Below are 144,179 nucleotides of genomic sequence, written 5' to 3' on the forward strand. Positions count from 1 at the left end.
TAGCAAAATTAAACTGCGATTTCAGTACTTCCTTTTAAGAGGAGCAAGAAAAATAAACTGCGATTACAGTACTTCTCCCTAAAAGGCAAAGATTTTGAATCGAACTACAATTCATTGATGAAAATCGGTTCACTCATTGAAAATTTTAACGATTGCAATACTTCCTCTTAGTAGGTGTAAGAGCATGATGGCACTTCACAGCCACGTAGAGGAGCTTTAACCACTTCTTCTTACTAAATTTTATCAAAATCGGACTAACCGTTATAGAAATATTGGTAATAATAGTTTTAGAAAGGGCCTTACTTGGGTGGGGCAAACTCCCCTCCTTATGAGGCACAGCGTCGAGACTTTTAAAGTGCAAATCTGTACAAAATTTCGATTCGAATGACACTTTATTCATGAAAATCGGTTTACGTTTCGATAATTTGAAACGATTGCTATACTTCCCCTTAACAAGTGTAAGAGCAGATCGTCGCTTTAATGTTAGGTAGGGGAGCCCAAACCCTGTCATCCTACCAAATTTTATCAAAATCGGGCTAAGATTTACAGAGTAATTAATGATAATAATTTTGGAGGGGGCCTTACATAAAAGGGGCTAACTCCTCTCCCATTCCATGTACAGCGTCGCGACCCCCAAAAGGCACATCTACATAAAATTCCGAATCGAATGACATCTCATTCATGAAAATCGGTTCACGCGTTTAGGCGCTACGTTGTTTACAAAAAAGGTAACAACAACAAGAAGAACAAGAACAAGAACATTTTTTGAAAATGCCGTTTTTGCTCATTTTGAGCATCTTTTTTCTCAATATCTATCAAATCTAGCTTGTTGGAAAAAAATTACAGTCATAAAGGAGGATTTGCCCTATATTTTAAAGAAAATTTGGGAATTTTATCTTTTATAGAAAAAGAGAAAAAAATTGTCAAAGTTGGGTGTTTTTAAACCTAACGCTTTTTCGTGCAGTTTTTGATGATCAACCCTTATACAACTGTCCTACCGGACAGTTTTAATAAATAAATAAATCAACCCTTATACAACTGTCCTACTACAGTTTTAATAATGCAAACGCGGGCGAGCACCGCATGTAGCGCGACAATCGAGAACGTTCAAAAGGAGTCTTGATTCCTTTTTTTTTTTTTTTTTTTTTGCTGCCTTGTATTCCAGAACAAATGATTGCCAAGGGCAAAGCAGGTTTGAAATTAATACATTTGGGTAACGCTTTCACAAACTTTGGTATTTATAGAAGTCCTCTGCGCAACTTAAATCACATAATTATGATTAGTTGACACAAATCAAATACTGATTTTCCAATGGTAATTTTAAAATTAAAAAAAAAACATTCCTGATTTTTATTTTTTATAATTTTCAAAAATGTTTCGATCCAATTATACCGAATATGTTAAGATATCAATCCTCTGGAGGGAAATTTATTTTAAAAAATATATAAGAAGCTAATTTTCTCAGATTTCATCCTGGACCACTGGTTTTCCCACTTCTGAGTTTTCTTAATCTTAGTGGCTTCTCTAAACCACTTAATTAATAGTTCATGATAAAAGGTGTTTTTGTAAGTGCAAATTAATTTTCATTTTTAAAATACTCGATCAAATATTTTTTGTCTGGATTTGGGAAACTGTTAGTTCAATATTTATTTCATTCAAAATGTTTTAAAAATTAAAATAATGAATCTCTCTTAAAATCTTACTTTTTCTACATAATATTTCTTTTTATTTCTTGTATTAATAAAATTTAGCAGTCAGTACAAAACGTCAATTCTTTTAATTTATTATATTAATTAGATTACTTAAAAGTAGGAGATTTGGTCGAAATGAAGTGCCTTTTTTCTGCCGTGTTTGGTAAATCCATTCAAGGCTAAAAAAATAAAAAATGCACAATTAAGTTTTATAACTATTATGTTTAGACGCTAATGACCATAGACGTCAATGCGCCGGGGAAAAAACTATTGTTTTATAATTGCTTTTTTATATTAAGTAGATTAGTATCATCTACATTCTAAAGGTATTTTTTACCCATCCGCTGCCATAAACTAACAATATATAAAATGAAAATTTATTAGACTGAAATATTCGTTTTAAAGTGGATTCATTGTTTGCATGATTTGGTATTTTTATTTACATACAAACCATCCATATTAAAAATATTAGCTTTCTACATGGTGGGAGTTGCGAGTTAATTTAAATGATAGCAGCTTAGATGTAAAATAAAGTAGCGTGGGAAATATCTTTTCCTGTATAAAAAATACTCAATAATAATTATTGTTCGGTAATGTTATTCCACACTTTATATATATATATATATATATTTTTAATAATTATAGTGCCAAAGAAGTATATTCATATGTATAAATATAATATTTATTCAATATAAATACGAAAAATATGTATATTATTTTTAATATTTTTATTTTTTGATCCAAAAATTTAAATTGTACATATAATGACTGCTCAATTTCATTGTTTAAACTAACAATAAAAAATAAATTTTTATAAAAATTGTACTTTTGTTTCATGTTTTTAATACCTTGATAGATTTGAGGATATATTTGTGTATATTGTACGTAGATAGAGTTATGCTAAAAATAGGGAGATTTTTAATAAAAAGGCCTGTTAGAAGGTAAAGAACAATTATGAAGGAAACTGATAGCTCACTTGTGATTTGTTTCTTTAGTATTTCAAATACTCTTCAGCACCTATGAAAACCTGCGAAAATTAAAAGTGAAAATAATGCTTTATATGCACGGTGACACTCTCATCAAAAATGTAGTTTTTCACTATTTTTTATGAGTTTTTTTCAATAAATTTTAAATAAACATTTATATTACTTTTTGCCATAAAATCATTATTTCTTTACTTCTTGCTCATTTTAGACCTCATTTCAGATTCAGCATTAAAATTACTGTCAGACTAGACTATTCTTATAAGATGCAGTTATTACAAAGCAAAAATAAATTTGTTGGAAAATGGGAATTTTAACATTATTATTGTACATTTTTTTGCATTCAGTTAAAAGAAATATAAATAAAATTTATTTTTCGGTTTGACGTTTACTGATTGTTGTAGTCTTTTACTTAAAATACAAAAGCAAAATACTATATTTAAAATAAAATTCTAAATGGTTCTCTTTTACGTTTAAATTTCATCATATTTTGTCAAAATTACCTTTTTAATTTTAAGTAAGAAATTATGTTAGATTTATATTTTGAACTCTTGTACTGTCTGAAGTGGGTAATGTCTTCTTTCATCTTTTTTCCCAAACCATTCGTCATGGGTGAGTGTACTAATCAAAGAACATTATCTCTTCTATCCCTTATAAAAGTAGAAAAAAGAAAACAGAACAAGAAAGGAATATATACAAATTCTTACATTTATATTACTTTCCTTATCTTTTTGCACTGGAGCGCTTTTCATAATTTTAAGTAAATTACGTAAATGCGTAATTTAAAATAATTTGTACAAATTTACTATCACGCCTTAATTAAAGTTCTTTTAGAGATTAGTGGCACCAGATTTCATGTTTATAATCACTATAAAAAATTTAAATAAAACCGTAGAAGTCGATTTTTGAGGAAATCATAAACTGAACAACCTATACAATGAAGTGATACTGCCGGTTGACCGATGTTGACCAAACCCGTTTTGTAAATTCCCTTAATACATATATAAATAAATACAAAATACTTATAAAATTGATGGATCAGAGTTTATATGGTGATTGAACTTACATTGATGATTTTGGATTGCAACTAAAAAATTCTTTACTTCTGAATTTGGAGTTCCATTACAACACATCTCTTCAAAAAGTGATATTAATTTAAGTCAGATAACTTGCTTCCGAAATTGGAAGTGTTAAGGTTTCGTATAAATTATTTCATACTTACACATCATACAGCTGAGAGGATAGACGTGTAGCATTAGAAATTAACTAGTTCACACGAGCAGTTGAGTGTGGGGAGGTAATCTATACTAGTTTTGAGCATATTCTTATATAATCTGTAGATGAATTTTTTGTTAATTATTTTAAAAATTTGTAGACTTCTCTCCAATTCAAGAGCTAAATGTCCTTATTTTAACCTTTTAATCTAAATACCTCAGATGCTTTATTTCTGAGTTAATCCATTATACAAACTTTACTTGCTAGTTTTGAAACTCTTCTCTTTACTTTAAAACCTGCAACTCATTATAGGCAAGTTTTTTGAAGATGTGACTTTCGGCGGTTAATTTTATATATACAAATTAAAGAGTGAGTGATCTTGTACATACGTACATAATTGTGGACTTTCATTGTTATAGTGATAATTTTTTTGGCACTTAATTGATAAGGTGTATGCCTCCCAGATTATAATATTATGAAATACATATGTTATATTTTGCGCTAATTTCCAAAAAGAGTAAGTAGAAGTGTCTTTAAATTAATTTCTCTTCTGTGTGGCTCTGAAGCACGTATTGGATGCAAAGTAATAAATTTTGTAAATAAAAATACGTAAGGAATCCAAGTATCCATATTAATAAGTAATAATTAATGAGATTTGACAGTCTATCTTCAAGATTATCAGTACTTATATGTAAGCATTACATAATTTATACATTATAGAATGTATTATTACTATACTTTTATCAATAACGTTCACAATTAGCATCAATTTATGCTGAAGATTGTTTGTAATGTTTCACATCAATTAACTTTTTCCCACACATTGCACAGATTCCTTTTTTATAAGCACAAGCTTGACAATAATTGGAGCCAACCTGATGTACTTTTTGGCGGCATATTCTACATGTTTCAAATTTTGCTGTGTAAGGACTAAATCTATTTTTTGAAGCAGTAACTGCCTTGTTTTCTCCAACCTTGCGTCCTCCACTTTCAACAGTATTTCTAGCACCAAGTTTCCACGGATCTGGAGTAATTACCCGACCCAATTTCTTTTCACATTTCGCACAAACCATCTTCCTGAAATATATAAAGCAGAATAAGTTCATTTCTATCCTGTTAATAAAACGTTGAAATATATAATATAAAAAAATAAAATATTTTTACTGTTTAGGCATGTTAACCTTCGCATGACACATGACTATACAAATAATACACTGGGGTACTTTTCCTAGCAATTATGAACAGCATGTGCAATCCAAATTAGGGAAGAATCAAAACAATTTCTGTAATTTACTTTAACAAATGTACATAAAACATACATAGGTCATGATGTGTAGGTTATATTAAAATATATCTATGTAAAAATGAGCAAAATACCTAAATGACATTAAAATTTAGAACTTTTACAATAAAAAATAAATTAACTGTTGAAAATACAAAAATAAATCAAAATATAGTAAGCTTATCCTATGCTTGCCCTACCATAATCGAGCAGAAAACTTCCTTTTTCTGGTTTAAAAAAAAACAAACAAATCTTAATCACTTACCAATATATTAATGAAGAGGAAGCGACTGAATAAAAGCCAAATCCATCGGTGCCTGTCTTTTGGCTCCCTGAATGAACACATATGTCTGTAAAGTTAGCAATGCATAATTGTCAGTAAAAACAAATATTTGCTGCAGTCTACCAGTTGGTTCTAAATAAAAAATTCTCCACAACCAACTATAATTGCCACATATTTTGAATTAGACTGGGAAAACCGCAGAGATTCCTAGATTCTCGAATAAGTGGCTATCTACTTCCTCCTACTTAGTATTCTTTAACTTCTAGAAACAAAAATACCTGTACAAAATGCGTAAATTCGAGAGGCAAATGAAATTGAACACACTCACTCCTCAAGAATTAAACGTTATTAATCTGTTAATAACCGTATGAGTTCCAACTGAATTTATAGAAAAAAAATCTAGTTATTGAAACTGTGTGGGATACCAAAAGTTAGATAAAAATTAATTGCAAATTGCTATAAATCTTAGTTAAAAACTTATTTAAGCAAGATTCTATTACTCACAAACATAGTAGTAAGATTAGATTGATGCACTCTTAAACTATTAATTTAAACATAGTTCTCATCATTAACCTGCGAAAGGTAATCTCCTTTTTTAAATCACAGTTTTAAATAATTTATAATTAAAATAATTTTTTTTTTTGTTGAGCTTTCAACTGAACTTAAATACATCTGAATATATGTAATTTGCAACCGTCTAGATAAAAAAAAAAAGTCCTACCAAAGCGAACGAACAGTTACGTTAACCTTTGCGAAGCACTAGCTAATGCAGCAATATAGCTATAAGCTACACAATATTTGCACAGAATGCGCTGCTCTCCATTCAACATGGCTGCTAGACCTACGTTTCTGTATTTATAGTATTTTTCATAACTCAGTTCGTTAAGTTAGCAAAATAAATATACGCTCAATTCAATCAAACAGAAATATTACAGGCTCAAACCTACTAGAATTAAGAAACATTTATTTGTCAATATTCTTTTATTTAAAAAAACAACCGATAATTAATTTTTGAACCAGCTGCTATTTTAGCATAATTTTCGCTCTAATGTAGACTTTTATAATTCATGGAAGTCTATATAGAACGTGTTCACTTGGACCAAGTTGAGATGCCAGAGAGATTTTCAGAAATAAATTTCTAAATATTGCTGCACGAATTTTACATTCAGTACCACCAAGGACTGATTAAAGTTTGAAAAAGTGAAAGGAAAAATTTTGGGCACGTCTAGTTGGGATGCCTACTTTGTTTCCTTAATTTCTTAATATTGCGGCTCACCGTTGATTTTTCACTGTTATTGTTGGTTTGTGCCAAAAATCAGATCAAACATCAGTTGGAGGGATTGGAGCGCTCTTACTCTGAGATTCTCTTTCTCTTTTTTATAAGCTGTTGATCAATGAACTCAAATTAATTCGAGAGCCAGTGTGATATTCATTTTATTACAGAATGTTTACTTCTATCAGACATTCTTAGTTCTAATCTTAGTCATTCTTCCATTTCAAAACATCAACTCATACTTAAATTCCGATAAATTCTTCGAGTAAGATAACCGTTAATTATCCTCGACTTGGGTGGAGATATCGCCAATGGTTTAACTCCTCAATAAAAACACACAGTTCACAAAGTTATGTACAAAGGTTAATTAATCGTCAAAAAGAAAACAAATCAGCAATTACCGAAGATTTCATTCATACTTCAGTTCGTAATTTCATCCAATTAGAAACTTTCAAAAAAGTTTAGTAAATATCTTATTTGTTTCTAATTTCCCCCCCATTTTTCTAAAGAGATTGCCCTTATTACTAATGGCGCTTACTGACCCCTAGCTGCTACCCAAATTAAAGCAGTTGTAACTTTAGTTTGGCAGTGTTCCGTGTAGGTTGCAGCACTAGCTTGCTCACCTAATTAGTTTATCTACAGCCGTTCAGCCTTCATGTAGACAACAGTGTTTTAGTCTGTTGCTTCTAACTGTCCTGGAAATAGTGGATCGCACTTCTCTATTTTGTTGTCACACTTTTGATTAATCGGTGAGTATTGCTTCAAACTCATTGCAATATTTTTTTCTTACAAAGTTTCACCTTTAAGTAATAACACCATTATATTTGGATTCAAAACTTCCTATTGCATTATTTACATATGACCTTCCTCACTTTAAAAGTATGCCACGCTGCAATGAGTGAATAGATATGTTCGTGCTTCATACTTTGAAATAACTTTACCAAATTCAAGTAATTTTAGGTTTGTATTCAGGATGTTTAAAAGTTAAGTAATCGTCAATTTTTTTGGACTTAGCTTATAACGTTCAACTACCCAATTAAGTATTGAGAATAGGGGCGAAAACAATATATTTTTTTTTAACAAAGTTGATACTAGCAGGATTCAGACTGGGTATTTCCTTCTTGTAAGTTCACATTCATAACTACAGAACCATTGGTACCCTCCCCTCAAATAGGATACAATTACAGAAAAGAAAGGTGAAGAAAACAGCGTATCTTTTATTTCAGTATTAGTCTAAAGTGATGGGTTCATATTTACATTTATAACATTACGCTAAAGTACATTGAAAGTTGTTATTATTGTTATTGATGTTTTACATCGTATGTAATTTTGAAAGTTACTATTGTTCTTTAAATATGGAAATTATACCATGTAATAAAACTGTTCAAATGAGGAACTAAGGTATCCAAATTTGCAAGAAGTTTCAATTATTAGTCAGCGAATAAACCGCGTCAAAGGTTAACTAACAAGTTAGTAAAAATAAGAAAAACCAAAGACGAAAGAGAAGTCGCATTGTTAGTCAAGTGATGATTTTCTTTTGACTAATAATGTCTTCAACATTAATTTTCCAGACACAGAGCAATTAAGCTTTTTATAAAATGGAAGATTCATAAAGTAAAAATTCGTTTGGGTTAAAGAATTTCCTGTTATCGATGGAGAAAGTGGAGCATGGGCTTAGTACCAAAGGTCTCCAGCGTGATGTGTCCTACAGCACCAACATCACATTGTTTTCACTTTCTGTACTTGTTAAATGAAATATTTCAAAAGTAATTCGGAGGAGAAATTGTGAACTTTTCATTCAAAATTTAATTAGCTCAAGCTTTTCTAAGTGGAAGATTCTTACTTTCGAGCTTTCGCCGGAAATACAAGTTTACAGTAAGTGAAAGTGTTTTTAACAAATTATGATCTGTGTCTATGGAATGTGTGAATTCAAGTAAGTGTGAAATCACAGAAACCCTATTTGTCACTGGGCAACCCGATAAGCCATTTAGACACAATCTGCCACATTTTTCATTTTGTTGCCCGCTGTAAATACTCGAGTGAATTTTTGTAAGCACAGTACGCTAATTGTTGTTATGTAAATCTATAACTTTTATTAGACACACCTTTACAAGGAAATAAGATGAGGGAGGCAAACTCCTTTGACGTTAATTTCATTGTAATGCCGTAGCACTTTTATAATGATATTAGAATAAGGTAGGTAGAAGAAAACGGACGAACAGTGGTGCAACTTGATTGAATAGTTTTTTCCTACTTTCATTAATAATTTTTTATACACAACATGTCTATTACTTTTACTTGAAATACTTTCAAATGAAACTTTATTTTTAAATGGGATTCTTAAGGAAGGATGAAATTAAATTCTCGTCTCAAGTGCCGTTTTAGTACATTATGAAGTTCTTAAACCTCCAGAAGTGACTTTACCTTTCTCCAACAGTGTCATTTCATTTAAGTGAACGTTAAAGTTTAAAGAAATCTTTTAATTGCGGTAAGAGCAAATCATGCGAGTCTCGCAGATGTTTTTACCACCATCCTGCCACTACGCTGAATATTCGCCGCAACTTGAAATTCTGGGGACCTGAACACGCAATGTTATTAGCACTTGATGCATTTAGAAAAGATATCAATTTTTTTAGTCTTACGATATTAAAAATTAAATACAAGATTACAGATTGCTCAAATTTGGTTGCTTAAGTAGCTTCTTTTATTAAGGTTACAAAATAAGTTTAAGTACTCGCACCCTCACCCCACTAAACTAAAATTTTCCAGGCAAGCATTTATTATTAGGCTTAGGTTTTATTACGTAAAAAAAAGGTAGAAAGTAAAGTTTACAAAGTTCTGAGAATGTTCGATTAAAGACTTTCTGCAGCAGAGTAAATTTCGGTTTTATTTTGTAAGCGACATTCAGTTTAATTTTTTGTGTTGTAATTTTTTATTGGAAAGAGGGCTTTAACCGCAGCTAGAAATTAGCGCTCCTTCCGGAGGAAAGAAGAAGAGAAGTGGGGCAAAAAAGAGATAGGTCCGAAGTTGAGAGCTGGTTACATAGTGGATTTTGTTGGATTTTGCCTTCTCTGAAGGTCCTTCAAGTAAGAAACGGAAGGAATTCCCGGGACGGATTTGGCAGGAAGTTAAGTGTCAGCTCTAACTCAGACAAATCACTGAGTAATAAGTTGTGTGAGTGCCTAAGGTACAACACGAACCATTTTGCTGGTGTTTGATTAGTTTTGACTATTTAGAACTATAAACTTTTCCCTACGTTTATAGAATATTTGTTTATTTTTTTCGTTCAAAGGGCGAATAATTGAATTTTAAGGTTATTTTTATTTCACATTGATTAAGCTAATAGATGCTGTTTAAAATTAGTTCCATTTTTGTTCCTTCCCTGGCCATAATTTGTTTGTAAATTCAAATTTCACTCATACAGTTTTATCATAAGTTATAAATCTTAATTTGTGAGGAGTTAAGTGTAAAGGAGTCAATATTAAACTACAGATAACATCATCCCATAATTAATTGTTAATGTAGTAGAGATGTGGACTCACATTTGAAAAATCAACGTTCGATCCCAGATGTGTAATTTTTTGGATTTTTAAAGTTTATTATTAATGTATACAATTTCCTAAATTTTATTATCTCTTTCTCCTATTTTTATTCGTACTCTACTTTTTTTCCCTTTTGGTCAGTTTTTTGTTTCATCTTACTTCCAATATTCAAAACTAAAGTTTCATTTTAGTAAGATGAAACAAAAAACTGACCGAAAGGGAAAAAAAGTAGAGTACGAATAAAAATAGGAGAAAGAGATAATAAAATTTAGGAAATTGTATACATTAATAATAAACTTTAAAAATCCAAAAAATTACACATCTGGGATCGAACGTTGATTTTTCAAATGTGAGTCCACATCTCTACTACATTAACAATTAATTATGGAAAGCTCGGATTCGAGCGCAGCTAGCTCGAACCAGTCCTTTTTATTGTAACCTCCATTCCAAACACTTGACAGAAATAAGAGAACATTTTGTGTACGCTATTATGGTTTTAACAAAACTGATCGAAAAGATTCCCGATATTGTTGAGAAGATATTTTTATTCAATTCTACCCATCGACCATGAAAATTTCTCGAAGGTTAGTCCTTGAGAATTTTTCCATTAATTAGATTTAATTTAATACATGAATTCCAATTTTGGTTGCTGATTTTTCAGTGTATTAGCACTTTTCTGAGTTGGTCATATTAATTATCTTTCAAGCGATTGTTATTTCTTTATTTATATAACGCCTCTTAATTGTTCATTTTTTTTTTGCAAATCAAACTAGCATTATTTTCATTTCATTGTGTTCAAGGATTTGGGCGCAAAGATTAATTATGTATTATATAGCAGAATGAACACATATATTATATCTTTAACAAAAACTTAAGTAAAAAAAAAACAGCAACATTCCATTCACACTTCAGCTCGTAATTTCAGTCATTTAGAAACGGTCGCAAAAATTGCACGTGTTTTTTTTCAAATTTGTGACTAATTTTGTCCAACATTTCTAAGCTAATTTCCCTTACAATTGGGACTTTTTAAGTACTTAGTTACTTATTGTTTTTGAGCAATGTTTTCATGAAGCCTTACAGAAGATATTAAAAAAGTATAAAAATCCTTGTACTTTTGGAAATTTTATAAAAATTACTTAAGTAATTTTAATTCGTAAATTTTCATTAGTATTTTTTAGAACTTATTAGATGTCACAAACCCTTATGCTGGGCATTTGCATTATACGACATTTTTAATTAGTACTCTATTTTTATTTAAAGAGTACCTAGTACTCCATTCAACTTAGATTGCCTGTATAGTATCAGATGTTTTATAAAACGTATAAACCAAACAAAATTACGGTAAAATTAAAAGCAGACAAAATTAAAAATTAAAAAACATTCTTTAAAATGCAACACCAACATGCATGAACGAAATTATTTTTTGTTTATTTGAAATCAGAATTAAGTGCAAGTTGGGCACAGTAGTACAAAGCTAAAAAGGATCATAGTGTACTGTGAAACTACCGTCGCTTTACGTTTAACTTTTGATAATTGCCTATTATGTTAATTCATTATCAATTAGTTAAGCGTTAAAAATAATAATTAATGACTAATATTGTTTTTTTGTAACAAATACTTCCACTTAGTATGTATAATTGCAGGATGTCACTTAAATGTCACTCATTCTAAATTCTTCTTGCCTAATCTGATCAAAAACGGGAGATCAAAAAATTGTCAAAGTTGGGTGTTTTTCAACGTTACGCTTTTTCGTGCACATTTTGACGATCAACCCTTATGCAACTGTCCTACCGGACAGTTTTAATACAGTCCATGATATGGTTTTCGGTGATCGTCGAATCAAATTGTATGAAATAGTAGAGGCCACAGGCATATCGCGAGGCACAGTGATTATAATTTTATACGAAAAATTAGGCGTGAAAAAATCTCGGCAAAATAGGTGCGCCACTTTTTTTCTCCTTTTCTATAAGAGATAAAATTTCCAAATTTTCTTTAAAATATAGGGCAAATCCTCCTTTATAACAGTATTTTTTTTTTGTGCAACAACCCAAATTTAATAGATTTCGAAAAAAAAGTTCCAAAAATGGGCAAAAACGACATTTTCAGAAAATGTTCTTCTTCTTCTTCTTGATAATAATTAATAATAACTCTATATTAATTATTAATTAATTAATTAATAACTCTGTAAAAGGGAAGGGATTAGCAATGCGGTTAGCGTACTGGACTCCCACGCGGAGGTCCTGGGTTTGAATCCAGCTGCTGACCCTTAGATTTTCTCTTCCTAGGAGCTTCTTTCAGCCCACTGTCTGGTGATGGACAGTGTTGTCTGTAAGGAGAGAACACTGCCCGGAGGCCGGCAGTGCACTGAAAAAAGCTCTGGGCCAATAACCTTAGATGTTGACCCGCCTTAAATCATTTAAAAAAATAAATAAATAAATAAAAATAACTCTGTAATCTTCGCCCGTTTTATACATACTAAGGGCAAACATGAATCACAATTTGAAAGGGTGGCGAATAAACTCTATCGTGTGTTCGATTCTAAGGCTGTTTTGGCGCTTTTCATTCGCAGTCCTGGTGAGTTTTTACGTCGGTAAATAACCGTAGACGAAACATAGATACACTCCAGTGACTAAAGAACAGTTAAAAAAGCGAATAGGGTCCGAAGGCGAAGATGGAGAAATCGGCCGGCAGAATTATGGCTACGGTTTTTTATATGCACGCGGAATTATTACACCGATTACTTGGAGTAAGGTCAAATAATAATAATTGCACCGTTTAAGCGTAGAAATAAAGAAAAAAAGTCCTCATTAAAAAAAAAAATCCTCTTGCCTCAGGACAATGTATGGGTGCACACCTGCGCAGTTTCGATGGCCAAACTTATGTCATTAAAATTCGAATTATTACAACATCCACCGAATGACAGCGACTTTTTTTATTTCCAAACTTGAAAAAATAGTCGGCCTACAACGGTTTACGTCAAACGAGAGGTCATCGCCCAAACTGATGCCTATTTTGAGGACCTCCGAAATCCTCATTCTTGGAAGGCTTAAAAAAGTTGAAGAAACGCTTGGAAAAGTGTACACAGAGCTAAAAGAAGATTATGTTGAAAAATAAAAAAAATTACCCATAATAATTTGTTTTTATCAATTTTTCGAAGGACTTATTGAACACCCTCGTATATCTTATTCTAATTATTTAATCATATACTACTTATACATAATAATGGTATAGATTTTTTAGGTAATTTCTCTCTAGATCTTCTCTCTACAATATTATATGCATAAGTGCACATGAGAAAGAAAGAGATATGTAGATTTTTAGGGTAGGCAGTTGATATTTAAGTACTTTACTGTTTGTTCTCCCACCTTTATTGAGATCTTTACTGCTGCACTGAAATTAATAAAATCAAGTAAAAGAGATGGCTGGTAATAAATAATACATAAGTAAACCGTCTGATCAGCTGAAGACTGTCACACCAGGCTTGAACGAAGGCGATCAATTATTTAATTACAAATTTTCATGTTATAAATACTTAAAAAAATTAATGAAAATGTAATTTTGTAAAATTATTTATATGATATCGTTATAAAATTTTCAAAAATAGAATGGATTTTTAACTGTATTATTTTATTTATCATCTCGTGTAAATCAAGAGTGATCGAATAACTTCATGTTCTACAGGTGAATTTGAAATTGTTCAAAAATAGGTAATATTGAAATAGAAATATTGATAGGATATTAAAAGCAAATATTACTTCTAACTTGTTTGCTTGTAAGCTTGCGAGAGAGAAGTGGGTGCAAAGATGGCGAGGACAAGCAGTTGGCGTGGGATTGCAGCAAACACACCTACCTGTTGCTCTGCCCACACTCAAAACATTTCTTACTTCCATCACTCAGCCACTAAAACTCCTTCAACTGCAACTAGTACCAACCATTTCTACATTGATTTCTCTCTTTTTTAAGATTTCCTTGAAAATGACCTCTCTGATGTTCAGGTGCTCACTGCATTCAAATCTTTCTTCTTCTTCTTAGAACCCCTGAGTCAGCGTTAATGGTCGTCTAGCTATCTTAGTCTTCTGTCATTTTTCTGCAGTATCCTATTAGTTCAAGAAATTGCTTGTTTGGTTAAGGGGTCTTTGGAATTGATAATTAGGCAATAGCCTGCAGTTCTCATGGGCTCAGACGGATTCAAGGACCCGAAATAAGGTGTCCGAGAAATATGAAATTCCAAATCGAATGACACCACATTCATAAAAATCGGTTCGCACGTTTAGGCGCTATGTTGTTTACAAAAAAGGTAACAAGAAGAAAAAAAAGAACATTTTCTGAAAATGCTGTTTTTGCCCATTTTCAGTAACTTTTTTCTCGAAATCTATTAGATCTGGGCTATTGCAAAAAAAAAAAATACAGTTATGAAGGAGAATTTTCCCTATATTATAAAGAAAATAAGGGGATTCTATCTTTTAAAGAAAAAGAGAAAAAAATAGTCAAGTTAGGTGTTTTTCAATGTTACACTTTCTTCGTGCAGTTCAACCCTCATACAACTGTCATACCGGACAGTTTTAGTAAGTCAAGTATTTTATTTTTGTTTCATAATTTGTAAATGCGATTATCATAAGTCTACGTTGCAGACTGAAGAAGTCCGTGCAATTTGTGTTTAGTATGTAAAATGTAAACATCATTTATTGTACGTTGGATGTAATAAACACATTTATTATTACTGGATGACTTCAAGGCAGTCGGGCGGTTAGAGGTGAGCCCGTAAAGCTAACGTGTAATGTGGTACTGGGTTCATTTCCTGGCCTAGGCCTTGGCTTTATTAATTGCTTTTTTGGGAAATTGATAGTGAAGTACGTTTTCTAGTCACCTCTGTCGTCGGCACCCAATTTGGTAGTAGGGCGTAAAGCTCGACTGATAATATAAGCGTTACTTAACTTTTTTCCCCTTGGAGAACTACATTGCGCAAATCAGGTAATGGAGCTTATATAAGTCTATGACAGATTTTAGCTTCCGTTTACAACCTTTTGTAACAATACTACATTTCTTGCATAAAAATGCTTTTAAAGTAATGCGCTATACTTGTAACTAGGTTGATAGATAACAAAAAGAAGTGTACTTGGCCTTTAATTGTATACAATAGTTACAATAGTAATTGTAATTCGTGTGCGCTGGTCGGTTGGTTCTCTCCAACAACAAATATTCTGAATAAGAGAATATTTTAGTAATAATCATTTCCGGGAAATCAATCTTTTTAATTGATAATTTTATTAAAGTGTATACAGAATGTAACATACTCAGGTTTACTAGCGTGCACATCACTAAACCAGCACTTTTTAAAGAAGATAGCAACATCACAGCTTTACATTGATACATCACAATGAGAGAGTATTTGAGAGAAAAGCCCCAAAATTGTCCTTATTTAGGGATAGAAGGAAAACTCCATGTGTGCAATTAGTATACTAAGTTAGAAATGTGGCATTGCTGGATAACATAGTTGACACATATTTATCTAGCCCTGCTTGCAGAGGTTACATTAATCAGTATGTAGAGAATATGACTTCACTTAAATTTCCATCTCTTACTGAATAATATACCTCTGACGATGGATGAATCTCTGACCTCTGATCAAGGATACTATAAACATGCGTGAATAAAATCAGCGATGGAATTCTAAGCTTTAAGAAAATCTTTGAAGATGTCCAGAATAACCAAAAATACTATAAAATAAAGTTAGAAATAAAGTTCGGTTGGTTGATTTTATCTAAAACATGAATTTAATAGGAATCTAATGATCCTTAAGTTGATGCGCCCAGAGAAAAAGTATTTACAAGCAATGTAATATCGATAACTTGTCATAATCTCGAATTCTCTATCTTACGATGGATCTGTGAAAGAAAAAATTAGCAAATTGAGTGTAGCGCATTATGACTATATTTAAAACTTGTGAGTTATAAAACTTATTGATCTTATTTTTTATCTCATTTTATAATAAACACTTTCTGACTCTCAGGACCTCCGTTTAAATATTATTTGCCAAAATCGCCTGCCTGCAATCGGCTAAAATGTATTTGAATTAGCATGAAGAGAGAGTGCTAGCAGCAAAAACAAAAAACTAGATGAGCAAGTTATTGGATTTGTTGGTATTTGCTTATGGTAAACACTAGCGGATATAGATAGGAAACAAGTCGCAGATTATAAAAGAAGAAACAAAGACAAGGAGATGTACCTTCAGTCACAGTATTCAACACATTCTTGAAAGAGGCAATCGATGGATTATGATAGCATGAATATGGAATCACAGTCGACGATGAACCGATGATGTGAATAAATGAAAATTTGCAGATAATATACTTGTTCTAATAGGGAAACCATAAGAAGAAATCCTTAAAAAGTTAGACTTAATAAATGAAGATAAGCACTGAAGAGTTGTGAACACAGTTGAGAAGTAGAAAAATTTATTTTTTTTGTTCAATTAATAACCAAAGAAGAGGTTATTAGAAAAGATGATTTTTTTTTAGGCTGGAGGATAAACAAATAAATAGAATAGAAGTGGAGGTAAAATGAATATGGAAGTAGAAATGGAGGTAAAAAAGAATTTGTGAAAATGTGGTACGTTGAGTCCTGACAGATGGTGGCGAAACAAGGAGTCAAGCCTAAATAAAACTTTAGGAGCATGGAAAGAAGCATAATGAAAGTTAGCAGAAGAGAAAGAAATTTAAATAAATGCATGAAGCGAAAAGGAATGAGGGATGTAGGATTAGTTTCCTTTTTCTTATTTGTTTCAGATATTCATTGTTTTTATTTTTAGAAGCGCCAAAGTGCTAAAATGTATTATATATATCTAGCATTGAATATAATCCCATTTTTTAGTTTATTAGTTACAAATAAACAACCCCTCATGAGTATGTCTTGTTGAATTTTATGTGAATAAAAAACTGTTTGTAACATAAAATTAAATGTATAAAATTGCGAAGCAGGAGAGTCAATGTGATCAGCCAGACCACGCAATGTGTTTCGCTTCGGCTAAAAGAGTTATAGGTATCCACTTAAAGGGAGAATAACCCGCAGAATTTAGAGCATGGCCGCTGGGAAGCATTGGGCAACCCTGCTAGAAGACAGGATACCTGCCGGCCTCCCAAGAAAAGATTCTGTCGTGCTCTTCCGAGGAACTACAGAGCACGATCATCTCCAAGCACACCTCCACAAAATAGGTATTTGGGACTCGCCGATTTGCTCATTGTGCAATAACGGCGTAATGACTTTTCTACATTTGAACGCGTGCCCAGCATTATAGGGCATGAGCACTGTATATGAGTAATATTGGTCTGCCAGACAAAAAATGGCATAACGCCTTTGTCGCAGGATAAGGGAAATAATTAAATTAAACAGATTGTTATTATTATTGTTATATTTGAACAATTAACCATTTTTCATTTTTAGGCTACAGTGATTACATAAATCCTTAAAAAATTTTGAATTCCATTTTTCATACTCAAGGGACAGAAATTTTCTGCAAAAATTCAAAATAAACATTTTTTCTTTTAGATTTCTAGGAAAATACTTACAGATTTTTGTGAGAAAAAGAACGAGAACGATTTCTGAAAACACCACAATGGCTCAATTGTTGGTTGCGATTGTGAAGTTTTATTAAATAACTTTTAAGACTTTTTATTTTAGTTTAATTAACTTTTATTAACTGTATTAATTATAATAACTTGAACCACGAGTTGTTTTGATAGGCGCCAACCATGATCTGACTAGTTCTCACAGCTGTTACTAACTACTCCTATTTTCATGTGACTGGTTTCAAATTGTGACTATTTCTATCGTAGACAAGTTTTTGTTCGCTTTGCCTTCTTATCAGTTCTTGCCTCACTTTTTCATACTTTTCACACTCATCCTTTTTTACATTAATTGGAAGGATTCCACGCGTTTTGTAACCAAATAACAATTCATTCGGCGACTTAATATTGTTTGAGATCGGTGTGTTTCTATATTCTAACAATGCAAGTGTTGGATCTCTACCACTGTGTTCTATCTTTTTAAACATGCTTTTAACTGTACCTATACTCCTTTCTACCATACCATTTGATTTTGGATAATTTGGACTTGAAGTTACATGTTCAAAATTCCAGGATTTTGCAAAATTTCGCATGTCTTGATTTGCAAAATGAGTACTATTATCAGAAATTACTTTTTTCGGAATACCAAACCTTGCAAAAATTGACTTTAACTTTGATACCACAGTGATTCCAGACATGTTTTCCAATTTTGCAACTTCCACATACTTGCTAAAATAATCAATAACTAATAGAAAGTGACTGTTTTGAAATTCAAAAAAATCCATTCCTAGTGTCTCCCATGGACCAATAGGAACTTCATGTGGTAACAAAGTTTCTTTTACATTTGCTCTTTTAAAACGCATACATGATTCGCAGCTGTTTACAATGTTTTCAATATGCTGATTCATACCCGGCCAGTATACAATTTCACGTGCTCTATTTTTACATTTTTCTATACCAAGATGACAATAATGAATTTTAGTTAACATCTCTTTTCGCAGACTTTTTGGCACAACAATTCTGTTACCTTTAAAGACTAAACCCTCAATTACACACAATTCATCCGCATAAGTATGATAAGGTTTTATTATATCCGGTATCTTTTTACTATTATTTGGCCAACCTTCTTGAATGAATTTTATCAGCATTTGCATTTCTTGGTCATTATGAGTTTCTTTTTGAAATTCAGCTTTTTTCTCTATTGAAATCGGAAATGACTCTAATAATAAACAAACTTGTGCTTCAATTTCTTTTTCACTTTCACGAGACGGCTCTACAAGATAATGACGAGATAATGCATCAGCCAATAACAATTCTTTTCCTGGCTTGTATTTAATTTCTATATCATATTTTTGCAATCTCAGTCTCATTCTCAATAATCTTGCTGGACATTCATTTAGTGACTTTTTAAATATGTACTCTAACGGTTTATGATCACTTTCTACAATTACCATAAATGTACTGACTGAATCTTTCACAAGCAAAACAAATAGCTAAAGTTTCTTTTTCTATCTGAGCGTACCTTTGTTCAGTTTCTGACAACGATTTGCTAACATAAGCAACTGGTAAGTTGTTTTGTAAGAGTACACTACCTAAACCATCTTTTGAAGCATCTACTGATAATACAACTGGTTTGTCTACGTCGAAAAATTGTAAAACAGGATTTTTTATCAAAATTTCTTTAACTTTTTTATAGCTTTTTTCTGCAGTTTCTGTCCACAACCATGGGACGTCCTTTTTTATCAAGTTTCTCAAATGTGAACTTTCGTGTGACACATTTGGGATATATTTACTGACATACGCAAGCATTCCCAAAAACGTTTCCATGTCTTTTTTGTTTTTTGGACGTTCCATGTTTGTTATTGCACGAATTTTTTCGTTGTCCATACTAATTCCTTTTTCTGAAAAAATATGACCTACGTATTTCACTTTGTCAGCTCCAAAAATACATTTTTTTAAATTGAAAGTTACATTCCATTCTTCTGCCCTTTTCAAAACTGGTTCAACTCTTTCATCATGTTCTTTTTTATCTTTTCCCCAAATCATGAGATCATCTATATAAATCAATGCACCTTCAATGTCCCCAAAAATCTCTTGAAAACACATTTGAAAAATTTCTGACGCTGACGTAATTCCATAAGGCATGCGCAAAAATTTGTATCTACCGTACGGTGTATTAAATGTGACTAGATCTGAGATTTTTTCTGTTAATTTTATCTGTGCCAGAATGCCTTGTCTGCATCCAGTGTTGTGAATACCTTTGCACCAGGCATTCTGGAGCACAAATCTTCAAAACTTGGAATTTTAAAATGCTCTCTTTTAATATTTTCATTTAAATAAGTTGGATCAAGACAAATTCTCAAATTACCATCTGGCTTTTTTACAATAACAAATTGATTTACTCCTATTTTCATGAATCTAGATGGCGACACTATCGTGACAGCGATAAAGTATCCTCATAAATAAGGAAAATCCCTAATTTCGAGAGGGAGTTTGATAATTTTTTCTTTTGTAGAAATAAGGAAAACAAATTCAAAGTTGATCATTTATCAACAATATATGTACTTTTTGGTGACCCACGGCCTTATCAAACAGTTTTGATTCATTTTAGGGCAGTTCTGAGAGAGGATGAGGCGAGGCTTTTTTCGTTAGTAATATTTCGATGCAGTTTAGAGCTTATAGAACATGGTTAATGATATTAATCAATCTTTTTATTGCTTTTAAGATAATTTCTTACATCAGGGGTTGAGTCGATTTACAAAGTATCAACAGTAATTACAAGAAAGACAAAATAGTAATAATAATAAATTATAAAAATAAACTAACTCTTTTTGTTATGTTATAGAAAAATAACAAATAAATGGTGGTAAGAATAATTAGACATTATCATTTTACCTAAAAATAATAGGAAAAAGGGATATAAAATAAATCAACTAAAACTATTGCTAACTTAGAAAAAGTTTTAGTTTATAATCGATTGTATGTACTTGGTTAACCTGTCTCTAACATCTCGCCATGTCTATATTGTACCATGTGCTTCTATGCATATGCGATAGTTGTTTTTACTCTTTGTATTTTTCTTGTGTTTTGTTTATGCAATATAAGTGTTTTGTTTGTGTACAATATTTATTACGTACCTTTAACTGGTTATGGGCCCAGGAAATCTCTGACTTATTGAATTATTTAGTTATTAAAACTGTCCGGTAGGACAGTTGTATAAGGGTTGATCATCAAAAACTGCACGAAAAAGCGTAACGTTGAAAAACACCCAACTTTGACAATTTTTTTCTCTTTTTCTACTAAAGATAAAATTCCCAAATTTTCTTTAAAATATAGGGCAAACCCTCCTTTATAACTGTAATTTTTTTGCAACAATCCAGATCTAATAGGTTTCGAGAAAAAAGTTGCCGAAAATGAGCAAAAACGGCTTTTTCAAAAAATGTTCTTGTTCTTGTTCTTGTTCTTCTTCTTGTTGTTGTTGTTACCTTTTTTGTAAACAACGTAGCGCCTAAACGCGTGAACCGATTTTCATGAATGAGGTGTCATTCGATTCGGAATTTTATGTAGATGTGCCTTTTGGGGGTCTCAACGCTGTACATCGAATGGGAGAGGAGTTAGCCCCCTTTATGTAAAGACCCCTCCAAAATTATTATTACTAATTACTCTGTAAATCTTGGCACGATTTTGATAAAATTTGGTAGGATGATAGGGTTAGGGCTCCCCTACGTAACATTAAAGCGGCGATCTGCTCTTACACTTATTAAGGGAAAGTATAGCAATCGTTTCAAATTATCGACACGTAAACCAGTTTTCATGAACGAAGTGTCATTCGAATCGAAATTTTGTACAGATTTGCACTTTAAAAGTCTCGACGCTGTGCCTCGTAAGGAGGGGAGTTCGCCCCACCCAAGTAAGGCCCTTTCTAAAACTATTATTACCAATATTTCCATAACGCTTAGTCCGATTTTGATAAAATTCAGCTCGAATAAGTGGTTAAAGCTCCTCTACATGGCTGTGAAGTGATATCATGCTCTTGCACCTACCAAGAGGAAGTACTGCAATCGTTAAAATTATCAATGAGTGAACCTACTTAAATCAATGAATTGTCGTTCGATTAAAAAATCTTTGCCTCTTTGCCTTTTAGGGAGAAGTACTTCAATCGCAGTTTATTTTTCTTACTCCTCTTAAAAGGAAGTACTGAAATCGCAGTTTAATTTTTCTATTTACGTACAAATACCTTCCAATGTTATTCAAAACGCTTTTTCAAAAAATTGTTATTGAGGATGGTTTGGGAGACCGCAACTATAATCATTCTTTAAAAAGATCTCTCCAGTGGTAGTTACGGTTCCGACTTAACACCTTATCAAGTTATAATGATAGAATTGCTTATTCCAAATTTGAAAAAAATCAAATCTGTAAAGCAGATATGTAACTTTGCAAAATAGACAAAAAGGAAAATCTATCCAAAAGGTACAAAAATCTCCTTAACAAAAACTTACAGTTTAAAAAGTTAAGTATAAGGGTTGATTAAACGCCAAAAGGTACACAAATCAGCAAGTACCCAACATTTCATTAATACTTCATTAATATTTAATTAATTTTACTGCATTAATTTTCATTAATATTTTTTAGAATTTATTAGATGTCACAGACCCTTATGCTGGCCACTTCATTCATAATATTTTTTTATGAGTTATGAATTATTCTGAGTAGTCACTTACACATGCATGTTAAAGTAGAAAAAAACAAAGTTAGAGTCGGCCACTTTTTAAATTTGAATCACGGAGGATTTAAAACAATATTTCAGACTTGAATTCGTCTTACCGAAATATTTGTGAGCACAAATAACACAGTTAATAACAAGTAGATTATTCAACAATAATTATTCATTTCTCAATTGTAATTTCATTTAGTCTCCCTAATTTTACTTATAGTAAAATGCTGGTATAATTAGCTGTCCTAAAAATATGCTTATCTTATTTATTTTATATTGTATATATACAACATTGTGGGAAGAATACTAGATTGAGAATGTAATTGAAGAAAACTATATTATTTACGATAAAGCCAGATTGACTACTACATAAAGTAACAATTGCTTTAATCGAAGAATGAACTTAAACCGACGATTTTTATTTAAAAATAAATAAATAAAATAAAATAATTAATGTATGTTGGTGTGAACATTTTTTTTTTGTAAAGTTTTTGAATTTTTTAGCCTCATATTTTTTTTCTTTTTAACCAGTAATTAATAGTTTGATTATTATAAATAACTAGATATTACAGTCAATCTACAGTGCTACTTGAACATATATTTTGTAGATGAAACTGGCCAGCATAAGGGTCTGTGACATCTAATAAATTCTAAAAAATATTAATGAAAATTAATGCAGTAAAATTAATTAAATATTAATGAAGTATTAATGAAATGTTGGGTACTTGCTGATTTGTGTACCTTTTGGCGTTTAATCAACCCTTATACTTAACTTTTTAAACTGTAAGTTTTTGTTAAGGAGATAGTGTATTATAGTGTTCATTGTAATGGATGTAAAAGTATCTATTGAAAAGTTGGATGGACTCAACTGGCCGAGATGGAAGAGGCAAATAGAATTACTTTTAAAACATCACGAAGTTCATGAAATCACTATTGGTGAAACAAAATGTCCTACAGAAGGTGAGACTAATATTAAGAACTAGAAAAAATTAGATTCTTTAGCACAAGTGATATTGGTGACAAATATGAACGATAACAATGTTGATATTACTGCTACATGATTTTTGGAATGAGGTCTTTAAAAAACATCCATAGTACCATGAGGTCTTACTTTCCTCATTTTAGATTTACCTGAGGTTGATGCCTGCGATGAAATGTCAGAAACAGGGTATCCTTATTCGACATCGTCTTCAATCAGCAATAAACTACTCTCACCTTTTACATCTTTCATAGCAGCTTTAAATAGTGTATCACAATCTTCCAGGCTTTTAATTAACTTAATTTTACCTTCATCAATGATACGAACTTTGACGTTGTTGTTGAACCAAACGTGTTCAGTCTTCTCCTGGCTTTGATATAATTTCGCCTCTTTAAGTAATCTAATATAGATCGGAGACATAAGTTCATTAATTTAAATCGGTTGCTACCAGATTCGCTGTATAACAAATCTAATTTTAAGTTATTTTTCTTAAGTTTAAGAATATCTTCTAGAAATTTGAAGTAAGTTTTACTATTATATTAGGGGGAAAGGCTGTTTTCACATTTTTCTTAGGAAGAATGCGATAACAACCAAAGATTCTTTAAGGTAAGATCAACTGGAGTAAAAATATTATTGATAAGATCCATTATATTCTTCTCAAGAAAGTAAGGAACATTATAAATGATAATACTATTATATCTGGTATGTTGAATATTTTCATGGAGTGTGTGTGATTGTTGCAGGCTATCATTTTTTAGTTGAGAAATTACACGTTTCATGTTACTATTGGCCAACATACTCGTACATGAATCAAGTTTTAAATTAAAATTAGCTATAAAGGTTTTAATTGAATGTAATTCTGTATGTATAGATTCAATTTTATTCATCAGTAAACTAACCAGATCAATTCCCCTACCACTGTTTAACTCTGTCCCTCTCATTATTTTAACTATATCAGAATCCATCTTACTGTTTAAATGTAACTGCTTTTATTTTTTTTTTTTTTTTTTTTTTTTTTTTTTTTTTTTTTTTTTTTTTTTTTTTTTTTTTTTTTTTTTTGGCGCATCAACAGCTGAGGTCATTAGCGCCCGGAGCTTTTTCCAGTGCACTGCCGGCCTCCGGACAGTGTTCTCTCGTTACAGACAACACTGTCCATCACCGGACAGTGAGCTGTAAGAAGCTCCTAGGAAGAGAAAATCTAAGGGTCAGCTGCTGGATTCGAACCCGGGACCTCCGCGTGGGAGTTTTTATTATTATTATTATTATTATTATTATTATTATTATTTCCTTCCGCTATTAGATGTTAACAAAATACACCATCACCATGAACTTACCCTAATGTTAAGGTTTATATTCACACCAAGTTCGCCTCAAAAACTCACTTTGACCCAGGTAAAAATATAAAAATTAGCAGAGCAAACAAAGCACATGTGTAACCAAGTCTTGGACTCAACTTCAAAACATGATTAATGATAATAAGAATTAAATATGTTGAAAATCCGAGTTTAAAGTAAACATATAAGTTAGAAAATGAAGAATTGAAGTGAGAGCAAGTTATGTAAGTGTTCAGACAGATTTTTTTTTTCTCTCTTTCAAGAATTTTGTTTTAAATTCTTTAGAAACTGATTAAACACAAGTAACTATAACTTTATCCTCGTATTATAAGTTTTTCGAAACACAAAATAATGCATATTTCTTTTAGTTTTTCAGCACCGCCATGCTCTGGTTATGGATACTGGAGTTTTTGGTGTACTGTATCTGTCTTGGCAGTCAGCTTTTTGTCCACGGCTCAGGGTAAGTTATCTGGTTTTCTTCATTATAAAGTAGCGCACCTGGTTCTGTTTCTCTTGCAGCAATGCGCTTTATCAAAAACTTGAAAAACTTTTTCAATAAGAGGTTTATTCAAACATCTATTTAGTCAAAAATACATGTTTTGAGGCCCAAAGTGTTTTTAGCGAATATAGTACTTGATCATTAAAAATGCTCACCTGTAAATGTGCAGCCATGCTTTTGCCACAAGTACAGTCTTGCCTGCCTGAAGAGCTGTTCTGAAGAGAAAAATTAGTTGATTTTCTCAATTTCTCTAAGTAGAAGTTCAGTCGAAAGAATGGACTTAATTAGTCCTATACTTCTTTTTTTTTTGCAAATAATTGTAATTTTTTGTTTCATTTTAAGCTTCAATGAGGCAATCCTGTAGGGAGCAGTAAGGTGCTTTTACGTATCTCAATGGTGATCTCTATAACAAAAACTTATAGTTTAAAAATTAAGTATAAGGATTGATTAAATGCTAAAAGGTCCTAATGCTGGCTATTTTCACGTACAAAAGATTTGTTCAAGTAGCACACCATTTAACTTTATATTAATCTATAATATAATAATCAAACGGGGCAAAAAAAAAGTTATAAAAAATAAAAGAAATTATGAGGCTAAACTTTTTAAAAGAAATGCCTAAATGCAATGATTTTGCTTATTTATTTATATATTTTTTAAATTAAATTCATCAGTTTAAGTTCATTCTTAGATTAAAGTGATTGTTACTTTATGTAGTCAAGCGTTATAATAATAGGTAATAATTGATCTCAGGGGCAGTGTATGAGATGACGGTTGAGGGAAGAAGAAGAAGGGGAAGACCTAGGACCAGGTGGAAAGACTCCGTATTAGAATCCCTGGTGGGATACGGTTTGGTGGAGACCGAGAAATGGAAGGAACGGTTCGGATAGTAGGTTGAGAGGGATCTTCTAAGTTGCTGAACAAATCGTAAAATTTAACGTTGACGCCGTGGCTCCACAGGAAATCAGATGGAGTGGTGGTGGAAGAGTGGAAAAGAAGGACTACACCGTGTTGTATAGTGGAGCGAAGAAAACTGGAATGAGAGGCACAGGATTCTTGCTAACGAAGAATATACGTCGTTGCTTGTTGCTTTTTGAGCCGATCAATGACAGATTATGCAAAATCCGTTTAAAGCGAAGATTTAGAAATGTGACCCTTATTTCCACCTACGTACCAACAGAGAATAGCCATGATGATGAGAAACTAGCCTTTTACGACCAACTGTACAAACCCTTCAAGCAGCTCCTAGATACGACGCGAAAATTATATTGGGTGATATGAATGCTCAGATCGGCAGGGAAAGTTTCACCCGCACGGTAGCTGGAGTGTGCACGCTACAAGAGGTAACGAATGATAATGGTATGAACTTGTGTCAATTTGCTGAGGCAAATAGTTTATTAATAAAGAGTACCTGCTTTCCACATAAAAAGATCCACACTGGGACATGGAAGGCACCAAATGGTGTATTGACACAAATAGATCATGTACTCATATCCAATCGTCATACTTCTTCGATTATTGATGTTAGAGCTGCTCGAGGTCCTGACTGCGACTCTGATCATTTTCTGGTTAAAGTTAAGTTTAGAGAACGTTTGGCACGTGTTGAGCAGGGGAAACGTTATAAGAGGAAGAGATGGAATTTAGAGGCACTTAAAAATCCTCGGAAACTGAATGAGTTTAAGGAAGTTAGTGATAAGAAAATGCAGGAAAAACTAAGGATTGAGACTATTGGAGGTGAGAATGTAGGAATTGAGGAATCTTGGAAGAAAATCAGGAAAGTAATCGAGGAAACGGCAGATGAGGTCGTTGGTGAGAAGGTGAACAGAAGAGGAGAAGAATGGTTTGATGTCGACTGTTTGGAAGCACTGAGAATAAGGAATGAGCGCAGGTTGATTATGTTACAACGTACGACAAGGCAAAGTACAAGTGAGTACCGTGACAGTCGTCGAAGAGCCAAAACGATCATAAGATCTAAAAAGAGAGCATTTCTTAAGAAACAAATGGAACTAATTGAAGAACTAAGAACCAATAATGAAACCAGTAAGTTCTACGGTGCAGTTAAACACATTAACCGAGGTTTTAATCCTGCCTTTGATACGTGTAAGGATAAAAGTGGGAAAATAATTGAGGAAAAAGCACTGGTTGCAGACCGATGGGCGGAGCACTTCGGCGAAATGTTGACTTCTGATACCTCTGATGGTAATATTCGGGAGAGAATATTAAGCTCAAGTGTAAGTGAAGGAAATGAAAATGATATCGAGCCCCCCGATATTGAAGATGTTACGGAAGCAATAGAAAAATTAAAAAGCAATAAGGCACCTGGGGAAGACTTACTGGTGGCTGAATTCTTTAAGAATACCGGTGAACTTACCTTAAATCAAATGTATGCTCTTATCCTTGAAATTTGGGAAAAGGAACAAATACCGAAAGACTGGGGCACCAGTTTATTAGGTCCAATGCACAAAAAAGGCGACAAACTTCTATGTGATAATTATCGTGGTATATCCCTACTAAGTGTGGCTTACAAAATCTTTTCCAATGTAGTGTTAAAAAAGCTCAATTCGTTTGTTGAAGATATCCTTAAAGACTATCAGTGTGGTTTTCGTCGAGGAAAAGGTACAGCGGACCAGATCTTTGTGATGCAGCAGCTGTTTGAAAAGTGCTGGGAATATAAAATTGATTTACATATTCTCTTTATCGCCTATCGCCAAGCATTTGATAGTGTAGATAGATCGAAATTATTTGAAGCGCTGTTGGAATTTCGGATCCCGCATAAATTGGTTAGATTAATCAGCATGACCATGGACAATAATGACGGAAGAGTGCTAGTTGGCGGTAAGCTGAGCAGGATGTTTCCTATCTCGGCGGGAGTGAGACAGGGCGATGCTCTTTCAGCTGTTCTCTTCAATCTGGCTCTTCATAGGGTGGTACGGGGGCTGAACATTTCCGGGAACATCCTTCAATCATGCAGTCAGATGTGTGCGTATGCAGACGACATTTGTCTGATAGCTCGCAGTGCCCCAGCACTTAAGGAAATATTTAGGAAGCTAAATGACGAGAATAAAAAGATGGGGCTAAGTATTAACGAATGCAAAACAAAATACATGAGCACTAGCCCAGAGTGCAGCTGCGAAGAATTGAAAGTAGAAGGATTTACGTTCGAACGTGTTAAAAGCTTCACGTACCTGGGGTCTGAACTAAAGGAAAATAGAATGATAACCGAAGTGAATGGGAGAATAATGTCTGCAAACCGAGCTTACTTCGCTAACATGAAATTGTTTAAGACCTCCTATCTGTCCAGAACCTCGAAGATAAGGCTTTATAGAACCTTAATCAGGCCGGTTCTTACATACGGTGCTGAAACATGGACGTTCACATCTGCCATGATAGATAGTCTCAATGTTTTTGAACGTAAGATCTTAAGGAGGATTTATGGTCCAGTTTGCGACACGACTTCTCGCACATGGAGACCCAGAAAAAACTGTGAGCTTTATGCTCTATATGGGGCTGAAAATGTGGTCCGTTTCATCAAGGCTCGACGATTGGAATGGTTAGGCCATATTGCAAGAATACCAGAAGACAGGATGTCGAGCAGACTGCTGCGTGGTACCGTAATAGGCACGAAGAAGAGAGTTGGCCGACCGCGAAGACGTTGGCTTGATGATGTTGAGGAGGACTTGAGAGTCCTTAGAGTGTCAGGATGGAGGACAAAAACAGCCAATAGAGATGTCTGGAGTCGCATTATTAAGGAAGCCAAGGCCCACCCCGGGCTGTAGAGCTACGTAGTAGTAGTAGTAGTATATCTCATTACCTATTATAACTAGAACATTGCAATTTATACCAGCTATAGAGCAAACTTTACTTTAAAATTCGGTAACGAATTCATTAAAATTACAACACAACTAAAGGAGATATAACTTTAAAATTTTAACAAATTTTAAAATACCCAAAATTTAACCTTCCATATCTTATTACCTATCATTACTAGAATATTGCTGTTTGTACCATTTATAGAGCTAACTTTTCACTACAATTCGGTAAAGAAATCATTGAACACTACGAAAAGAGTTATAAACGATTGAAATTTGAACGAATTTCAAAACACCCAAAATATAACCTTCTATAACCCTCTTAACTATTATCACTAGCATATTGCAATTTATGCTCTATAACTTGTTATTGAGCTAACTTTTCTCTACAATTTTATAGTATAAACGCTCACTAAACCCTAGTTCAATCCGCCATTAGGATTTTTAATGCTAATTAATTCTATCTCTTTAACAAAAACTTACAGTTTAAAAAGTTAAGTATAAGGGTTGATTAAACGCCAAAAGGTACACAAATCAGCAAGTACCCAACATTTCATTAATACTTCATTGATATTATTTTAAGTAATTTTACTACATTAATTTTCATTAATATTTTTTTGAATTTATTAGATGTTCACAGACCCTTATGCTGGCCATTTTCATCTACAAAATATTTGTTCAAGTAGAACACCATTTAACTTAGATTGACTGTAATATCTAATCAACAAACTATTAATCACAGGTTAAAAAAAAAACAAACTTTATAAACAAAATTATGAGGCTAAAAAATTCAAAAACTTTTTTAAAAAAATGCTTACACCAACATTCATCAATGATTTCATGTATTTATTTTTATTTTTAAATAAAAATCGTCGGTTTAAGTTCATTCTTCGATTAAAGTAATTGTTATTTTATGAAGTAGTCAAACGTTTATAATAATAGGTAATAATTATCTGGCTTTATCGCAAATAATACAGTTTTCTTCAATTACATTCTCAATCTAGGTATTCTTCCCACAGTGTTATATATTTGGAATATAAGATAAATAAGATATGCATATTTTTATGACAGCTAACATAATTATTCCAGTATTTTACTATAAGTAGAATTAGAGGGACTACATTAAATTACAATTGAGAAATGAATAATTATTGTTGAATAATTTACTTGATATTACCTACGTGTTATTTGTGCTCACAAATACTTCGGAAAGACGAATTCTAGACTGAAATATTGTTTTAAATCCGTGATTCAAATTTAAATATTAGCCGACTCTGCCTTTGTCTTTTTCTACTTTAACGTGCATGTACATACATATATGTGACTACTCAGAATAAAGAGCATAATAAAGATAAATCAGAAGAATAATTTGGAATAAAGCTAAAATAAAGTACCTATTTAATTATGAAGATATGTATAATTCACATTTTATCATAATTATAACAAAAAAATAAAATATAAATGAACAAAGAGAAGGGATTAGCTATGCGGTTAGCGTATTGGATTCCCACGTGGAGGTTCCGGGTTTGAATCCAGCTACAGACCCTTAGATTTTCTCTTTCTAAGAGCTTCTTACAGCTCACTATCCGGGTGATGGACAGAGTTGTCTGTAATGAGAGAACACTGTCCGGAGGCCGGAAGTGCACTAAAAAAGCTCCGGGCGCCAATAACCTTAAATGTTCACGCGCTTAAATCATAAAAAAAAGAAAAAGAATGAACTGGCCAACATAAGGGTCTGTGAACATCTAATAAATTCAAAAAAATATTAATGAAAATTAATGTAGTAAAATTACTTAAAATAATATCAATGAAGTATTAATGAAATGTTGGGTACTTGCTGATTTGTGTACCTTTTGGCGTTTAATCAACCCTTATACTTAACTTTTTAAACTGTAAGTTTTTGTTAAAGAGATTTTTGTACCTTTTGGATAGATTTTCCTTTTTGTATGTTTTGCAAAGTTACATATCTGCTTTACAGATTTTATTAAAATTGGGAATAATAAATTTTAATTTTATCATTATAACCTGAAAAGGTGTTAAGTCGGAGTTACTAACACTGGAGAGATCTTTTTAAAGAATGATTATAGTTGCGGTCCCCAAATCATCCTCAATAACAATTATTTTGAGAAAGCGTTTTGAATAAAATAGGAAGGTAATTTGTACGTAAATAGCAATATTAAATTGCGATTACAGTACTTCCCTTTAAGAGGAGTAAGAAAAATAAACTGCGATTACAGTACATCTCCCTAAAAGGCAAAGAGGCAAAGATTTTGAATCGAACGATTCATTGATTTAAATCGGTTCTCTCATTGATAATTTTAACGATTGCAGTACTTCCTCTTAGTAGGTGTAAGAGCTTTATGGCACTTCACAGCCACGTAGAGGAGCTTTAATCACTTCTTCGTGCTAAATATCAAAATCGGACTAAGCGTTATAGAAATATTGGTAATAATAGTTTTAGAAAGGGCCTTACTTGGGTGGGGCAAACTCCCCCCCTCCTAATGAGGCACAGCGTCGAGACTTTTAAAGTGCAAATCTGTACAAAATTTCGATTCGAATGACACTTCATTCATGAAAATCGGTTCACGTTTCGATAATTTGAAACGATTGCTATACTTCCCCTTAACAAGTGTAAGAGCAGATCGTCGCTTTAATGTTACGTAGGGGAGCCCTAACCCTGTCATCCTACCAAATTTTATCAAAATCGGGCCAAGATTTACAGAGTAATTTTGAAGGGGGCCTTACATAAAGGGGGCTAACTCCTCTCCCATTCAGCATCGAGACCCCCAAAAGGCACATCTACATAAAATTCCGAATCGAATGATACCTCATTCATGAAAATCGGTTCACGCGTTTAGGCGCTACGTTGTTTACAAAAAAGGTAACAACAATAAGAAGAAGAAGAAGAACAAGAACAATTTTTGAAAATGCCGGTTTTGCTCATTTTCAGCATCTTTTTTCTCAAAATCCATCAAATCTAGGTTGTTGCAAAAAAATTACAGTCATGAAGGAGGATTTGCCCTATATTATAAAGAAAATTTGGGAATTTTATCTTTTATAGAAAAAGAGAAAAAAATTGTCAAAGTTGGGTGTTTTTCAACGTTACGCTTTTTCGTGCAGTTTTTGATGATCAACCCTTATACAACTGTCCTACCGGACAGTTTTAATTAAAGCAATAGTTTAGAATTTTTTTCACTATTTTTTCCTCCGCAGGTATTTCATAAAGAATCACTACGCAATAAAAATTTTCACTAAAAAAAACTAATGTAAATTAAAACTTAACTGTTTTATTTCGGCAAAATTTTTCATTAAAATCAAAATTAAGCACATCATAATTCAAATATAACATATTCTGCAATCATTCATAAACCGTAGTTGATGGGGAACCGTAATATAAATCTTCAAAATAATTTATTCAACTTTTTGCATAATTTCATTCTTTATTAATTACATATGGAGCAGCTGGACTTTAGAGTCACGCAGGAAAGCTTTAACCGCTTCTTCGTGCTAAATTTTAGCAAAATCGGAATAAGCGTTGTAGAAATATTTGTAATAATAGTTTTAAAGAGGGCCATATTTGCGTGAGGCAAACTCCTCTTCTAAAGATGCACAGCGTCAAAACTTATAAAATGCAGAACTATATAAACTTTTGAACCAAATGACACTTCATTCAAAAAAGTAGATTCATGGGACGATAATTTTAAATGATTGCAAAACTTCCCCTTAGTTGGTGTAAGAGCAGAACGTCGCTTTAATGTTACGTAGGGGAGCCCTAACCCTTTTACCCTGCCAAAGTTCAACGAAATCGGGCAAAGATTTGCAGAGTTATTAGTAATAATAATTTTGGAGGGGGCCTTACATAAATGGGGCTAACTCCTCTCCCATTCGATGTACAGTGAGTGACCCCCAAAAGGCACATCTACATAAAATTCCGAATCGAATGACACCTCATTCATGAAAATCGGTTCACGCGTTTAGGCGCTTCGTTGTTTACAAAAAAGGTAACAAGAAGAAGAACAAGAACATTTTCTGAAAATGCTTTTTTTGCTCTTCAGTAACTTTTTTTCGAAATCTATAAGATCTGGGCTGTTGCAAAAAAAATACAGATATTAAGGAGGATTTGGCCTATATTATAAAGAAAATTTGGGAATTTTATCTTTTATAGAAAAAGAGAAAAAAATTGTCAAAGTTAGGTGTTTACGCTGTTTCGTGCACTTTTTGACGATTAGTCCTTATACAAATGTCCTACCAGACAGTTTTAATAAACAGTCCTCTTATCGAGAGAGCCTTGATAGAAACTAGAAACCTATATTTCTGGAAAAACTTGCTGTGAACTGATACATTAGGTAGAAGCTCACTCTCACGTGCGTTGTGTATCAAAAATACTTTATTCTTGCAGAAAGTAGGTAGGCTGTATATTCTGTCTTTATGGCATTTTTGGTATTCTTTCCTTTCTGTGATGCAACTCTTGCTTGAGCACATTTTTGAACGTTTTGTGATGATGAATTAAGAGACATCTTTTTTAAATTATCCCCTTATGTACAAATTAATGGGGTGAGAGTTAGTCCATTCACTTTCACCAAAATTTCATGCAGGGAGTGTTACACAATTTTACTATAATTTTATATTTGATTAAACAAAAGCAGATCCATAATCCTATATACAAAGTTTTAAACAGCGAGGTGAATCATTTTTTAACAGATAAGGAAACTGAATGTTAGGCCGTTATTACGTGTATTTTTTAACAATGTTTAACTACAATAGCTTTGCAACATGGGAGCATAAAAAATCTAAAGGTAGCGATGCAGAATACTAATCTCTCAACTCTCTCATAAGTTAAATGAGGGGGTAAGTTATATGAATCCCTCAGAATATTACATAAATTAGGCAATGTTTTTTGTACGTTAATGAGGTATAAACTCTAAATCTTTGGTTTTGTAGATTTTACTGCATAGTTGCCCCGAAAATGTTGAGGGCGAACAGTGAGTACACTGCTGCAGTCAGCCTGGCAGATGTAAGTCAACCAACCACTGTGGTGGTCCAGTTGATCGGAAGAAAAGATAGTGGGGGAGACTACTCAAATAGTGAATATGTTGTAGTCGAGCCATATCTCACCAAAACCGTTAGGCTTAAGGTGACTTGATCATGTACCTGGAATATATTGTTGAAAAAAATCTCAAGTATTAAGTATTTAAAATCTAAATTTTTGTTATAAATTTTCACGTCAAAAATTAATTTCAGGTCGGGGATTTAGGACCAGGTTACTACAATTTTTCTGTTAAAGGTGAAGGTGGATTGTCTTTTAGTAACACTACAAAACTGATATATTCGGAAAAGAGCTATTCGGTATTTATACAGACTGATAAAGCAGTTTATAAACCTGGACACATGGTTTTGTTCCGTGTATTAGTACTCAGTGCTCATTTGAAACCAGTGGAGACACGCACAATTGATGTACACATCACGGTAAGGATTGATTTCATTTAATAATATATGATATGCCCACAAGGAACAAATATATATTACTTTAATTTAAGCGATAAGGTATAGTTAATCTAACTTTTCACATTATGTAAAAAGTGCTTAAACTTTCTACTGGCCTTCTATGTTCTTGGGCTTACATCTATATTTAAAAAAAAAAAATAGCTTTTTACTTACTAGGTGTGATAAATTTATAAGTTAGAAAATATTTAATGTATACTAATTTAACATTTTTTAATAAAACACAATTTAAACAAATAATGTATTTGAAATGAATATGATGAGGAATATTTAGATGTATTTATCAATATTTTCTTATGTTTCACAAAAGTAATTCTGATTTATTTTTATTATTTTTTTTTTCTAAGGATGGAAAAAATAATCGGATCAAGCAGTGGATTAATGCAGAACCGAACAGAGGAGTATTTTCTGGAGAGTTAGAATTATCCAAAAATCCTATATTAGGTGATTGGAAAATCGTAGCTACTGTTGGAGGTCAGATTTATGCAAAAGTATTTAGTGTTGCTGAATATGTTTTGCCTAAGTTTGAAGTAACTGTCAACATTCCCAAACATATAACATTTAAGGATTCTAAATTTGGAGCAACTGTTAGAGCAAAGTGAGTTATTGCTTTCAGTATTGTAAAGGCAAAGAAAATTTAATCTTTAATTTTATGTACAATTAATAGCTTGATGTTGTATAATTCCACTTTAATGTTGAATTGAAAGTAGTGTGTTAGTATATAGTCCACTCTTCAGTACTAAAGAACACTTTTGTATGAGAACAAGCATTTCTTTTTGTTCGTCGTTCAGCTTAAAAATTTAGCCTAATCAGTTAGTCTTGGACGAAGTGTACTTATGCGTAGTTTAATGTACAATAACGAATTAGCAGTAGCTTGGCGGGTTATTTGTGCAACCGGTTTTTAAGGGGCTCTTCTAAATCTTCCTTTCTTTAACTCGGCCGGCCACATCCAAATAGATTCCAGGCACTCCTCAGACATAACAGACGTACGAAGCTTTACTGGACCTGACGTGATTCAGACCACTTTATTGTAACATTTTTCTGCCGCCAAATATTGCCAAGAAAATTTTGGGAAAAAGGAGGAAAAACGGTCAAAAATGAGAGAGAACTATTTAAGATATAGGAATATAGAGATCGATTTAAAGAAAAAAGGAAGCAAAGCTCGTTTTGAAAACATTAATCAGGGAGCGCTAAGTGTTCAGGAGAAAATCAAAGAGACACCGTTGAGGAAGTAATTGGTGTGAGAGGAAGAATGTGGAAAGGCTTTGAAAGAAAGGAATGAGGCGAGAATGAAGATGTTAAATAGAAATGCGAGGCAAAGTATGATGGATGAATAAAAAAGGTTTTCAACCAAGAATAACTTGTGAATGAAGTTGAAGAACTTATGAATGTTCTTATGGTTTAGGATTTTTTTTTTTTTTTTTGTTAAGTTAGAATTGACTCAAAAGAATAAAAACTACAGGACTGCTCTTAAACCGAACCGGCATTTTAAAGGGAAGATTATGTTTCTGGAAACATTTCTTTAAAAAAAATCTAATACTAAGAGTGCAATGTGTTTGAAGAAAATAGTAGGAGTCGTTTCGAGAAAATCTCAAAAAATACAAAAAAATTCTTGGTAAATATGATATTCCAATCGGCAAATTTTAACAAACACCTCTAGTTCTCTAGTGGCATCTAGTATTAGAATTTCCTAGAATTTTTCGTTTTTGAATAATGGTGAATTCACCCACAAAGGAACATTTTATAAACCACTTTTTGGTTTTAGAAGACTTCAATAAAATATATCGTGTGCAAACTCCAAATACTTCTTGGGAGTGAATAAAGTTCAGAAACTGTCAGAACACTCAAAGATATACTCTATTTCTAAGATGCTCAAAAATATTTACTTAGTTAATTTTTTTTTTTTTAATTACATTACATTAAATTTTCTGCAAGAAAGTTTCAAGTCGACGATGAGTTTATTTAACTTAACAGACTGCGATATTTCCAAGTTCAAATAATTTTTTTTTTTAATTATTAAAAATTAGAAAAAATAATTTCTCTTGAAAAATACAATATTGTACTAAAAAAAAAAACTGCTTTACCGTACAGTTACATTCTTACGAACAAAATTTATCAACATAACAAAAATATGGTGTAGGAGATGAAATGGAATAATGTAGAATACTCTACGGAGAGCTTAATTCACCGCTTTATTTCCAACATTCCCAGGCCCAACATTCAATGTAAGCTATCACAGAAAACAACCACTTGTTACACGAATAAATATTATAACTAGCAGCAATTTAGGGGATTTTACCGCCAAGAACTTAGTCACTAATCCTTTGATCGTACAACAACTTTATTAGATTCAATAAACCTTGATTAATTCGTTTAGAGAGCTAGCGCGATTGTTCCTGTTGTCAGCTAGAGTTCGTGTGAGATCTTGAAACTGGATGACCTTCAAGTTTTTTATAATTTTAATGTTTCACTAGAAATTTATTTTAAATTAGTTTTTTAAGGGAACGCTTAAATCTATATGTGAAGGTACACTTATGGACGGCCAGTGAAGGGAGAAGCTACGATCTCCGTGGCTCCTTCATATGTTTCTGACATTCTCCAACCAATATTTATGCAGCCAGTTATAAAAACTATACCAATTGATGGGAAAGCTGTAGTAGAATTTGATATAGTTAAAGAAATCAAGTAAGTAACAGCACGAAAAAAGCTTTTAATACTCTTTACTAAATTAGCAGATTCTATCTTATTTAATTCTCTTACAGACTTAATCAAGATTTTGAGAGGCTCATTGTTTTTGATGTCACTGTTAAAGAAGAACTTACAGGAAGAAAACAGAATACTACAGCGGAGATGTGGGTTCATAAACATAAATATAAAATGGACCTGATTAAAACGTCACAATATTTTAAACCTGGCCTTAAGTTTACAGCTTATGTTAGTATAAAAAATTTATCCTAGTATGCATTAATTTGATTAAAGTAAGTAAGGAAGTTAGTTATACACTTCTATAAAAGGTTTTAAGTTTTTATTTTACTTGACATTTCTTCTCTCTCTCTCCCTTAAAAAATACATTTTTATTTTAAATTGTGTTTTATATTATTTAATTTCACATGTTTTATAATTTTGTCAGTTCACAGAATTGACAGATACTCCGAAACAAGGGTTTTTTTTGTTTGTTTTTTTTTGCGCATCGACTGCCTTGGCCATTAGCGCCCCGAACAAGTGTTATTTGCCTAAAGACACAATAATTAGAAAAATGAAATCTTGAAAAGCACAAACAGACAAAGACAAACAGACGCGTGGTTAAACATGAATGAGGTCAATCTAAAATTGTGATCAATGCGCCTGACAATGACAAAACTGTCAGGAGCTCCGCTTTATTTTAGAACTCAAAAAGTCAAAATCTGAGTTCCATGCAAAGTTGTAGTGAATGCGAGAAAATAATTGAATTTTGTAATGCAAACCGAGGCGATGTTTAGCTGATGAAACCACCAGCAACTATCCACCTAATTTTATCTGTTTTCTTGTCTATATGTCAACATTTCTACCTGTCTAACCTCTTTTGTTTATGTTTTTTTCATAGCTTTAGTTTGTTTAATTTAACAGTGTAAAAATGAATGCTTAAAACTAATTTACAGATCAAGCTCGCCCATTATGATGGCACCCCCGTTAGTGATCAAACAAATCCGTTAAAAGTAAAAAGTGGATATAGCTATGAAAGCAGTGAATATATAGAAAGTCATTACAAAATACCCCCTACAGGTGTGGTTGAACTAACATTTTATCCTCCAAAAAATATTTCAGTATTAGGTATTGAGGTCGGTAATATATTTTCCGTTAAATATTATTAACTTGAAATTTATTTATTGCATTGATGAACTTTAAGTTATGATGTAGGCAGAATATCTGGACATTAAAGAGTGGTTTTCTACGGTAAATGCTGCAGTTTCTCCTAGTGACACATTCATTCAAGCCATCATAAAAACTAAAAAACCAAAGGTAAGAAGTTACGAAAAGAGCCATCATTAACATAACTCTTAATGTTTAAAATTTCGATGCTATACCAACGAGTGTTCCGATCGTATTTAGTTTTGGAACTCAAGTTTTAGAATTGCTTTGAGATTTCCTTCTGAATTTATAAATTGCGTTTCTAGATGTAAGTGTGATTGTTGCTTTTATTTGTTATGCTTTTCCGCATTAAAAAGAATCACTCTTGCAGGCTTTACCATGAAGACGAATGTACCTAAATAGTTTTTGATTTTAGGCAACTTTTTTTTATTGCTAAAATGGATATTACGACGTCCCCCCCCCCCCCAAAAAAAAGTGCACTTTCTTTAAATTTATTCACGATTTCGATAAGTTTTGTTCCGCTTTTACTGTGAATATTTCAACATTTTTAATTATATCAATTTCAATGGTCTAATAGGGAGTTGGAGTTGAGAGGGTTTGGATAAATTGATTTATTGGTAAGGTTGGAATGAAATTTCAGTTAACGGAGTTTGAAAGGAAGGAAGTTTTTAAGTTTGAATGGATGGTGAGGTTTATAATGTAAAAGGTACGTTTTTAATGTAAAAGGTACTGACTAAAGTACATAGGAATTCGGATTGTAAGGATTGAATGCGATTGAGGTTTGTTATCTTGTTCTTGTTTGTTTGGCAATCCCGTGTAGTTCAAATCCATAAGTTCATATTGGAGCTAACATGGTGTTGTATAGTTCTCGTTTGTTGTACTGAGTTCGTAGCGTTTATCTAATAGTTCACTTTAACATTGGATATCTGTAATGCAGTACAGTTCGGTTGAGGAAAGTATGAGGTTACCATGTATCAAATTGGAGTCCTAGATAAAGGGCTTAAGTACTGCTGGGAGGGAAGTGTGATTGAAATATATAGCATGAAGAATTTTACTGTTTAAGGTGAATCAGTGCTTTGATTACTAAGAGAAAGGAAAGCCGTAACGTCGGCGTAGGAGAAATTGATGGTGTTGGGATGAAGTGAGAGATCTGAAGTGAATATATTGTTTATACAAGCGGTGTAAATGATTTCTTGAAGGATACCTGCAAAGGTAGAAAATACAGCAGAAAAGGAAGTGCTTTGGACAACTAGGAAGTAGTGATCAGTAAGATATCATTTGAGGATTGGGTAGTAAGCTGAAAGCGGTAGTAAGCTGATGGGACAATAGGATGAAGGAGAATGAACTGTTTTATGGGTTTGTGGATCATACAGATTGAGGAAAATATCTTGAGGATAGGGAAGTACATTGTACTGAGGATGGGATTGTATAGTGACTTAAGGAAGATGGTTGCCTTTGCTGAGGGGTGGGTTGCATGCGGGTGGTAATTAAATTATATCCGGGGCTTTTCCTTCTAGGTAAAGTAAAGAAAAGAAATGCCTATTTTTATCTCCTTAACAAAAACTTACAGTTTAAAATGTTAAGTATAAGGGTTGATTAAATGCCAAAAGGTACACAAATCAGCGAGTACCCAACATTTCATTAATACTTCATTAATATTTAAGTAATTCTACTGCATTAATTTTCATTAATAAGTTATTTTTTAGAATTTATTAGATGTCACAGACCCTTATGCTGGCCACTTCATTCATAATATTTTTTTGTTATAATTATGATAAATCACATATACGTACATGCATGTTAAAGTAGAAAAAGACAAAGTTAGAGTAGGCTACTGTCTTGAATTCGTCTTACCGAAATATTCGTGAGTACAAATAACACAGTTATAACAAGTAGATTATTCAACAGTACTTACTCATTTCTCAATTGTAATTTAATTTAGTCCCCCTAATTTTACTGAATACTGGAATAATTAGCTGTCCTAAAAATATGCATATCTTATATTTTATATTACATATATACAACATTGTGGGATGAATACCTAGATTGAGAATGTAATTGAAGAAAACTATATTATTTGCGATAAAGCCAGATAATTATAAACGTTTGACTACTTCATAAAATAACAATTACTTTAATCGAAGAATGAACTGAAACCGACGATTTTTATTTAAAAATAAAAATAAATAAATAAAAAAAACAAAATCATTGATATATGTTGGTGTAAGTTTTTTTTTAAAAAAAGGTTTTGAATTTTTTAGCCTCATAATTTTTTTATATTTTTTATAACGTTTTTCTTTTTAACCTGTAATTAATAGTTTGATTATTATAAATAACTAGATATTACAGTCAATCTACAGTGCTACTTGAACATATATTTTGTAGACGAAAATGGCCAGCAAAGGGTCTGTGACATCTAATAAATTCTAAAAAATAACTTATTAATGAAAATTAATGCAGTAGAATTACTTGACTATTAATTAAGTATTAATGAAATGTTGGGTACTCGCTGATTTGTGTACCTTTTGGCATTTAATCAACCCTTATACTTAACATTTTAAACTGTAAGTTTTTGTTAAGGAGATTTTTGTACCTTTTGGATAGATTTTCCTTTTTGTCTATTTGGAATGTTACATATCTGCTTTACAGATTTTTTTAAAATTTGGAATAAGCAATTCAATCATTATAACCTGATAAGGTGTTAAGTCGGAACCATAACTACCAATGGAGAGATCTTTTTAAAGATTGATTATAGTTGCGGTCCCCCAAACCATCCTCAATAACAATTTTTTTGAAAAAGCGTTTGGAATAATATAGGAAGGTATTTGTACGTAAATAGCAAAATTAAACTGCGATTTCAGTACTTCCTTTTAAGAGGAGTAAGAAAAATAAATAGCGATTGCAGTACTTCTCCCTAAAAGGCAAAGAGGCAAAGATTTTTTAATCGACAATTCATTGATTTAAATCGGTTCACTCATTGACAATTTAAACGATTGCAGTACTTCCTCTTAGTAGGTGCAAGAGCATGATAGCACTTCACAGCAACGTAGAGGAGCTTTAACCACTTATTCGAGCTGAATTTTATCAAAATCGGACTAAACGTTATAGAAATATTGGTAATAATAGTTTTAGAAAGGGCCTTACTTGGGTGGGGCAAACTCCCCTCCTTATGAGGCACAGCGTCGAGGCTTTTAAAGTGCAAATCTGTACAAAATTTCGATTCGAATGACACTTCATTCATGAAAATCGGTTCACGTGTCGATAATTTCAAACGATTGTTATACTTCCTCTTAACAAGTGTAAGAGCTGATCGCCGCTTTAATGTTACGTAGGGGAGCCCTAACCCTATCATCCTACCAAATTTTATCAAAATCGGGCCAAGATTTACAGAGTAATTAGTAATAATAATTTTGAAGGGGGCCTTACATAAAGGGGGCTAACTCCTCTCCCATTCAGCATCGAGACCCCCAAAAGGCACATCTACATAAAATTCCGAATCGAATGATACCTCATTCATAAAAATCGGGTCGCGCGTTTAGGCGCTACGTTGTTTACAAAAAAGGTAACAACAACAACAACAATTTTTGAAAATTCCGTTTTTGCTCATTTTCAGCAACTTTTTTCTCGAAATCTATTAGATCTGTGTTGTTGCAAAAATTACAGTTATAAAGGAGGGTTTGGAATAAGATTTAAAGAAAATTTGGGAATTTTATCTTTTATAGAAAAAGAGAAAAAAATTGTCAAAGTTGGGTGTTTTTCAACGTTACGCTTTTTCGTGCAGTTTTTGATGGTCAACCCTTATACAACTGTCCTACCGGACAGTTTTAATAATATTGCAATAATGTGTTTACAAGTGACCCTGAAAAATCAATAACTAATTTAGTTTTGTTTTTATTTTATTTTTAAATAACAGTTTTGTTTTGTTCACGAACAATGCGAGAACACTTGCGCTCTGTCTCACCCATCTATTGCTGCGTCAGTGAGGTAGGCTCCCCACTGCAAAAATTAAAAATTTTAATTTTCAAATCAAAGCGTTTCACTTCATATTTCGGAGTGACCCCTCGATGTGGTAAGCGATTTAACAACATTCATTTTCACGACAAAAGATTTTAGGGAAGTCTAAATTAGTAAAATTACTTTTTCGAGTTTAGAGGATCTTAAAATGTATATTTCAAAAGAAAAATACAAAAAATCTTAAAATAATAAAAATCAAAATTCTGTAAATCGCAATAATTTCTTTAGAAATTGTCAAATATAATTGTTGAAAGAGTCGCACTTACATTTATTTTTTCGTAATGGTTTGTCAAAAATTGCATGTTTTACCGAAATATACTACTTTTACAATATTGCCTTTTGTCGGAGGGTACACATCACATTATTACAATTTCCCTTGATAAGAGTTCATTTTAATTTTAAGGAGAACTTTTATTAATTTGTTATCAAGGTAAACAATGATGTGGTACTGGTAGTGAATTCAACTGAGCCTTTACGTTATGTTACCTACTTAGTATTAGGACGAGGAGATGTGGTCACTGCAAATTCGGTACGAGTCCCCGAAGGAGCCAAGACTGTAGAATGGAGATTTCTTGCCACTTACAATATGGCGCCAATAGCACATATTATAATACAGTATGTAAAAGCAGATGGCGAGGTGATTGCAGATTCATTAGATATTCAGCTAGAAGGAACTTTACAGAATTACGTATGTATCTTACTTCCTGAGTGTATTTCATTTCTTCCTTTCAAATAACGAGAGAATAGTAATAAAAAAATTGTAGTTTTTTAAGATTCGTAGCATCCATGTTATTGGCATCCGGAGCTTTTATAGGAACACTACCGGCTTCCATAAGTGATCTCTCGTTACAGACAACAATGTCTATCACCGGACAGTTAGCTGTAAAAGCTCCTAGGAACAGAAATCTAAGGGCATTAGCTGGATTCGATCTCGGGATTTTGGCGTGGGAATCTAATCTAATTACTAATTACTATTAACCAGTTCTAATAACCATTCTCTGAGCTAATCTCTTCCGCAGGAAGATTATTTTTGTTTTTAAAATTTAGTTTAATAAAAAAAATAGCAATGCTATTTTTTAAAAAAAGCCGATCTGGGAATGCATTAGCATTGGAATACCACACGGAGTTTCCGGATTCGACTATGCCTGCCTGCCTGCCTTTTTTTTTTTAGGAGCATCAGATGATAATAATAGTAATGATAATAATAATAAAAGGGGAAGGGATTTGCTATGTGGTTAGCGTAATGGATTCCTTTGCAAAGATCCCGGGTTCGAATCCAACTGCTGACCCTCAGATTTTCTCTAACGAAAAGCTGTCGATTAAGAGTTTTGTACGTTCAGTGCATGTGCAATGTTTTAGAATTTTGAAATTGGAGTTGTATTTTATACGGAAGGCGCGCGAATTAAGGCAGAAAACTCAGAATTCTAGTTACTTCATTTGCGCTGGAAAATAATTATTTTTAAATAAAATATTAATGAATATGTGATTCTTATCATTTGAGTAATGTGTACATGTGTAAAAACTTAAGACTAAATCTTCCATACCAGTAAGTAACGTGTAAAATGCTTTTTTTCATGTACCTCATGAGATTAAAAATAAATTCGAAAAACTGTATTAAAATTCAATAATATTTTAAGATTAATTACCTATTATTCTTTACCCTTAACTACTAGTGTAGTGCCAATTAATTTAATACAAGAATGAGAATTTAAACCGACGACGTTCACTTCCTACTGCTGTACGAAACTTGCTATTAAATTTGATGTTAAAAAAAAAATTGTTGATTTTTAAGTTAGATTGATAATAAAAGTAATTCAATCATCTATTATTTTCATTTGATAGTATTAAAAACAATTGATTGAATTTATGATTCTGGGAAATCTATGACATTGATGTCTAATGTATATGATGTCTAATACATATCGGTTATCCATTCGCTTCCCTATGTTGGCTGCCCGCATTACTGCTGTTAAATAATATTTCAAGAACATGTATGCATTTATTTACGATTGATGTATCTATTTATATTTGTATTTTTATTTATCTATGTATTATAATTGTATTTTAAAGGTTAGATTGGATTCAACTTTAGAGGAATCTGAACCTGGCGGAAATATACAATTGAACATTGAAACTAAACCTAATTCTTATGTGGGTGTCCTTGGCATTGATCAGAGCGTGCAGCTTTTAAAGACTGGCAACGACATAGATGAGGTAGTTTTTTTATTATTATTTAAGGAATTTTTTTTTTTGTATGTGTGTTTATGGCGAACTTTCTTTAATGACCACTGTAGGAAGAAGTAGTGAGAGAGTTGTCTTCGTACGAGACATCAGATTTTGGAATTTTCCGACCTTTCAAGAAAGTGCTTGACGATTTAGGCCAAAGAAGAAGTGTTTACTGGTCCCCAGGTTCATTTACAGCCGATGAAGTTTTTTCTGTAAATATCAACTTTTTTTTTATGGCGTTTTTTAGATTAAAATATATATTAGCTAGATACGACTTTTTCTGATATAAGTTTATTAACGCAATCATTGACTTAGTTAATAATCTTTCTTCTATTAACGTATGACTTGCGTGTTATTATCGGTCTTCTGATGACTAAGATATGAATTAAAATAATTTTTGTAATTCCTACGGACTTATTATGTTCTTAGGTTTTTTAAAATTCTATGCGCCACTTCTGAAGTCTCTCTCTCTCTTTCTCTCTCTCTCTTTCTCTCTCTTTCTCTCTCTCTCTCTCTCTCTCTCTCTCTCTCCCTATATATATATATATATATATCTTAGCTTCTTTTTATTATTTAGATTGGGTTCAACTCCTCAATTTTTTTCATAAAGACTGTCATGTTCTGTATATTTGTGTCTTATAAATACTAAAATGTGAGTACTGTAGGGTTAAAACCGAAGCTGCTCAGAATGATACTGAGCAGTCTCAAAAAAAAAAAAAAAAAAAAGAAGCTTACAGTTGAGTTATAGCAATCTGGCGGCACTCATGAGATATCATGTGTTAGACTCTGCTTGATAAAGCAAGAAAAATATTTAGAAACAAAAAAAATAAAAAGAAATAGGAAAAAGATTTCCTTTTGTTATATTAGATAGTTAGAAGATTCAGAACCTTTTTTTTTCTTTGCCGTGGCTGACCATTTGGTCATGTTCCGTCTTGCTGCCCTTTACCGCTCATAGAGTTTTTTCTTAAAAAGTAACCAACTTAACGTAAATTTATTTCACACTATTTGAATAGTTTACACTATGAATTTCTTATTTAGGGATCTGGAGCTGTAATTCTCACCAATGGTTACGTCCATAAACACACTCCTTGGCGTAAGTAATCTTTTGATTAATATCAAAAGGAAATTAATTAAAGGAATTAATGATAATTCATTAATTTTAATTTAATAATTTGTTTTTTATAATAATTAAGGTGACTCTCTATTTCGTACCCAGTCCGTATAAATTCCAATTCAAAATTAGCACACTAATAAAAATTATGTTACAATGAAACATTCATATTCTCACTTTCATTATTATAATAGAGGTGAGAAAGTAAAAGATATTGGGGGAGTGACAAAAGAGAAAATGTGTGTTTATCCTAAAAACACGATATAATGAAAATTAAAAAAAAAAAAAATTGTTGAAACAGAATCTCTAAGGGGGTAGAATTATATCAGTAACTTGTCTGGCCTCCTAAGGCCCTGATTACACTTGCAGCCGTCGAGTAATGTACTTTTTTATAATTTATAACTGTACTTAATTATATATACATATATCGAAATTAATATTTATCCAAATGTACAAACGTAACATCAATTTTCAGATGTCTGAAATATTCAACAATAATAACAATACACTGATAACTGATTACAAATACATTCGCAACCTTGGCATCTTCCCAGACTCAAGTTTAACATTACTCACTTAACAAAAAGTGGACATTCCTTGTAAACAAGATACTTTCTTATTAAAAGTTTACTCGTCTCCCTGACTAAACTAGATCTGAAAAATAAACAACTTAAAAAGCCATAGTAAGATCGATTTGAATGGATTTTAAGAGAGATTGTCTCCACCCCAGCACTAATTGGATACAAGCCAGCCTTACAGGACAAGATTTTACATACCTACCTTCAATGCTCCAACTGTGCTACAAACGGCTTTACATACTGTCGTAAAAATTCCATTCGCAAAAAAACCCATACAAGGACTACAAAAAGTTGCACTAACTGCAATGTCTTCTCTAACCATCCTAAGACATTTGAAACGTCGTAGGCCATCAAACCTCCTCCAGGAACACCTCCAATCAGAGGAAGAGGTGTAATTTGCCCAGGAAAGTGGCTCTGAACATTTTTTGTTAAGCAAGTTCAAGTCAAGATTCTGAGAAAATATAGGTACTTATTTTACAGAAAACAGATTGCAAATAACATTTAAAAAATGTTAAATTAAGTTATTAAAAAAATTGAACTAAGTGCAAGTAGCCAATTATCGCACGTACAGAATAGCCCCATACTTATTTTTATGTTGTTTTAATAATTTTTTAATAAAAAGCAATGTCTCAGTTATTTTCTACATCTTACATTGAGCATAAGAAGTGTGTGGCCGAACGGTAGTTGCTATAGAAGGAGAACATGAGTTACCAATTAATTGAGCTTCTTCAGAAATTATTCGACTCGTTTAAGTACCCAGTGCTGTTTATACATATCAGTCAGATTCTGGAGTTCAAGTAAAATTCGAACCAATTAGAATGAACGACGGCTTTGACAGGTACAATCATTAAATAAATGTTAATTCTTGTTTCAATCACGCGTTGTTGCTCCACTGAAGTGTGGATACATGATCATATTTTTCAACTGCAGAAAAAGGGAAAGGTTAACTATAAAAGCTGCAGATTTAATAAATCATCATTTACAGATGGGAACGTAGCATTTAAATGATTGAACTACTTTTAATAAATACCTACTATATTAAATTGAACAAAAACATTTTTCCAAAATTTCTTAACTTTTGTGCTCTTTAAAAAAAAAAAAAAATTAGTACTAAGAAAAGTTTGTTCCTATTTATTCTATGGCAGAATCTGTAATTATTTTTTTAAGGTTTCAAAAATAATGAATATTATTTAAAAAATAATATCCTTCTTAACAGTTATAACATTTCTTATTAAAGCTAAATAAATTAAACTAAATAACTAAACTAAATTTGTATTGTGCTGACTAACCAAACATGACATGTTTGCTAATGCTTAGTAATTTTATGTATAAATTAGAAAAATAGATAACAAAATAGGAATTATCAGATCTGAACTTCTAGTTGGTAAATCTCAATGAAAAGAAAATTTATAATATGAAAAATTCTGAGGGGTGAATACGAAGTGTACTACCTCCCTTACACAGGCAGCCAGTGTACTGTGTGTCAAAAACTTTACAAAACAACATTCAACATCTCCAAATACACCTGATAGGCTATCCAGAAGATGGACAAAAATCTGAAACCGATCGTAATAAAGAAAACATGAATGATAAAATCAGAAGTAGCGTTGTGATCATCAGCAGAAAGCCATTTTTTTCTCACCATCCTAGCTCCAAAAATTAATAAATTTTCTAGATTAGAAGGTTAGCAAGAAAACATTCCCAAACCGGACCTGAGAGTCCATTGAACATTAGTCCAGTAGTTAGAGTACCTCTGCTTGTCCTATCTCTTTAATAGTAGTCTGGAGAGAGCTATTGGACCAAGTAAAGAGGCATAAATTTTAATTTTCTGAAGAGCTAAACTCTAGAATCACACCTGCCTTTCCTTCTGGCAAAACTTACACTGACTATCCACTGCCAGCACATGAGGTAAATGTCATTTCTTAGGGTATAGGAAGAGGACAGCCATCATCCAACGAATGGCTTTAGGAGCTTAACCAGTAATAAACACTCATGCCTGCAGACCTGGGGTTCGCACTCGCCACTCAAGCACTTATCTTGCGCCCCTTCATTGATGGCTTCACTATTGGAGGCATTTTTCTGTTTACAAAAAGTGGCCCCAAAAAAACCTCCGCAGACCCTCATGGATCAAGCGGCCTGCCGCCTCATTTTATGAGAAGTATACAGGTGTCCGTAACTCGCACGTCCAACCGCCCTTTTGAGAAAGGACCTCATTTTTACTATCAATTCTCGTCAGAATTTCTGAGCAGCCTCATTAGTCATGAGCAGACTTCATAGTTAATTTTGCCTGTAAGGATGCCTGACTAACCGGAAAGGTGATTGACTATGGAATTAAATATTTCCGGCGTTATTTCTCAGTAACACACAGATGTATTGTGACTAACTTCGCCTAAAAGACTTCCGTTAAGTATTCTCTTATGCTTATCAAAACATCATGGATTAGCGTTTTACATCCAGGCCCCCACTTCTTCCGTTACCTTGAAGCAGTGAATGTACCATACAGCATCACTTGACCCTGACGGTTTGTCATCCGGAAAAACATTTTGTAGGGCTTGCAAAAGCTGCATTTAGGAATTAAACGGATAGAAAGCCCTGGACCGGGTCCGACTCCAGTTTCTCGCATATCCTTCAATATGCCTCACTATGTTTGGAGCAGATGGGAGCTTGCCTGTTCAGCAGCCATATTATGCATCTCCAAGATCACAGTAGGTGCTTTCCTTAAAAACATATCTTAAACATCAGTCAGACCGCTCTTGAACTCCGTTTAGTGCATGACCGCACCCTCCGGCAAGATATTTATTCTTCTATTCACTTTCTCATAATACACTATTATTTTAATCATAAAGGCATAGTTACAAAATCACTCTAGGGCTTAATTTCTAAGTTTTTCCTGCAAGCTATCTTCATCTACCAGGACGACTCTGGATAGGAGCTGTCGGCTAGAATTATCTACAGTAATGCTAATAAGACGCCTTCCAGAGAACAGGCTCTACTTTCCTCTTACCGCTTTCTGTTTGAGAAGTGTCGTATGTCGTAGGGGATGATAAAAATGGAGATTTGATCAAATCCCTAAGGTAGATGGTGAATTCACGGAATTTGTTAAAATAAATATCCTTCTTGTTTTTAAAAATATCAGCTAAAGTACTTATTTCTTTTGTTAATTAGTTTCGAATAAATAATTTGTGTTTTAATGACTATGGTTGTACATTACCTTCTCTACATTTAATAATGCTGGTTTACTAAATAAATACTTCTAATATCTAAACAATATTATTTCATCTTTTCAATAAAACGGTTAATGGGTTTTATCAAATCAATTACTTTCTTTAGGGAGATCTCCCCATAGATTTGTTATTTTAACATCTCCCGCCAATTGATTATCTACCTTAGGGATTTGATCAAATCTCCATTTTTATCATCTCCTAGCGATATCTATATTAATCTTTCCTCGTGGGCTGCACTTTATCTACTGGCAAATGATTGGCAATGTACTCGTATCTCATATTGCCATGTTTCCAACCGCGAAGGCATTGTAGAATTTCTCTTCTAAGTCCAGCAAGATAGCCTCAATAATTACTTTGCTCTCAAGGGATTTTGCAGACATATTCATATCTATATGTAGGATCACCTTGCTGTTAGTCATACTGGTACTATCCAGAGAGGTAAGCGCAAAACTTCTCTATTTATGCCAACCTCCGCACCCTCTTCTTCAAAAAGGAAGAATATCAGTTGGTTTATATAACTTGAACATCAGGTCACAATACTCCTCTCTTTAGGGAGATATGCGACTTTCCCCGATAGCCATATCTCTGGAGCGAATCTGCCATTAGATAGCGTCTAAAGCATTATAAAAGTAAAGTAAGGGTGCCTCTGCCTACTGTAAAAATATTATAGGATTTTATAGTAACATCAAACTTAAAATATTAGGCTATACGTAAGGGTTGCCCCTTCCATTTTTATCTGCTTGGCCTTCTGGGCCTCTCAGAGCAGACCCCAGTCGGCTTAAAAGCCGAAAGATGGGCGTCTACAGAAAATGCGCCAAGGATTCTTCCGCCGAATCTTTGTAAGTTTCACCGTACTTCCTCTAAAACCTCATGTAACTTAGTGGCCTGGGATTTCAGTCCTCGCGGAATTTTCACCAGGCACTCCTTTTGACTTTCTAATTTCTTTATTAAACTTCTATTATATTATCCTAATAGAGTTCTATTTCTTTCCCAGTTTTGAATTATCTTGGTTGATCATTTGACTTCTCATCTCCCCCTTCATCTAGTTGGTGATTATACCTCAAATTGCCTTCAGTCTTTGCAGTAGCTTTTCAGGGCATTTTTCTCTATGACGTCCAAAATCGCCACGTTTAGCTGACCTACCGCCTTTCCAAGCCCTCCACTTCTCCATTATCGATCCTGAAGGTCTGAAGGCTCTCACTGACCGTGGAAGTACACCTAGCTGATAATGTAATTCTTGTTCCCCTTTCTAAGTGCTTTGGTTGTAACGAAATTCCTGGAACAAAGCTAAAGATCACACAGCAGGCGATTGTTGTTAAACATTGTATATTCGAGGTTTAATTAATTTGTTATAATGAAAATTTATTTATTTAATAATATTTGGGTTTTAACTGCCAGAATTGCAGGTGTAACTTCTCTCAGTCAAACCTTCTGTTAAGCATCGCCTGATGTGAAAATTAAAAGGATTTCCCTTAAGGTTCAAAAGAAAATTCCTCTCAATTAATCAGCTCTGGTTGGGCCAGCGCATATAGCATATGCACGCACTTAATTAAACACAATGCATACTACCTTTTCTAGAGCGGCTTTTGGTGTAGTGGAGATCCCCAATTTGAATACCGCGTATAGCTAGTGTTTTATTTGTTAGAACAAAACTTTTTATTTGTTTATAGTAAAGTATGTACTTCCGCTCGCGTCCACCACACCTAATTGGTAGTTGGTCGTTAAGCCCCGCCAGAAAAAAATTGGCGATTATTTTACTATTTTACTGCCTCTTTCAGAATGGTACGTTGAATGGCGTTAAGCTTTTCAGCTGAATAGACTATGGAAGGTGGGGTATCCCTCATGTATAATTGTGGCCTTCACTGAAGAAAGAGTCTCGTTAATGGATCCCTTGCCCATGTTTCCGCCGCTAGTCTTGGGTTTTCCCTTGGGAGGTTCCCCCTTTCGATCTAGGGTCTTAGACAGAGTACTTACTCTGATGTGACTCCTGGTGCTTATATACCATTCCTTTTCTAAGAGAAATACATAAATAAATACTTTCAAATTTAGAACCCACGATTTTATGTATTTTGATTTTATTTAAGTAGCTGCATCGGTACTAGTCATACTTGGTAGATGCTAAATGGATATAAGTAGCTGCATATTAAACTTTTTATGCTATGTATTTGTTTTATAAGAATTTTTTTTTTTCATTAAAATAAATAAATAACTGAAAACGGCATTAATAGAGTTACCCAATGTAAGTTGCACAAGAAACAAAGCTGGTAGTGAGTTTGTGTGAGGGGAAGTTTGTTTTGCTGTAGTGTACTTCCGTGGTGGGATGCCACAAGATGACCTCATGTTCTCCGCCAACGTAAGTCCGGAAATGGCTTTCGACGGAGGTGCAAGCTCCGGATTAGCTGCTGTGAAGGTCAGATCCGACTTTCCAGAGACATGGCTGTGGGAAGCACTTGACACAGGGTAATGATCTATTCACAAATAATGTTGCTTTAATGTTTGCTTTTAACATTTCACTTCCATAGTATGCGTTACCTCTAATCCTGAAATTAAAAATTACTTTCCTACTTCAGGAATAGTCTTTTTCAGCATACCAACGCACGATTTATCACTTATCCGCCAGTTTAAATGGTACTTTTCTAAAAATTCCAAAAGGACCTGTATATATTTTTTCTTCTTTGATCTAACAAGTTACTTAGAATATTCTTAATAGAAGCATTTAAAAATAAAGATCCGCTGAAGTAATACTTAATTCTCAATACTTAATACTTAAGGCTATGGTAATCTTATTGCATGGATACTAACACATTTATATGCTCCCTTAATCCTGGTGTGGAGGGCAAGCGTTAATGCTCATGTAACATAAAGGTTCACTGCCTCAACACAATTTGAGAGCTGAGAGTAAAGCTATTGGACGAGAAATACCTCAACCAGGGACCAGAGTTGTTAAACCGGATATTGGGCCAGCTGTGGTTTACCGACCAGCCACCAGACCTCCTCTGGCAGGACCTTATGCTTTCTCTAGGATTCCGCGTCCAGTCTTCAAGAAACCAAGGGTATATCTAGAAAAGGACATTGCTCCTGTTTGGATCTTCTCTAACTTCTCTACAGGGTATGATTACCTGTCCCATCTTTGTGCTCTTTTTTTATTATTGTTATTATTTTTATTATTATTATCGTTATTATTTTTTTATTATTATTATCGTTGTTATTATTTTTTTATTATTATTATCGTTATTATTATTAGTTTTAATAAATGCACTATCTCATTTTTATTGCACGCTTTGAATTCACATTAAGACATTGCAAATTTTATAGTGTAAATATTTTTATAGTACCTTTTTATTTGAATTATGGTCTAATTATGTTACTTTTTGGGCACATCAACAATTTTGTAGTAGATAAGAATAGTGCCTATGAAATTAAAAATATATTTTTTTCATTCCTAAATTGGTTTGTCTGTTTTTTTTTTGTTTTTCTTTTCACTAAGAAGTATAATACTGTTTTAAATTTTAATTTGATTTGATGTTTATATTTAGTAGCGAAGGAATTTTTTACATATTACTTACTTAACGGCTCAACAGTCCATTACTGGATCTAGGCCTCCCCAACAAGTCTACTTCTGATACCTAATTCACGGAGGTCCTCCTCGACATCGTTCAGCCATCTCAGCCGTGGACGTCCTTGCCTCCTGGCCTACCATATAACATTTTCTTTGGCAGCCTTTCACTGGGCATTCGTTCTACATGCCCTAACCATCTCATTCTTTTTCTCTTTATGTGGGCTACTATGTCCGGTTCCCCGAACAGTTCTTTTAATTCTGAGTTGCTTCAGGTCCGCCATTCCCCTCGGGCCGACAATTTTCTTAAAACTTTCCTTTCCCATATCCCGAGGATGCTTTCACTTTCCTTTGTCAGCACCCAGGTTTCGCTGACGTATGTGGCTGTTGGTCTAATCATAGTCTTGTAGATTATTAATTTAGCGTTTGTTGATAATTGTTTTTAAGCACGGTACCTTTTGTAACGCAGATAGACATCTCCTGCCTGCCGCTATTCTTGACTTGATATCTGTGCATACATCATTTTTATCTGTTCTAGTGACCCTAGGTACTTGAAGCTGCAGCAAACTGGGAAATTGTAATGCCTTATTTGTATCTGGGCATTACTTTCTCTCTGGCTTCTCGAGGTTATCGTATATTTTTTACATATTATTTTCATTATAGACATTATATCTCTGATATTTAGAACTTTCCAAGCAGAATAGTTAAGAGAAATGAATTTGTTACCGCCGGGAAGGGAAGGGTTTACCTCAGATAGCCTTCTGGATTCCCATGGAGAGATCCCGGGTTCCAAACCAGATGCCGGCCCTTAGATTTTCTCTTTCTAGAAGCTTCTTACAGCTCACTGTCCGGTAATGGTCAGTGTTGTCTGTGATTAGAGAACACTTAGTGAACACTGCACTCAAACGGAGACAGGAGAGCGCTGAAAAAGCTCTGGGTGCTAATGACCACAGATGCGCCCTAAATTAAAAGCTAAATAAATATATACATATTTTCTTTGACTCTTATAGTGATGTTCTAAGTATATTCTTCATAATAAACATTCATAAATGTTAATAACATTCATCATTATTACATGAACCGTTATTCAAGAATTACTTACTTCAATTTATTGTAAAGGGTTGATGGGAAAGCCAGATTAAACAAACAAGTTCCAGATTCAATTACTTCCTGGATTATATCCGCATTCTCTTTAGATCCGGTTTATGGTCTTGGATTAATGGATGTACCAAAAAAAGTAAGTTTTTAAATAATTTTATTAGCACATTAATGAAATAGATTGGAGACAGTTACGTTTACCTGGAATTCTTTTTTACCGATTCTTTAAGGTGAAGGTATTCCGGCAATTTTTTATTTCCTTGGATCTACCATATTCCGTAATAAGAGGAGAAACAATGACTATCCCAGTAGTTGTGTTCAATTACATGGACAAGAGTGTGTATGCTGATGTTACATTGGAGAATACGGGACAATTTGAATTCGCTGATTACTCAAATGATGTAAATGAAGCTCCAAGTAAGTAAACTTCATGTTCTTTAAAACAAGGGTAGACGCGATTCCAATTATGACCTTGAGTTTATTAAAACTGTCTGGCAGGACAGTTAGTTATACAAGGGCCGATCGTAAAAACTGCCCGAAAAAGTGTAAAGTTTTTTCCCTTTATCTAAAATAAAAAAGAAGGATGAAGTGGCCAGGGCTTTAATACATAACATTAATCGCTATCTAGCTCTTATGCCTATTAAGGGTCAAGAATCTGGAAGTTTTCTGGGAGGAAAGTGATGTCTAGGAGATTGTCAGTAAGATGGAATTTTCGGTTTAAACGGGTTTCAGCAATTTTGTGTCGAAAGGAATTTTTAAGTCTGTGTGAATGGTTTGAGTACTGACTTAGTAACTATGGAGCAAAGAATTTTAGACTTCGTAAATTTTAGCAAAGAATGGATACTTTGGAGATTTGAGCATTTGGCTGAATCCAGTTCTTTGCCCTACACCCTGTCTGTCTTTAATACACTTACATAATTAAGTCTTTTGGGGCCCAGAAAGATTTGTGATCTGTTGCCTAGTAGTCTTTTTAGTGGCCGGAAGCGTCTTTTGAGTTATGTTCTCTTAAGTTGTGTTTGGGGATTTCAAGTAAATCTTCTGTGAGTCTCATCCAATCGAAAGCCAGGCAGCTTCATATTAAAAAACACTACAGAATAGCACTTCTTATCAAGAAAAGTTAAAATAACATTTACAGCTCGATGACATTACCGAATGGTCTAGTGATGTCGCCTGAATTCAAATTGGTGGTAAGTAAATTGTAAAAAAGAATACTTTTAATAGTATATTCATGTTAGTATATTCCTTTCCTTCCTGTATGTAACAGCGACATTGTTCAGTTTATACCGTAACGAAGTAACTTTGGTGCCATCTCTTGAAAGAAGATGGAACCTCTAGTTTGCTAGGGAGTCACTACGAAGAGCTAGCATAGGAGGAGGCCTACAAGGAACTAGTAAGATCTGGCATGCCTACAATATACTGCAAGCTTCTGACAGATTCCATAACATTCTACGGGAATATAAAATATAGAAAGTAAATAGCGAAAGAGCAGGTCTGTCTGTGCAGTCCAGTCCAGTAGTCGAGTCAGTCTGATAGTAGTATTTATTGTGGATTTATGTAATAAGTGTTTAACAGTGAACTGTTGTAACTTTAGTAAATAGTCGTGTCGTTAGTAAATGTTATACTGTGTGTAATGAATCAGGTTTGTTACAAGTTTAGCGTGTTTTATCATTTACGAACCTACTTATTAACTAGTGGCAGTCACTAGTTGCGGTTTTTAACATAAAAAAGAGGAAAAATTTAACAATACTATCCGCTGGTGACTTGTTTGATAGGTGGTAAGTGATAGGTGGATCAGTCTTTTTTCAAATATTTGTGAGAGGTTGTATTCCCTCATCTTTCATAGATTTTTCTTCTGTTCCAGCGAATATACGTATTATGATAGTCTAAAAAAAAGAAGTTTGTAAAACATTTATGTTAGGTCAGATAAAATCAGCCATATTATCCAGTACAAGAAGAAGAACATTTAACATTAACTGATTATAACTAGTGGGCAAGCCCAGTTAGGTTGATATTATTGATAATAATAACCCCAATTATAGATGGAGTTCTACGTGACTCCGAGTCCTCTACTGACCGAGTTGCTGCGTTTTCCAATTTAAAATATATGTTCCAAAATTAGTTGCAAGTTTCTGCAGAGATTTTAGACGTGTACTAATTCAGTAGAGGTGCAAATAATAATAAAAATACCGACATTAAAACACTTACGAATATGCCCATTTTTGGCAAGGTTTTTCACGAAATCTGTTTTATCTTTGTGTTTTTATTTATTTGAATTGTTTACAGTAAAGTATGAGGTTTTTTTTTTTAGAGCTAGAGCTTTATCGCAGAAAGAAATTAACGATACAGCCAAATTCAGGCTCATCCACTTCATTTATGATTACTCCTAAGGAACTTGGATTCATTGATATCAAGGTTGTTGCTAAAAGTACGCTAGCAGGTGATATTGTAGAAAGAAAACTATTAGTTAAAGTAAGTGGATTTTTTTTTTTTTATTAAATACCTAAATAACCTAGAAATTAGTGGCTCAGTAAATGTGTTTATAATTTATTTAGTAATTTACAATATTTAAATATATACAATAAGTAAATTAGAAGGTAGATGAGGTATATTGGTGCGTGAAGAGCAGTAGGAGAGAAACTAAGATAATACAAACGCATAAAAATTCATTGTAGGGTGAAGGGACCAGTAATTGACTGCTTAAGAAAAAATTCGAGTTTAAGATAGAATAACTTCCGTTATTTTGGCTCCAGGTGAAGGTTGTAAAATTGTACCGCTCCAGTAGGATGTATTTTATTTTATTAATATTTTAAAAGCAGTAAATTCGATCTTTATGTCAACCAAAAATGATTTTTTTTGGAAGTATGTCAGTGACCCAGTAATTGACATACCGAATTTTCGGTGGGACCAGTGTTTGACATGGGGTGGGACCAGTAATTGACATACAAATATATTCATGAAACGACATAAGGTATGCATTCAAAATCACTTTTAAATCTAAATAAATCACCTAAATCACTTTTTCAATTGGATTTATAACAAAAATTAGTCTTATTCATAATTAATTACAATCAGTTTTTAAATAGGCAAACCTAAATAATCTAATATTTTTTCAACATTGCCCTTTTTTATGCAGTTTTTGACGATCAACCCTTACACAACTGTCCTACCGGACAATTTTAATTAAGTCTAAACCAAGACAGGTAATTTGAAGAACAGCCCTTACTTTCAATAGTACCAAGGAGATATTTGCTAAAATGCTTGTTAGATCGTACACAATGTCTGTCGGCTCGCTTTTATCTCTTTCTCTCAACTCTTTCGCTCTCTTATCCTTTCAAGTTTCCGCTAAATATTTTGTTACTTAATCCCTTTTTTGGGAACTTTTTTGGTTCTCACTTTACCAAACCTACCCTCTCTACTTCCGATTAGACTATGTGGTCACATCCTTGTTTCATTCATTCCGCCTATAACGCTGCTACCGATGGCATCTACGCGTCTTTGGGTTCGAGTTGTTGGTGCTTTCTAGTGAACCAAATTTCTCCTAGCTTCCCTTCTTTTGGAGCGCTTCGCTAATATTTTCCACAATCTGTGCTGCCAGTGTCATTTGCTTCGAAACCAAACTATCTGAATGTAATTCATTCTTACTTTCTGCATCTATTCAGTATTTTATTGTTTATTATTACTGAGTTACCTCTTGGGCACATGTATATATACATTGTGTGCACGTTCATCGCGTCCCGCAACAGGTTGTAAGCATTCGCACTTATAACAGTAATAAATAAATGAAACGTCAATGAAGAAACAACTAGATTAAAAAATATATATCTGTTATTGACTCTTTAACTTGGAAAGGATAGGTATTAATATACACATACCTACAAATAGACCACTGATATTCACATAACTAGGTAACCAATTGACAAAAATATGTGTTATTAAAATAGGCACCACCATAAAAGAAAAAATGAATGAAAAAACAAAATATTCTTTCGGAATCCATAGGAAATGAACATCATAATATATCTTACGTAATTGATAATTAGCCACTTGAAATCACAAGCCATTTGAAAACCTCACACATCAACGGTTTTATTAAATTGGTAACGTTCTCCATAAAGTAGTACAGGGCGATCCAACCTTCACGTCTTTGGGAATTAAAAATGGTTTTCATACCGATTTCATTTTTTTTAAATACAGGTTAGCCTATTTAGCCTATGGGATGCTATATATTCGTCTTCGGTCAACATGTCTGTCAATTGGTAAATACAATAGATCTTACAAACATTTTTATGTTATTAATGTGTAACATCACAAAGTCACCAACTCTCCACGTATGTTTGATTTCGCACCTGGTACTTCTCTTGAGGGAGCTTCACTTTTCCTCTGGCCGTTTCCTTTGATGGAATTCTATGGTTTAGCCATTTCCTCCCTTTCTTCTTTGTCATGTGGCAAGGACCCAAAACCGAGGGAGAATGAGAGATTTTCCAACTCCGATAAGTGGGCGTCGTTTTTATCAATCACGTAGGTCTCGTGAAGCTGTTCGGCGATCACGATTATTCCAGTTTGTTGTCCATACATTGTTGTTCTCTACAGAATAATCATTCTGCATGCCCTCTTGAAATAAGGCGTACATTTGCTAATTCATTAATTTAAACATATTTTGTTGGAAGTTTTACTATTTATTTTGCCGATTTTTATCAATGATTTTATTTTACAATGATTGAATTTTTAATTATAATAAAATTTATCAACCTATCTTATCATTTTCCCAGGATGTCAATCACTGGTCTCAAACAAAAAAGCTGTAGGACTAGTAATTGACATACATGTCAATTACTGGGCAGATTGCCGTTTCAAGGACCAGTGATTGACAGCCCTACAAGTAATACTAATTATAACAGAACATTGATAACCACACGAATATATGAACAAATAAACGAAAAATAAGAAAAAAGGAAAATTATTTTCTTATCAATCCTCCTTAGCAACGGCTTGTTTTTTCCTTGATTTTGAACTTTTAACACAAATAACCTTCCACTGATACCAAGGAACCTTCCAATAATTAATAATTTTCTGGAACTGCTGCCCAAAGGCTTCTCAATAACGAAATTGAAAGAATCACCACTAAAAACGGCTCATATCCCTTATAATACCAGTTTATTTCTGGTATGTCAATTACTGGTGCCCGGTCAATTACTGGTCCCTTCACCCTACTTTTGGAAATATTATAACGATTGACATTATTTAATTCATTGAATTAAATTTTCATTAATATTTTATAGAATGTATTAAATGTCTCAGATTCTTATACTGGTCATTCCATTCATGGTATTTTGTATTTTTTATTTTTTTAAATAATGATAAAATGTAAATAATAGCTTCAAAAATGGTAATATAGTGGCCTTTTATATTACTTCTATTCCAGACCACAATAGAAAAAGATAAATTAACTGTTGCAATTTGAGTCATGGAGTTGAAACGAAATTTAAGTAATAACTATAAGTTTTGAAAAAAAAAATTATGTACCCTTTGAATTGATTTTTTTCTTTATGTTTATTGGTTAGAACATCTAATGACCAATAAAAATATTCGGGTATCGAAAATAATTAGGCTGATTTATGTCAGGTATTGAGATTTAAATTGTTTTTATTAATGCCATAAGGTTGGTTCTTGACACCGCAGGCCGGTCTTGAATCGACTGTCCACTTTGGGGGGAGGGGGCGGATTGTGCCGTGGGGTGCTACTATCAAGTATCTTGGGGTATTAGTGGATCATGGGCTGACTTTCACCCCCGTACATAAGGATAGAGTCAATAAAGGCAAGGCAGCCTTTCGAGTTCTGTTCCCGCTGTTCTGTAGGGACTCCCCTACAGAGAATAAACTCCTCCTGTACAAGGTAGTGGTTAGGTCTATGTTGCTTTATGCTTGTCGCTCTTGGAGTTTGGCATGTCGATGCAATATCGCCTCGCTGCAGAGCATGCAAAATAAATTCCTCAGGCTTGTCACAACTTCCACGCTACAGCCTTATTACAGACCTACACTCCCACCAGTAATATGGTCTATGTACAACACTACATCAAGTACCTCACTGCTGGTTTTTTCAGTAAATGTGAATCAAGTCACAACCACCTATGCAGACAAATAGGGGATTGTAGTATGGACCGATGCACAGGCACAGGAGAGTTAAGGACTCCCTAAAGTGAAACTTTCTTAACTGCTGAGGGTTTTTCAAGTGTTTTTTCCTCTCACTGTTCACTTTCATATTTTGTACAGTTTCTACAGTTGGGAAGAAGTACTGTAATTGCAATTTACTTTGTTTCTTCGCAAGAAGTAACTATTTTTCACTTAATCCTATAACTTAGTACCACTTCTTGAATCGACTGTCCACTTCGGGGGGAGGGGGGCGGATTGTGCCGTGGGGTGCTACTATCAAGTATCTTGGGGTATTAGTGGATCATGGGCTGACTTTCACCCCCGTACATAAGGATAGAGTCAATAAAGGAAGGTAGCCTTTCGAGTTTTATAACCGATTGTCAAGTTGCCACATACTTTCTTTAATAACTTTTCTAATTTTGTGGCACAAACAACAAATTTGGCAGATCAACGGCGCAAACTATATAAAAAAAATTTTTTTTTTAAATATTAAAAATTAGGAGGTGGCCATTTCAACTTGACGGACATAGTTAAGACCCTACCAGCACGAATAGTTGTTATCAGGCAGTCTCCTTTTTACTCGCCGCGCTGTTATGCCCACTGAGAAAGCAAAGGAATGGTGCCCAGTTTCCTTTTCAAATTCTGTAATCAGTTCAACACCCAAAGCTAAAAATAAATGTTTGGGATAAATGCAAGATTCTTTAAAAGTAAAGCAAACTAAAACTTTATAGAATAGTTATTGTATCACTAAGAAGCTAAAATAAAACTATTTTTGTGAGAAATAGGATCCTTGCTAGAAGATTAATCGGGTTATCTAATGATCGTGTGCTTTCTAATGATATATTTTTCATGCTGTGTTTGCTTTAACAGGCAGAAGGAAAAACAGTGTACAAGAATGCAGCTCTATTTATTGATTTAAGAAACAGCAATCATTTTAAAACTAATTTCACACTTGATATCCCAAAGTATATTGTAGCTGGGTCCGAGCAAATTGAAATTGCAACAGTTGGTAAGTGAACTTTAATCAAGCTCAAATAAACTACAATGAATGTATTTGTTGATTTTCTGTTTTCCTTAATAGGTGATATATTAGGTCCAAGTATTTCAAATCTGGCTCATTTAATAAAGATGCCTTTTGGATGCGGAGAGCAAAACATGCTGAACTTCGTACCTAATATTGTTATATTAGACTATCTGAAGGTAAAATTGTTTGTTTACCAAGTTCTGCGTCTTGACATTGAAGCTTTAGCTCACTTACCTTCAAGTACATTAATCTTGATACTTCACTTTATCAAGATACTTAATTGTAATTGTAATCATAGCATCGAGTTATATTACAATAAAGAATTGTTCAATCATGCAATTGGTGATTAGTGTCAACTATTAAGGCCATTGAGCGGACTTCGTCCAATGAAACGAATCCAATAATGGAACGAGTTGATTCAAATCCTTATGGTTTTAAAAAAAGTGATCCCGCCCAGAAAATTAAGGCAAATAATTACTAATTAAGTGAAGTAGATGTAACACTAAAATAAAAGTTTTAACTGACTTGAGGCTCTCATGTAGAAGTCACTGGGATATTCTAACTTATAAACTTAATCCACACCACAAAGAATAACTGGCAAGCTTCAAATACTGGGTGCTGGGGAGGATTGAATAAATAATTTTTCGGTAGGTTGACAATAATTCCAAAATCGTTCCACCTTAAGAGCTGGGTCGAAGTGGGCGTTCAGAAATTTGGCGAAATTTTTAAAAGAAAAGATGACGACCGAAAAATTTATATTATGTAAATGAAAGTATTATCTCATGTAAATAATTGAATGTGTTTCTCGAAAGTCTAAAAAATTATTCGGCTACTAACGTATATAGGAAGAGAACTATTACGCCTCGTACAAGGATTAGGCTTAAATGGAATCCTAAGGCTAATACTATTGATGCTCCGGATTTGTTAAATGATTCTAATACATTTGGAGCATTTTGTAATAAGTTTAAAATAAATAAAGCTCCTATGGAAAATTTTGAAATTTTTGCTATTTAATCTTAGGTGAGCAAATATGCGTTTATACTTTAGAGGAATGCCCAAAAGAAGATACGGTTGACACATTATTTCGTTAGGAATTATTCAGTACAAATAAACTGCTCCACAAAAAAAGTGGCGCACTTTGAAAAAAGCGTTTATTTTTTGTTTTATCACATTTTGGGGAAAGATTATTAGTTTTAATTGTTTTCATAAACTGTCAGGGAACAAATAATCGAATCAAGGCCCAAAGTTTCTTGTAAATAGAGAAGCAATTCCTCGTTTAATCCCCTTCGGTCTTTTTGTGTAAACAACAACATGAACTTCACCTCAACAGTAAATAAATTTATTGACCTCTACAGTTGCGTTTGGATTTTTTCAAGCTGAAAGCATTGCAAATTCTCAGAAAATGGTGATTACTGCAGAGCAAGTGGCCCGTATTATTGCATTAGTTGAGGATGGACGGAGTCAGCGGTACGCAGCACGAACGTTAGGGTTGCCTGAGACCACCGTCAGTAGAGCCATCCATCGTTGCCGGGAGACAGCTCTCTGCACTCGCAGGCAAGGTTCGGGTCGACCAAGAGCCACAGAAGCACTTGATGACCGATTTATTAGAATTCACATTCTAAGAAATCGTACACCAACTGCTTCTGAAACAGCTCAAACACTGCTTACTGTTCGTGGAGCTTCAGTCAGTGCCGAAACTTTACGAAGAAGGCTCGCTGAAATGAATTTACGCCCTAGGAAGCAAGCCACAGGACCATTGCTCACCGTAGACCATCAGAGAGCCCTCTAGAGTTCGCTAGGGAACACCGCAACTGGTCTGAGAACGATTGGGGAAACGTTCTCTTTTCAGACAAGTCCCGTTTTGCTCTCTACGCACCTGATGGGAGGCGACGAGTTTACCGAAGGCCTGGGGAGCGCTACGCTCCGTGCAATATTTCTGGTAGACTACCATTCGGAGGTGGTTCAGTGATGGTCTGGGCTGGGATTTCTATGGGGGCTTAGACTGAGCTCCACGTGTTCAACAGGGCAATCTTGAATGCAGATTTGTATGTGAGGGAAATTTTGCAGCAATATGTGATACACTAAGCACCATTTATTGGGGAAAATTTTATTTTTATGCAAGATAATGCCCTACCACACACTGCCGCCTGTGTTGTTCAATATCTACAGGATACTGGCATTCGTGTTTTGCGTGGCCAGCACGCAGCCCGGATTTAAATCCAATCGAACATCTTTGGGATGAGCTGGGTAGGCGATTAAGATGGAGAAATAATCCTCCCAGGAGCTTAGAAGAGTTGCGAGGTGGAGATATGGGAGGAATTAACACAAGATTTCGTGAGAAATTTAATAAGGAGTATGCCGAGGAGATTGGATGCAGTAATGCGAGCAATACACGTTACTAAAATTCTTTTTCTCTTTTTTTAATCGGAAGAAATACTTTTTTTTTCAAATTCATTTTTTGCTGAGAAGTACTTTTTTGTTAAATTAAAGGTTTTTATTTCTTTTAGATCATTTTTTTATGTTATTTTAGCCTTCCCGTAACTTTATACTTCTTATATTTGCTAACTAAAATGAAATGTAGAATAAAAAAGTTACAGAGAAAAAAAAATAACGCATTTTTAAAGTGCGCCACTTTTTTTGTGGAGCAGTGTATCTACTATAAATAGTATTCTTTGCTCTGACAAGATCAATTAACGAAAAAAGTCCTATATTGGTCAACAATAAGAGAGCACATCAGATTTACAAAAATTATTTGGCCATACGAAGGATGAAAACAACATTAATTAAAGTTCGAATTTGAGGAATTTGGTATTTATCTTTTTAGTGAGAAGGCTCTCCTATGTTTATTTTCTTTTTTTAATTTTTAACAACCAATTCAGAAACGTAGAGGCTAACATGAAAAACTCCAGGTTCCATGTTTCAGGAATTAGAAAATTAAGTATTTTGGCTAACACATAATAGTTTTTTAAATAAATTTATTTTACATTGTAATTTATTTTATTTTACATTTGCAACCAAATTCTCTAATATCTAAGGCTTCTAAGATTTAAAATTATTTTTAAATTTATTGAATAACAAGGCCATTTAGAGTTGGCGTTCCTATCCGCTTTATCTTTAGCTTCTTTAAACAGTAATTATCTAGAAAATGTAATTCCCAAATAAATTAAAATGTCACTTCCAGCCGAGGAGAACCAAAGTAAAAATTTTCACAACTTTTATTTTTTCCTGAATCAAAGTTCAAAACTTTCGTTTTGATAGTATTCACTTGCAATTTACTCAAGCTTAACTACTCTTAATACTTTTAATTTTTTTCTTAAGTCGGAGGGGCTGTCTCAAAAATTACCAATTGACATACGCCATTAAGATAATATCTTTTTTCTCATTAATTCGAATTCCATCAGTGTCCATAGTTCTGAAATAATCCTCCTGATGAGATATGAATTGATTAAGAAGTAAGAGACTAAAAATGTCTCTTTGAAATACCCGTTGGTTCAGCTTCACTTCAATAGAATATCTGTTATCTCTAATACTTACAGTTACCTCTTTAATTTTTCTTAAATTCTGAAGCATTTTCCATAAAAACCCAGATTTCTAAGCTTTTCCCAAATAAGTCATACAAATCGAGTCAAATGCTCGTTGAAAGACTATAAAAAGAAATATTTTTCTTTATAATACCATTATGTTTCTGAGTTATAATAGTATTCAAAATGAGAATATTGTCTAGACATAACCTTCCAGTTCTAAAATCGGATTGGAACTCTAGAACTATACTTTCCGAGTCAATCCATACCTCCAACCCTGTTAATATTATCAGTAAAATTCTTGACCAAGCAGTTGACAAGACTAATTAATGCCCCTGCGGGTTATCTGTGCGTATTTGATTCCACTTTTCTATGTAACAAACATTACTATTTTAGGCCAATCACCAGGAATGTCTTCAGATTCAATTATTTTATTCAAAAACACCTCCAAATATAACCAAATTTGATGTAGACTTATGAAAAAGTCGTAATTATTTGACCTTGGACGGTAGCTTTACCTAGTTTAAATATTTTTAAAGTTATCTAAGTACACTGAAAAATGATATTCGTTATTAGGAGGGTACGAATTTAATGAATAGCTATTCCAAGCTTTCGTAACAGTGGGAAAAGCCATTTTAACAGGCACATCCTCTGGTATATTTTATTGTTTTACAGAAATCTGTATAATTTCAGCAATCTGCAAGTTTGTTTGAGATGGCTTCGTATAACTGAAGTTTTTTCAACTTTACTAAATGATAGTTTTTTAAGAAATAATAAAGTTTGGATAGCTGTGCTTTTTGTGTATTGGATTCCCTCGCGGAGATCCCGGGTTCGAATACAGCTGCAAGCCCTTAGATTTTCTCTTCATAGGAGCTTCGTGCAGCGCTCACTGTCCGGAGTCTGACATGCCCTGTAAAAAGCTCCGGGTGCTAAAGTTTGGAATTTATTATTATCATAATTATTACATTTCCATTCAGAGTCAAACCATGCTTTTTTAAAGTTAGTTTGAACAGATTTCACATAGTTAAGCCTATGTACCTAGCTCAGAAGCAACATTCTGAATAGATTTTATGAAATTTTTTATTTAAGCAATCAGCTGTTTCGGAAACAAAATCTACTTTCATGTGTGTATTTTCTGGAATCATTTTCTCGTGATATAATTGACTTAATTTTGAATTACAAAAGCATTTTGTGGAAGAATAGTTTTTCTCTAGTTTTATACTATTGCCAGAATTAAATATTAAGCTTTTAGAATATCGTAGCTTTCGGTTTAATTTTTTACTCACTGGATGAAGCTCTCTATATGTTCTTTTCTACTCTTCCTCAGTTGCAAAGTGCCAATTTAAATGTGACAATGCGATGTTCAAAACAAAACTGAGCTAAAAAAAAATTCTTACTTCTTAATTACTGCAGTCTACCTCCCACCCTTATTACCTAATATTAATATTTTCCAGTAAAATAGTCATTTTATTGGATTACAAAAAATTAATAATCCTTTCTCAAGATGATTTTAATTTAAAAATTTGTTAATGTCCTTAACTATCATTAAAGTTTAGAAGAAGTTTGTTGAAAAAAAAAAGATGTACATAAGTAAAGATGCAGAAAGATCTAATGTGATGTACATACATGTAAAGGTTTCAGATATAATTTTGTAATTGAAGGAATAAGTATAATATTACCAATAATAATTGTATTAAGGATTTTTTTTTAATGATTTAAGACATGTCAATAGCTGAGGTTATTAGCGCCCAGAGTTTTTTTTAGTGCACTGTCGACCTCCAGGCAGTGAGCTGGAAGAAGCTCCTTGAAAGAGAAAATGTAAGGATCAGCAGCTGGATTTGATCACTGGGAATCCATTTAAAAACTCTTGGAATTTAATCCCTCCTTCCCAGCATTAGTATTTTAGGCTTGCCAGATTATATTGGGATGTGGATTGGTGTTATAAGTTAGAATCGAGCGGGTGACTCAAACACGATAGCCTCAAGTTATTTTAAAACTTTTTAGTCTTCCTACAGGCTGCCCTGCTAGATTCTGTAGTCTACCTAGGTAACAACATAGCTATTGAACCAATGTAAAAATACTAGTTTCAGATACGCTAGCATTGTAATTGTAATGATGAAAAATTAAGGTATTAAATAAATTAGCCCCGACAATACTAATATATCGATTGTAATAATGATTTTTCATCAATTTAAGAAATGTAATTAATTTGTTTGGAAAAAATAAACTATGCCTAATTCACCAAGTGAGCAGTGGTGAGTTCATGTTAGCGCCACTATGTTTAATTTGATAGAAGAGATATTTTAATTTTGCTTACTTTGCTTACACTTGATTAGGATCAAATATGAGGTTTTCACCGGAAATATCCCTTCTGAATTCACATGAGTTCAAACTTGAACTTTTCGTTTGAGTATCCAAAAGGGATTTGAAGGAATGTTTCCAATCAAATTCTTACATCCGGAAGTGTTATTTTTTTTTTAGTTTCGATAAACGTATCGATAATACACACATTAAACATTATTAGGTTCAATACTTTTATTGTATTTGAAACTTTTTTTTTCTTTTTCTGAAAGCAGGAATGGTTAGGAGGTAGGATTTCTGATCACGTATTCATTGTAATGTACTTGTTTACAAATTGTACAATCAGTATGAATTAGCAACGGAATGAAGCACTTTCTCCCGCTTAGTATCTTCTGTCACTTCCACACCCAAATCTGATTCTGATTGTAGAAGCTAATGGGATAATGATAATAGATTTGTTTATGAATACCCTTAATAAATAAGCGTGTGTAGTTTCGCAGGTATAATTGTCAACAGCTGTGACAGATATTATTAGTTAACTGTTATTAATAAGGAATGTATACCGATTTCCCTACAGAATTCTTACAAATTGACCAAAGCTGTAGAAGAAAGGTGTCTTAATTATTTAGAGAAAGGATATCAGCAAGAATTGACTTACAAACATGATAATGGTTCGTTTAGTGCTTTTGGAAATTCGGACACTAGTGGAAGTACTTGGTAAGAGACCGAAATTTTGTATATCTATATATTTAATTTAATATTTGTATTTATTTTATCAATATATTTAAAAACAATTTTCAAAATTTAAACAGTTAAGTATAAATTCAACAGAACTCTAGGAGTATTTAGCACTTAACACGATCGCGACATACATGAAATAATGGTGTTATTTGGAAATTAGGTTTAAGTCATCTTATATAGAACATCTGATCATTGGTCTAATTTTTTTTTCCGGTGCATCGATAGCTTGTTCATTAGCGCCGCATTGGTTTAATTATATATCTACCGTAATAACTTGAAGAGATGTAGCACTCTTTAAATGTTAGACCCATTCTGGGTTAATACGCTTCTGCTACAAAGCAGATAGTTTTTCCAGCGAGACAGTAATTTCTGAGCAGTTCTAGTAGTTGATTTTTTGCCATGCAATTGATTCAAATGGCAAGTACATAGCTCTCCAGTGCCTGCAGCCAAGAGTATGTGAAGGAACGAGCCTCGTTGTCCGGGACTCCTTAGGGCAGAACAAACCAACATTTAAGTCTGTGAAAACATCCACGGAGACCAATTTCCAGACTTCTTTCCAACCTTTCTAGAATCGCCCAATCATTTATAGGTAATTCTGCATCAAGGAAAGCGTTCCTAGCATAATATGATTCCCTGTAATTTCTGTTTCACCATGTAAGGTCCTGTTTCTTTTAATTAAAGAGAATTTAATGAGTTGCCAAAATTCTGAGTTAGTAGAAAAGCCTTCTAGCATAAGATTTTAGTCACTACTTTTTTGAAATTTTTTTGAAAATGACTTACATTTAATGCGCGTAAATCTATAACTTTCGTTTTTCAAGAAGAATTTGTTTTAGATGATTCTCCATTCTCTCCAACAAGTTTTTATAATTGTCTCTGATTATTTCTACATCCCGTGATACCCAAATGTCCTCGGCACCTAGTGTAACTAGATAGTATCGCAACTTTTGGCACCAGTTGTAGGGCATATCCATTATGTCCAATAGTTCCCTTTGTCCCATATAGCAAAATTAGGTCCCATATTTAATATTTTAAACCTCCAATTCAGCATTCTCTTAAAAATTTTGTATTTAAGATGAACTTGGCCGGTTTCAAGTCTGGCAAAATACTTTGGCGAGTTTCTATGGAGCTGGAGGACTGACTTAGAGAAAGATAACTGTGCCTTTTCAACCATATCCACATAAGATGGAGCCCATACCTCAGAAGCATACAAAATAGTTGCCTCAGAAGTAGCTGGAAACAGTTTAATCTTTGTAGCCCAACTGTCAAATTTACTTTTAATTAGAGTATTCTTCACTACTGAATTGGCTATTACACCCTTGGCTAAAAAGTGTTAAAACAATGCATAGAGATGCGGTCCCCAAAGAATCCCCAAAAATAATTTTCTTGGGAAAACGTTTTGAATAAAATTGGAAGGTATTTATACGTAAAAAGCAAAATTAAACTGCGATTTTAGTACTTCCTTTTAATAGGAGTAAGAAAAATTAAAGGGCGTATTAGTACAAATTCTTCATAGGGTCATTAACAAAAAGTGTATTTCCTTCACTTATTCATTTATTTTAATTTTACTCTCAATTTATGAAACAATTTTAAGATTTACACCGGCTAATAGATGGTGTACTCTAAAAGCAATAAAGAATTATTTATATTACAGCTATATTTTTATACATGTATAAAAGTAAAGTAATCAGGCGGGCTTAACGTCCAACTACCAATTATGTGTCGTGGACAGGGCGGAAGCTCATACTTTACTATAAACAATTTTTTCTACCCAATAAAAAGTAGTCAGTCATATGCGGGATTCGAACTGGGGATCTCCCACTTACAAGCCACGATCTTGACCACTAGAACAACACCTGCCCGTAATTTTACTTATATAAGTTATGAATTTCGTCTGAAAAATACCGTTTTTAAAAAACAACTTTCTTAGAAAATACAAGAATGTGGGACTATAGTTATCATTGAGCAATACAGCGAACTCTATATAGGTATAAGTACTACCGGAAAATGACGGAAGTGATCTGGTGTTAGAATGGAGTTGGAGTGGAGCGCTGTGGTGTAGCTTCTACATCTTATATATTCTTTGTGATGTGGGCGACTTGATAACAATGGTTCTTCTCACTGCGTGTGAGTCCGCTTGTCAGCTATAGCTAAGCAGTATCTGGTCCATAACTTATATATATAATTTTACTTCTTTATATATATATATATATATATACCTAAGTATATATATTATATATATTAGAGAGAGTGAGAGAGAGATTATTTTTTGTATGTTTTAGGTTGACTGCATTCGTGGCAAAATCATTTTATTACGCAGGGCGTCATTCTGATATTGTGGACCCACAAGTAATCTCTGATGCTCTAAGTTGGTTAGCCAGTAAACAAGCAAATAATGGCAGTTGGTCAGAAGTAGGGCAAGTCAGTCATAAAGAAATGCAAGGTGGTGCAGCAGAAGGTCTTGCGCTCACGGCATACACTTTAACAGCATTTTTAGAAACTAGAACTCTAATAGGGCGATACAATAACGTCATTAATAAAGCAGTTGATTACTTGGACCGCAATGTGAGATTAATAAATGACACATATCCGCTAGCTGTGACAGCATACGCTCTCACTTTAGCTCGCCATCCAACAAGTTCTATTGCCTTTGACAAACTCGAATCACTTGCCAACACATCAAGTAAGTATTAGTGAATACTTTTCATATAAGTGTGATACCATGAGAAATTTTGAAATAAAAGAAACATACCTAAGTGTTCATTAAGATGAATTAGAGCAAATTTTATCATACGTTTAAGTCATCAAGAGTTTAATTCACAATAATTAGTAATAAGAAGTTTAAACGTTATTATCTAGTTTGTCACATGGGTCTTTAAAACAATATTGCGCCATTATTTGGCGGTAGCTCACAATATCCAGTTTCCAATTTTCCACCACTTTCGAATTTATGTTACTTTCTTCATAATATCTAATATTCAACAGTTCTTCTTGGCAAGTTGTATCAACCTCTTCAATATTTTCGGTAAAAGAATTTTTCATCCATCATACATCTTCAATTTCAAAATATCTTCAAATCGTTCGTCCAAGTCCAATTTAAGTTCGTTGAGATGGCTGATGGACCTGTGAATATCCATCGTCAGCTTTTACAATCGATAATTCTGGAAACTTCTGATGGACATTCTCTCTTCAATAGATTATAAAGAAGTAGTTCAAGTTTGTAATAAATAATGGTACAATACTTTAGCAACCTATGTATAAGAGTTTTATTAGCTCCTGGAAGATGCAAATTGACATTAAATCTCTTGAAAACATCAGCCAAATAAAAGGCATCATTCTTTACATTTTTAACTAATGGCTCAAATTGGTCACTTTATACTCGTACTTTCAAAAAATTGTATGACCCTATCATATAATGTTACAAAATGAGTTAAAGATGTAATCTTCATTAATGTCTTGGCACTGTCGAAACATTCTATCATTTTTGGTATTGGATTTAATGTTGTTGTTCGGCTCGGAATATTATAGTTTTTTAAAATTTATTTCGTTATTTACAATCTGTATATACATATATACAATAAGAAAAGAGGAAGAATAAAAGATAAATGAATGCGTGAAAGGCAGGAGAAGAGAAACTACCTAGCGGTAGCACTCTCTGCAGGATATAATGATCTTTAGGCCTTAAGACTGCAAGGAAGTCGCGGGACCACTACGATTCAGTCGGCGAGTATTGTTAAGGATGTCATAGGAGGCGAGAGACAGTACAAGAGGATTAGAGCAAGTAGAGAGAGCAGTATGGAACTTTTGATATTCAGTCTTGGCGAGTTGGTGTACGAATGGAATGTTGAAGTCGATGTGAAAAGACACTTAGAAAGGAGCGCCAGCTATCTGTCGGAGGGTTTTTGACTGAAATGTTTGTACTGTCCATATGTTTGTAGGTTTGGCTGAACCCCACAGCTCTAGTCCGTAAGTCCACATAGGTTTGAGGATTGTATTGTATGTTAGTCGTTTGAGTTCTATGGGCAATTAGGAGCGTCGTCCAAGTAGTCTGTAAAGAAGTTTTGCACGTTTTGTCAATGCTTGTCTTTTAGTCTAGTAAGTGGGTTCCATGTGAGTCTCACCAACTTGTTAAGATCACTCATTCAGATTCTGGAATCTCAAAACGGATAATTCCGGTGAAAAATCTCTCATAGCAGGTAGAGAAAGAGAAAGGCAAAAATGAAACATTGGAAAGAGTGAATGTTTTCTCGCCCTCTTTTCCTTATATTCATTTATTTCTTTGCTCGTGGTTGAAAATTAAGCTTCCCCTCAGTTGTACAATAAATAACTAGTTACTGTTTTTCACATGTGACGGTTTTTTTTTGTTTTTTTTTATGTTTTGTAATTTGTAATTTTCATATTCAACTTAGGTGATATGAAGTGGTGGACGCGTTCTCTATCCGTCTCTGAAAGAAAGAATCCCCACATGTTTTCACCTAATTCTATAGATGTTGAAATGACAGCATACGCTATGCTTGGTTACTTGGAACGTTCTTTGGTAAATGAGTGTTTACCAATTGTGAGATGGCTTATTTCTCAACAAAATGAAGATGGAGGATTTGCTTCTACTCAGGTAAAATATCCGAATAGAGCTGAAGAATGAATTTTCCTATCATTGACTTAATAATTTATAACAAAAACCTAATATTCATTATTATTTCTGATTGTTTTAAGGACACAGTTGTTGCGTTAGGAGCTCTGGCTAAATTTGCCGCAAAAATTATTGTACCAAACACAGACATTGCTGTCTCATTTACTTATGGCAAAGACGTTACTAAAGAATTCAAAATTAACTCAGCTAATTCCATTATACTTCAGAAACAGGAAGTTAGTATTTGTTCCTCTCCTAGTGATTTGCTTTGAGCAAATGAAATATCTAATATAAAGGCCTATATCATGTAAATTTTGCGACATTATGTTCCCATATTGCAGCGTTTAACTGAACGTGTTCGTCTATGTATATTTTTATACACTCATTTTTGTTCATCGTTCCTATTTCTTCTTCTAAGTTTTGAACTCTGGCTTATTGGATTTCAGACTTGGAAGCACTCTGTTTTGTGAGGTGTATGCTTTGAAAGCTGTATGGATTTTGAGTGTGTTTTGAAAACTCTGTGGGTTTTCGTTGGAGATCTTATGCAAACTTCCTGGTTTGTAGATGCAGGCGTTGAAATCTCTGTGATTAGTTGTTAGTCTTAAAAGCTCTTTAGATGATTAGGTGAATGTCTTGAAAACTGCCTTCTTTGTTGGATGTATGTAGTTTGATTTTTAGTCCGTAGTTGGTGCTTCTCTGGAGGCCTCGAAAAGAAGCTCTGGAATTAAGGGGGGGGATTGAAGCCATTCTTGGCTACCTTTGATATTGAATGCCAGGAGAAGTAGATGTTTCAAATGGTCATTGCAAATCTGTACGCTTTGTGATAGCCGTGCTGAAGTTCCATATTAACTGATAAATACAGAAGAAGAAGTAGCCTATCAGAAGAATAATGTGATGTTCAAGGTGGCCGAGTATGCCAGGATAAAAGACAACAAGAGGATGAAAAAAGTGAAATCTTCAATACCAATTCAGATTCCAGAAGGAATTAAATTGAGATAGAAAGGAATTAAGGCTTTGGTGGGGGCAAACGAGTTGATAAAAGGAATAATTCAGTAGGAATCTAAGAACCTTTTCTGCACAGTTAAGAAGATAGTACACTTTCTTCTGTCAGTCAGTCCTGACGGCGACCTACACTCAAAATACGCACCGATCCTGGCGATCATTTTAGAATAATAATTTTAGAGGGGTTTTGGTGGAGCTATGACGTCACGCCTTTTTCAATTGAACCGTTTTATTGTATGTGTAATATGATATTAAAGCCAACTAATGTTTTAGTACTAAGTTGGAGAAAATTATTTACTTTTTTTAATTCTTATTTGTGTGTTGGTATTGGCAAAAAGATATATTGTTCTAGATCCCAAAACAAATTCGAGAAGTGAATATAACAGCTAGAGGTAGCGGCTTTGCTGTTGCAATGGTTGCATATAGTTATAACGTAAATGTAACTGGAGCATGGCCATTGTTTACTCTTGATCCTCAAGTGGATAAAAATTCTGATCATAACCACCTTCAGCTATCCATATGTTCAGCGTAAGTTGTAAATTTGTTATAAACGTGTTTTTTAAAGCTTGGTCTTGGATTATCATTTCTCCAGCCTTAGCTGGTCGGTCAGGAGTCGGTTAACAGCTGCTGGGTTAGAATGCAGCGTACGACTTTTCAAGTATCTTTCTAAGGTTCTTGAAGTTATCCTTGAAGCAAACTCTGAATTTGCATTTTATTTTATGTTGTATTTATTTAATTTATTTTGTACAGAAACGAACTAGTATTTAAAGTACTTTTTTTTCTTATACAAACTAAATCTTTACTGCACATCACTTATTTTGTTATAAAGTTGTTGGTATTTATTACCCGCATGAACTTTTTAAAAATCTTCATTTTTAATTGCGACGAATAATTCATTTGAGTTTGCAACACAGTAAAGTTTTTAATGTTGATTCAGGCAACCTTTCTTATTCACCATACAATACCTTATTCGTTAAAAAGAATGGATGCAGATGTATCTGAATATAAGTTCAAAATATATCACATAATGATATTTGATCATATTTTTTGTAAAGCGTCCAGCGTATTTTTTTGGATGTTCGATTTTTATGATAAGCGGGAAAAAGGAAAAAATTGATTGGGATGACAACAGTGAAGCAAAAAATGCAATAAACCTACATATAATTTCAAATTAAAGTATCCAGATCTGCTAAAAATCAGGAAAAAATGGCCTTGGTTGTTTTTGTTTAAAATAATTATTTAAAACTCACTTTTTGTGTATATTGCCGTACAAATAAATTAGTAATAGTAATAATAAATAAATTAGCTAAATTGAAATAAAGAGATTTATGTAAAGAAATCTAAGTGTAAACACGAATCAAAATTGTGCGTAAATTGGTATTTTCGTTTCGACTCTAGGGTACAATTTATGTTTATTTATACATTTTTTATTTTTTTACTGTTTTCCTTAACTTAATTAAGACTTTATTTTGTTTACTACTCTTTATTGCCATTTTATGTTTCATCCTATTTCTTTAATCTTCTCTATCTTCACAAACCAGTTTCTGAAGAAAGATACTAGAGATGTCTGAATATTGTTTGTCCCCAGTCATTGCAGTATATACTGCATATATATATTGTAAAAATGGCCAAAAATCCATCTTCTTCATCAGTAATTAATTTTGATTTGTTAGTAGAGGTTTCACTGTTCTCCGTTTTTGGAAAAACAACGAGACTTCCGATATTCCCACTTTCCACTTTATCTACTTGCAGATATCCCCTCTCAGTAAGGCTAAATTATTACCTCCAAAAGGAAAGGGTAATAGCTTATTTGTTTCAAATTGAACGTTTCTACAAAAAGAGTACATCTTCAGCAATACACGTTACTTTGTACCTAATTTCACAAGGATAGCACATTCAGTATATAGGAATAGCGTTTTATTGAACTCTACTTTAAGGAGTAATTTTCAATTTTGAAATGAGTAAGTGTATAAGGACTTTTTACCAGTTTTCATTTAATGAACTCCATTTTTTTTTTTTTGTACATGTTTCTGTTTGTGAACACACTTTAAAGTTTCTAATAATGTATTTTATTATTCAGATATGTTGGTGGAAACGAAAGCAATATGGCAGTCATGGAAGTATCTCTTCCCTCAGGTTATGTAGTTGATCAAGATTCATTACCTAGTTTAGAAATATCGCAAGATGTGAAGAGAGTGGAGACTAAAGATAGAGATACAGTGGTCGTACTGTATTTTGATAAAGTAATCCAGTATTCATTATAATAAATTTGTTTATAAAGATTAATATTTTTAGACATTTTAATTAAGTAGGCTTTCAATTGCTGACATTAATCCAAGGTAGTTTTAAAAGGCGCGTGAAAACAATGCTGATCTATTAGGAAAATAAGGTTGATTCGGCCCTAAATTGGCCCCACCCTAGAAATACTTAACTTTTGGATCGTATTCGATATCCTTTCTCAGGTTGGAGTTACGGCGTTAAATATAAGTATCGATATTTCGCTAATCAAGGTTCCCAGTTTTCTTCTCCTTCATCACGGTGTTTAGTTAATCAAGGTTCCTTGCAACGAAAAACCATATAATCCTATTGAAGGATATCGTTTTTGTCCAAATAGCTGCGTGATTCTGCTGTTGAGCCTTCCTTTCTCTTTTCCGTTTTTCCGGTAGTACCAATTAAAAACTTTTTTAAAGAAGTTATCTTAGTTCTTTTAGTTTTCTCTTTACCTCGGAAAAAGTATCTTATTCTACTGTTCTCATTCCAAATACTTTACACATGAAGTCACTGCAATAGCTTCTTCTTTGTTAAAAATGTCCGGTAAGACAGTTATATAAAGGTTGATCGTCAAAACTGTAATGTTGAATAATACCCAACATTGACAATATTTTCTTCTTTTGCTATAAAAATAAAAATACTCAAATTTTCATCTCTTGGGAGAGAAGTAAGTCCCATGTATGTAAAGCCCTCTCTAAAACTATGATTACTATTAACAATGTAAATCTTAATCCGAACTTGATAAAATTTTGCAGGAAGGAGGGGATAGAGCTTCCCTATTCTCTAGGTACTCTTACACCTACTTGTAGGAACTATCACAATCGTTTCAATTATCGATGCGCGAACCGATTTTCTTGAATGAAGTATCACTTGATTCAAAATTTTATCTCTGAAAACTTGCTGTTTAAAATGTTTAGTTAAGGGTTGATTAAACGACTTAAGTACACAAATCTGCGAGTAACGAATGATTCCTTCATACTTAAGCTCGTAATTTCAGCATTTTAGAAACGTTCCGAAAAGCCTATGTGTATGAATCAAATTTCTTAGCAATTGATATCGTTAAAATAAAATAAGAGTATGGAGTTCTGGTTTATGGTTTGTTGCAAAAGGTGTGGATTTTAATCTGCTTGTCAGGTTTCTGAAAGCGGCTAGTTTATATTTAGTAGAATGGTGAGAACTGTTGTGTATAATACAATAGTTTCAGTGGACGTGGACTAAACATTGAAGAAAGCAATTTTATTTAGCTTAAAGTAAATATTTTATGCTCTAACTTTTACGCTGACGGAGTATTTAAATATGTAGCTGTTAAAGGGAATGGCATTTAATTAAAGTTAATTGCTTCAATCATTAATTTCAGATGACTGCAAAAGAGTACTGCCCCACTATATCAGCCTTCCGCACTCACAAAGTTGCCATGCAAAGACCCGTCCCAGTTACTGTGTACGATTATTATGACCAGAGTAAGTTAACGATCCAAGAATTAGTAAATTTAAAAACAAAAAGATAATATAGATTGAATGTTGCAGGTCGGCAAGCACGTGTTTTTTACACACCGTCAGTAACATCTGTGTGTAACATTTGTGAAAATGAAGATTGTAGAATATGTACTGACGGAAAACTTAATTCTCAAGGAGCAGATGGCCCCGGCGTGGCCTCTTCATTCAAGCAATCCTCAGCTTGTATTATCTTGCTTTTACTTTCAATTTGGATGCGCTAAAATTGTGTGCTAAATACATACATCAGAGGTGTCAAACTCAATTAAACCACGGGCCACTTGGTGCCACAGGCAAGATTCACGCAGGCCACATCATATTTACAAATTTGTCCTTATTTTCTAATATCTGGATTCAGAGACTGAGAACAGACAGTCTTCATTAAGGCAGATAGATGTTTATCAGTCAATTTTGATCTGTATGCCGTTTCATTTAATTTCTTAGACAGAAATAGTTGCTCATGCAAAAACGTACTCCAAAAATAACAAAATTTGTACAGAAAATATTTTTTGGTATTTCTCACCTAAATAAGATTATATTTTGGGAATTTCTACTTCATCTTTTAAAACCGAATCATTCTGGAATCCCATTCTGAGTCAGCGTGTTTATACACGCCCGCAGGCCTTCAGTTAAGCATTGGGTCACGTGTATACTCGTCTTCAGTAAAGGGTTGACGAGGAAGGGAATTTTGTGTATGGTAGTGCCCTGACTCCCCTAAGCGCTATTTTCTTCATAACAATTTTTTCTATTTTCATTTTATTTCAGCACATCGTGGGCCAAAAGAAATTACCTTGTGGGCCGCCAGTTTGACACCTCTGATATACATGTACTTATACATATCGTTTTGAAGTATCCAGCATTAATTTAAGGTGTTTATTTTTTAACTGTGACATTTAAAAATTTAATTACGGTAATGAGAAAACAAAAAATTAGTGTAACATAAAACATTAAAATTTGTAAATAATGCTAATGTATATTTAAATAAATCAGAAAAATAAATGAAGTAAGAAACATTAATTTGAGGTATTTCCATGTTTATAGTAAGTCACAACCTGTGTTGGATGTAGTAAATTAATTCCTAGGAAATAAAGGCTGTGATTTGAAGTGTATTTTAATTCTATGGATTAAGTGATCATTCTGTAGCAATACCAGATAATGTTGATTATATTTGTTACCCCCTCGTAATACTGCAATCGGGCAGATTTTTCATTTTGAGTTTTTTTTATTTAAATTGTCCCTCGTGTAGAGTGCATCAGCACTCGGACAATAAATCAGCTAAAAAGGTTATGTAAAATAAAGAAAAGAAATATATTGAGGAAAAATAAGTAATGAAAAAATTACTGTAAGTTCTCACAGTTTTAATCTATAGTTTGATCCTAGTAGGAGCTACAGATAAGGAAAATAAAAATTTAATGTTCTCAACAGTTCAAATTGCATTAAATTTACAAGGCGAAATACCTTTTTTATCTTCTTTTTAAGACAATTACAACTGTACAGCTGAAGCAACAAGTATTAAACATGAAATTGCGTGGCGAAAGCCCACATACACTGACTTGATTTCGTGAAAAAGCAAGTTACCTTAAGTTTCATTAAACTTTTTTTACTCTAGACTCCAAATATGGAAATAAGTGAATATAAGCCTTGTAGAGCTTTGAAACTCAGAAGATAAAGCTCCCTATAAGTGAAAAAGTACTTAAAAGACTGAAAAAACAAAAACAAAAGCCGAGAGATTCCAAACAAAACCTTTAGACAGGCATTATAAAGAAAAATTCTTAGAAGTGTTCTGCTTAATAAACTTGCTGTGGTTTTGTCCACATTTCCATTCCATACCACATAATTTTTATTTTTAATTCTAGCTAAAATAATTTTGAAGGCAGATATGCCAAAAAGTTAATACGTCAGACATGCATGGCCAATGGCCTTAATGCGAAGTAGAATTCAAAAATAAACGTAAAAAAAATCAAGGAAATTAAATCAGATCTAACGTTACATTGTATTTACAATTCTTTATTGTGAAAAATAAATAAAATTAATACTCCTGACATTGTTTTAATATAACTGTTATTGCTTTAAATAATCATATATTTTATTTGTAAACTTATTATTTAAATATGAAAATTTGCTTGAAATATTCAGTACGCTCCACCTCTAAGCGCAAGAACAAGATGAAGTACGGAACCTCCCTGAACCTTATAATCTTGTGCAGTCTTCTCATCGTTCCTGAAAAGTAAAAATTTAGAACATATAATATTATCAGTATTTACTTAATAATTAAATATAGTGAGTTTGGAGAAGATTAACAGTTAATTTTTTTTTTTTTTTTAACATACGACACTTTAAAAGTAGGAAAATAGCATGATAATAATCATCAAACAGTATTTTATTTTTTTTACTCTGAGGGGTTAAAAAAAAATCATGAGGGTTTGTGATGTGGCGAGCGATACGCTTAAGCAACTTTTTTTTAAAGGAGAAGCTTTGGTGGTTTAGGAGTTATACATTGGGCAAAGATTGTGATCTGCGTCAATGTTAAATACGAATTTTATTTATGCACAATTCTTGACCATATTCATGCCAGAACTATTTCCAATTATCGGGAAAATGTTCTAATTCGATTTTTAGAGCCTCCAGCACGTACTCCACATCTTAACCCTATTAGAGTTCTGGAGGATGAGCTGGGAAATTTTTCAAATCGAATTTCAGAGAGAGGCTAAAACATTTAGGAGTGCGACCTAATACTAGGATCATTCGAGTCGCCCTTTTTATGAATATTTTTCTACTTAACACGTGAGCAATCAACAGGAAGCTTTCCTTTGTTCATTACGAGATTGAAAAAATTCAGTATAAAAATGTAGCCAAGTGTAAGGTTGGGAACGGAAGAGGGTTTCAATGGAAAACACAAAATCAAACTAAAGGAACCTTTTATCACATAAACAGAAAGTTGGTACAACTGAAAATTCCACCTTCAGTACCAACGTATAAATGATCGTTCAAGTGTCTCAGTCCTACTCCAAAGGTATGTTGGACACCACAGCTCGCTAGAATCAAGCGGCGGGTAATTGGCACACTTTTCCCTCCTCCTATATGCCTTCTCCGCTACGCAGACCACACTGACTGTTCTCACCGTGGTGTCCCATCCCCTCTCTACCCTAGTTTCTACCCCACCGCACTTGTCCATTCTTCACACAAGCATTCCAGGGTTTATTTTGCTATAAACCAAATTTCAATAGAGGCAGTAGAAATAGAAATTTTCGGAAAGACGCATTAGTTTCAGTACTCTGACTTCAAACTTTTGTACCAAATTTACTTTAAGGACTGTCTTCATCTGAATTGATCATTTGCTTATATTAACTTCAGAGTGTAACTTATATTCAGCAAACCCAATTTCCAAACATAACACTGGTAAGAAAGGCATTGTGTTTTTGTACTTCAAAATTGTAGATAATGCCTGCAGAAATAACCTGATCCAAACCTGATCTATTAATCTCAAAGGAAAAGTTAGAAAATTGAGCCTCAAAGTCTCGCAGGCAGCGAACGTTGAGAACAAACATGCCATTATCTTGTACTGCCTCGACCAATATCCTCCTCCCTTGGAAATTAAGGATGCCTCACATTCCGAAAATAGTATAGAACTCTCAAATATACATATCTTCCCTTAGATTTTAATTAATTTTCTAATCGAGAATGGAAATATCCAAAAATTATAGGGCATTTAAATAAACTCGAGCACTTAAATCCTCAATAATTAAAACTGTCCGGTAGGACAGTTGTATAAGGGTTGATCTTCAAAAACTGCACGAAAAAGCGTAACGTTGAAAAACATCCAACTTTGACAATTTTTTTATCTTTTTCTATAAAAGATAAAATTCCCAAATTTTCATTATTATATAGGGCAAATCCTCCTTTATAACTGTAATTTTTTTGCAACAACCCAGATCTAATAGGTTTCGAGAAAAAAGTTGCCGAAAATGAGCAAAAACGGCTTTTTCAAAAATTGGTCTTGTTGTTGTTGTTCTTGTTGTTACCTTTTTTGTAAACTGCGTAGCGCCTAAACGCGAGAACCGATTTTCATGAATGAGGTGTCATTCGATTCGGAATTTTATGTAGATGTGCCTTTTGGGGGTCTCGACGCTGTACATTAAATGGGAGAGGAGTTAGCGCCCTTTATGTAAGGCCTCCTCCAAAATTATTATCACTACTCAGTAAATCTTAGCCCTATTTTGATAAAATTTGGTAGGAAGATAGGGTTAGGTCTCTCCTACATAACATTAAAGCGACGAACTGCTCTTACACTTGTTAAGGGGAAGTATAACAATCGTTTCAAATTATCGACACGTGATCCGATTTTCATCAATGAAGTGTCATTTGAATCGAAATTTTGTACACATTTGCACTTTAAACATCTCGACGCTATGCCTCATAAGGAGGGGAGTTTGCCCCACCCAAGTAAGGCCCTTTCTAAAACTATTATTACCAATATTTCTATAACACTTAGTCCGATTTTGATAAAATTTAGCACGAAGAAGTGATTAAAGCTCCTCTACGTGGCTGTGAACTGCCATCATGCTCTTACACCTACTTAGAGGAAGTACTGCAATCGTTAAAATTATCAATGAGTGAACCGATTTACATCAATGAATTGTCGTTCGATTCAAAATAATTGCCTCTTTGCCTTTTAGGGAGAAGTACTGTAATCGTAGTTTATTTTTCTTACTCCTTTTAAAAGGAAGTACTGAAATCGCAGTTTAATTTTGCTACTTACATACAAATACCTTCCTATTTTATTCAAAACGCTTTCTCAAAAAAATTGTTATTGAGGATGGTTTGGGGACCGCAACTATAATCATTCTTTAAAAAGATCTCTCCAGTGGGAGTTACGGTTTCGACTTATCAGGTTATTATGAAACTATTGCTTTTTACAAATGCTAAGAAAATCTGTAAAGCAAAAAGGGAAATCTATCCAAAAGGTCCAAAAATCTCCTTAACAAAAACTTACAGTTTAAAAAGTTAAGTATAAGGGTTGATTAAACGCCAAAAGGTACACAAATCAGCAAGTACCCAACTTGCTGGCATTAATACTTCATTGATATTATTTAAGTAATTTTACTGCATTAATTTTAATTAATATTTTTTAGAATTTATTAGATGTCACAGACCATTATGCTGACCAGGTCATTCATAATATTGTTTTGTTATAATTATGATAAAGTGTATATTATATCTTTGTATAATTGTATCTTTGTATATTTGTATAAATGTATATTTTAACTCTATTCCAAATGATTCTTCTGATTTATCTTTAAGATGCCCTTTATTCTGAATTTGTCACATGTATATACATGTTAAAGTAGGAAAAAGACAAAGTTAGAGTCGGCTACAGTTCAAATTTGAATCACGGATTTAAAACAATATTTCAGTCTTGAATTCGCCTTATCGAAATATTGGTGAGCACAAATAACACACAGTTGATAACAAATAGATTATTCAATAATAATTATTCATTTCTCAATTGTAATTTAATTTAGTCTCCCTAATTTTACTTATAGTAAAATACTGAAATGTTTGGAGTTAAATAAGGGTTGATCGTCAAATAATTAGCTGTCCTAAAAATATGCATATCTTAACTATTTTTTATTCGATATATACCACACTGTGGGAAGAACACCTAGATTGAGAATGTAATTGAAGAAAACTAAATTATTTACGATAAAGTCAGATTAATTATTACCTATTATTATAAACGTTTGCCTACTACATAAAGTAACAATTACTTTAATCGAAGAATGAACTTAAACCGACGATTTTTTTTTTTAAATAAAAATAAATAAATAAAATAAAAAAAATCATTGATGTATGTTGGTGTAAGCATAGATAAAAAGTTATTACAGTCAATCTACAGTGCTACTTGAACATATATTTTGTAGATGAAAATGGCCAGCATAAGGGTCTGTGACATCTAATAAATTCTAAAAAATATTAATTAAAATTAATGCAGTAAAATTACTTAAATAATATCAATGAAGTATTAATGAAATGTTGGGTACTTGCTGATTTGTGTACCTTTTGGCGTTTAATCAACCCTTATACTTAACTTTTTAAACTGTAAGTTTTTGTTAAGGAGTATCTATTATGGTTGTCACACAAGATGTCAAATAGTTAACCAAGCTTCCGATAAATAAGTCCCAAATAAAAATTGAAAAAAGAATTACTGATTTTAAGGAAAAGTAGAGAACTATCTTTGTAAAAAAACTCAAGAATTAAAGCATGAATTATTTCATGATTCCAATTAAATGCTTGTCCTCGGCCATTTTGTAACCAGTTTGATTTGTGTCTTAAAAAACGTATAAAAAAAAGTTTGGTCATTTACTTAAAATAAAAATATATTCTTTACAAAGTTAACTTGGGCTTCATGAAAAAGTTAGTTGAGTTTTCATGAAAGTTCAGACACCTAAGAGCCGAACCTTAAGATGGGTCAAATGTAAAGGCAGTTTAATTTTAGTTTAATAATACTTTCCCAGGATGTACATTTACTACAAGTTACAATAGTTTAATTTTTTCTGATGCCTTACTACAAATCGTTAAACGTTCCTAAACACTAATAGAATGCAGCTCATCCCTGTAAATGACGATCAACCCTTACACAACTATCCTACCGGACAATTTTAATAAGCCGCACTTATTTCAGCAATACTAGAATTCTCTTATATTCGCAAAATAACGATAGCAGGAATATGTGGTTCAATATCGGGATGGATTGTTACTTGTATTGGTTCTCAAACAGACTTTGTTGGTTCTCCATAAAAGCGCTAAAGCTTTCTTATAAATCGTAAAATAATTTTTTTTAAACTTACATTTGCTTTCCTGAAAATATTAGTCTCTGTTGCTGAGGAGGGATACCTTCTTTTTCTTCAACTCTTTCTTTAATTCTTTCTACCTTATCTGTAGGCTCTATATCTATTTCTATCTATAAAAGTTTCAATTTATTTAATAAAGCATTGGAATCACAACAGATAAGAAAAAATAAATAAATGTATTATAGCAAAAATTACGTTAGTGAACCTAAACAGAAATACTCACTTCCTTTCCTGTTAAGGTCTGTAAAAGCAAAATAATCAAATTAATTAATTATACTACAAGAGACAAACTAAAATTACATACTAAAATTACGAACCTTTACTTTGATCAACATATCAACCAAGGAAAGCAGAATACTGTTCACGACTGAAATATCAGGTTATAACCTAACAAAGCTAAACACCAAGAAAGTCTTCTCGCCGTTACAGGTATCCAAGCTTCTAACATGACCTTCATAAATACACAACTTAAAGTAAAATTATTTATTATTTCTGAAATGGTTGCACTTTTGATACTTAATACTTATATTTTATTCATTTTATAATATTGTTAAACGAAATGTTTGCCGCTGTCTTTTGCCATAAAATTATACCATCATCAAAAGACCCCTTCATTTAAATATAAGAATTTCAAAAATTATTGTTACTTTGTTAACATCATAAACATATCTCCAAATATGAATTGTTTCAGAATAAAACTTTGTAACTTCCTGTACTCATAGTCCCTACCCGCATATAAAAAGTATTATGGACTATAACTTAAGTTCTCTTAATTATAGAAAATACAAACACATGAGGCTAAAGCATATCTTGCTTTAATTAAATCTATGCAGTAAGGTTTTTTTTTTTAATTTTTTTCCTTAATATTAAGTTCGACTTGTATCCAATGTAAATGTTGATATGTTGTGGAGAGGATGTAGACATGCAGCCTGAAACCTCCTTTTAAATATATTTGTATAAAAAAATTTAAATTGTAAATAAACATTTTCAAATTCAAATTTCAGAATAAAGGAATAAATACTTGAATTAGGAATGTATAGAATCCCAAAAAGTGCGAGGAGCATTCTGTTATCGACATAAGGTAATTGAGCGATGGCAAGACAGGGTAAATATAATTATAGCCAGGCGTCACGGTAGCCGAGCGGTTAGAGGCAAGACCTGCGAAGCTAATATGTATTGTGGTAGTGGGTTCGATTCCCGGTCTTAGGCCTTGGATTTAATATAATGGTTAATAAAAAAAATTTACAGTAAAGTATGTTTGCTAGTCGCCTCCGACCACGACACCTAATTGGTAGTTGGACGTTAAGCCCCGCCTGAAAAAATAGGCGATTACTTTGCTTTACTTTAATTTTTATAATCATGGCCGTAATTATGCAGAAATAGGCCACTCCATCTGAATGGTGGATTTCAAGACGTGTTGTGTGTAAGTCGTTAGGGCGAGAGGGATTTGGCACAATTTGATGCCATCTTTGAGACGCCTAATCTCGACCAAAAGATTAAAATTGCTAATTCTCCAGCCCAAAATTGTTGATAATGTAATGTTTTTTGGATATTTTCATCCAGCTTTAGGTAATGATATAAGTATGGATGAATTAATGGCAAGTTTAAACTATTGTAAAATTAATAAAGTTGTTGGGCCTGACCATGTTCCAAATGAATGTTTTAAATATTTACCAGCATCGTGGACTCACTATTTGTTAAACTTATTTTATAAGATTTGGCAGGAGGAATAATATCCTTCTAGTTAGCATAAAGTTCATTCAAAATTACTTTTCAAGAAAGGTGACCCAACTCATCATGAAAATTACAGGGTTATAGCCATTTTTAATTCTATTTCAAAAATTTTTCACCTTTATAATCAGGTTGGTAGAATGGGTAGAGCAGAGAAACCTTATTCCAGAAGAACAAATGTGTTTTCGGAAGGGGAGAGGCTGTCGTGATGCAATATTTACACTTTCATCAGTAATAAATTTACAGTTAAGAAAAAAAAGAAAGTAAATTTTTCGCCACTTTCATAGATTTTAAACGAGCCTTCGACTCCGTTGTGCACATGAAATTATGGCATAAGCTGTACTCCTTAGGTATCTGTGGAAAAATGTACGTCTCATTATGAAAATGTATGAATTTTCCTCAATGGTTATTTCTCAAGGAAATGAACAATCTAATGAAATCCCCGTTAGGGAGGGAGTTCTTCAGAGGGAAATTTTAAGCCCCTTGCTTTTTGCAATTTTTATATCAGATTTTGTTGTTAAAGGCGCCAGAAGAATAAATATTAATTCTATGACGTATCTCTGTACTATATTATATGCAGATGACACCGTTCTTCTATCTACGACCTGGTTAGAAACTCAACAGGATTTAAATATACTTTAATGAATATTGTAATATTAATTCCTTAAAAGTAAATATCAGTAAAACGGTAATCATGTTGTTTCATTAGGGAGGTCGTTTACCCAAAATGAAAGATTTTTCATTTAACAATTCCAAAATATTAGTCAGTAATAATTACACGTACCTGGGCGTCCCATTTTCTTCCTCTGGCCAATGTGGAACTGCTGCAAAATACCATCTTTCCAAATTTAGAGCAGCCAATTCTTCAGTTTTAGGACTCTTGAAAGCAACACATTCTGAGTGTTGGGAAGCTAAGTGTCTTATTTATGAGTCCATGGCAGAGAGTGTTTTGCTGAATTGCCCAGAAATTTGGGGTTGCCCTCATACGGACGATTTGGTACGTGCCCAGAGGTTTTTCTTTAAGGCAGTATTACGTTTACCTCTACAAACTCCTAGTGCCTATATGAGATTGGAAAAGGGTCGAAGGCATACTAAGTTGAAATTGTTTAAAAGAATGCTGGGGTGGTATTGCTCTCTACAAAATATGCTGGAAGACAGATTACCCAAGAAATGTTTAAAGAGGTTAATTGAAATTGAAAAAAAAATTGTTCTTCCTTTTAACTGGTTCTCTCATTTTAAATCTCAACTTTCTCTCATTGGTTATGATCTTTTTTTGTTACACAATAATGTATCTCATTTTTTGTATTATTTAAATGATATAATTCAAGCTAATAATAATCATTTATTTAGTAAGGATAATGATTTTATTTATACTTATTTAGCGTCTATTTTAGAAGTTTTTGTTCTTTCAGTTCTATAGAAAATTATCTTTTATTTAACTGCAAAATTGAAAAAATTAGGCTGGTAGCCCAAATGCGTTTAATGGGTTGAAAATTTTGTAGAATTATTATTAAAGATGAGAAACAATTTAAACCGGAGGAGATTTGTTCATTGTGCTCTCTAAATTTAAAAGATAATCTTTACCATTTTATTTTTCAATGTTCAAAATTTTCATTGCACAGAGATAAATATTTAATTCAGTACATCTTAAATCACAATGCCAATAGTGACAAATTAGTTAACTTATTAAATATTGAAAATGAAACTAAACTGAACAATATATTCTTATATACCATCAAATGTTTGAATCAAAGAAAATCTTGTTTAAGTTAATGTATTATTACTGCAAAAAAGCCCCTATTTGGTTTATCTTCCAAAATTTTTATTTCAACAAGGTATTCTTCCAAAACTTTGTATGTTTCTTCTTTTGTTTTTTATGGTTTATATAATAAGAAGTTTATTATTTATTTAGTTTTTCTTTTTATGAGATAATTGGAATATTTTATTTATTTTCATTTTCTTTTATAACACAACTCCTTGCTTATAAGGCATAATGTTCTTCAAAGCAATAAATAAAATAATAATATTATTCTACAGATTAAAATTGCTAAAGATTAAAAAATCAACTACAATTATAGGATTATCTTTCCCTTTATAATAAAGGGCCAACGAAAACGACGGCGAAGTTCTAAATAAGTTTCCATTAGTCGCGTCCGTAGGTTGTAATCAGAGCACCGGTTGCTGCAACCAAAACTAACTTATACGCGCCACTTCGTTTGTGGCTGGCAACACAGGTTCGTCACTTCCTAAATGTACTAACTACTTCTTGTCTGTGACTCTGTAGGTAACGAAAAGGTGGTGTGACCTGACCTGCTCGCAATCCGTCACTTGCGGCAATTGACGTAACTTTTTCGTTTGAATAACTGCAGAGGGGCCAACATTTTGTCGCTTTACTTCCGAATAGCTAGTGATGGCAGCACAATTTTGGAGTAGTGCTTACACATGAAGCTGGGCTAGGAGCATCACTTCTAAGCGATATGCTTCTACTTAGTGTTTTATACGGGCGATCCTTTTTTCTATGGCATCAAAATGTTTTCTGTTTTTTCGCCGTTCCATATCTTCGAAAGCCAGAATTAAAGTTTTTTTGCGTGATATATTTATCTCTCGTACAAGGGTTGACAATTATGTATCGCACGTAATCATAAAGCAATTCATGTTTAGAATATGGTTGTATTTTGTAGCATCACTATTAATAAGTATGAGTTCAAAATTAAATTCTGCCTGGGCAAACCAAATTTGGGGCCTGTTCTTCCAAAAAGAAGGAAGTGGAAGTTCCACCGCTATAATAATGAAATATTGGTAAGCTTCAAATAATTTAAAATATTCATATCGGGCATCTTCAGATACTTTTTAATTATTTAAAAAATTTAATTGTATCTGTGAATCTCTAATCTATAACCTTCTTGCTGCCAGTGCGGGCAACTTAAAATATCTGTGGTGTAGGGCGCCACGACAGTATGTACTAACTGATATAGCCTTTACAGCGTGAAGAGCAAAAGGAGAGAAGCTATCCAGCGGTAGTACTATAGTGAACTACTTATAAATATATTTATGTTGGAATAATTTTGCATAATGGAATAGAAATTTTGTACTTGCTCAACAAAACCAAAAATTAGAAAAGCAATTTGCTTTTGTTGAAATATATAAGTATATATTTGTGGCTTGGTGCAAGAAGTGCCAATGTCGTGTTTGTAGATTTGGCTGTACACCTCAGTTCTAATTCGTATGTCCAAATAGGTTTGAGGATAGAGGTGCATGATCGGGAATGAAAATTTCTCTTAATGATTGTCATTTGTTACGAGGGATAATAAGTTCTAATCTATCTCAGTTAGCCATCGAATCAACATTCTAAGACAAAAAATATGAAGTGATATCGATTATTCTACAGTGAAAGAAAAGAATCGATTAGTATAGAACTCAAAAATTTTCAAGTTTTATTTTTCAAACGATTATTTACATAGTTCTTAAAATGTTTAAATTATTTTCATTTAAAACGTCTTACTTAATTGAATATCTGTTTCAAATCGAACCTTTAGTTATCGCACCCTGTTCTGTGCTTTATTCTGTATGAAAAGTGCAGAAGACGTTATATATAACCTACATTAACTTCAACTAACATTCAGTAGGACGATCGGTGGACAAGTAAGTTAGAATGTGGAGCGAGTAGAAACAAGGTTGTTCCAATGGAGAAAAAAGTTAACGTTAGCTTTTTTTGTCAGCGTTGTTTACAACCGCTAAAATTGGATTCATCATTTAGCAGTTTGGGAGAACATACTCTCGCTGAATTGTCATGTTAGTACACAGTCATTAATAATAAATTTAAGTCTTCATCTGTACTTAAAATAAGTAAAGCTTTCAAAAATGGGTTCAAATTCTTTGAATTATAGTACCTATCGTTGCATCTCCAGAAGTAGAGTTATATTCTGCCGGACTTGATCATATTATACCTGCATTTCATCTAGTCGATTCAGGTAATGGGACAAATGGTTTTACTTTACTTGGAACTCAAACAGACCCTGGTGATCTTAGTCATCAAATGAAGGTACGTTTTTGCGATAAAATTATCACAAGTAAGCCATTTTATTTTCTCCTTTCAACTGTTACTTTATTCTTATTTCAATAGATAACTGCTAATCTTTTTGACGTTGTGTCATCAAATTCTGAAATAGATCATCCCTTATGTGAAGAATGTACAGATTCGTTAATTGAAATGGTAGATCAACAATTGAAGCTGACAGAAGATGAACTTCATGATTACTCGCAGTTTCTTAAAAAGTAACCCAGTGTTGAGTAGTGTAATTTAATTTTAATTTAACGGCTATGTGCATTAATTATAAAGTAGAAGAAACAAGAGTGAACATAAGTCTCTATTTTCCTCCACTTATGTATTATCTCTTGAATGAATTTATTTATTTATTTTTCAGACTTCAAAATGAGTCCCATTTGGAGAGTGTGGAAACTCTGCGAGAAGAATTGAAAGGTGTAAGTGTATTTTCCGTTAGTGTAAAAGCGTTAGCGTCAAAAATTAAGTTGAGTAATTAATTAATGTATATTTAATGATTTTTTTTTTTGTTTATATTATTTTCAGCTGCAAGCTGAGGAAGATAGGGTTATGTACGAATTAAAAGCCTTACAAGAAGAAGAAAAAGTAGTATTAAAGGAGTACAACAGTCAGGAAGCTAATAGGATCAGGTTGGAATTAGAAGAGGAGAGATATTGGAAAGAATATAGCAAACATAGAAATGAATTTATTCTTGTGGAAGATGAACACAGAAGGTTTAATATAGCGTTATTTATCAATTTTGTTGATGTAAATTCCTTTAATATTCGGATTCAGTTGCTGGTGTGGTAGATCATTATTTGTGATCGATTATATAACCATTTCCTATTTTATATTTGCAGTGTACAGTGCGAACTCGCTTACGCAAAGAATCAGTTGGATAAACTAAAAAAAACTAATGTTTTTAATGCAACATTTCATATTTGGCATTCTGGGCACTTTGGCACTATAAACAATTTCAAATTAGGAAGATTACCGTCCGCTCCTGTAGACTGGTCTGAAATCAATGCTGCCTGGGGACAGACAGCACTACTCCTTACTTCTTTGGCCAATAAAATAAACTTTCAGTTTGACAAATTCATTTTGGTACCATATGGAAATCATTCGTATATTGAGGTCAGATTTATTACAAAGGTACTTCTCTTGCATGTTTTTAATGTTTAATAAGAAAGAATTTATTGGGCTGGCAAAAAGCGCAGGAACGTATTAAAAAGTTAATTTGAATGGGTAGCAGATTTAAGCAATATAGAATTGCAAAGCTTCACTGGTAACGGAATTATTACTGGAACTACAGTGAACTACTTATAAATATATTTATGTAGGAATAATTTTGCATAATGGAATAGAAATTATGTACTTGCTCAACAAAACCAAAAATTAGAAAAGCAATTTGCTTTTGTTGAAATACGTATAAATATATATGCTTATATCGGGTTATAATTTAAGGTTTACTGGTCAATATATGCAAAACATCCAATTTATTCATCAGATAAGTGGGTAACTTTATTATACTGGCAAACTAATTATTACTTTCAAAAAGTAATCGTAAAAGAGGAAAAAGTGTAATTATTCAGCAAATGAACATTGATTTTTATGATCTGACAGCATTGAAATATTTTTGCCTAAAGTGTATTTATGCAGAGTTACAAAAATATCCGGAGAAACTTAAGTTTTTAATTTCACTCTCAGTTTAGTATTTCGTACGCCAACCTTTCTTCTTAATGACACCTTTTAAAAAGGCATTGAATCAACTTATTGGAAAAAACTTATGAATGAGAAGGTTTCGGACAAGGCAATAAGTTACTGAGAATACTTACACATTACAGGTCCATAAAAGAAATCGATAAGTTTCTGGTCTATTTATTCACATACTTAACACCGCTATTTAGAATTCTACTTCTAAAAGGTTAAATATAAACAGATGCAACCAGCTACTTAGGGATTCTCAGGTCAGGTCGGAATTGGAAGAGGAGAGATATTGGAAAGAATATAGCAAACATATAGTGCATGATTAAAACAGCATACGCAAGACTCGACAGGAACCAGAAATGTTTCGGGCAGAACTAACAATAGAACTTTAATGGGAAGTTGAATTGTACAGAATCTCTAAATATCATCCTTTTAGAAAAGAGACGTTGGGTGACTCTTCTCTCTTCAGAGAAATTAAAAGGCATGAAGATTTAGAAAAAAGAAATGGCCTGTCTACAGCGATGAGAAAAAATGGAAGTTAATAGTTTCCCCATGTGTAAAAACATATTCACTGTTTGTGAAGATAGTGACCGTTAGACTAAAAACAGACTACTGGAATGCCAACTAACACATGTGTAAAAATTAAAAAATATATAAGTGAAAATATCTCAATCGTTTCAATATATCAACGCGTTGTCTGATTTTCATGTCATTCGATTCGAAATTTTATGTAGATGTGCATTTTGGGGATCTCGACGTCTTACTTACATTAAGAGAGGAGTTTGGCCCACGAAAGTTAGCACCAAAAATATTAACTGTAATAATAATGACTAATAATAACTGTAAATGTTAGCCATATTTTGCAACAATTTGCATGAAGAAGTGGTTAGAGGTTCCATACGCGATATTAAAGTTCTGTCCTGCTTTTGGACTAATTTCTTAGAGGATGACATTCGTCGACATTCTAGCCTATAAAGAACTCCTTAACAAAAACTTACAGTTTAAAAGGCATGAAGATATAGAAAAAAAGAAATGGCCTGTCTACAGCGATGAGAAAAAATGGAAGTTAATAGTTTCCCCATGAGTAAAAACATATTCACTGTTTGTGAAGATAGTGACCGTTAGACTAAAAACAGACTACTGGAATGCCAACTAACACATGTGTAAAAATTAAAAAATATATAAGTGAAAATATCTCAATCGTTTCAATATATCAACGCGTTGTGTGATTTTCATGTCATTCGATTCGAAATTTTATGTAGATGTGCATTTTGGGGATCTCGACGTTTTACTTACATTAAGAGAGGAGTTAAGGAGGAGTTACTTACATTAAAACTGTCCGGTAGGACAGTTGTATAAGGGTTGATCATCAAAAACTGCAGGAAAAAGCGTAACGTTGAAAAACACCCAACTTTGACAATTTTTTTCTCTTTTTCTATAAAAGATAAAATTCCCAAATTTTCTTTAAATTATAGGACAAACCCTCCTTTATAACTGAATTTTTTTTGCAACAACATAGATCTAATAGATTTCGAGAAAAAAGTTGCCGAAAATGAGCAAAAATGGCTTTTTCAAAAATTGTTGTTGTTCTTCTTCTTCTTCTTCTTCTTGTTGTTGTTGTTGTTGTTGTTGTTGTTGTTGTTGTTGTTGTTACCTTTTTTGTAAACCGCGTACCGCCTAAACGCGTGAACCGATTTTCATGAATGAGGTGTCATTCGATTCGGAATTTTTTGTAGATGTGCCTTTTGGGGGTCTCGACGCTGTACATCGAATGGGAGAGGAGTTAGCCCCCTTTATGTAAGGCCTCCTCCAAAATTATTATTTCTAATTTCTCTGTAAATCTTGGCCCGATTTTGATAAAATTTGGTAGGATGATAGGGTTAGGGCTCCCCTACGTAACATTAAAGCGGCGATCAGCTCTTACACTTGTTAAGGGGAAGTATAGCAATCTTTCAAATTATCGAGACGTGAACCGATTTTCTTGAATAAAGTGTCATTCGAATCAAAATTTTGTACAGATTTGTACTTTAAAAGTCTCGACGCCATGCCTCATAAGGAGGGGAGTTTGCCCTACCCAAATAAGGCCCTTTCTAAAACTATTATTACCAATATTTCTATAAAGCTTAGTCCGATTTTGATAAAATTTAGCACGAAGAAGTGATTAAAGCTCCTCTACGTGGCTGTGAAGTGCCATCATGCTCTTACGCCTACCAACAGGAAGTACTGCAATCGTTAAAATTATCAATGAGTGAACCGATTTACATCAATGAATTGTCGTTCGATTCAAAATCTTTGCCTTTTAGGGAGAAGTCCAGTAATCGCAGTTTATTTTTCTTGCTCCTCTTAAAAGGAAGTACTGAAATCGCAGTTTAATTTTGCTATTTACGTACAAATACCTTCCTATTTTATTCAAAACGCTTTCTCAAAAAAATTGTTATTGAGGATGGTTTGGGGACCGCAATTATAATCGTTCTTTAAAAAGATCTCTACAGTAGTTACGGTTCCGACTTAACGCCTTATCAGGTTATAATGATAGAATTGCTTATACCAAATTTTAAAAAAATCTGTAAAGCAGATATGTAACTTTGCAAAATAGACAAAAAGAAAAATCTATCCAAAAGGTACAAAAATCTCCTTAACAAAAACTTACAGTTTAAAATGTTAAGTATAAGGGTTGATTAAACGCCAAAAGGTACACAAATCAGCAAGTACCCATCATTTCATTTATACTTCATTGATATGATTTAAGTAATTTTACTGCATTAACTTTTCCTTCACATTTTTAGAATTTATTAGATGTCACAGACCCTTATGCTGGCCAGTTCATTCATAATATTTTTTTGTTATAATTATGATAAAATGAGTTCTGAATTATTCTGAGTAGTCACATATACATGCATGTTAAAGTAGAAAAAGACAAAGTCAGAGTCAGCCACTGTTTAAATTTGAATCACGAAGGATTTAAAACAATATTTCAGTCTTGAATTCGTCTTACCGAAATATTCGTGAGCACAAATAACACACAGTTAATAACAAGTAGATTATTCAACAATAATTATTCATTTCTCAATTGTAATTTAATTTAGTCCCCCTAATTTTACTTATAGTAAAATACTGGAATAATTAGCTGTCCTAAAAATATGCAAATCTTATTTATTTTATATTACATATATACAACATTGTGGGAAGAACATCTAGATTGAGAATGTAATTGAAGAAAACTATATTATTTGCGATAAAGCCAGATAATTATTACCTATTATTATAAACGTTTGACTACTTCATAAAATAACAATTACTTTAATCGAAGAATGAACTTAAACCGACGATTTTTATTTAAAAATAAAAATAAATAAAATGAAATCATTAATGTATGTTGGTGTAAACTTTTTTTTAAAAAAGTTTTTGAAATCTTTAGCCTAATTTTTTTTTTCTTTTTAACCTGTAATTAATAGTTTGATTATTATAGATAAATAGATATTACAATCTACAGTCTAGAACAAATATTTTGTAGATGAAAATGGCCAGCATAAGGGTCTGTGACATCTAATAAATTCTAAAAATGTGAAGGAAAAGTTAATGCAGTAAAATTACTTAAATCATATCAATGAAGTATAAATGAAATGATGGGTACTTGCTGATTTGTGTACCTTTTGGCGTTTAATCAACCCTTATACTTAACATTTTAAACTGTAAGTTTTTGTTAAGGAGATTAAGTATAAGGGTTGATTAAACGCCAAAAGGTACACAAATCAGCAAGTACCCAACATTTCATTAACACTTCATTAATATTCAAGTAATTTGACTGCATTAATTTTCATTAATATTTTTTAGAATTTACGAGGGTCGTTTGAAAAGTCCATGCAAAAATAAAAACTACTTAATTTTTGGGGGTAAACCTTTTTTATTTTTCAACATAGTCTCCTTTTAGGCTTATACACTTCGTCCAACACTGCTCTAGTTTGTTGATCCCTTCCGAATAATAGGATTTGTCCAAGTCTGAAAAATAGCCATTCGTTTATGCAATCACCTCCTCGTTTGAATAAAATCTTTTTCCCGCCAGCCATTTCTTCATATTGGGGAACAAATAGTAGTCCGAGGGAGCCAAGTCTGGAGAATAGGGGAGATGTGAAACGAGTTGGAACCCTATTACCATTAATTTTGCGACCACAACTGCTGAGGTGTGAGCTGGTGCGTTGTCGTGATGGAAAAGGACTTTTTTGTGGGCCAGTCGTGGGCGTTTTTCTTGCAGCTCGGTTTTCAAACGGTCCAATAACGATGAATAATATGCACCTGTAATAGTTTTACCCTTTTCCAGATAGTCGATGAGGATTATTCCTTGCGAATCCCAAAAGACAGTCGCCATAATCTTTCCGGCCGAAGGAACGGTCTTCGCCTTTTTTGGCGCAGATTCCCCCTTGGTAACCCATTGTTTAGATTGTTCTTTGGTCTCAGGAGTGTAGTGATGTATCCATGTTTCATCCACAGTGACGAAACGACGCTTAAAGTCCTGCGGATTCTTCTGGAACAGCTGCAAACCGTCCTTGCAACACTTCACCTGATTTCGTTTTTCAAGCGTGAGCAATCTCGGCACCCATCTTGCGGATAGCTTTGTCATGTCCAAATGTTGATGCAAAATATTATGTACCCGTTCATTCGAGATGCCCACAGCACTAGCAATCTCACGCACCTTCACTCTTCTGTCATCCATCACCATATCATGGATTTTATCAATGATTTCTGGAGTAGTAACCTCAACAGGGCGTCCAGAACGTTCAGCGTCACTTGTGCCCTTATGGCCTCTCCGAAAATTTTGAAAGCACTTATAAACTACTGTTCTAATCGAAGGTGCAGAGTCACCATAATGTTTATCAAGCTTCTCTTTAGTCTCCTGAGGCGTTTTGCCTTTCATAAAGTAGTGTTTAATCAACACACGAAATTCTTTTTCGTCCATTTTTTGAAAATCACTCGACTTCCTCGATTCAAACGAATGCCAAACACAAAGAAATAGACCGATCTGGCTGAAACTTGGTATGTGTTCTTCCAAGAGATGCTACTAACTAAACATAACCTCGATACGCGCCAGTGGTGCTGTCTCTCTGACTTTGCACGGACTTTTCAAACGACCCTCGTATTAGATGTCACAGACCCTTATGCTGGCCATTTTCGTCTACAAAATATATGTTCAAGTAGCACTGTAGATTGACTGTAACATCTAGTTATTTATAATAATCAAACTGTTAAAAATACAGGTTAAAAAGAAAAACGTTATAAAAAATAAAAAAAAATTATGAGGCTAAAAAATTCAAAACCTTTTTTAAAAAATGCTTACACCAACATACATCAATGATTTTGTTTATTTTATTTATTTATTTTTATTTTTAAATAAAAATCGTCGGTTTAAGTTCATTCTTCGATTAAAGTAATTGTTATTAAAACTGTGCGGTAGGACAGTTGTATAAGGGTTGACCATCAAAAACTGCACGAAAAAACGTAACGTTGAAAAACACCCAACTTTGAGAATTTTTTTCTATAAAAGATAAAATTCCCAAATTTTCTTTAAATTATAGGGCAAACCATCCTTTATAACTGAAATTTTTTTGCAACCACCCAGATCTAATAGGTTTCGAGAAAAAAGTTGCCGAAAATGAGCAAAAACGGCTTTTTCAAAAATTGGTTTTGTTCTTGTTCTTGTTGTTGTTACCTTTTTTGTAAACTGCGTAGCGCCTAAACGCAAGAACCGATTTTCATGAATGAGGTGTCATTCGATTCGGAATTCATTAATATTTTTTAGTATTAATGAACGTTTAATGCCGTAAAATTACTTGAAAGATATCAATTGCAATAAGATTTCCACAAGTACATTTTACGTGTATAATGTGAATTATAAGAACTCATGAAAACATTGCTTAAGCCTGATCGTAAGTTACTTAGAAAACTGCAATAGAAGTTATAGAAAACAGTTAAGAAAGTGGGAGAAAATTTTTTATATAAAACATATAAGCTTTTCCGAACGTTTCAGTCTGGCTGAAATCACCAGCTGAATTTTGAATAAAAGTTTGGTATTGCTAATTTGTCTTCTTTTTGTTGTTAACTCAACCATTAACTTTTTTAACTGTAAGTTTTTGTTAAGCAGATTTAATTTTTCTTATGTATCCTCTACGTCCAGTTTAGTATCACCTTTACTTTCTCATATCATTTAGTTACTATTATGAATAATTGTACAGTTTTATTTACTACATACAGAAATTATAATTTTTTTTCAATTTTTTTTTTGTGTTCATTGTTAATTATTTGAGTTTCTTAGTATTTTGTAAATGTAATTATATTTATACTGTTAATGAGTTATCTGCAGTAGCTATAGATAAGTTTGCTAAGTAGTAGGTACAGATAGTATCCTTGCTACGAATTTATTTAAGCAAAAATACTTATTCAATCAATTAACGTTGGTGTAACATTCAAACAGGTGCCTTCTGAGCAGAAGATATTACCTCTTTATGGTTCTGGTGGTTTCCGATTTTTATGGGACACAAAATTTGATGCTGCGATGGTGGCATTTTTAGACTGTTTACAACAGTTTAAGGAAGAAGTAGAAAAAGGTGACTCAGGATTTTGTTTGCCATATAGAATCGACAAAGGCAAACTAGAAGATTCTGCGACAGGAAACTCGTTTTCAGTGAAGTTTGTATATTATCTTGATTTTTGTTTTTATGTTTCTTTAATGCTGTTAAAAGGATGTAGGTTTCGAACATAGTAATAGCAAAACATATTTCAGAGAAACAGAAAACTGTTTCTGTAGACGGGAGGATGCTTTACATAGTATTTGGCGGCCCGCTGCCATTTCGAAAAATTTACAAATTTTCTTAAGTTGTAAAAGATTTACTGGCCTGATTTACAGTTTGTAAACCTTAATATTGAAGTGATAATTTAGAAGTGGGAAAGGTAATCTCCCGTCCGCATATTAGTCAAAAAAGGTATTTTTCTTACTCTCTTGTGAGAGAAAGCAATCGGAGGAACCCTGGTAAATTGTGTTTCAAAATTTAATTAAAGTAATTTTAAAATTTATACTAACTGCAGCAATAATAATGTTTATTGAATTATTTATATAAATATGTAATCCTAATTAAACCCCGCCAGAATATTTAGGCAATTACATTACTTTAAATATATACAAAATCAATCAAAAATAAAAAATAAAAAATTCACTAATGTGTGCGAGTGAATACTGTCTACAAATTTGCATTGTCTCTAAAGCGACATAATATGCTCAACAGAAGATTATTAACTCCAAGTACATAATTTATAGAATTTTGCAGTCAACAAAACTATTAACAAAATAATAATAATAATTCACTCTCTTATTCTATTAAATTAAGTGGGGTGTAATCAGGCAGATTTTAGAATTAGTGTTAGTTCGGAAAAACCCATTTTGACGTCCGCTGTTTCGGGAAAGTGGCTTTTTTTTACAAATTAGTCTGTTGCTTTCTCTAACTTCCACCCGAAATTTTTTCCTCAATATTCGTTTAAGGGTACTTGTGTGAGAAGGGTTGGAAAATTACTTCTAAAGTAAGAAGAATTGAAAATAAGTGAAATCATATGAATGTTTGTTCTTGTTGCAGGATTCAATTCAATTCTGAAGAACAATGGACCAAAGCATTAAAATTTTTGCTGACCAATTTAAAATGGGGCTTAGCTTGGGTATCATCGCAGTTTGCGAGAGAACAAAGTGAACATTTTACTTAAGTTGCAACTTTAATTGTGAAAGTGAAATAAATAAAAACATTACGCTTGTTTTCTTATTATAATTTAAAATTTATTTAATTTTTCTATAATTAATTTTCTTATTCTGACCAATTATATATCAATTTTGTAGTCAAGCGAATTTGTAATCATTACGTACATTTGTGAGTGAAATTGGTAATATTGTGTTATTTTTTTTGGCATTAATTAATCACTGATTCATTCATAAAAATGAAGGGAAAAATGGAATCAATAAATAAAAGAAATGAACACTTCATTCGGTAGGACACTACATGAGAATGGAACTTGTTTGAACTGCTGGAGACATGTACACTAGTCACATTGATGTAAAAGTGAATGCATTTTGTTTAGAATGAAGGCCGGTGGGATTTGTATTTGTTCATGAAAATATATCAAATTATAAATAGAATCTCCTTAACAAAAACTTACAGTTTTAAAAGTTAAGTATAAGGGTTGATTAAACGCCAAAAGGTACACAAATCAGCTAGTACCCAACATTTCATTCATGCTTAGTTCATATAATTTAAGTAATTTTGCTGCATTAACTTTTCCTTCACATTTTTTAGAATTTATTAGATATCACAGACCCTTATGCTGGCCATATTTATCTACAAAATATTTGTTCAAGTAGCACTGTAGATTGACTTTAATATCTATTAATATTAATCTATAATAATCAAACTATTAATTACAGGTTAAAAAATTCAAAAACTTTTTGAAAAAATGTTACATCAACATACATCAATGATTTTGTTTATTTTATTTATTTTATTTTATTTATTTTTTTAAATCGTCTGTTTAAGTTCATTCTTCGATTAAAGTAATTGTTATTTTATGTAGTAGCCAAACGTTTATAATTAAAGGTAATAATTATCTGGCTTTATCGCAAATAATATGGTTTTCTTCAATTACATTCTCAATCTAGGTGTTCTTCCCGCAATGTTGTATACATGTAATATAAAATAAATGAGATATGCATACGTTTAGGACATCAAATTATTCCAGTATTTTACTATAAGTAAAATTAGGGGGTCTAAATTAAATTACAATTGAGAAATGAATAAATAATGTTGAATCTACTTGTTATTAACTGTGTGTTATTTGTGCTCACGAATATTTCGGTAAGACGAATTCAAGACTGAAATATTCTTTTAAATCCGTGATTCAAATTTAAACAGTAGCCGACTCTAACTTTGTCTTTTTCTACTTTTGCATATATCGTATATATGTGACATCTCAGAATAAAGGGCAAATTAAAGCTAAATCCGAAGAATAATTCGGAATAGAGTTAAAATAAAGTACCTATTTAAAAACGGATATAATATACATCTTATCATAATTATAACAAAATAATATTATGAATGAACTGGCCAGCATAAGGGTCTGTGATATCTAATAAATTCTAAAAAAATGTGAAGGAAAAGTTAATGCAGCAAAATTACTTAAATTATATGAACTAAGCATGAATGAAATGTTGGGTACTAGCTGATTTGTGTACCTTTTGGCGTTTAATCAACCCTTATACTTAACTTTTAAAACTGTAAGTTTTTGTTAAGGAGATTTTTGTACCTTTTGGATAGATTTTCATTTTTGTCTATTTTGCGAAGTTACATATCTGCTTTACAGATTTGTTTAAAATTTGGAATAAGCAATTCTATCATTATAACCTGAAAAGGTGTTAAGTCGGAACTGTAACTACCACTGGAGAGATCTTTATAAAGAATGATTATAGTTGCCATCCTCAATAACAATTTTTTTGAGAAAGCGTTTTGAATAAAATAGGAAGGTATTTGTACGTAACTAGCAAAATTAAACTGCGATTTCAGTACTTCCTTTTAAGAGGAGTAAGAAAAACAAACTGCGAATACAGTACTTCTCCCAAAAAGGCAAAGAGGCAAAGATTTTGAATCGAACGACAATTCATTGATGTAAATCGGTTCACCCATTGATAATTTTAACAGTTGCAAGACTTCCTCTTAGTAGGTGTAAGAGCATGATGGCACTTCACTGCCACGTAGAGGACCTTTAATCACTTCTTCGTGCTAAATTTTATCAAAATCGGACTAAGCGTTATGGAAATATTGGTAATAATAGTTTTAGAAAGGGCTTTACTTGGGTGGGGCAAACTCCCCTCCTTATGAGGCGTAGCGTCGAGACTTTTAAAATGCAAATCTGTACAAAATTTCGATTCGAATGACACTTTATTCATGAAAATCAGTTCACGTGTCGATAATTTGAAACGATTGCTATACTTCCCCTTAACAAGTGTAAGATTAGATCGTCGCTTTAATGTTATGTAGGGGAGCCCTAACCCTATCATCCTACCAAATTTTATCAAAATCGGGCCAAGATTTACAGAGTAATTAGTAATAATAATTTTGGAGGGGGCTTACATAAAGGGGGCTAACTCCTCTCCCATTCGATGTACAGCGACGAGACCCCCAAAAGGCACATCTACATAAAATTCCGAATCGAATGACACCTCATTCATGAAAATCGGTTCACGCGTTTAGGCGCTACGCAGTTTACAAAAAAGGTAACAACAACAACAAGAAGAAGAAGAACAAGAACAACAACAATTTTTGAAAATGCCGTTTTTGCACATTTTCGGCAACTTTTTTCTCAAAATCTATCAGATCTAGGTTGTTGCAAAAAAATTACAGTTATAAAGGAGGGTTTGCCCCACATTATAAAGAAAATTTGGGAATTTTATCTTTTATAGAAAAAAAGAAAAAAATTGTCAAAGTTGGGTGTTTTTCAACGTTACGCTTTTTCCTGCAGTTTTTGATGATCAACCCTTATACAACTGTCCTACCGGACAGTTTTAATTATAGATTTTATTGAACAGCTAACATGCTAAAATGATGTGATCACTTGAAAGTATTTATGAAAAAGTAAGTATGAAACAAAAAAAAAACTGATAAAGAAGTTCCGGAAATGTTAATATTATTGCTTAATGGTGGTGTAATTTCTTGTTAACAGAATTTCATGACCCAAAAAATTTTCAACCCTTTGTAACTTCTACCTTTTTAGATCTGTGCACAAAATAACTATAGTTTATAATTGAGAAAAACAAAGTGTACAAGAGAACAAAATTTCATACGAATACGTGGTTCACAGTGGGAGATATAAAACGGCCACAATTTTACAGAATTTCATGACCCAAAAAATTTTCATCCCTTTATATCTTCTAAAATTATAGATCTATGCACAAAATAACTAAAGATTATAATTGAGAAAAACAAAGTGTACAAGAGAACAAAATTTCATACGAATACGTGGTTCACGGTGGGAGATATAGAACGGCCATAATTTTACAGAATTTCATGACCCAAAAAATATTCAACCCTTTATATCTTCTACATTTTTAGATCTGTGCACAAAATAACAATAGGTTATAAATGAGAAAAACAAAGTGTACAAGAGAACAAAATTCCATACCAATACGTGGTTCACAGTGGGAGATATAAAACGGCCACAATTTTACAGAATTTCATGACCCAAAAAATATTCATCCCTTTATATCTTCTAAAATTATAGATCTGTGCACAAAATAACTATAGATTATAATTGAGAAAAACAAAGTGTACAAGAGAACAAAATTTCATACGAATACGTGGTTCACGGTGGGAGATATAGAACGGCCATAATTTTAAAGAATTTCATGACCCAAAAAATTTTCACCCCTTTATATCTTCTACCTTTTTAGATCTGTCCACAAAATAACAATAGTTTATAATTGAGAAAAACAAAGTGTACAAGAGAACAAAATTCCATACCAATACGTGGTTCACAGTGGGAGATATAAAACGGCTACAATTTTACAGAATTTCATGACCCAAAACATTTTCATCCCTTTACATCTTCTAAAATTATAGATCTGTGCACAAAATAACTATAGATTATAATTGAGAAAAATAAAGTGTACAAGAGAACAAAATTTCATACGAATACGTGGTTCACGGTGGGAGATATAGAACGGCCATAATTTTACAGAATTTCATGACCCAAAAAATTTTCATCCCTTTATATCTTCTAAAATTATAGATCTGTACACAAAATAACTATAGATTATAATTGAGAAAAACAAAGTGTACAAGAGAACAAAATTTCATATGAATACGTGGTTCACGGTGGGAGATATAGAACGGCCCTAATTTTACAGAATTTCATGACCCAAAAAATTTTCAACCCTTTATATCTTCTACCTTTTTAGATCTGTGCACAAAATAACAATAGTTTATAATTGAGAAAAACAAAGTGTACAAGAAAACAAAATTTCATACGAATACGTGGTTCACAGTGGGAGATATGAAACGGCCACAATTTTACAGAATTTCATGACCCAAAAAATTTTCAACCCTTTATATCTTCTACCTTTTTAGATCTGTGCACAAAATAACAATAGTTTATAATTGAGAAAAACAAAGTGTACAAGAGAACAAAATTTCATACGAATACGTGGTTCACGGTGGGAGATATAGAACGGCCATAATTTTACAGAATTTCATGACCCAAAAAATATTCAACCCTTTATATCTTCTACATTTTTAGATCTGTGCACAAAATAACAATAGTTTATAATTGAGAAAAACAAAGTGTACAAGAGAACAAAATTCCATACCAATACGTGGTTCACAGTGGGAGATATAAAATGGCCACAATTTTACAGAATTTCATGACCCAAAAAATATTCATCCCTTTATATCTTCTAAAATTATAGATCTGTGCACAAAATAACTATAGATTATAATTGAGAAAAACAAAGTGTACAAGAGAACAAAATTTCATACGAATACGTGGTTCACGGTGGGAGATATAGAACGGCCATAATTTTAAAGAATTTCATGACCCAAAAAATTTTCACCCCTTTATATCTTCTACCTTTTTAGATCTGTCCACAAAATAACAATAGTTTATAATTGAGAAAAACAAAGTGTACAAGAGAACAAAATTCCATACCAATACGTGGTTCACAGTGGGAGATATAAAACGGCTACAATTTTACAGAATTTCATGACCCAAAACATTTTCATCCCTTTACATCTTCTAAAATTATAGATCTGTGCACAAAATAACTATAGATTATAATTGAGAAAAATAAAGTGTACAAGAGAACAAAATTTCATACGAATACGTGGTTCACGGTGGGAGATATAGAACGGCCATAATTTTACAGAATTTCATGACCCAAAAAATTTTCATCCCTTTATATCTTCTAAAATTATAGATCTGTACACAAAATAACTATAGATTATAATTGAGAAAAACAAAGTGTACAAGAGAACAAAATTTCATATGAATACGTGGTTCACGGTGGGAGATATAGAACGGCCCTAATTTTACAGAATTTCATGACCCAAAAAATTTTCAACCCTTTATATCTTCTACCTTTTTAGATCTGTGCACAAAATAACAATAGTTTATAATTGAGAAAAACAAAGTGTACAAGAAAACAAAATTTCATACGAATACGTGGTTCACAGTGGGAGATATGAAACGGCCACAATTTTACAGAATTTCATGACCCAAAAAATTTTCAACCCTTTATATCTTCTACCTTTTTAGATCTGTGCACAAAATAACAATAGTTTATAATTGAGAAAAACAAAGTGTACAAGAGAACAAAATTTCATACGAATACGTGGTTCACGGTGGGAGATATAGAACGGCCATAATTTTACAGAATTTCATGACCCAAAAAATATTCAACCCTTTATATCTTCTACATTTTTAGATCTGTGCACAAAATAACAATAGTTTATAATTGAGAAAAACAAAGTGTACAAGAGAACAAAATTCCATACCAATACGTGGTTCACAGTGGGAGATATAAAATGGCCACAATTTTACAGAATTTCATGACCCAAAAAATATTCATCCCTTTATATCTTCTAAAATTATAGATCTGTGCACAAAATAACTATAGATTATAATTGAGAAAAACAAAGTGTACAAGAGAACAAAATTTCATACGAATACGTGGTTCACGGTGGGAGATATAGAACGGCCATAATTTTAAAGAATTTCATGACCCAAAAAATTTTCACACCTTTATATCTTCTACCTTTTTAGATCTGTCCACAAAATAACAATAGTTTATAATTGAGAAAAACAAAGTGTACAAGAGAACAAAATTCCATACCAATACGTGGTTCACAGTGGGAGATATAAAACGGCTACAATTTTACAGAATTTCATGACCCAAAACATTTTCATCCCTTTACATCTTCTAAAATTATAGATCTGTGCACAAAATAACTATAGATTATAATTGAGAAAAATAAAGTGTACAAGAGAACAAAATTTCATACGAATACGTGGTTCACGGTGGGAGATATAGAACGGCCATAATTTTACAGAATTTCATGACCCAAAAAATTTTCATCCCTTTATATCTTCTAAAATTATAGATCTGTACATAAAATAACTATAGATTATAATTGAGAAAAACAAAGTGTACAAGAGAACAAAATTTCATATGAATACGTGGTTCACGGTGGGAGATATAGAACGGCCCTAATTTTACAGAATTTCATGACCCAAAAAATTTTCAACCCTTTATATCTTCTACCTTTTTAGATCTGTGCACAAAATAACAATAGTTTATAATTGAGAAAAACAAAGTGTACAAGAGAACAAAATTTCATACGAATACGTGGTTCACAGTGGGAGATATGAAACGGCCACAATTTTACAGAATTTCATGACCCAAAAAATTTTCAACCCTTTATATCTTCTACCTTTTTAGATCTGTGCACAAAATAACAATAGTTTATAATTGAGAAAAACAAAGTGTACAAAAGAACAAAATTCCATACGAATACGTGGTTCACAGTGGGAGATATAGAACGGCCATAATTTTACAGAATTTCATGACCCAAAAAATTTTCAACCCTTTATATCTTCTACCTTTTTAGATCTGTGCACAAAATAACTATAGTTTATAATTGAGAAAAACAAAGTGTACAAGAGAACAAAATTTCATACGAATACGTGGTTCACAGTGGGAAATATAAAACGGCCCTAATTTTACAGAATTTCATGACCCAAAAAATTTTCAACCCTTTTTATCTTCTAAAATTAAAGATCTGAGCACAAAATAACTATAGATTATAATTGAGAAAAACAAAGTGTACAAGAGAACAAAATTTCATACGAATACGTGGTTCACAGTGGGAAATATAAAACGGCCCTAATTTTACAGAATTTCATGACCCAAAAAATTTTCAACCCTTTTTATCTTCTAAAATTAAAGATCTGAGCACAAAATAACTATAGATTATAATTGAGAAAAACAAAGTGTACAAGAGAACAAAATTTCATACGAATACGTGGTTCATAGTGGGAGATATAAAACGGCCACAATTTTACAGAATTTCATGACCCAAAAATTTTTCAACCCTTTATATCTTCTACCTTTTTAGATCTGTGCACAAAATAACTATAGATTACAATTGAGAAAAACAAAGTGTACAAGAGAACAAAATTTCATACGAATACGTGATTCATAGTGGGAGATATAAAACGGCCACAATTTTACAGAATTTCATGACCCAAAAATTTTTCAACCCTTTATATCTTCTACCTTTTTAGATCTGTGCACAAAATAACTATAGATTATAATTGAGAAAAACAAAGTGTACAAGAGAACAAAATTTCATACGAATACGTGGTTCACGGTGGGAGATATAGAACGGCCATAATTTTACAGAATTTCATGACCCAAAATCTTTTCAACCCTTTATATCTTCTAACTTTTTAGATCTGTGCACAAAATAACAATAGTTTATAATTGAGAAAAACAAAGTGTACAAGAGAACAAAATTCCATACCAATACGTGGTTCACAGTGGGAGATATAAAACGGCCACAATTTTACAGAATTTCATGACCCAAAAAATTTACAACCCTTTATATCTTCTACCTTTTTAGATCTGTGCCCAAAATAACAATAGTTTATAATTGAGAAAAACAAAGTGTACAAAAGAACAAAATTCTATACGAATACGTGGTTCACAGTGGGAGATATAGAACGGCCATAATTTTACAGAATTTCATGACCCAAAAAATTTTCAACCCTTTATATCTTCTACCTTTTTAGATCTGTGCACAAAATTACTATAGTTTATAATTGAGAAAAACAAAGTGTACAAGAGAACAAAATTTCATACGAATACGTGGTTCACGGTGGGACATATAGAACGGCTCTAATTTTACAGAATTTCATGACCCAAAAAATTTTCAACCCTTTATATCTTCTAAAATTATAGATCTGTACACAAAATAACTATAGATTACAATTGAGAAAAACAAAGTGTACAAGAGAACAAAATTTCATACGAATACGTGGTTCATAGTGGGAGATATAAAACGGCCACAATTTTACAGAATTTCATGACCCAAAAATTTTTCAACCCTTTATATCTTCTACCTTTTTAGATCTGTGCACAAAATAACTATAGTTTATAATTGAGAAAAACAAAGTGTACAAGAGAACAAAATTTCATACGAATACGTGGTTCACAGTGAGAGATATAAAACGGCCATAATTTTACAGAATTTCATGACCCAAAAAATTTTCATCCCATTATATCTTCTAAAATTATAGATCTGTACACAAAATAACTATAGATTATAATTGAGAAAAACAAAGTGTACAAGAGAACAAAATTTCATATGAATACGTGGTTCACAGTGGGAGATATAAAACGGCCACAATTTTACAGAATTTCATGACCCAAAAAATTTACAACCCTTTATATCTTCTACCTTTTTAGATCTGTGCACAAAATAACAATAGTTTATAATTGAGAAAAACAAAGTGTACAAGAGAACAAAATTTCATACGAATACGTGGTTCACGGTGGGAGATATAGAACGGCCATAATTTTACAGAATTTCATGACCCAAAAAATTTTCATCCCTTTATATCTTCTAAAATTATAGATCTGTACACAAAATAACTATAGATTATAATTGAGAAAAACAAAGTGTACAAGAGAACAAAATTCCATACGAATACGTGGTTCACAGTGGGAGATATAGAACGGCCATAATTTTACAGAATTTCATGACCCAAAAAATTTTCAACCCTTTATATCTTCTACCTTTTTAGATCTGTGCACAAAATAACTATAGTTTATAATTGAGAAAAACAAAGTGTACAAGAGAACAAAATTTCATACGAATACGTGGTTCACAGTGGGAAATATAAAACGGCCCTAATTTTACAGAATTTCATGACCCAAAAAATTTTCAACCCTTTTTATCTTCTAAAATTAAAGATCTGAGCACAAAATAACTATAGATTATAATTGAGAAAAACAAAGTGTACAAGAGAACAAAATTTCATACGAATACGTGGTTCACAGTGGGAAATATAAAACGGCCCTAATTTTACAGAATTTCATGACCCAAAAAATTTTCAACCCTTTTTATCTTCTAAAATTAAAGATCTGAGCACAAAATAACTATAGATTATAATTGAGAAAAACAAAGTGTACAAGAGAACAAAATTTCATACGAATACGTGGTTCATAGTGGGAGATATAAAACGGCCACAATTTTACAGAATTTCATGACCCAAAAATTTTTCAACCCTTTATATCTTCTACCTTTTTAGATCTGTGCACAAAATAACTATAGATTACAATTGAGAAAAACAAAGTGTACAAGAGAACAAAATTTCATACGAATACGTGATTCATAGTGGGAGATATAAAACGGCCACAATTTTACAGAATTTCATGACCCAAAAATTTTTCAACCCTTTATATCTTCTACCTTTTTAGATCTGTGCACAAAATAACTATAGTTTATAATTGAGAAAAACAAAGTGTACAAGAGAACAAAATTTCATACGAATACGTGGTTCACAGTGAGAGATATAAAACGGCCATAATTTTACAGAATTTCATGACCCAAAAAATTTTCATCCCATTATATCTTCTAAAATTATAGATCTGTGCACAAAATAACTATAGATTATAATTGAGAAAAACAAAGTGTACAGGAGAACAAAATTTCATACGAATACGTGGTTCACGGTGGGAGATATAGAACGGCCATAATTTTACAGAATTTCATGACCCAAAATCTTTTCAACCCTTTATATCTTCTAACTTTTTAGATCTGTGCACAAAATAACAATAGTTTATAATTGAGAAAAACAAAGTGTACAAAAGAACAAAATTCTATACGAATACGTGGTTCACAGTGGGAGATATAGAACGGCCATAATTTTACAGAATTTCATGACCCAAAAAATTTTCTACCCTTTATATCTTCTACCTTTTTAGATCTGTGCACAAAATAACAATAGTTTATAATTGAGAAAAACAAAGTGTACAAAAGAACAAAATTCTATACGAATACGTGGTTCACAGTGGGAGATATAGAACGGCCATAATTTTACAGAATTTCATGACCCAAAAAATTTTCAACCCTTTATATCTTCTACCTTTTTAGATCTGTGCACAAAATAACTATAGTTTATAATTGAGAAAAACAAAGTGTACAAGAGAACAAAATTTCATACGAATACGTGGTTCACGGTGGGACATATAGAACGGCTCTAATTTTACAGAATTTCATGACCCAAAAAATTTTCAACCCTTTATATCTTCTAAAATTATAGATCTGTGCACAAAATAACTATAGATTACAATTGAGAAAAACAAAGTGTTCAAGAGAACAAAATTTCATACGAATACGTGGTTCATAGTGGGAGATATAAAACGGCCACAATTTTACAGAATTTCATGACCCAAAAATTTTTCAACCCTTTATATTTCTACCTTTTTAGATCTGTGCACAAAATAACTATAGTTTATAATTGAGAAAAACAAAGTGTACAAGAGAACAAAATTTCATACGAATACGTGGTTCACAGTGAGAGATATAAAACGGCCATAATTTTACAGAATTTCATGACCCAAAAAATTTTCATCTCATTATATCTTCTAAAATTATAGATCTGTACACAAAATAACTATAGATTATAATTGAGAAAAACAAAGTGTACAAGAGAACAAAATTTCATATGAATACGTGGTTCACAGTGGGAGATATAAAACGGCCACAATTTTACAGAATTTCATGACCCAAAAAATTTACAACCCTTTATATCTTCTACCTTTTTAGATCTGTGCACAAAATAACAATAGTTTATAATTGAGAAAAACAAAGTGTACAAGAGAATAAAATTCTATACGAATACGTGGTTCACAGTGGGAGATATAAAACGGCCACAATTTTACAGAATTTCATGACCCAAAAAATTTTCAACCCGTTATATCTTCTACCTTTTTAGATCTGTGTACAAAATAACAATAGTTTATAATTGAGAAAAACAAAGTGTACAAAAGAACAAAATTCCATACGAATACGTGGTTCACAGTGGGAGATATAGAACGGCCATAATTTTACAGAATTTCATGACCCAAAAAATTTTCAACCCTTTATATCTTCTACCTTTTTAGATCTGTGCACAAAATAACTATAGTTTATAATTGAGAAAAACAAAGTGTACAAGAGAACAAAATTTCATACGAATACGTGGTTCACAGTGGGAAATATAAAACGGCCCTAATTTTACAGAATTTCATGACCCAAAAAATTTTCAACCCTTTTTATCTTCTAAAATTAAAGATCTGAGCACAAAATAACTATAGATTATAATTGAGAAAAACAAAGTGTACAAGAGAACAAAATTTCATACGAATACGTGGTTCACGGTGGGACATATAGAACGGCCCTAATTTTACAGAATTTCATGACCCAAAAAATTTTCAACCCTTTATATCTTCTAAAATTATAGATCTGTGCACAAAATAACTATAGATTACAATTGAGAAAAACAAAGTGTACAAGAGAACAAAATTTCATACGAATACGTGATTCATAGTGGGAGATATAAAACGGCCACAATTTTACAGAATTTCATGACCCAAAAATTTTTCAACCCTTTATATCTTCTACCTTTTTAGATCTGTGCACAAAATAACTATAGTTTATAATTGAGAAAAACAAAGTGTACAAGAGAACAAAATTTCATACGAATACGTGGTTCACGGTGGGACATATAGAACGGCCCTAATTTTACAGAATTTCATGACCCAAAAAATTTTCAACCCTTTATATCTTCTAAAATTATAGATCTGTGCACAAAATAACTATAGATTACAATTGAGAAAAACAAAGTGTACAAGAGAAGAAAATTTCATACGAATACGTGATTCATAGTGGGTGATATAAAACGGCCACAATTTTACAGAATTTCATGACCCAAAAATTTTTCAACCCTTTATATCTTCTACCTTTTTAGATCTGTGCACAAAATAACTATAGTTTATAATTGAGAAAAACAAAGTGTACAAGAGAACAAAATTTCATACGAATACGTGGTTCACAGTGAGAGATATAAAACGGCCACAATTTTACAGAATTTCATGACCCAAAAAATTTTCAACCCTTTACATCTTCTAAAATTATAGATCTGTGCACAAAATAACTATAGATTATAATTGAGAAAAACAAAGTGTACAAGAGAACAAAATTTTATACGAATACGTGGTTCACGGTGGGAGATATAGAACGGCCATAATTTTACAGAATTTCATGACCCAAAAAATTTTCATCCCTTTATATCTTCTAAAATTATAGATCTGTGCACAAAATAACTATAGATTATAATTGAGAAAAACAAAGTGTACAAGAGAACAAAATTTCATACGAATACGTGGTTCACGGTGGGAGATATAGAACGGCCATAATTTTACAGAATTTCATGACCCAAAATCTTTTCAACCCTTTATATCTTCTAACTTTTTAGATCTGTGCACAAAATAACAATAGTTTATAATTGAGAAAAACAATGTGTACAAGAGAACAAAATTCCATACCAATACGTGGTTCACAGTGGGAGATATAAAACGGCCACAATTTTACAGAATTTCATGACCCAAAAAATTGTCAACCCTTTACATCTTCTAAAATTATAGATCTGTGCACAAAATAACTATAGATTATAATTGAGAAAAACAAAGTGTACAAGAGAACAAAATTTCATACTAATACGTGGTTTACAGTGGGAGATATAGAACGGCCATAATTTTAGAGAATTTCATGACCCAAAAAATTTTCAACCCTTTATATCTTCTACCTTTTTAGATCTGTGCACAAAATAACTATAGTTTATAATTGAGAAAAACAAAGTGTACAAGAGAACAAAATTTCATACGAATACGTGGTTCACAGTGGGATATATAAAACGGCCGCAATTTTACAGTATTTCATGACCAAAAAAATTTTTAACCCTTTATATCTTCTAAAATTAAAGATCTGTGCACAAAATAACTATAGATTATAATTGAGAAAAACAAAGTGTACAAGAGAACAAAATTTCATACGAATACGTGGTTCACGGTGGGAGATATAGAACGGCCATAATTTTACAGAATTTCATAACCCAAAAAATTTTCAACCCTTTATATCTTCTACCTTTTTAGATCTGTGCACAAAATAACAATAGTTTATAATTGAGAATAACAAAGTATACAAGAGAACAAAATTCCATACCAATACGTTGTTCACAGTGGGAGATATAGAACGGCCATAATTTTACAGAATGTCATGACCCAAAATATTTAAAAGTGGTAAACATGGTTAAATGTGAGTGTAAGGTGGTCCTATCTACGTCTAGTGAGCGGTAAACATGGTTAAATGTGAGTGTAAGGTGGTCCTATCTGTCTAGTGAGCGGTAAACATGGTTAAATGTGAGTGTAAGGTGGTCCTATGTAAGTCTTGAGAGTCACCAACATGGTATAGATGAGACACCAGACTGGTAGAATGAAGGTGCTAAGTTTGGGAAATGTGATAATATTGATAGAGAAGAGGCACCAGCTAGGCGGAATAAAGATGCATTGGTCCGATTCTGGTTTAATCATTGGCAATGTTTGGTTTTAAAAATTTAATCTGTCATATTTTGATTAAATTAAAAAATTTAATCGTTCAAATTGATTAAAACTAAATTTGGAATTTAATTCAATCAATTAAAATTCTGATTATTTAATTTTAATTTTAATCAACTAATTTTGGCCGATTAAATTTTTTACTTTTAATCATGATTAAAATTAAATTTCGGTTTAATTCAATTGTTTTTTAATTGATTAAATGTTTGCCCAACTCCGGTTACCAATAATTAATAATAAATAGATTTTTGTTAAAATATATGAATGTATAGAATAAAATATATATAACTAAATTGTAATTGTCATTTCATTCTATTTGTGCTGCTTTTTCTTAATGAAAATGTGGTCACTTTACAATAGAGCATTGTTGGTTTGTGGATAGAATTGAGTATGTAGTTTCTTTCTAGTTTGGTGAAGTGCTGCCGCAGAATTGAAGAAAATAGACTTTACTTTTTTGAATGCCAGTTTCTCTGCGTTGGCGAAGTACGAGTACTTTAAGGCGTGGAAATATTTACCATTAGAAGTAATAGGTAATGAAAGAGATGATGAATTTGAATAGGCTTTGGTGAAAAGGTAATATTAGGGAATTTCTTTTTACGAGTACTGTTTGAAAAATGTATGATTTTAGTTTTACTTGCATTAAGAGTGAGGTCTTTTAAACAAGAGTACTGTTGGAGTATGAGCAAGTGAATAAGAGAATTTGGAAAAAGAAGTATGTGATGTGCGTAAGGTATTAAGATGATCTGATTGTTGCGGTATATTGAAGAGAGGTAGCGCGTTTAGACTTGTAAAACTGTATCATATCGGAAGTAAATTAAAACTGTCCGGTAGGACAGTTGTATAAGGGTTGATCATCAAAAACTGCACGAAAAAGCGTAACGTTGAAAAACACCCAACTTTGACAATTTTTTTCTCTTTTTCTATAAAAGATAAAATTTCCAAATTTTCTTTATAATATAAGGCAAATCTTCCTTTATGACTGTAATTTTTTTGCAATAACCTAGATTTGATAGATTTTGAGAAAAAAGATGCTGAAAATGAGCAAAAACGGCATTTTCAAAAATTGTTCTTGTTCTTGTTCTTGTTCTTCTTGTTGTTGTTGTTGTTGTTGTTACCTTTTTTGTAAACAACGTAGCGATGTTTCACAGACCCTTATGCTGGCCATTTTAATCTACAAAATATTTGTTCAAGTATTGGATTCCCACGTGGAGGTTCCGGGTTCGAATCCAGCTGCAGACCCTTAGATTTTCTCTTTCTAACAGCTTCTTACAGCTCACTGTCCGGGTGATGGACAGAATTGTCTGTAACGAGAGAACACTGTCCGGAGGCCGGCAGTGCACTGAAAAAAGCTCCGGGCGCCAATAACCTTAGATGTTGACGCGACTTAAATAATAAAAAAAAAGAAAAAGAAAATGAATGAACTGGCCAGCATAAGGGTCTGTGAAACATCTAATAAATTCAAAAAAATATTAATGAAAATTAATGCAGTAAAATTACGTAAACATTAATGAATTAATGAAGTTGGGTACTTGCTGATTTGTGTACCTTTTGGCGTTTAATCAACCCTTATACTTAACATTTTAAACTGTAAGTTTTTGTTAAGGTAATATAGGGCAAATCTTCCTTTATGACTGTAATTTTTTTGCAACAACCTAGATTTGATAGATTTTGAGAAAAAAGATGCTGAAAATGAGCAAAAACGGCATTTTCAAAAATTGTTCTTGTTCTTGTTCTTCTTCTTCCTGTTGTTGTTGTTGTTACCTTTTTTGTAAACAACGTAGCGCCTAAACGCGTAAACCGATTTTCATGAATGAGGTATCATTCGAGTCGGAATGTTATGTAGATGTGCCTTTTGGGGGTCTCGACCCTGTACATCAAATGGGCGAGGAGTTAGCCCCGTTTATGTAAGGCCCCCACCAAAATTATTTTATTTATTTTTTATTTTATTTATTTCCAAGCTTATAGGTAAATCTCTTTAACAAAAACTTACAGTTTAAAATGTTAAGTATAAGGGTTTATTAAACGCCAAAAGGTACACAAATCAGCTAGTACCCAACATTTCATTCATGCTTAGCTGATATAATTTAAGTAATTTTGCTGCATTAACTTTTTCTTCACATTTTTTTAGAAATTATTAGATGTCACAGACCCTTATGCTGGCCATTTTCATCTACAAAATATTTGTTCAAGTAGCACTGTAGATTGACAGTAATATCTATTAATCTATAATAATCAAACTATTAATTACAGGTTTAAAAGTAAAACGTTATAAAAAATAACAAAAAAATATGAGGCTAAAAAATTCAAAACCTTTTTTTAAAAAATGCTTACACCAACATACATCAATAATTTTGTTTATTTTATTTTATTTATTTTTTTAAATCGTCGGTTTAAGTTCATTCTTCCATTAAAGTAATTGTTATTTTATGTAGTAGTCAAACGTTTATAATAATAGGTAATAATTATCTGGCTTTATTGCAAATAATATAGTTTTCTTCAATTACACTCTCAATGTAGCTGTTCTTCTCACAATGTTGTATACGTATAAAATTTAAACAGTAGCTCACTCTAACTTTGTTTTTCTCTACTTTAACATGAATGTATATTTGATTACTAAGAATAAAGGGCATATTAAAGATAAATCCAAAGAATAATTTGAAATGGAGTTAAAATAAAGTGCCTATTTAAAAACGAAGATATAATATACATTTTATCATAATTATAACAAAATAATATTATGAATGATCTGGCCAGCATAAGGGTCTGTGACATCTAATAATTTCTAAAAAAATGTGAAGAAAAAGTTAATGCAGCAAAATTACCTAAATTATATCAGCTAAGCATGAATGAAATGTTGGGTACTAGCTGATTTGTGTACCTTTTGGCGTTTAATCAACCCTTATACTTAACATTTTAAACTGTAAGTTTTTGTTAAAGAGATTTTTGTACCTTTTGGATAGATTTTCATTTTTGTCTATTTTACAAAGTTACTTATCTGCTTCACAGATTTTTTTAAAATTTGAATAAGCAATTCTATCATTATAACCTGATAAGGTGTTAAGTCGGAACCATAACTACCATTGGAGAGATCTTTTTAAAGAATGATTATAGTTGCCATCCTCAATAACAATTTTTTTGAGAAAGCGTTTTGAATCAAATAGGACGGTATTTGTACGTAAAAAGCAAAATTAAACTGCGATTTCAGTACTTCCTCTTAAGAGGAGTAAGAAAAATAAACTGCGATTACAGTACTTCTCCCTAAAAGGCAAAGATTTTGAATCGAACGACAATTCATTAATGTAAATAGGTTCACTCATTGATAATTTTAACGATTGCAGTACTTCCTCTTAGTAGATGCAAGAGCTTGATGGTCCTTCACAGCCAAGTATAGGAGCTTTAACAACTTATTCGAGCTGAATTTTATCAAAATCGGACTAAGCGTTATAGAAATATTGGTAATAATAGTTTTAGAAAGGGCCTTACTTGGGTGGGGCAAACTCCCCTCCTTATGAGGCACAGCGTTCAGACTTTTAAAGTGCAAATCTGTACAAAATTTCGATTCGAATGACACTTCATTCATGACAATCGGTTCTCGTGTCGATAATTTGAAACGATTGCTATACTTTCCCTTAACAAGTGTAAGAGCTGATCGCCGCTTTAATGTTACGTAGAGGAGCCCTAACTCTATCATCCTACCAAATTATTTCAAAATCGGGCTAAGATTTACAGAGTAATTAGTAATAATAATTTTGGAGGGGGCCTTACATAAAGGGGGCTAACTCCTCTCCTATTCGATGTACAGCATCGAGATCCCCAAAAGGCACATCTACATAAAATTCCGAATCGAATGACACCTTATTCATGAAAATCGGTTCGTGCGTTTAGGCGCTACGCAGTTTACAAAAAAGGTAACAACAACAACAACAACAAGAACAACAACAATTTTTGAAAATGTAGTTTTTGTGCATTTTTCGCATCGTTTTTCTCGAAAACTAATTAATCTATGTTATTACGAAAAAATTACTGTTATAAAGGAGGATTTGCCCTATATTATAAAGAAAATTTGGGAATTTCATCTTTTATAGAAAAAGAGAAAAAAATTGTCAAAGTTGGGTGTTTTTCAACATTACGCTTTTTCGTGCAGTTTTTGACGATCAACCCTTATACAACTGTCCTACCGGACAGTTTTAATACCTTTAGCAGGGAGTTGTAACAGTAATATACAAATAGTAAAAAATAAAAGTAAATAAATGAAAAATACAAAATACAATAATAAAATAAAATAAAGTAAAATAGATAAATCAAATAACATTTCAATAATATAGTAATAAAATAAAGAAAACTATTCCTTGTGAGGTAAAAAAGTGGAAAAACTAAAACATAATCATTGACATATGTACATAAGTGAAAAATATCTTAATTATTTAGGCATAAATTACTCAACAGTTATCACTCTAAGAGCAAAGAACTTCTGAGCTTCAGAGCTTGGTACATAAAACTGTAAATGTCATTAATTTGGTGTACACTATTTATATTTAACAATTTGAGAAGGTTATCATTTTTAGATGCATTTAAAGAATAGTATGAGTTGAGAAAATGACTTCTGATGGGTAACAGTGAGGTACATTCAAAGAGGAAATGAAGAACTGAATCTGGAGAAAAAGAGTTACAGATGAGACAAAGATTGTTTTCGTCAAATTCATAATAGGTGTCATTAATATAGAATCTTGCCTTGGATAAATTGCACAGCCTTAATTGCACTACCACTCTCACTTTTTTAATATTTACTTTCCAATCCAGATATGGCTCTGGTAATCCGAGTGTAGCTAAGGATCTATATAAACAGTTGTATCTGGAGCTGAGTATGCAATCAATATCCTCACTGACACATTTATTTTTAAATTTGTTAATGAGATTGTGAAATTCTTTCCTCAGTACAGCAGCACTTTGACAGTGAAAGAGATCCAACGAACCCACAGAGATAAATATATTTTTCAAATTGGAGACCCAGTTGTTATCCTTACTAGAAAAAGAATTACCTAAATTAAAGAGAGCGTTATAAGAGGTTCTGAGCAAACGAAAGTGAGGCATATCTAAAATTTTAATAAGTAATGAAAGCATAGACTGAAATACAATTACTTTAACTGGGAGAAGATTGAATTCAGAACGTACATACGTGTTAGGAGTGTTTCTATTAAGTAAATAAATTTGTTTAAATAATTGAAGTTGAACAGTTTCTAGCTGATTAGTGTAATTATAGGCCCATATCCCACCGGCATATAATAAGGAGGTTTTAACTAAGCTATCTGTAAGTTTGATTCTAACTTGGTTCGAATTTGCTCCAGAATTAATTAAAATATTTTTGACTTTAGATGCCGCGGCTTTCCCTTTAGAAATAAAGTAGTGACAAGTTTGGTAAAATTTGCCAGATGAGCAAAAAAGAACACCTAAATAAATAATAGAATTCACAATTTCAACTGTTCTGTTGTTAATTACCAATCTTCTAAATCTCTTAGCACGAGTACTTTTTGAAAAATGAACCACCTTAGTTTTGCTTACATTTACAGTTAGCGAGTTAATTTTGCAGTATTCTTCTAAGACAGAAAGTTTCTCTTGCACATCAATAATTGAATTAGCAAAAATCACCACATCATCAGCAAAACACAGCATCACAATCTTATTATTATTATTATCTATTGTCACTAAAGAGGCATTTCTGGACTTGAAGAAATCAACCAGATCTGAGAGGTAGAGACTAAAAAGCAAGGGTGACAGGGGTTCCCCTTGCAAAACCCCTGAGGAAACGCTAATATCATCGGTTTGGTCGTCAGAAGTAACCACAGACATTTTAGCATTATTATACAGGCTTATCAGGATATTAGTAATTTTAGAACCTACTCCCAATTTAATAAGTTTCTCCCATAATAACCCATGGTCTACATTGTCAAATGCTCTCTGAAAATCGACAAAGATGGCAAACAGAGGCACATTTTTTGATAACTTTATTGAAATTAAGGAAGATAAGATAAATAAATTATCGTTGCAACCTCTCTTCATCCCATTTTGTTCATCAGGCAAAAGTGCGCAATTTTCCACCCATGTTGAAAAACGATTCAGTATGACTGATGTAAAAATTTTTGACAATGAATTTAAAAGAGCGATGCCTCTATAGTTTCGTGGATCACTCACATCACCTTTTTTATAGAGCATTTTCATATTAATGTGAGACCAACTAACCGGAACTTTCTCTTTTTCCATTATTAAATTAAATAAACTTAGAATGTACTGCTCCCAAACCTCTGGCAGGTTACGATAGAATTCATAGGGGATCGAATCTCTTCCGGGGCACTTATTATTTTTACATTTCTTCAAAACCCATTTAACTTCATCCATGGAGATAGCACAATCAAGAACTTCATTAGAATACAGCGGAAATGGTTCGTAAAGTATTTTAGGTGGGAATTGTTCTTGATAGAACTGGAACCAAATATTTATGTCAGAAATTGATTTTTCATATTTTATGGGAGAAGTCCGACGTACAACAGACCAAAATTCTTTGGAATTTTTCACATTTCCTATTTGCTCAATCGTCATTTTAAATAATTCCTTTTTTTTAAATTTAATAAGATTTCTATAAAAATTACGTGAATTAATATAAATTTGCAGCAAAACATTATTATCTTTAGAATGTTTCCAATTCTTATAAGTTAATTTTAGTGTTTGTTTAGCTTGAGAACACTCAACATCAAACCAAACATTATTTTTAAAATAATTATTTGTCGTCTTAACTTTGTAATGTTTAACCAAACCTAAGGAGATAGCAGAGTTAGTTATTGCAGAGTTAATGTTAAAGTTCAACATATCACAATCATCTGAACAAAAACAAAGCTCATATGAATTAGACAACTGTTTACAAAATCTGGACCTTAACTCTTCATTCCAAGAATATTTCAGCCTGTATTTTTCATTTATTGGTTTTATAACAAAATTTTTAGATAACTTAAAATTTAGTGCACAAGTAAAATGTTGAAGGGTAAGAAACAGATTCTGAATTTCAAAATTAGTAATGAAGTCTATAGCCGTTGCATTAATCCATAAATGATCAATTATACTAGAACCAATACTTGACGCAAATGTAAATTGGGCCGGAAAATCAAGAGGAACACGGCCTTTAATAATAAAGAACCCATTATCTTCCATACATTCTACTAATAATCGTCCCCTTTTATTAATATGAACATCGGACGTTTCACGAATTGGTATTAGAATTGAACCATTGAAAATATCTTCGTCCAGATAATTTAAAGAACCGATTCGCGAATTGAAATCGCCTCCTATAAGAACTGGCAAGTTAGAATATTTAGTAGTAATCTCCTGGAGAAGCTCAGCTAATGTAGAGATATATAAATCATATATTTTAATTGGCCTCCAGTATATCACTCCCAAAATAAACGAAAATGAATTTGTTCTTAACTTTAGCAAAACAATAGTCATCATCTTTATAAATTAAATTAGAATTAAAAGAACATCTTCTATTTAACAAAACCATTATACCGCCACTAGCTCTACCCAGAGATTTCTCTTTAACTGCCTCACTCAAAATTATATCAAAATTATTCTTTAGAAAATTTGGAACTCTAAATGCTTTCTTATAAATCCAAGTTTCAGTAAAACACAAAATATCAAAGTCAGAAACTATTGATTGCAAAGAGTTATCAAGATGATATATAGTATTCCAGCCATTAATATTTTGAAAAATAATTGACGGGAAAGTAAATTTATTTGAATCAAAACCAGAATTAGGGGAATTATTTACCTTATTTACCTCAATTACCTCAGAGAAACAATTGGACGTAGAGTTAACATTTTGTAAAGGAACTGTTGCAATATGTTTACTGTTGTTAATCTTATAATTACTTAAATTTTTACACACTGCTACCCTTGAAGGTCCGGGGTTTTCTGCTGTTTCTTTAAAAAAGGGTGTAGAGAGCCAGATCCAGATGATTTACTGGTTTTTATCTTCCTCTTCTTTTTAATCTGAGCCTTATTCGGAGACAATGGAAGAGATGAGTCAGTTTCCGGTTCGTCAAATTCGGAAGTAAGTTCCATTTGTGAATCAGAAAACCTGAAGAAGTCATCCTTACATCTGATTCTGATAGCAGGCGATTTATCATCAATACGTACTAAAAGTCTGTTGTTTCTGAACCACACGTATTTTAGTTTATTAATACGCTGATATTGCTTGGCTTCCTTCAGGAGAGTGTAGAAATACGGGGACAGTAATTCATTAATATATATCCTTGAACTGTCGCCACTAGTAAATAAACGAGAAACTAGTTTTTCCCTATTCAATTTCTCCTTCTCTAAAAATTCACTCCTATCTCTCTCATTGATAAATTTCAAGATGCAGGAAAATTGGTATTCATTTTATTAAATCTAGAAATCAGTCTAAAACAATTAGCGAATTTATTCGTTTTAAAATCGAATTCTATAACATCGCAAATAATTTTAAGTTTGGCATATAAATCTTCATCAGCAGAATAAGGAATATTAGACATTTTCACACCACTGAAACGTGAATACTGTAAATTTTCTTGTAGCATTACGTTAAGATTAATAATATCTTTTTCAAGTTGGCTTGTTTTTTTCTTTAAAGAAGCATTTTCTGAGCGGTATTTCTCTAAATTAGCTTCCAATTTAGTAGTAACCTGCTTAAAGTCATCTTTTATTTCTTTAATTTCCTTTTTAATATCAAATGTTTTAAGTTCTAAATCTTTTGTAATCAAATCCAATTTTGACATTATGGCACTGATACCGCTGCAGTCGACAGTTAAACTATCACCACAATTTGATTGGCTAGATTCTTTAGCCCCACCACTATTCATGATAACTATAACGACTTACCAGTCTCTCAAAAAGTAATTTATTTTCGATAAATAATCCAAACAAAGTTTCTAAATCCAGTTTATTTCGTCACCTTGATAACCACTGAATCAAACTGAGTTGATTTATTCGAAAATTACTCACTAATAAACAACTTAACAAAAACTTACAGTTTAAAAAGTTAAGTATAAGGGTTGATTAAACGCCAAAAGGTACACAAATCAGCATGTACCCAACATTTCATTCAAGCTTAGTTGATATAATTAAAGTAATTTGGCTGCATTAACTTTTCCTTCACATTTTTTAGAATTTATTAGATGTCACAGACCCTTATGCTGGCCAGTTCGTTCATAATATTATTTGGTTATAATTATGATAAAGTGTATATTATATCTTCGTTTTTAAATAGGTACTTTATTTTAACTCTATTCCAAATTATTCTTCTGATTTATCTTTAATATGCCCTTTATTCTGAAGTTGTCACATCTTATACATGCATGTTAAAGTAGAAAAAGACAAAGTTAGAGTCGGCTACTGTTTAAATTTGAATCACGGAGGATTTAAAACAATATTTCAGACTTGAATTCGTCTTACCGAAATATTCGTGAGCACAAATAACACACAGTTAATAACAAGTAGATTATTCAACAACAATTATTCATTTCTCAATTGTAATTTAATTTTACTTACAGTAAAAAACTGGAATAATTAGCTGTCCTAAAAGTATGCAATACTTATTTATTTTATATTACATAACATATATATAACATTGTGAGAAGAACAGCTACATTGAGAGTGTGATTGAAGAAAACTATATTATTTGCGATAGAGCCAGATAATTATTACCTATTATTATAAACGTTTGACTACTACATAAAATAACAATTACTTTAATCGAAGAATGAACTTAAACCGATGATTTTTATTAAAAATAAAATAATCGAAATCATTGATGTATGTTGGTGTAAGCATTTTTTTAAAAAAGTTTTTAAATTTTGTAGCCTCGTAATTTTTTTTATTTTTTATAACGTTTTCTTTTTAACCTGTAATTAATAGTTTGATTATTATAGATTAATAGATATTAAAGTCAATCTACAGTGCTACTTGAAAAAATATTTTGTAGATGAAAATGGCCAGCATAAGGGTATATGACATCTAATAAATTCTAAAAAATGTGAAGGAAAAGTTAATGCAGCAAAATTACTTAAATTATATCAACTAAGCTTGAATGAAATGTTGGGTACATGCTGATTTGTGTACCTTTTGGCGTTTAATCAACCCTTATACTTAACTTTTTAAACTGTAAGTTTTTGTTAAGGAGATTTTTGTACCTTTTGGATAGATTTTCATTTTTGTCTATTTTGCTAAGTTACATATCTGCTTTACTGTTTTTTTTAAATTTGGAATAAGCAATTCTATCATTATAACCTGATAAGGTGTTAAGTAGGAACCGTAACTACCACTGGAGAGATCTTTTTAAAGAATGATTATAGTTGCGGTCCCCAAACCATCCTCAACAACAATTTTTTTGAGAAAGCCTTTTTATATAAAATAGGAAGGTATTTGTACGTAAAAAGCAAATTTAAACTGCGATTTCAGACCTTCCTTTTAAGAGGAGTAAGAAAAATAAACGGGCGATTACAGTACTTCTCCCTAAAAGGCAAAGAGGCAAAGATTTTGAATCGAACGACAATTCATTAATGTAAATAGGTTCACCCATTGATAATTTTAACGATTGCAGTACTTCCTCTTAGTAGGTGTAAGAGCATGATGGCACTTCACAGCCATGTAGAGGAGCTTTAATCACTTCTTCGTGCTAAATTTTATCAAAATCGGACAAAGCGTTATAGAAATATTGGTAATAATAGTTTTAGAAACGGCCTTACTTGGGTGGGGCAAACTCCCCTCCATATGAGGCATAGCGACGAGACTTTTAAAGTGCAAATCTGTACAAAATTTCGATTCGAATGACACTTCATTCATGAAAATCAGTTCACGTGTCGATAATTTGAAACGATTGCTATACTTCCCCTTAACTAGTGTAAGAGCAGATCGTCGCTTTAATGTTACATAGGGGAGCCCTAACCCCATCATCCTACCAAATTTTATCAAAATCGGGCTAAGATTTACAGAGTAATTAGTAATAATAATTTTGAAGGGGGCCTTACATAAAGGGGGCTAACTCCTCTCCCATTCGGTGTACAGCGTCGAGACCCCCAAAAGGCACATCTACATAAAATTCCGAATCGAATGACACCTCATTCATGAAAATCGGTTCACGCGTTTAGGCGCTACGTAGTTTACAAAAAAGGTAACAACAACAAGAAGAAGAAGAACAAGAACAACAAAAATTTCTGAAAATGCCGTTTTTGCTCATTTTCGGCAACTTTTTTCTCGAAATCTATTAGGTCTGGGTGGTTGCAAAAAAATTTCAGTTATAAAGGAGGGTTTGCTCTATATTTTAAAGAAAATTTGGGAATTTTATCTTTTATAGAAAAAGAGAAAAAAATTGTCAAAGTTGGGTGTTTTTTAACGTTACGCTTTTTCGTGCACTTTTTGACGATCAATCCTTATACAACTGTCCTACCGGACAGTTTTAATTAGAACCAATTAAAAACAGCACTAAAGTCTAGAGCACAGTCAACGATGTGTACAGTACCAGGTCCAAGTTACAACCCAAAATTATTATCATTAATTACTCTATAAATCTTAGCCCGATTTCGATAAAATTTGGTAGGATGATAGGGTTATGGCTCCCCTACGTAACATTAAAGCGACGATCTGCTCTTACACTTGCAAAACATTTTGTACTTGTAATACTTCTCCAAATTTGTCAACTCAGAGTCGCACTTGGTAACAAATGAAAATATTTCTTTAAGTTGGGTTTAGTTGTTTTTCAAAAAAAAAGCGCCAAAAAGAAATAATTTGAAAAAGCGGGGGAAACTTGTGTTTGAAATAAGAAGCAAAAAAAGATTTTCTTGGCCAACAAATTATTATATAAATAAATAAAAAAATGTGCGCAACGCGCCCTGTAAAGGCGTATCCTGCTGCGCGGGCAAGGGAAAAAATAACTTCAGATGGGAAAACTCCAAATGGCTGTGGATCAACAGTCCAGGGCAGCTAATATTACTAGCACGTTAGCTAGCCTGAACTCCTGACCACTTAGCACACGAGTCTTGGGCCCGAAGACAAGTGTGCTACTGGCCAGCCAAGAGTTTACCCCACCTTTCAGGCAAAGTTCCAAACTGCCTGTAGTTGACTTGGTCTACCACAGCCTCTAGAAACTGTGCCACACCAAACAACACAAGTCTCTGTTCATAAAGAACGGAAGACGTGTTTACAGGCCAGCAGGGAACTGTTGTCTGCTATTCTCACTTGTCTGGTCAGCAACAAGCAACATATCTGTATAAAACAGACAGAAGCCCACATGCAAAACCACACAAGTGGGCTAGCCCCTAACTCGAAGGCGTGCTGTGTCACCACAGCTTTGCTGAGGGGAGTTCGCCGAGTCCGAAGACCCAGCGAACATTTCAAAAATATCACCAGTAACTTGTACTGGGTTGTTACAGATGAGATGGTATTCCCACGCTGCGCCTTCGTCCAGGCGAGTTTTCAAGTCCCACGCTGCGCCTTCGTCCAGGCGAATTTTCAAGTCCCACGTTGCGCCTTCATCCAGGCGAATCATGGCCAGCTAGCCTCTTCTCACTTGATACTCCTGGCTAAGCTGAAAATTCCACGTTGGCAGCTATACTGCATGAGATGTGGATGGTTTAAAAACTCTTGTGTGACTGACCAGAGCGGTCAACTGGCCGTCTTATATAGGGCTCTATCTCAATTCCTATTGGCTACGTTCGTACAATACTTGTACTGCAGTAAAGTACCCCCCTTGACGCAGACGACTACAGCGGCCACAACTGCAATTTCTATTTATTGAAAATTCCATATTTTAATTATTATTCAATAATTTCTTATTCCTTTTGTAATAAATGTTTTTTCTCTTTACTATTTCACATTGTAACAACATTTGACAATAATTCAAACCATAAATTTACTTATTTCAATATTTGCAAAATTGACAAGCTATGAGTTACGAACTCAGCCAATAGAAAGTTTGTCTACGTCATGGTCCGGCTGTTTTCTAATATACATTGGAAAATTAATTATTATTCAATAATTTCTTATTCCTTTTGTAATAAATGTTTTTTCTCTTTACTATTTCACAGTGTAACAACATTTGACAATCTTTCAAGCCATAAATTTACTTATTTCAATATTTGCAAAATTGACAAGTCATGAGTTACGAACTCAGCCAATAGAAAGTTTGTCTACGTTATGGTCCGGCTGTTTTCTAATATACATTGGAAAATCTGCCTAAATTTGAAGTTTTCTTTTATTACGCGCGCTACTTGTTACTTCATTTACCGCGTACAGTGTTTCTAGCTTCCCTAGTTTAATGAACAAGTGGCCTTTTCAGGGCCACCTTCGTTTTGTTGGTATTGTGCAGTGATAGTGTAGAATCATCAACACAGGTGTATCTTTTAGCACACTTACCAGAGACAGGAAGCGCGCTAAATTTCCACTTTTATTGCACAGCGTGTGATGAAATTGGCGTCTAATGCAAGTGAGTTTATTTTAATTATTACGCTGTTTTGACTTGATTTTAGTAGTTTCACATTATTTGAAATATCAATTTTCATGTCTTTAATGATTTTAGACGACATAATCATTGAAATATTTCTTTTTTTTTTTTTTGCTATTTACGTGAAATTAGTAATTATTACAATCAATAAAGATGAATATTACGTTATTTTCTATTTATTTCATTTTTGCTGTGAAGACGAAAAAGTTTACATTAACAGCTAAGGGAAACCCCACCGCCAGCCCACATATCTGGCATTGTTAAGTAAGCTATTCTTACACCGGATCATACGAGAATCAAACGTATTTCATTAATGTATTTTATGGATTTTATACTTTTTAATTGTTCATTTTTATGTCTATTCATTCTTTTTAACTTAATACCATCCACTGATAATGAATTTAAGTGTTGTTTTCAATTGTATAAATTATTTAACTATTTCACTTTTTACTTTATCTCTTTTATTGAAATTGTCAATATTTAATACTTTTTTGCATTATTTATTTATTCTTTATTAATGAAAAGGATGAATAATTAAAAAGAAAAAGGTAGAAAAAGATCAATTATAACTTCACTTGTTGTACATGTATGGACATAGGGCCAGGTCATGCTTTCTATCGGATTTTGGTGGTACTGCACTGCAATTGTAAGATGTGAATGGAGCAATGAATAGATTTTTATTTTAAATTAAGGTCATTAATGTATTTCTATTACTTCTTTCATTTCTCAATAATAAATTATAAGTTATGAATGTATTTGTTTCAACAATTGTACTTTTGTTAATTGTTAATTGTATGTATTTCCATAGAAATTAAGATGCATACTCTTTAAACAAGTTTTACATTTAATTATTTATTTTGATACTTATTTCTTCTTTCTTTTTTTAATAAGAATAGTTTTGGTATAGATTATATTGCCAATTGTGCTTCTTAGTATTTATTTAAAATATCAGTTTTTTTAAATTATTGCAGCACTTGACTGACTTTGATTGATATTGAGGCTTTTTTAATGTTGCATTTTATTCATTTTAATACTTTCTGCAAGTTTTATTTATAATTAATTTCTTTTATTTCTCTTTAAAATTATTACTTTGATTGATTTTTGTGCTAATTCAATAGTATTACTTGATCAATTTAACTGTTTTACGTTTTCCTTATTTCAATTGGTAATTGCGACTTGGTAATATTTATTAGTTATTTTGTATACAATAATTGGTTGACTTGAATAAGGAAAAAAGGGAAAAATTAATAATTACATTTCTTTTACTAGCAATGGAGCATGCGAATGCATTCTAGCGGAGTTTATTGGCACTACACTTTACATGTTAACATCTCACCATTTACTGAATATTCAATACATTTTCATTAAAATTATGGTCAGTAGAGTATTTCTAGATTGTTATAGTTGGACTTGAATTTTCTATTATTATTACTTTCACTATTTATTTTTATTACAGTGAAATGAAGAAGAAAAATGAGAGGAATTCATTACATAAATTGTGCATTTCAATGTGCTTTCTTGTGGCTTTAGTTTGCACTAGTGCTACAGGATCTGTAGTTGGCAACCTCTTTAGAAATTCCGTTTAACTGTATTAGTATTGAGGAATGTTGTTTTGTATTTGTCAATGTACACTTGTTTTAGCTTTGCTTCTTTGTTATTTCTCTTTAACGCTTTTTAACAGTTACCAACGGTATACATTATGACACTTGGTGCTTTGTACTTCAACGATCATGGGGGTGTGGGGGCGAAGCCCCCACAAAGAACTTAAAGGGGGCGTGGGGGCGAAGCCCCCACAAAGAACTTAAAGGGGGCGTGGGGGCGAAGCCCCCACATGAAATAAAAATAATTAAGAATGATTTGTTAAATGTAACTAAGTTTTCGTCGATATGCTTGTTATGAAAAGGTGTAGTTTTCTTTAAATACGATTATTTTAGAGTATAATTTTGATTCTTACTCCCTTTCATTCATTCAATGAATCTCTCTCTTTCTCTCTCGAATTTAATTCATAATTCTACATGTTAATTCTAATCCACAAATCTGCAGTTCCAATCTAAATATCCTAATTTGTAATCTTAAGTCATTAGTCCACAATTCTAACCCAAATAATAATAATACGCCTTTATTTACATATTTTACAGAAAAATAACACAAATAAATATCCATCGCTCAGATTAAATAATTCTGCTGTAAATATGTAGGCCTTCCCATAGGCGAGTTTTGGTCCTTTGACCGTACCTAAGAATAAGAGTTCCCTACTTTCTTATTCCAGTAGGCTCTGTCTTCCACTTTACTCATCCAGCTGACTCCCTCTTCTTTTTTCACTTCGTCTCACCATCTTTTGCGCTGTCTACCTTTTTTACTTTTTCCTTTATCCTTCTAAAGGTAAGAACTCCGTAACCATTCTTGTCCATCTATGGGTATCCGTTCTGGCCAAATGTCCATCTTTCAGCACCGAGCGGCGTCTCTCCCTTATAATTTGGCTTCTGATCCTGTCTCTTCTTTTTATGCTTAGCATACTCCATACTCAACGCTTCTTTGTCAAATTTCTATTCTCTTCTCTACTGCTTTGTGGTCGACCAAGTTTGGCATCCATACGTCAGCACAGGAAGTATGTTGCAGTTGACATATATAGCTCTTCCATTTAATGTCTTTGTTTGCCTTCATTATGCATTTCAAGGACCAATATTTTCTCCAAGACAAAGCAATGCGCCTCTGAATTTCTTTTGGGAGCCCGTTTTGAAAAAAAACTGTTTGACCCAGATAAACAACATTTTCAACTTCTATACTGGGATGATATATTCTTATCCGACTAACCCCACGGTATTTGTGATGACTTTAGTTTTTTGGTAATTCACATTAAGACCAACGTCACGACCCGCTCTTTCTAAATCTTCAAAGATTTTGCTCAAGTTGTCTACAGATCTGGCTATTAATTAAAACTTTCCGGTAGGACAGTTGTATAAGGGTTGATCATAAAAAACTGCACGAAAAAGCGTAACGTTGAAAAACACCCAACTTTGACAATTTTTTTTCTCTTTTTCTATAAAAGATAAAATTCCCAAATTTTCTTTATAATAAAGGGCAAATCCTCCTTTATGACTGTAATTTTTTTGCAACCACCCAGATCTAATAGGTTTCGAGAAAAAAGTTGCCGAAAATGAGCAAAAACGGCTTTTTCATTCAAAAAATGTTCTTGTTCTTCTTCTTCTTCTTCTTCTTCTTCTTGTTGTTACCTTTTTTGTAAACAACGTAGCGCCTAAACGCGGGAACCGATTTTCATGAATGAGGTGTCATTCGAGTCGGAATGTTATGTAGATGTGCCTTTTGGGGGTCTCGACGCTGTACATGGAAAGGGAGAGGAGTTAGCCCCCTTTATGTAAGGCCCCCTCCAAAATTATTATCATTAATTACTCTGTAAATCTTAGCCCGATTTTGATAAAATTTGGTAGGATGACAGGGTTAGGGCTCCCCTACGTAACATTAAAGCGACGATCTGCTCTTACACTTGTTAAGGGGAAGTATAGCAATCGTTTCAAATTATCGAAACGTGAACCGATTTTCATGAATGAAGTGTCATTCGAATCGAAATTTTGTACAGATTTGCACTTTTAAAGTCTCGACGCTGTGCCTCATAAGGAGGGGAGTTTGCCCCACCCAAGTTAGGCCCTTTCTAAAACTATGTTTACCAATATTTCTATAACGCTTAGTCCGATTTTGATAAAATTTAGCAAGAAGAAGTGGTTAAAGCTCCTCTAGGTGTTTGTGAAGTGCCATCATGCTCTTACACCTACTAAGAGGAAGTACTGCAATCGTTAAAATTATCAATGAGTGAACCGATTTACATCAATGAAATGTCGTTCGATTCAAAATCTTTGCCTCTTCGCCTTTTAGGGAGAAGTACTGTAATCGCAGTTTATTTTTCTTACTCCTCTTAAAGGGAAGTACTGGAATCGCAGTTTAATTTTGCTATTTACGTACAAATTACCTTCCTATTTTATTCAAAACGCTTTCTCAAAAAAATTGTTATTGAGGATAGTTTGGGGGACCGCAACTATAATCATTCTTTAAAAAGATCTCACCAGTGGTAGTAACTCCGACTTAACACCTTTTCAGGTTATAATGATAAAATTAAAATTTATTATTCCCAATTTTAAAAAAATCTGTAAAGCAGATATGTAACTTTGCAAAACATACAAAAGGAAAATCTATCCAAAAGGTACAAAAATCTCTTTAACAAAAACTTACAGTTTAAAAAGTTAAGTATAAGAGTTGATTAAACGCCAAAAGGTACACAAAACTTGCTGATTTGTGTACCTTTTGGCGTTTAATCAACCCTTATACTTAACTTTTTAAACTGTTAAGTTTTTGTTAAAGATTAATAATAATATATATTTATTGTTTAAAGATAACATCTTCTAACAATGAATTTGTTTTTTTTTTTTTTGTTTTTTTTAAAAATAAGTGGAAAATGCAATAAAAATAGCGTACAAAAAGAAAAGAAAAAGTATCCATAAAAAACAAGAAAAATAAAATGTATCCGTCAAAAATACAAAATAAAAAACAAATTAATACAAAAAAAAAATACGATTTCTTTTTATACAATACAATTTCATTATCCTTAACAAAAACTTACAGTTTAAAATGTTAAGTATAAGGGTTGATTAAACGCCAAAAGGTACACAAATCAGTGAGTACCCAACATTTCATTAATACTTCATTAATATTTAAGTAATTCTACTGCATTAATTTTCATTAATAAGTTATTTTTTGGAATTTATTAGATGTCAGATTTATTAGATGCTGGCCATTTTCGTCTACAAAATATATGTTCAAGTAGCACTGTAGATTGACTGTAATATAGAGTTATTTATAATAATCAAACTATTAATTATAGATTAAAAAGAAAAACGTTATTAAAAATAATAAAAAATTATGAGGCTAAAAAATTCAAAACTTTTTTTTTATAAAAAAACTTACATCAATGATTTTGTTTATTTTATTTATTTATTTTTATTTTTAAATAAAAATCGTCGGTTTAAGTTCATTCTTCGATTAAAGCAATTGTTATTTTATGAAGTAGTCAAAAGTTTATTAAAACTGTCCGGTAGGACAGTTGTATAAGGGTTGATCATCAAAAACTGCACGAAAAAGAGTAACGTTGAAAAACACCCAACTTTGACAATTTTTTTCTCTTTTTCTATAAAAGATAAAATTCCCAAATTTTCTTTATAATGTAGGGCAAATCCTCCTTTATAACTGTAATTTTTTTGCAACCACCCAGATCTAATAGATTTCGAGAAAAAAGTTGCCGAAAATGAGCAAAAACGGCATTTTCAAAAATTGTTGTTGTTCTTCTTGTTGTTGTTGTTGTTGTTGTTGTTGTTGTTGTTGTTGTTACCTTTTTTGTAAACTGCGTAGCGCCTAAACGCGTGAACCGATTTTCATGAATGAGATGTCATTCAATTCGGAATTTTATGTAGATGTGCCTTTTGGGGGTCTCGACGCTGTACCTCGAATGGGAGAGGAGTTAGCCCCCTTAATGTAAGGCCCCCTCCAAAATTATTATTACTAATTACTCTGTAAATCTTGGCCCGATTTTGAAAAAAATTGGTAGGGTGATAGAGTTAGGGCTCCCCTACGTAACATTAAAGCGGCGATCAGTTCTTACACTTTATTTTTTTTTTTTTTTTTTTTTTTTTTTTTTTTTTTTTTTTTTTTTTTTTTTTTTTTTTTTTTTTTTTGGGCGCATCGACTGCTGAGGTAATGATAGAATTGCTTATTCCAAATTTTTTTTTTTTTTTTTTTTTTTTTTTTGGGCGCATCGACTGCTGAGGTAATGATAGAATTGCTTATTCCAAATTTAAAAAAAACAGTAAAGCAGATATGTAACTTTGCAAAATAGACAAAAATGAAAATCTATCCAAAAGGTACAAAAATCTCCTTAACAAAAACTTACAGTTTAAAAAGTTAAGTATAAGGGTTGATTGAACGCCAAAAGGTACACAAATCAGCAAGTACCCAACATTTCATTCAAGCTTAGTTGATATAATTTAAGTAATTTTGCTGCATTAACTTTTTCTTCACATTTTTTAGAATTTATTAGATGTCACAGACCCTTATGCTGGCCAGTTCGTTCATAATATTATTTGGTTATAATTATGATAAAATGTATATTATATCTTCGTTTTTAAATAGGTACTTTATTTTAACTCTAATCCAAATTATTCTTCGGATTTATCTTTAATATGCCCTTTATTCTGAGTAGTCACATCTTATACATGCATGTTAAAGTAGAAAAAGACAAAGTTAGAGTCGGCTACTGTTTAAATTTGAATCACGGATTTCTCAATTGTAATTTAATTTTACTTATAGTAAAATACTGGAATAATTAGCTGTCCTAAAAGTATGCAATACTTATTTATTTTATATTACATAACATATATATAATATTGTGAGAAGAACAGCTACATTGAGAGTGTGATTGAAGAAAACTATATTATTATAAATCCTATATTGTTTTAAATCCTCCGTGATTCAAATTTAAACAGTAGCCGACTCTAACTTTGTCTTTTTCTACTTTAACATGCATGTATAAGATGTGACTACTCAGAATAAAGGGCATATTAAAGATAAATCCGAAGAATAATTTGGATTAGAGTTAAAATAAAGTACCTATTTAAAAACGAAGATATAATATACATTTTATCATAATTATAACCAAATAATATTATGAACGAACTGGCCAGCATAAGGGTCTGTGACATCTAATAAATTCTAAAAAATGTGAAGAAAAAGTTAATGCAGCAAAATTACTTAAATTATATCAACTAAGCTTGAATGAAATGTTGGGTACTTGCTGATTTGTGTACCTTTTGGCGTTCAATCAACCCTTATACTTAACTTTTTAAACTGTAAGTTTTTGTTAAGGAGATAATAATAGGTAATAATTATCTGGCTTTATCGCAAATAATATAGTTTTCTTCAATTACATTCTCAATCTAGGTATTCATCCCACAATGTTGTATATATGTAATATAAAGTAAATAAGATATGCATATTTTTAGGACAGCTAATTATTCCAGTATTTTACTACAAGTAAAATTAGGGGGCTAAATTAAATTACAATAGAGAAATCAATAATTGTTGTTGAATAATCTACTTGTTATTAACTGTGTGTTATTTGTACTCACGAATATTTCGGTAAGACGAATTCAAGACAGTAGCCTACTCTGTCTTTTTCTACTTTAACATGCAAGTACATATATATGTGATTTATCATAATTATAACAAAAAAATATTATAAATGAAGTGGCCAGCATAAGGGTCTGTGACATCTAATAAATTCTAAAAATAACTTATTAATGAAAATTAATGCAGTAGATTTACTTAACTATTAATGAAGTATTAATGAAATGTTGGGTACTCGCTGATTTGTGTACCTTTTGGCGTTTAATCAACCCTTATACTTAACATTTTAAACTGTAAGTTTTTGTTAAGGAGTAAATGAAGTGGTAAGTAGGAGATGCATGTATGATTTTTGAAGAAAGTAAATGAGAATAAATGATTAAGTGAGTATTTGAAGAAATAATAATGATGAACATGTTGAATTGTTTTAGGAAAGAAGAAGGGTGGTGAAGTAAGAAGGAGCGAGTATAAAGCCCGACCCCAGCCCGGTGAAGAGGCATTTGACTAGTAAGGGAGAATACAAGCGGATCGTACGGGAAGCAATGTACATTTAATTGTAATTTTTGAATAGAAATAAATTTGTGATTATTTTTTTTTTCTGTTTAATAATTTAGTTGAAGTTGATGGGATTGTTTGATGAAGGTTTTTATTAGGAAAAAAGTAAATAAATGAAGAAGAAGATGTGTTGAATGAATTGAATTTTGATACATGTACATACAGTGGCGATCAAAAGTTTGCACACACCCTGAAAATCTGTCTTTTATCTCGGTGGGAAAGGATATCTTGCGTGGCTTCTTTGATTAATGTTTGCAATGTTACGATATGAAAATCCTTGATTATTTATTTAACTATTAATGTGCGTTCTGACACAGGAATTTCCTTTCTTTGGTGAAGCATTTTAAATAATAATAAATTGTTAACTAAATCCGTCTATATTCACGTTTCAACTATAACTAATAAATTTGTAAATATTAAGATTTACCCACCCTAACTAGTAAGTATTATTATAATATTGAATTTATGAATTGTGTATATGGACTTTTGTTGAGGCATGAACTGCGATCTTTTTATTTATATGCAATGGGAGATGGCAGAGGTGTTTTCATCTCTCATATATATAATTAGTAAGAATAGTTAGAAATGTTTAAATAACATTTTTACTGTAATAATTTTTTATTTTGAAAATTCCGGAAATATTGTGGGGTATGTAGACTTTTGTTGGACACTGTATAGAAATTGGTGATTTATAGTTAAGAATTTGTATGAATGAATAAAACTGATTGTACATTGATGAAATATGATGAAGAAAGAAAGAAGGAATAAAGAATTAAAGTAGAATGTATTTGTAGGTAATATGTGTTTAGTGAGTGCATTGAGTAGTAAAAGTATGTATGTTTTGTGAGGGAATTAGAAGTGGTTGTGTAGTGTGTGAACTTTGATTGAAATATTGTTTGAAAATAATGAATTTGGGTGTTGATTAATGTGTGTAGTATAATTTGACGAAAGGAAGTTTGTTTGTTGGTTGGAGTAGTTTATTTTATGCGTTATTATAGCGCGCGTTTGGTGAAATTGTAACCAGATGGAAGGTTTGAGTGAGTGTGTTTTGGTTGTTTAATGTTTTTTATGTAGTGAAAGTTGGTATTTTTATTAATATTAGTGTTTAAAGAATAGAATGGTAAATACTGTTATGATTAGTTGTTTGTATTGGTTATGAATATTGAGAAAGGATTGATACTTGTAAAGTACATTGTTAAGGATTATATTATAATAATTTTAACGTACATACATATACATATGTTTGTTATTTGATTGATATAAAAAAAGAAATGTATAGTTTTATGGATGATAGTATGTAAATTTTTGAAGAATTAAATGAATATAGTAAAGGAAAATTGTAATTTTTTGATTGTGTAAAAATAATGACATTGTTTATAAGAAAGTTTAGGTGTAGAAAGAAATAAGAGGAAGTCTGACTGTGTGTGGTTGGGAAATGAAGGAAGTTGTTTGGTCCCCGCAAGTTTGAGGCTCCCCTGGGTCGGTTTTTTTTTGTCAGTACCAGTCTTCAGTTGGTAGCATTGGTGTTCTGGAGAGAGTGGGGTGGGTGGCCGGTGCTGTAGAGCTGGCCAGTTCCCCCTTGACTGTGAATAAGGTATAAAAGGCGTGTTAGCTTCTCTGGCAAAACGTAAGAATTGTGATTGTGCCTCCGGCCATATTGTGGCGTCGGTTAGATACGCAAAACCTTTTTTGACTGTATTAAGAACATTGTCAGCGGGCATCGGATGGTTGTACATAATTCAAAAAGCCATTGTACTTTTGAGGAAATTAACATTTGTAAGTTTTATACTTATCATTATTAATCAGAATTGTCTGACACCCCCGTCTGGGGTTCTCATGGTTTTGTTCCTCGATTTTTGCTTTGAGACCTTGCATGGTCATTATAATTGCCTTGAGCACTGCTTACACGTTTTAAATTGTCCAGAATTGTATCCTCTACTCCAGTTCCAGTATTGTTCAGGAACTGCGACTTATTTTTCTTGGACATAGTATTGTGAACAGTTTGTCTATATTATTATTCAGTTATATATATATTGTTAATAGCCCTGTCCCTATTTTTATTTAGATATATATTGCATATTATTTGTCTTGGACACATTATTGTGAACAGTTTGTCTATATTATTATTCATTTATATATATATTGTTAATAGCCCTGTCCCTATTTTTATTTAGATATATATCGCATATTATTTGTCTCGGACATATTATTGTAAACGGTTTGTCTATATTATTATTCATTTATATATATATATATATATATTGTTAATAGCCCTGTCCCTCTTAGTAATTAGTCATTTATTGCGTTTCATTTGTCTTGGACATAATTGTGAATATCCTTTGTTTATTAAACACGTATTGTTAAAAGCCTTGTTACTATAATTCAGCACATATATGTATATATTCAGTAGCAATTGCCTGAACCTACTATTGTCAATCTCCTTGTATGCATTATTAATCATTTATTTTTATTGTTTACTTTATTGAATGGACTATTAATTGATCTGTAATTAAAAAATAAACTACAATTAGGCTTTTCATTGATAGAGGTATTTCAAGTGTCGGTGGCGTCCCCCACCCTCGATCCTTCCCTGACCAAGTTATATTGAAGTCGTCGTTCCTTTTATTTTCTGTACTATTGCCCCCTCCCCCTATTTGAAAATTCTTCAGAAGTAATAAAAGGTTTTGGAAGTTAGGTGGCAAATAATGTTTTAGAATTTTGTTTGGGTTAGTTAAGTTAAGAGAGATAAGAGTTTTATATGTTAAAAGTTTTCTTTAGTGGAAGGAATAGGGTTAATTTATTTAGAGGACTGTAGCATTTACATGGGTATTGTTAGTGATGGGTCTCTTGGTATAGGTATGTAGAAGGGAAGGCAATGAATGAAGGGAGGCAGGCGTAGAGAGAGACGGACAGAAATATGGGAATGTGTGGGGAGATGTATTGGCGGAGCAGCGAAGAAGCGTGTGAGGCAGTGAAGTAGGCAGAACAGGCAGTTAGCCGGCGCGGGCAGGCATATATGTAGGTAGCTAGTTGTAAAGCGATGCACACCAGCCAGCCAGTACATTGAGAGTGAGGTAGGGAGACTAGCTGTGTGGTTGGCTAGGATTTCCTGGAAGGTTGAGATAAATGAAATAATGGTTTTTATGTAAGAGCAGTATAAGTTTGAAAATTGATTGATTAAAAAAATGAAGAAATGCGTAGGTAAAGGTTATGTGTAAATTAAAGGGTACTTGTAATGAAATTTTGGGAAAATGGAAATAAAATGTAATAGATTTAAAGAAAGGAAGAGAAATGGAGAATAAGGCAGACAGAGCAGCATACTAGCATAGGTATTCAAGGTAGTTTTGTTGGAGTTTGATTTTGTTGAATTTTATGATTAATATTTATTTAATGGGGAAAAGAAGTGTTTTTTGTATTAAGGAGATAGGTAAGTATTGGAATAGTAGTGATTTTGGCTTAGCGGAAATGGTAGGTAGCGACACTTGTAAAGAGAAGTTTTCTTTGGAAATAACGTGAAGACACTGACTCCAGCAACTACTGTCCTGCTGGTGGCGCTAGTGTTGATTATCACTTGATTTATTGTTAAGAATGAAAAATAGAATTGAATAGAATTTGATATACACAATTTATGTGTTAAGTTTATTTGATAGAGGAGGAAAAGAGATGTAAATGAAAGTTGAAATGACTTCTGATTTATTAATTTGTTGCTATTAAGGTTACATACGCTTTTGAGGAAGTGAGTGAAGCATAAAAGTACATAAGTAAAATAAAATAAGAGTAATAAAAGTTGTTAAAAAAATGAAATAAAATAAATAATAATAATTATAAGTTGAAATAGGATAAGTAAAAGAGACATGGTTGGAAATAAAATATAAAGTTGAAAATAAGATAAAAAGTTATGAGGAGAGAAATGAAGATAAACTAAAAGAAAGTATTCTCCCAAAAGAAAACTTGTAATTCTAAGAGACTGTTTACAATAATTGTATATGGCATTTACCTGATGTTTAGATTTTATAGTTTTTAATTTTTCAAAGAGAATTAGAAATAAAGGAGGATGAAAATGTGTTTGTAAAAAATTGGAAAGGAAGTAAGATGTAAGGTGATGGAGAGTTTTAGATTGGAGAAGAAAAAACATGATTGAATGTTAACAAGAAGAGGAGGAAATTAAGGAAATATCATTACAGTAAAATGTATATGTGGATCGGTTAAAATAAAGTTTTGTGCATTTTATTGTGCAAAGACGTATTTGAGTAATGAAGGTGAGTTTTATAAGATTGCAACCTAAATGGAAATACATTTGATTGATAGCTAAATTAGAGACATGTGTGTAAAATAGATTATATCTGCTATTGAAAACCTCTGATAGGAAGTTATTTATGAGTTTGCTGATGATGTTTTTCTTTTCTTTTGTTAAAATGAAAGGATGGTGGGTAAGTAAAAGATGGAATGCGCCAATAGACGACATTGTGCTCTGAATGAAAGATATGCAAGTTTTATTATTATTTCTTTTGTGAGGATTTATTGAATATAAAATATTATAAGAAACATAAGGCAGACGTGTACTATTCATTGTGAGTATTTTAATGAAGAAATTATAAATTGACTTTTAAAGGGAAATTATAATGGGCGAAAATGGAAATTGTAATGGAAGTAAGGAATTGGGAGTAGTTTTTGGAAGGTCTAGAGATTGTAATTGTACAGTTTGAAGCAAGTGGAGATAACTGTGAGCCCAGATTTGTGAGTAATAGAGTAAAGTGAGCACACGTCCTGATTTTGGCGGGACAGTCCCGCCGATTTTGAAACATGTGCCGCTTTTTAGAAAATATGTGGATTTCTTATTTTAAATGTAGTGTAGAAATTTATTAAGTATTATGGTGAATATAAAGAAATTAAAAAAGCACATAAAATGCATACAGAGTAAACTAAATTAGGTAATGTAGCAAGTAAGATTTACTCGGTGGTGTTGGATGATTGTCGTTACGTCTCGTTCATTGGGATCGTCTAATGGGGTGACATTAAAAAATGAGATTTTATGGGAATATGTGTAAAAATGTTTTGAATATATTAGTAACGATTTTGCGAAAAATAATATTGTGAGGTGTGATTGGTAAAAAGATATGTTACAGATGAAAAAATGAAATGTTGCTGTCTGCAAATGTGGAAAGAGAGAAAAAATGGACGGAGTTATTCCTTGATTTTAAACAGAATAATATTGCTTATGAAAATATTTTGAAAATTGTGGAATTGGCGCTTTCCCTTGCAGGAACAAATGCAGCAAGAGAAGGTGTTTTTTCTAGTATCAATAAAATATGGACAAGTGAAAAAACGCAGTTGAAGAGTGCAAGTTTAAAATGTATATTAAGTGTAAAATATAATTTGACCAATTGATGTGAAATATTTGACGTCATTTTAATAAATGATGCGAATCTATTGGAAAATATTGACACGGATGAAAAATATGACGGTGAAAGAAAATGGTAATTTTTTTAAAATAAAAAATTTAATTTGATTAAAAATCATGATGTTGAAATTATGATTTTTTACAAATATTTTTATAGTTAGCAATAATTAATAATAAATAGATTTTTGTTAAAATATATGAATGTATAGAATAAAATATATATAACTAAATTGTAATTGTCATTTGATTCTATTTGTGCGGCTTTTTCTCAATGAAAATGTGGTCACTTTACAATAGAGCATTGTTGGTTTGAGGATAGAATTGAGTATGTAGTTTCTTTCTAGTTTGGTGAAGTGTTGCCGCAGAATTGAACAAAATAGACTTTACTTTATTGAATGCCAGTTTCTCTGCGTTGGCGAAGTACGAGTACTTTGAGGCGTGGAAATATTTACCATTAGAAGTAATAGGCACACCTAGGTAATGAAAGAGATGAAGAATTTGAATAGGCTTTGGTGAAAAGGTAATATTAGGGAATTTCTTTTTACGAGTACTGTTTGAAAAATGTATGATTTTAGTTTTACTTGCATTAAGAGTGAGGTCTTTTAAACAAGAGTACTGTTGGAGTATGAGCAAGTGAATAAGAGAATTTGGAAAAAGAAGTATGTGATGTGCGTAAGGTATTAAGATGATGTGATTGTTGCGGTATATTGAAGAGAGGTAGCGCGTTTAGACTTGTAAAATTGTATCATATCGGAAGTAAATAGATTAAAGGGAAGAGGAGATAGAAATAAGTTTTGATTTAGAGTTTGTATTAGATAAATTAAAGGATTATTTGAAAGAATTGGGAAGAGTATTAATATTAATGAAATGATTTGAGAGCAGTTTGGGTGTTGGCCAGTAGTGATGGGCTATTTGAGCGGACTCGTTGCAGTGGTACGAGTTGATTGAAATGCCTATTTAAAAAAAAAGTGATTCCGCCCCGCTGCAAAAAATTGAGGTAAATTAAAATGAAAATGAGGCAGGAAGGATTAAACATAAGAAGAAATGTGAGGGAATTTAGTAAAATATATGATTAAAAGTTAGGTTTGCCATTTAATAAGAAAAGTATATTTGTTGAAGACACATTAAGTACTATCCCTAATTTGCAATTGCTGTGATAAATATAAAATGAAGAAGGTAAGAGAAAAATAGGCTACTGAAATCTAAATTAAAGCAATGCAGTTTTGTGATTATCTAGCTTGACTGGAGTTAACTTGCTTGAATTGAAGAGGATTGAAGATAGAGAAAGGGAAATGGGTAGGAAATTATTGCATAGAAATTGTAACTGTTGATAAAATAACGAGGTAACGAGGACTGACTCCTCCTGCATACTAGATCATTCTGTGTTTATATTTTATTTGAAATTGTTGGTATTTTATAAGAGTAATGGAGAAAAAGAAAGAAATTTGAAAAATTAAAATGATGTTAAGAAAGCGTTATAATGTTTTTTGTATTGAAATGAAAGGAATATTTAAGTAAAAAATATTTCCAATCGATGAATGTTTGTGAAATAGATCAAGTGTGGGAGGGATGGTGAAAAGGAGTGTAATAGGGGGGGGGTCAATTAATATAAAACAAAGTGTTGGACCATTCCAATTTTAATTTAGTTGAAGAAGGATCAGGGGTGGGGGACACCACCAACACTTGAAATACCCTTAGAAAAAATATAATTTATGTTTATTTAACAATTAAGGTATAAATGACAACGTTTACAATGCACTTAACAAAAGGAATAAAGTCTATATTACAATTAAAGAATAAATGACAACTTACAATGCACTTAACAAAATGAATAAATTCTATATTTAATTCTTTCTTAATTACTAGACACGGTATTGGGGATAATTATTCAAGGAACAATTAATATAACGAGAGCTCTGACTCTCTTTTAGCGCTAATACCAGGCACGGTATTGGAAAGGATAGTTTTGACAATGTATTAAATAATAATAATATTTATTTATTTACAAAACTTTACACAAAGTACACAAATTTGAAATGAAATAGAGGTTTCAAGCTTATCGCCTATATACACCCATCAAATTATATTAATACAGTTTAAAGGAACATATTTACTTATTAAGGAAAAATTTAAAAAAACCTTAGCTTGATATACAGGTGGGTGTTACAAAAGATGCTTTAAACGTTTATATTTATATTTTTTATAACTGAGAGAGTTTATATTGTAATTTACAATGGCTACTATGTGAGGGTACGGACTATTGTAACAAGTGGAGACGAATTTTTCTAAAAGACAGTAAACAGTAGTGGAGATGCTAGGAACGTCAATTACTGCGTGCATGTAGTCTATGGGCGTCCATCTGGGAAACGAACCAATCAATCTCAGGCATTTATTTTGCACTCTCTGTATTTTATTATGATTGGTTATGCAAGTTTGAGACCAGACTGGGGCTGCATACAGGAGTATAGGTCGAATGTAGAGATAGTATATTAATTTTTTATTTTGGAAGTCCAAGGATGAGTGTCTATTAAGCAAAGAGAACAGACTGCACATAACGCCTAGCGCCTTATTACATACATTATTTACATGCTTTGTGTACGTTAGTTTTGAGTCTAAAGTTAATCCTAAGTATTTAACTTCTTTTTGCCATGGTAGAGAGACTCCATTTACTGTAACAGTATGGTTGATTGTGGGTCTTCTTCGAGAGAATAGCATCAGCTCCGTTTTAGTGTGGTTAGGTTTGATTCTCCACTTTTTAAAGTACTTGAAACTTTTAGCAAGAGCTATTGACAAATGATTGGCTATAGTGTCAATTCTGAAGGAGGATATGAAAAAGGAAGTGTCATCGGCAAACAACGCACTACTGGCTTTAAGTTTAATTTTGGTTAAATCGTTAATAAAAATGTTAAAGAGAGTTGGTCCAAGGACCGAACCTTGCGGCACACCGGCTAAAATTGGCCTGAGGTTAGAAGTAGCATCATCAACTGCTACGCAAAATTTCCTGCTAGTCAAATAGCTTTTGACAAAGTAAATTAAGTATTTAGGGAAGCCATTCTGGATCATTTTATAGATTAGACCATCATGCCAAACACAATCGAAAGCCTTCTCAACATCGATCAATGCCATTCCTGTGTGCTTGTTCACATTAAATCCGTCCGCAATGATGTCCGTGACTCTTGCTAGCTGCGCAGTAGTGGAGTGAAAAGATCTAAATCCGTATTGCACTTGAGATAGTAAATTATTACTTTCAATGAATGCATTTAGTCTCTTTAGTACAACACGTTCAACGACTTTACTAAGGCAGGGTAATAAAGAGATTGGTCGATAACTACTGGGTAGAGAGTGATCTTTTCCAGGCTTGGGGAGGACAATCACTTTTGCAGTTTTCCAAATTTCTGGAAAATATCCAAACATTAAAATATAGTTAATTATCTTAGTCAAGTGAATTAAACACTTGCGAGATATATTTTTAATCATTCGTGACTGAATACCGTCTACACCAGGAGCCTTGTTATTTTTTAATTTGGAAATAATATTTCTGATTTCTTTCGGAGAAGTTAATTTGCAGGTGTCGTGCTTTACATTTGGAATAAGAAACTGTTTGTTCGTAGATATTACACTACGGGTGAACGAAGGAACGCCTAGATCTGCGTTCCTGATGTGAACATTCTGAAAGAAGTCGGCCAACGTCGAAGCTTTATGGTGAGAACTAAAGGCATAGCTGTTTAGAGAGGTGGTCTGAGGATTGTTATTTAAAGAGAGTGGCGGTATGTTAGGCGTTCCTTTGCGGACTCCTTTAACAATTCTGTAAAGTTTGTTATCATGGGTAGATAGCTGCGAAAGAAAGTTGTTCCAGCTAGCGTTTCTGTGCAGTTGCAAAAGTCTTGATATCAAGGATATAAGTTTATTTAGCGTTCTCTTAATCCAGGAGTGACGGTACTTAGAAAACGCCTTTTTGATAATATTTTTAATTTTTATACATAGCAGGATTAGAGGCGGCAA

At 32.5% G+C, this 144,179-nt stretch overlaps 4 protein-coding genes and 1 long non-coding RNA gene across 12 annotated transcripts; 3 read left to right on the forward strand and 2 right to left on the reverse strand.

Annotated features, from left to right (window-relative positions):
• Positions 1-4,503: 4,503 nt before the first annotated feature.
• Positions 4,504-6,313, reverse strand: LOC141455678 (cysteine-rich PDZ-binding protein). 5 transcript variants are annotated; one of them, XM_074130930.1, is made up of 4 exons: positions 6,176-6,252; positions 5,959-6,027; positions 5,437-5,521; positions 4,504-4,966 (listed from the first exon to the last, which is right to left on the reverse strand). In XM_074130930.1, the coding sequence occupies exon 4, from the start codon at positions 4,960-4,962 to the stop codon at positions 4,660-4,662; it is 303 nt and encodes a 100-aa protein (XP_073987031.1). In that variant the 5' UTR covers positions 4,963-4,966; positions 5,437-5,521; positions 5,959-6,027; positions 6,176-6,252; the 3' UTR covers positions 4,504-4,659. The 5 variants fall into 5 exon arrangements, with proteins under 5 accessions (XP_073987031.1, XP_073987033.1, XP_073987032.1 ...); XM_074130932.1 differs by lacking the exon at positions 5,959-6,027 and having other exon boundaries at positions 6,176-6,313; XM_074130931.1 differs by lacking the exon at positions 5,959-6,027 and having other exon boundaries at positions 6,028-6,232.
• A 1,020-nt stretch (positions 6,314-7,333) lies between these two features.
• Positions 7,334-78,223, forward strand: LOC141455675 (CD109 antigen-like). 3 transcript variants are annotated; one of them, XM_074130922.1, is made up of 27 exons: positions 7,334-7,476; positions 25,227-25,318; positions 34,105-34,297; positions 34,405-34,629; positions 35,013-35,263; positions 37,192-37,350; positions 37,428-37,599; positions 38,304-38,483; positions 38,563-38,664; positions 42,959-43,216; positions 44,599-44,742; positions 44,823-44,966; positions 45,793-45,847; positions 51,971-52,127; positions 54,343-54,460; positions 54,552-54,738; positions 56,630-56,790; positions 61,341-61,479; positions 61,552-61,670; positions 67,894-68,033; positions 70,337-70,737; positions 72,464-72,666; positions 72,768-72,920; positions 74,039-74,214; positions 75,767-75,929; positions 77,315-77,417; positions 77,484-78,223. In XM_074130922.1, the coding sequence occupies exons 2-27, from the start codon at positions 25,242-25,244 to the stop codon at positions 77,672-77,674; spliced, it is 4,371 nt and encodes a 1,456-aa protein (XP_073987023.1). In that variant the 5' UTR covers positions 7,334-7,476; positions 25,227-25,241; the 3' UTR covers positions 77,675-78,223. The 3 variants fall into 3 exon arrangements, with proteins under 3 accessions (XP_073987023.1, XP_073987022.1, XP_073987024.1); XM_074130921.1 differs by lacking the exon at positions 51,971-52,127 and adding an exon at positions 52,533-52,776; XM_074130923.1 differs by lacking the exons at positions 25,227-25,318; positions 51,971-52,127 and adding an exon at positions 52,533-52,776 and having other exon boundaries at positions 7,345-7,476.
• Positions 78,224-79,441: 1,218 nt separating this feature from the next.
• Nedd8 (Nedd8 ubiquitin like modifier) lies at positions 79,442-84,759 on the reverse strand. Its single transcript, XM_074130934.1, has 4 exons — positions 84,619-84,759; positions 84,525-84,542; positions 84,299-84,411; positions 79,442-79,670 (listed from the first exon to the last, which is right to left on the reverse strand). Exons 1-4 carry the CDS (start codon positions 84,634-84,636, stop codon positions 79,583-79,585), a joined length of 237 nt encoding a protein of 78 aa, XP_073987035.1. The 5' UTR covers positions 84,637-84,759; the 3' UTR covers positions 79,442-79,582.
• A 4,808-nt stretch (positions 84,760-89,567) lies between these two features.
• On the forward strand, positions 89,568-99,586 carry Atg6 (Beclin-1-like Atg6). Of its 2 annotated transcripts, none has more exons than XM_074130926.1 (8): positions 89,568-89,824; positions 89,920-90,074; positions 90,156-90,307; positions 90,457-90,514; positions 90,621-90,808; positions 90,935-91,226; positions 98,248-98,462; positions 99,401-99,586. In XM_074130926.1, the coding sequence occupies exons 1-8, from the start codon at positions 89,716-89,718 to the stop codon at positions 99,522-99,524; spliced, it is 1,293 nt and encodes a 430-aa protein (XP_073987027.1). In that variant the 5' UTR covers positions 89,568-89,715; the 3' UTR covers positions 99,525-99,586. The 2 variants fall into 2 exon arrangements, with proteins under 2 accessions (XP_073987027.1, XP_073987028.1); XM_074130927.1 differs by having other exon boundaries at positions 90,935-91,208.
• Positions 99,587-126,666: 27,080 nt separating this feature from the next.
• On the forward strand, positions 126,667-137,315 carry LOC141456342 (uncharacterized). The gene is made up of 2 exons (XR_012459733.1): positions 126,667-127,018; positions 134,653-137,315. It is a non-coding gene; the product is annotated as an uncharacterized lncRNA (long non-coding RNA).
• The last annotated feature ends 6,864 nt before the right edge of the window (positions 137,316-144,179 follow it).

Source organism: Rhodnius prolixus, unplaced genomic scaffold (assembly GCF_049639745.1).
Source record: "Rhodnius prolixus isolate KJV_2025 unplaced genomic scaffold, Rpr scaffold_4, whole genome shotgun sequence".
In the NCBI taxonomy this organism is placed as follows: Eukaryota; Metazoa; Arthropoda; class Insecta; order Hemiptera; family Reduviidae; genus Rhodnius; species Rhodnius prolixus.

Coding starts and splice junctions, on each gene's coding strand:
- LOC141455678 (XM_074130932.1), bottom strand. CDS start 4,962: ATGGTTTGTGCGAAATGTGAAAAGAAATTGGGTCGGGTAATTACTCCA.
- Atg6 (XM_074130926.1), top strand. CDS start 89,716: ATGGAGAAAAAAGTTAACGTTAGCTTTTTTTGTCAGCGTTGTTTACAA. Junction 90,075..90,155: donor ATCTTAGTCATCAAATGAAG/GTACGTTTTTGC, acceptor TTATTTCAATAG/ATAACTGCTAATCTTTTTGA. Junction 98,463..99,400: donor GGAAACTCGTTTTCAGTGAA/GTTTGTATATTA, acceptor TTCTTGTTGCAG/GATTCAATTCAATTCTGAAG.
- LOC141455675 (XM_074130921.1), top strand. CDS start 25,242: ATGCTCTGGTTATGGATACTGGAGTTTTTGGTGTACTGTATCTGTCTT. Junction 74,215..75,766: donor CAGCTATCCATATGTTCAGC/GTAAGTTGTAAA, acceptor TTTATTATTCAG/ATATGTTGGTGGAAACGAAA. Junction 77,418..77,483: donor GTACGATTATTATGACCAGA/GTAAGTTAACGA, acceptor TGAATGTTGCAG/GTCGGCAAGCACGTGTTTTT.
- Nedd8 (XM_074130934.1), bottom strand. Junction 79,671..84,298: donor ATATTTTCAGGAAAGCAAAT/GTAAGTTTAAAA, acceptor TTTACTTTTCAG/GAACGATGAGAAGACTGCAC.